Raw genomic sequence first — 121,896 nt, 5'->3', positions numbered from 1 at the left:
AGTCTACAGCCACAAACAGTTCGGCTCTTTGGGCAAACTGGGTTGTGTCATGCCTATGCTTTTACCTACAAGAGCATCAGATGGGAGTGGCACCTTGCTACTCCATATGAGGGGTGCATTGAGAAATGGTGTATTTTCCCCCATGCAACCCAAGGACACTGGACTGTGACCACCTTGTGTGTGACATGACAACCCAACCCAACTTAACCAATGCACATTTTTGGATTGTAACTGGTATCAAGTGGACAGTTCAAATGGCAAAAATTAAATTTAAAAAGTTTATTTATGAGCAGAAGTTACTCAGAAATGCCATGTATTTTGCAGTTATATTAATTATTACAATAAATATCAAATATTGCATAACAAATGACAGTTGGAGAAAACAATTGCATTCGTCTTCTCAGGGTAGTTCTAGAATGTATCAGCCAGGTGGCAAGTAGCTCAGTCTCTGGACCACTGCCGCACGTAAACATACTGTCAGGAGGACTACACCACATACCAGGTATAGCAACTGTGTGCAGTAACTAGTAAAACTGTTCACTGAATGGATTAAAGAAATCTCTCCTCCTATATAAAAAAAAGTGCAAGAATTTCCCAGAGACTTTCCACAGACATGCAATCAAGCCATTGGCAGGGGATTGCACAGGATCAGCAAGCACTAACCAGTAATATTCCGGACCTATCCATTTTGAGCTGGGCTGTAGTCAGGTAGGGTTAACTATCAGGACAACCCCAGAGCCATATAATTAGAATATCAGCCAAAACTCACCCTGCTTTAAAATATTTAATATAAACAAAACATGTAAGCAAGTAGAAGCAACAACAGATACCAAGTAAACCGAATGGGTTTCTATGAATCCCCCTCTAAGCAGACAGCAAGAAAAGGACATGTTTTCACCCAGTGACAAGGCAGCAGAACACAGGCTGATTCAAGGTTAGACCTTAAAATACACCGTCTCAACAAAAAATATGCACTTCCACTTTTCTCTTGCAGGATGGATTTCTGGTCAATATACATTCTTAAACAATATTCCAATTAGACAAGAAAGCAAATTCTCTCTGATTCCCTACCAGCTTGGAAACTGCCTAGATACAGTATATACAAACCTTGGTAACTCAAAGCAGCATGAATTTCGATTACTGGCCAATTAAGAGTTCACTGTCCTCCTCTGGATTCACAGGCTGCTTTATACTCAATATAGAATGATACCTTGCCAAGCTTGATCATATTTGCTGTGGAAGTGACTGAGCGCAATTCCCTTTTTAAATGCAAATCCACAGGAAATGCACACAGATACCTGAAATATAACTCACCTCAGAATATAGAGGTCTTAGTACTGGAATCAAACTCCATTTACATGCAGGGTGGGGGTGGAAAAGTACAATAAGATAGAAAATTTGGGTTATATCTTTCCTAATATGTCGTCTGGTGCTCCTCCACTCTCAGGACATGATCAGCAGTCGTCAGTGTGAGATTCCCAAAAGACTTATTCACCGATCACTGCCATTAGCTGTGGCCTTCACAAATGCACAATGGTAGATGGCCCAAGGTTTTCGGGATTGTGCTATACATGTTCAACTGTAAGTGACTGGGTGGAATACACTCCTGATCAATTTAGCGGATTGAAATTCTTGGCTATGTAACTGAGCTTATTATTCATCTGGGAACTATATTTAAAATAACAACTGAAGTTTTAAAGATTATTCTACAAATTTTGTTTTAGATTCCCTTAGATTCCCCTACTTTACAATTAGATTTCGTTTTAGAATTACAAATAGGTTTTCTTTTTTTAAAAACAAGTGCATTTTTTCTTTAAAGTGCAAAACCATGCCCGTAGTGAAGATTAGTGCGATTTTGCCGCTTTGGCTGTGAGCTGGCAGGACCCTAGCAGTATGACATGCAACCCGTGTACTCTAAAGACATGACAGCATTTAAAGACATCATCTTCTTATCTAAGGACTGCCATCAGCCCAGGATATTTTCCCTTTATGCTGATATTTCATCCCGAGCATCTTACTATGAGGTTTGCAACCAAATAATTTTTGCCCTCTGAAAGATTACATTGTTTTGTGAAGGGTATACAGCTGAACTTTAAATTCATGGCTTTGCAAATAGCATTAAACATACACAAAATTACCACTTGATTGAAAACAAAAGTTGTGCCTGTGCACCCTCCAGGATCATGGTGACTTTGTGGAACTAAATATTAACTTCACAGGTAAAACATTATTTTTAATTTTTCTATACATTCATGGTTTTGATATTTAAAATATGGAAATGAAAAAATGTTAGATTGTTACAGAATTTAGCGATTCTTGACTGCCAATGTCCATTTTACTGACTGGGTTGAGAATATGTGGAAGTGGACAACCAAAGGCTGGAGCACAGGAGCAGACTGGTTTATAGTCACATGGTGAATCTCCTGGAGGACTCTGTCCAATCAGAACTGGCAACCCCAAAGAAGTTCTGGATGTATAACAACAACCAAACATGACAATGATCCTTCCTTTTTAAAAAAAGTTTTGAAATAAATACCAATCTATACTACACCATTAATAACTTCAAAAATCTGGTGTCTTGACATTAGTAAAATATTAAACCAGACACCACATTTAGACTGGAAGATTTGCTCGCACTGTCTTTCACTTCATTCTACAACACTGAATGAAAGACCATGCTGCTTTGGCTATGGTGAATCCCCCATCCGTATTTTCTAGATTTTTTGTCAATTCCAGCCCCTCTATGTTATACCTCAAACAACCAAGTGATGGAGTATTTAGCTCCACCAAGCAACCCCTTGTTTTTCTCCCCAGGCTAACCCACAAACCAAAGGAACAATGGAAGGGGGCGTGGTGGTTGTAGGAAAACGGACAGGGTAAAAAAGCATTAACCAAACATGGCCAACTCAAATTCTACTTCTAGTGACCACAGCTTCATCTGTTGTTTTTGGTAAAGCAGATCATACCTAAACTCAACCAATTATAATATAGTTTGATATTAGTACATAGAGCAAAATAAATCCTTATAGCTTATATAAAGTAGTAATATCATAGTATTGAAGCACCAAATCTGAAAACTTGCCCCCTCCCACACTATCACCTACAACCTGTTCAATATCACCAATCAATATTCACAGACTTAAACTAAACCCACTTCAGTCTCTGTTGTCAAGGTCAGGTTGCAATGATGGTAATCATAGGGAGTTAACCAGTTTCACAGTAAAGCACACCTAATGCTTTTGATCAGTACAGCCCTTCAACTCCAATGTATTGCGGTGAGTTTTTAATTGATTGTATTAATGTCAAAAGGGCTTATGCCAAACCTTGAGGATCGAATAATCCTATTTCTATGCTAAAAAGTGAAGAAATTGATTAAGCAGTGTTCTAGAAAGTCCCAATAGAATTTAATTGGGGTAATGTGATGGGTTAAAGTACAATACTACTACCTGGTGTATTGGCTTTGGAAGAAAAGTAATTTATATTTGTGTTCACTGATAATGGGTTACAGTGTGAATGCTTTAAAAATGTTTAAGAAATAAGACCTTAAGATACTTGGATTTAAAAATGCATGCATGCTCAAAAGGAGGTGAGGCAGTTTGAGTATTGGATAATAAACAAATACAGCAAGGTTTGTTATGGGGCTGTCAAGGTCAAAGAGTAATTGAATCATAAACAAAGGGTAGCACTTTCATAAAGAAAGGGTGGTGATTTCGCTTCTGCTTAGTACAAATCAAACATTCAAGGGTGTGCTTTAATGCTTTTTGTTGTGCTTAGCGTGATATTTCTCAAGAGCAAGAGTTGAGAAATTATGCTTATCTTGCTCATTAGTGTCAAGCTGCTGGTTCAGCCTTTGCATAAATGCCTCTTTTGTTCATTACTATCTTTCATTACAAACTTTCAGAATGTTCAAATATCTTATGTCGCCTCACTTCTACCTTCATTTCATCACCAATCAGTTCTCTTGACTGACACTCTCACATCAAAATCTTTTAATCTTTTCAACAGCTCGGCTTCCTTTGTTCACTTGCACTTACCACCTTCAGACTTTCAGGAGCTTCTCAACAAAACAAACCTAGCTTCCAGTTAAAACGACTTAGGACTGGGTTGGGGGACTAAGTAATAAGGGATGGAGAGTGGGGGGGGGAGGGGTTGGTGGGAATAGAATTCAGATGGGTCACTTCTTTGCAGGTAAAACCAAATTGGTTTCAGTCTTCTCATTGAAGGTGCCCATCTTTGATATTGGCATGCCAAGCCCACAAAGCACACTGGGGACACTCTGATTTCGCCTCAAGACACCTAACAGACTGCTGCCAGTCCCCATGTATACTGCCGATTCCTGTTGGTGCTTCTTAACCTTTCCTTCCTGGCTGTCATCACACTCTGGGGTATTCCGTGGGGCAACAGCCTGTGCAATTCCCATTCTTTTCAGCTTTTTGACCAGGTTCAGACTGGCGGGCACAGAATCGGCACAAACCCGACCAGGCTTCAGGCAGTAGATTTCATGGAGCAGCGTCTCTGCAGGGCGTGAAGCAAGAAAGTTCTCAATGGCTCCTTGTGTGTCAAAGGGCAATGGCGACAGGCATGGGGAGCGGCAGGGGGAGTTTGGTGGGGTACGGGGTGTAGTTAACGCCTTAGGGGGAACTACAGGCGGGATTTTAAGCAGAGGGCAACGATAAACACCAGCGGAGATTCCACGATCTTGCAAAAGCTTTGTCAAGCTGTTAGTGCTGCTCAGAGTAGTAGTTGACTCTCTTCTTTTTGTGAAGGATTCACCAATGCTTGGCCGGCAAGGAACAATGGGGGTGCTTGGACTGGAGATCATATTTGCAGATGAACCCCCTGAATTTGGCACCGGAGCATACATGACACTAAAACAAAGAACAGAGAAATAAACCTAACTTAATTTCATTGTCAAATGTCTCATAAAACTATTTTTACTTAAACCACCCACTAGAATATAGTGGGTATATAGTTGTTGTATCAGAACATTTCAGGAAATACCTTCTGAATACGTGAACTTTGCTGGCAAGCTCATTCATTGCCCAAGAAAGGCAATAGAGGCCCCACCTTGAACTGCTGAAGTCTCAGTATGGAACAATGACCCAAGGACAAAGCAAGAAAGCTGACAGATAGAGGATTCCAGTTAATAGAGAATAGGGACAGCCACTTACTTGGGGCACTCTTAAAAAAACAAATTGAGAAAACAGCTGCAATTCCCTTCGTTTAATTGGAACATTATGCCCCTTAACTTGGACAGGAGATTATTGGCGAACAGTTTCTAACTAGCATCAGACTTGGATACTAGACTGTGCTCAGAGCAGTTTTTAAATAGCTTCAGTTGTGTGTGCTTCTGTTTGAAAAGCTATGATTTTTGTCATTGATAGTTGGTGAGAAGTAAGCAGAAAGACAATTCAGAACTGTTTTGCTTACTGCAGTTTCAAACGTTCAGATTTGAAGATGCTAGGAATGGCTGGGAGTAAAAATAAACAATTTTACTACTTCAACAAGTTAGACACTACAAAGTATTTGAAAATATTGACAATCATCTTGAATGTTACAGTGAAAGTGAAGACTTGGAGGATGCAATCATCGAAAATTGTACAAAGGCAGCCTATTATCTACACAAGGTGTCTGCGCTGATTTTATTTATTCAGTCAATCAAAAGAACATGGCAGCTCTAAGAGCTGCTTGCATGTGACAGAGGGCACACCCCATTAAACTACTTGGACAAGTGGGCAAAACTAGGTGAGGGTAGCCGGTGGGCCTTATACCCTATTGAGATAGGGACTTGAAAAACCAAAATTGCTGAGGCTGAAAAATTATTCATCAGAGTAGTAATTTGTAATTCCTATGCTAACTTTTCTTAGGTGTTGGGATTAATTGGAATAATTCTTCTGAAAAGCCAGAGGCCTAGTGGATGGAATCAGTGGCATAATTTTACAAACACAATTCAGGTAATAATTCATTTTTCATTCACAGTGTCAAGAATACACAATACCAAAAGAATGAGTATTGGACCCAACAGTTCCATAAGAAAATAGGACATAGCAGACTAACAACCCACCTTGATGAAACTTGAACAATGTCAGTAGGATGAAGAATTCTGCAGGTAGTGAAGGTGTAAGTTGAGTTGGTCTGTGACAGACATTTGCCTGGATTCCTCACTGCAGACAGAAACGGGGGTGGGGGTGGCCAACGGAGGAAAATAATTGATGATGTGGGTGGTGTGAGGGTGGGGGGGGAGGAGTGGCATGAGAGGGGAGGGGGCAGAAGAGAGGAAAGAGAAATTTTGTAGGTTAACATCAAATTCAGACACTAACCATTTGAAGATTATATTACCTATTTATCCATTTTTGATCTTCCTTCTGTACACTGAAAATGCTGCAGGTGGTCACAAAGAAGGGTTACAAAAAGTATCTTTCTTCATGAAGGAAATACTCAACACCCACAAAGTGACACCCAGTGTCCAGGCCCCAAACTGATGTTTCTCCACCATGAAAGGTCAACAGATTAATAAGATAACCCAGCTCTCCTCACCAGATACCTGATCTACTGAGCAACCCATACTTTCCCTACACTTGCTCAGTTCTGAGAGAACAAAAAGGCCAGTTATGCAAAATTGCTGAATCCAATGTTGAGCTGGCTATTAGAGAAGATGAAACTCAACAGACAGTGCTGGACTTCTGCGGAACAGCTGACAAGGTTAAAGACAGAAAATGCCATAAACACTCAGTTCAGATATCATCTATGGAAAGAGAGAGAACGTTTTAGCTTTATGTTGCAGAGTGGGTGGAGTGGATGGAATAAGGGAATATCACCAATAAAGCGAGCCCAGAGTGGCTGTGGGATAAATGTTTGATGAGTCTATATGGTATGACAGAGGCATTTAAGAAATTTTTTGGTAGAAAAGGGAATACAATCTCCTTAAACTAATTGTGACTGTTACTGTCCCATGCAAATCACAAGGATAATTTGCTCAGGGCCTCTCATTACACTTGATCATTAATCCACCAAACGTTCTACAGAAAAGAACTCACCAGCTGCTGACTCGTGAGTTGAGTGGCTATTTATTGGCAGAAAAATATCTGGTGGTAGCTCCTTCCTTTCAGAAGACTCTTTCTCTTTGTCCTGTTTCTTCTCTTTTTTATCCTCAGGGGTGGAAGTGTGCTGAGCTTTGAATGAGATTCCTTCCTCACTGTCCTCTTCCAGATCAGAGAGACGGTAAATGTCGTCTTCCTGAAGTAGCTCAAAACCTTTAGTGAGGACACCAGGCCGTGGGTCCAAAATTGTGCCCAGGTTAGGTTGTGCTAACTGTTGCCACTGATGTAGAGTCATTGAACCTACCAAATGCAAGGTGACAAAAAAAATTAAGAATCTTAACTAGATTCAATGATGAAATAAAGACAACTAAGTCATTGACTTCCATTTGGTTCTATAGATATGATTTTATATTGTTTGTAATAACTTCTGATGTTAACAGAGTAAATGTAGAAAAAATGCATTAATTGCCAGAAATAGATTAAATATCGTATTTGATGAAAGAAGTAATTTTGAACCATTGACGTTATTGAAATCAGATGGATCCAACCAAACAAGTATTTTTATATTGGGTACATTTCACAAATTGCATCACTTTCATTTATAATTGATTGAATGTTGAGATGAATCTTTTTGTATAACAATTAAGAAAATTCCATATTGTACATTGTTTACTTTTAATGGGGCATTATGATACCAAACGCTGCACAGTGATAATCTTGACAGTCAATGCATTTAACATGAAATGCATCAGACACTACCAGTTAGGCACTATAACATACATAGAAGGGTGCAGCTTCTACTGAGAAAGGTGGCACTTGAATAAAACATATCCATATAATTTTGAAAAATATTAGTGTTCCTGGAATGCAGAGTTCAACAATTTCAGAGAAACAGCACTTAGACATCCATCGATGCGCATCATTTGTTCTTGTATTGTTAACACGCACGCATATGCACACAGGTCTTCCACCATTATGTATTTTGTTATTCATTCTCTTATGTCAATAATGACCTGTCCCTTTTCTTTCCTCTCCACTCCCCACTCCATAATTTTCCAGCATCACAAACTGATTTATGAACTCTAATCTTTACTACAGATTTGAACTGAAACTTTAAATCTGTTCCTCCAGCTAACTCTAGTCCAACTACTTTAGTGCAGGGTGCCACGGTAGCACACTCGTTGGTGCGATACTATTACAGCTCAGGGCCTCGGAGTTAGCAGTTCAATTTCAGTGTCCTCTGTAAGGAATTTGTACATCCTCCCCATGGAATGCGTGGGTTTTCTCCAAGTGCTCCACAGTCCAAGGATGTAGTGGTTAGGAGGTTAATTGGTTATTGTAAATTGGACCATCATTAGGCCAAGGTGAAATCGGGGGTTGCAGAGTAATGCAACTTGAAGAGCCCTGTTCCTTACTATCTTTAAATGGTACCCCTTCTGTACCAATCTCATTTCCCAGCACTTGTTCTGTAGCATCCTGTGCCTTGGAGATTCCAGAGCTCAACATGATACCTTCACATGTTGAGAGTTTTATCTCCACTACCTACTAGGGTGCATTCCAGATTCTAACCACACTCTACTCTCTCTACACCTATGACTGTGTGGCTAGCACAGCTTAAAAGCCATCTGTAAATTTGCCAGTGACACTATTGTTGGCAGAATTTCAGATAGTGACCAGGAGGCGTACAGGAGTGAAACAGATCACCTGGTTCAATGGTGTTGCACCTTACATTCGACGTCAGGAAGACCAAGAAATTGATTGTGGATTTCAGGAACGGGAAATCGAGGAGCACACACTAGTCCTCATTGAGGATTCAGCAGTGGAAAGGGAGAGCAGTTTCAAGATCCTGGGTGTCAACATCTCAGAAGATCTATCTTGGGAGGGCCCAACATATTGCTGCAATTAGAAAGAAGGCAAGGCAGTGGCTATATTTCATTAGGAGTTTGAGGAGACTTGGTATGTCACCAAAGACAGGTGCAAATTTTTACAGCTGTGCCATTGAGAACATTTTATCTGGTTGCATTATCATCTGCTATAGAAGGACCACTGTACAGCACTGGGAAAAAACAGCAGAAGATTGCAAACTCAGTCAGCTCCATCATGGACACCAGCCTCCCCAGCGTCGATGATACCTTCAAAAGGTGACACCTCAAAAAGGCAGCATTAAGGACCCCCATCACTCATATTCATTACTCATTGCTACCATCAAGATGGTGGTACAGGATGGTGATGACACACACTCAACATTTTAGGAACAACTCCTTCCCCTCTGCCATCAGATATCTGAATAGACAAAGAACCCATGCTAACTATCCCACTATTTTTTCCACTCTCTTTTTGGACTAATTTAATTTTTTATATATTCTTACTGTAATTTAGTATTTTTATTATATATCACACTGTACTACAGCTGCAAACAACAAATTTCATTACGATGCCAGAGTTATTAAACCCGATTCTGAATCTGATTCTTTGGAAGAGAAAAAAAACTCTTCCTCAGAAAATCCTTCTAAATTTACTGGCCTTTATCTTAGACAATATCTTCTGATTTCAGATACCTCTGCTATAAAGGAGAAAAAGTTACAGAGTAATGTGCCACAAACTAGGTCTTTCAATTCTAATTACCTGTACTATTTATGCCTCTTCTATGTATCTCAATCAGGTCCCTCCTTCGTCTCTTCTATTCTGAGGAAGTCAAACACAGCTTCTCTTCTCATCCAGTCTCTTCTTATAATGATCCTTCCCAGAAAGCACCCTGGTTAATCTCCTCTGCACTCTCTCCATGTCCAATTACTTTCTTCCTATAGTGTGGTGATCAGAACTGCACATATCATCCAGTTGTGGTATAACCAATGTTTTCCAAGTTATACCATAGCCTCCACACTTTTATATTCTATGACCTGGCTAATGAGAATAGAGTCTTCACTACCTCATCTACCTGTGCTGCCACCTCCAGTGATCCCTGGACTTGTATACCAAGGTCCTGCTGTTGCTCAGAACTCTCTAGAACCCTACCATTCATTATATATTAGTCTCTTAATTTTATCAGTCCTCACATTTAACAGGATTCAACCCAATCTGTTAATGCTCTATCTTACCAATTCATTAATATCATTCTGTGGCAAAAGTCCATTGTTCTCACTGTTAACCACTCCATCCACTCTTACTTTTGGGGAAGTATTGTGAGGCCTGGATAAACAGCCATGAATCAGCTCTCATCATCAATAGCTTGACTGGATCCAACCACAGCTCTTCTTTCTCAGAAGGCTGAAGAAATCTGCATTCCCCTTTGACAGTCACCAATTTTTATCAATGCATCATAGAGAGCATCCTATCTGGTTGCATCATGACTTGGTATGGCAATTGCTCTATCTACAACTGTGCAAAATTGTAGTCTTCACAGAGCTCAGCACATCACAGAAACCAGCCTCCCCTCCCTGAACTCTGCCTACACTTCTTATTGCCTTGATAAAGCAGCCAACATTATCAAAGACCCCACTCACCCCCAGCATTCTCTCTTCTCCCCACTCCCAGTGGACAGAAGATTAAAAGTCCAGATGCAAGTACCAAGGACAGCTTACACTCCACTGTAAGACTATTGAATGGTTCATTAGTATGATAAGGCAGACTCTCGATCTCAGAATCTACCTCATTATGGCTATACATCACTATGCTTGTCTGCATCACATTTTCTCTGTAACAGTAACACTTTATTCTGCATTTTGTTGCTGCTTTTCCCTGATACTACCACCATGCACTGTTGTAACTAATTGATTTAGTTTGTAAGGTAAGTTTTTTTTTACTGTACATGTGACAATAATAAATGTATTATCAATTTGCATCATTGATCACAGAACACTACAGATCAAAGTGCTCCTGCTTTGCAGAGATCCTGAACTGAAAACAAAAGCCTTCAATGATCAGATTCTGACATCTAAATCCTGATGACAAAGTGTGCTGAAGAGCTAGCAGTGGTGGAATGAGGGCATGGCAGAGTGCTTGGCGAACTACTCTATTGCCTTCTCCTCATTCTATCACTGTTCCTGTTAAATACTCTGTATTGCAATACATCAGTGGCCACTGAAATCATTAAGGAACTCTACGTCTCTATCCGCACCTTCAAGTGGTTTGACAATCTGTAGCTTTTCAGGTAGGAATGTGCGGTAAGAGCTTGACACACTGGAAAAGCAAGACATCTCTGTTAGGTCACTAAGGTTGGTCCCAGTGGACATCACACTCTCTGCTGGTGTACTGCAGCCAGACTCCTCTTTTGTTGCCATGGCCATCAGCTTCCGGTCCCGTTCACTTTCAAAGAACCTCTTCTCACTCAAGTAATTCTCCTGCCGCAGAGAAAGGCGGCGCAAAGCAGTGGACAGGTCTTTGCCACCAGGTGTTCCCGGCTGTCCAACATTAGACCGTTCACTGTGGAAAAAAAAACAAGAAAATGAACAATACATACATGGCTTTTCCAGGTTAGGGTGGTCAAACTAGAATTAAGCAGACTTCAGCAACTAAATGTCAGATTATCAACCAATTACTAACTAATGCCAACGCTACTCACAGTGAACTTTTGGTCAAGCTATTACTGTTGAAAGTATCCTGACAGGTATGGCAATTCCAACACACAGGAAAATAATAGGCTGCAAAGAGTTATCTAGAGGAGGCAATTCCTCAAGAAAGTGGCACCTATCATTAAGGAACCTCACTAAGTAAGCCATGTCCTCTTCTCACTGCTACTATTGGACAGGAGCTAAAGAAAACTGAAGTGGTACACATTGATCAGCAATTTTCCTACAACCCTCAGATTTTTGATCCGACCTACACAAAGCTAAATCTACCTGAGCAATGGATTGCTATAGACCACCTCTTGCAATGAAGTCTTTGCACACAGTCTTGTCTCGCTCCCCTCACTGTCTTGTATAATCTAGCTATAATCTGCCGTATATACTGTGTGCCATTTGTACCTGTTTCTGTGATGCTGCAAGTTTTTCCATTGTACGCTACCTCAACTGTACTAGTGCACATTGAATGAATTTGACTATTAACAGATATTCAAAGGCATCATATTCTTTGAAGTGCTTGCTGGCTTTCTAAATGTATTGTCTGCTGAGAATCAGAAATCTCATTTGCCAAACCTGAATGTACATTATGAAATAGTCTTCAGATTCTAAGCAAAAGAAACATACCCATACTCAATAAAAAGAAAAGACTTGGAAACATGCTAGAGAGAGAAAATGTTAATCAGTCTTCTGAAATGCAAAGCACACCAGCTGGGCCTTCCATCCAGCATGGAACCCCATGTTGTCAAATTACTACTGACCACATATAGATAACATCACAGTGTCATACTTTTAACTGCAATGTAAGAATTAACTGAAGTGATTATTCATATTCATATTTGCTTTCAAAATATCACAGTTATTATGGGCTAGATTCAAGTCATCATGGTGGTGATACCCAAAATTAAAGTCTATAAATTTAAGTGAGTCATTCTACTTAGTGCTAGAATAGGGGCTTGCTAAAGTGGTAAAGTTGTGGCATATTGCATAGATCCAAGGAGAAGCTTAAAGCTGAGTTAATATATACAAGTGTACAATAATATGTACAAGTGGAATGAAAATCTAACTTGACGCAGCATCATCTGGACATGGTGTCAGGTATGCAACATTCACATGAAAAAACAAATTATCCAATGAAGGACCCAACTGGAACAAAAAGAAATCCATTGTAGTGCAAGGTGAGCACAGGAATACTATAGTGAGGTAGTGATTAGGGTTGTGCAGATTAGTTCAAGAAATAAAGCTGAAGGGAACTTGCTGGTGGGATGGGGCTTCAAGCTCAAAGGTAGCTACAAGAAGATGGCGACATGGGCAAGTACACAAAGGAGAAAGAAATAGGAGTTGCTAATGAGGCTTGAGTGAACCATGAAATACAGCATAATGCAGCTTGGTGCTTTATTCTTTTCTATTAAAGTGGTGCATAGCAACATACATAGAAGGGGTAATACATTTAGCCCAGAAAATGCTCCGCCATACAGCTTGATCATGGCTGAGAAAGTGCCAAGTTTACTTTGTCACCTAATCTCCACATTCTCCAGTTCTCCTGGTATCGAAAAATTCTCTCATATGATTAAATACTAATCACCCACTAAAATACACAATTCCAAAGTTTTAAAACCATTTGAATTAAAAAAAAAGTTATCAACTACAATAAATGAATGATCCATTATCCTGAGACTTGGCCCAACATTATGACATTTTGCTGAGGAAAGACTCTGGAAATCTCCAAGTAAATTTGCTCACACACTTTACAACAGGTTTCATCTGTTATCAGGGCCTTACATAATTACCCACACTGTCAGCCGTGAATTGATGAGTACTGCAGGTTGTTGAACAATTGTAATCAGCAAAATGGGCTGAGTAAGCAACACTGTGAATCAAAGGAGTGACATCCATGAATACCGTCCTTTCAAATTTATCAACACAAACAAAATTTGAGATGCAAATTAGATTCTTTTTCTTTGCAAAATGTCAAATTAACAAGTGGAGTAACAAAGGAGACATTTTGCACGGGAATGAATAATTGCACCAATACCACATATCTAAGGTATTATTCCAGTTCCATAATAGTAATTCATTAGCATTCCAATACGATACTGGAACAGGATACACAGAGAATTCCTCTTGTGTATCTCTCCCTTATCTGTTAACCTTGACCATTAGGCAGTGAGAAAGCAACTTATTGACATCTGTTACTTACCAGTGGGAACTAGCTTCACCCGCTGAGTTTTTTGACACTTTTGGATCAGATGACCCCATGTTGGGTTGCTGGGATTTCATAGTTACAAGAAGAGATGAACAACCAGATCCTGGGATAGATCCCAGAGGAGAAGCTGGCATGTGAGTTTGTAGGGTTTCATTTATGCTTCGGACTGTACAGAAAACCCGTCTGTGTTGGCTCCTAAGGCAATAAAAAAGGGAGGAATATATCAATGTATTGGAAAATCAGCAATTACATCACAATGAGCATTGAGAGGAAGGCAAATCAATTTTGTTAGTATTAGACTAGTGATAGCAAGAAGCATTTCTTCACAGAAAAGTAAATAAAAATCTGGAATACTCATTTGTAAGTTGTTGAAGCTAGGGTCCAATTGAAAAAGCCAAAATTGCCAAATATATTTCATATACAAGGATGGCAATAGGTAATCAAATGGATAAGGTAAAATTAATCAGTCAAAATCTAAGTGAAAAACAGTAGACTTAAAGGTTGAACCCCACTTCTTGTGCTCTGGTTTAAGACGAATGATCAATTCTCTCAAATTTGTTCAGATTTTTTCTAAGAAATAGTGGGACAAAAATATGCTGAGTATCTGTAACACTTCTATTTACCTTTGATCTTCCATCGTTGACTCTTCAAGATTAAGCTCTCTGCGCATACTTCCTTCAATCTCAGCAGCCAAGGAATTCTACAAGAAAATTATTTTATGGTTAGTTTCCAAAAAACTACTGCGTGAAGAAACTACAAATGCATGTGCAGGCCCATAAACAAGATCAATATTCTGCAATGAAGCTGTCTGATGCTTGGGTAGATGTGAGTGGTCACAGTGATGGTGAGGGATGATGGAGGTGGGTGGTGGGATAAAGAATTACAACAAATATGATAACATATCATTACTATCATATGGCAGGAGGTACAGAAGCCTTGGGTCCTACGCCACAAGGTTCAGGAACAGCTATTATCTACAACCATTAGTCTCCTGCAGAGTCATGGATAACTTCAATTGCCACTACTCTAAACTGATTCTATGACCTACAAACTCATTTTCAAGAACTCTTTACAACTCATGTCCACAGTGTTATTTTTAATCTTCTTTTGCACATTGGCTGTCAGTCTTCGTCTGTTTATATAGTATTTTAAAAAATTCTATTGCATTTTTTTTGTAAATGCCTAAAAGGCAATTAATCTCCAGGTAGTTAAGGTAACATATCCATTCTTAGATAAATTTACTTCAAACTTTTGACCTGAAAATTCATGATTGAAATTGTCTGCTTACCATAATGATTTAGATTGTATTCACTCTTTAACTAAATATGAATGTATCTACTCCATCATAGTAACATACTTGCATTTAATAGCTACAACAGAACCTAACTTATTTCTATTATCCCTTTCCCAGTTTCTCTACACTTCTCACTAAATGAATGTGAATACAGCCCCAATCCGATCATCCGAGCTGTCCGCTCTTCAAGGCAAATCCCTTATTACAAGAAAGTATGGCACAGTGGTGCAGCAGGTAAAGCTGAGCCTTGCAGCTCTAGTGACCCAAGTTCAATCCTAGGCGCTGCCCGCGAGGTTTGCATTTTCTCCATGTGAACACATGCATTTGCTCCAGATGCTCTCGTTTCCTTCCACATCACAAAATCTGCTGGTTGATAGTTTATGTGGCTGCTGTATATTAGGCATGGTGTGTTAGCAAGTAGTAGAATTGTGGATAGTTGATAGAGGGTAGATAACGAGAAAAAAAGTGGGAGCAATGGATTGATGAAATTGACCTGCAACTGAATAACCTTCTATAAAGAAAGAAAATGAAATAAAGGAAGAAAAGGAAAACGGAGAGAAGATTCACACACAAATAATTGCTATAACAGGGTGTGTGGCACAATTTGTCTAATCATTTTGCTCCGTGCTCTTCAGTATTGGTATGTGAACAAACAGGACTTAATACACATACAGAAAACAGGATTTGATATCGAGACTCCATACCATAGGGAACATGCTGTAAGCTTGGGGCCGGTTTAGTGCGCATGATGTTGACTTGTTCCGCAATTCTTTTAGCTCTTCCTGAGATTCATGCAACATTCCCAAACACTCAGCATTATGATCCTGTACTTCCAGCAGCTGCAGTGAAAAATACAAAGATAAAAAAAAACATGAGAATAAAAGTTAATCTCATTGATCAAACTATAAAATCAGCATATCTGAGACATCAGTCAACATGTTGCACAATCCTTTGCCATTGCATGTTCATGTGCATGATGCAAACTATTAGGGACTGGAATCTTGATTTTCATCACTGATAGAGACTGCAGGTTATAGTCAACCTCCCTTGCTTGGCAGGGGAGGAGGAGGAGGAGGAGGAGGAGGAGGAGGAGGAAGGAAAACGATGGCATAATAGTATTTATTAATTCTATGACTGGTTGCTTATAAACTCTCCTGTAAGATGTGAAGCTAAAAATCAAAGCAGTTGAAATAGGATTTGAGAATCAAAAGGTTAATACTATTCCTTAAGGTTATTTGTTGATTTGGTTCTGCAGTTTTCTATCAGCGTAGTCACCCAAATAATATTTAGCTAATATTGTTCATTATTTCTCATTGATCTCCTTTACTGATAGGGATGTCATTACCCTGGCTACACCAGATGCAGGTATAGTTCACTAGTCTGTCACCTCCCTGACAGTCAGTAGGTTCAATTCTGTCTCCAGAGCTTGAGAATGACCATTTGGCAGTCCAGTGAAGCCTATGGACACCTTTTCAGAATATTGCATTTAAATATGTATTAAAAAATCTGATATAGTATTATCATGTGCTTCTTTATTAATGCATTATACATTTAAAATTTAGGCAAGTTAAAATAAAATGTTATTTTTTAAAGACATCAGGGCAGAGACTGTTGCTTAGCTTGAATAAAAACATTAAACTGTGGGGTGGTATTTGACAAAGCATCACACATGTCATGTTAGACATCCAATCAATTTTGATTCCTTATTGATTACAAGTGTGGAAAATTCTGATCAGCAAAGATACATTGCTGCAAATGGAATTACAACTTCCAAGACTCGCTTATCGAGAGGATAAGCTTCTCTCAAAGAACACCAGAGTTCTCAACTCCATCTTGGCAAAGCACTTCCTCCAGCATTTCAGTTTGCAGAGATATCAGCTTCTACTCTCTCCTTCCACATTGGCAGCTTAGCCAAGAATGCTTATACTTATTAAAGTTATTACGAATTCCATGGAGCATGTGGAGATCTTCCAACAACCAGGCATTCTTTCTTTCTTTCTTTTTTTTTCTATTAGGGCAGTTAGGTGGGAGGGGTTAAGGGGAGGGGGTAAGGGTTATATACATTGTTTTTTCATACTTTGTAATCATTTAAAAATGCAATAAAAAAAAGTTAAAAAAAAAAAATTTTTCAGTAGCATCCATAATGGTGACTTCAGGGCCTTGAAATGAGAGATTTACTTCATTCACACGATTAAAAATATCTGCCAGGTAAGCCACAAACTGTCCCAAGAGTGGGTTTTCTTTTTCAAATGGCCTAATTCTGCTCCTATCTCTTAATATATGGTCTTATTTTGTGTATTCCTTTTGGAAACTACAAAGGCAGTTGGTATTTTGGAAATGGTAATAAGTTTCTTTGCCAAACAAAATTTTGACTAGAAAGAAAAATAATCATACTCTTTATACAGATGGAACACCTGTGATATTTGGTAATACATCCAGTTTTGCTAATTTCTTTGAAGAGAGACATGTGCAAACACCTGGGAACACTTCAGATCTCTTTCAAAGGTTATTTCCATCTTGATGGCATTCAAGTTGAACCACAGATCTGCAATATTTTTACTTCTGATTTAAACTGTATCAAAGATATTGATCTAGCCAAAGAGGAACTCAATGATCTTGGGACAAAAAAAAACTTAGTACAATTGGAGTTTAACTCAAAATACCTGGAGCCTGGTTAGTGAGCTTTGATGAGTAGAAAGGTATGACAACGTTAATGAGACTGTATTACAGACCACCCAACAGTGCGAGGGATCTAGGAGAGCAAATTTGTAGAGATCATAGACTGTTGCAAGAAACATAAGGTTGTGATAGGTGATTTTAACTTGTACATATTGGCTGGGACTCCCATTCTGATGATATCAGAAAGGATCTAGCAAGTGTAGATTGGATAAAACTGTTTTCTGGCATGGTATACTAGGTAAGTGAGAGGCCTTCATAAGTAGAATTTTTAGTGTACAAGCTTGTATATTCCTGTCAGATTAAAAAGCTAGGATAACAAGTCTAGGGAACCTTGGTTTTCATGGAATAATGAGGTCCCAGTTAAGAAAAAGGAGGTACATAGCAGGTATAGGCGGGCAGGAACAAACGAAGTACTTGAAAAGCATAAGAAATACAAGAGAACACTTAAGAAGAAAATCATGAGGACTAATAAAATAGACACAAAGTTGCTCTAGTAGACAAGCTGAAAGAGAATCCTTCTACAGATATAGTAAGAGCAAAAACATAACAAGGGACAAAATTGGTCCTCTGAAAAATCAGAGTGGTAATCTACACATGGAGCTGAAAGAGAAGTCTTAAATGGATTTACATCAAAACCGCTAATGTTCCTACTATTTTCTCTTGCAGAAAACAATAAACTTCTCCAAACTTAGATATGGTATGGATCCAAAATGTAAGATCTATTAAAGGGAATGAGAAGTGGAAGCAAATTCTATTGAGTAGGTGGGAAGTAAATGAGTGTTTTGAAATGAAATACAAAATGAATGCCACTATTAAATATTGACAGTAAAGGTTTCAAACACAGCCTCAAACAGCCAGCTTTCCTTTTCCCAATTTATATATAACAGCATAGTTGGCAATATCCTGCAAAGTGCCGATTTGATGTGGTACTCTTGGTATTCCAGTCTAATCACATACATGAATGCACAGACAATGCCTTTTATATTAAGAAAAGACACCAGCTCAGATTACATACTGCAGTGCTGTGAAACTGAGCCCACTCCAATGCTGCAGTACACTATGAAGCCAGGAACCTAGCATGAATCACAAGAGCACAAGACAAAGGAGCAGAAGTAGGCCATTCGGCCCACTGAGTCTGCTCCGCCACTCCACCATGAGCTAAACTATTTTCCCATCTAGTTCCAATTTCTGGTTTTTTTCTTCATATCCCTTGATACCCTGACTAATTAGATACCTGTCAATCTCCTCCTTAAAAACCCTCAATGATTGGGCCTCCACAGCTGTATGTGGCAATGAATTCCATAAATCCACGACCCTCTGGCTGAAAAGATTTCTCCTCATCTCTGTTTTAAATGGGTACCCTCTAATTCTAAGAATCCCTGGCACTCCCTCCAGTAATGGATTTCTAGCAGCTCTATGTGGAGAAACTGCCTGCAAGGCCAGTGTCAAGTGGACTGGAAGGTTATTACAACTGCTCGGTACTGATGTGTGGAATCCAGAGCTGTAAGCTGGCTGGCGTGGTGAGTGTGGGCCAGCGTTAGGCACTGATAGCACCAGCTCCATGTGTTTGCACATCACATGGATCCTACAGTCTCTATCATTACCATCGGCTCGATGTTATAAGAGCTCCTGCCTCTCCTCCTCAGTAGGTTTTATTACTATAAAGAAATCTCCAGACTGAGGAAAGTGATGCTGCCAAACTCAACCATAGAACAACTTATGCTAGATTCAGGTTAGCAGCACCCAGCAACAAAGAGGGTAGGGCTTTGAGACAAGCTTTTGGCACCGGGTTTCTAGCAATAAAGGACGCAGTAGCAGGGAGGACAGAAATTTCTGCCAGATTCCTGGCACAGCAACACAGTTATTAACACATCTTTCAATACATAATGCTATGACGACTTGTTTTAGTGCTGACTCCATTAGCCCACTTGTTTATGAATAAATCCTGAGAAGTAAGTGAGGGTCTGGTTTACCACCATTCTATACATACAGAAAAGGAGAAACTGACTGATGTCCTTCCACTAATACAAAATGCTGAATACAATCTTTTTGTGTCATGCTATTTGAACAGCATACACATTATTTTTCTCCATCTAGCCTTCCTTTTAAAATATTTGCTTAAGATATTGATCTCTGCTACTAAAATGTAGAAGTTCTGCATTCTCACAATTTTCTGAATTAAATCATCCTGAATTCCTGACCTGCAGTTTTAAGTTCCCACAAATCTTCTGTTTACTCATTTAAATCTCTTTATAAAGCATCTTAATTCCTTCAACTTTTTTTTTAAACCCTCAGAATAAAAATGTACGAGGTTCTTTAGTCTTTCTGAAAACTACACTTTCAACAGTGACATCGATGACTGAATTTCTTTTTGCGCCTTCTCAATTAATTCTGTTTGATAATGTGGTGTGATTAACATGATGCCGCTGGTGAACCAGTGACATGTTGCAGGCAGCTTCCAAGTATACTTCTTTTGAACTACTTTGACTGCAATTTGCAGCCTGTAATTTCCCTTTGAATAAAGCACTTTTAAATTGTCTTAACAAACTAATGACTTCATGATCTTCTGAAGGACTCAGCAAACTTAACTCTCAGGCATACTTTAAGTAGACGAAGGTACATCACCATGGCTGAGAGAGAGGGAGGAGGGGAGGTCTCCAGGCTAGGCTAAAACAAAGGATCATGAAACTTTCTCTATCCAGCATCTTGTTAGCCAATGTACAGTCACTGGAAAACAAGATTGAGGACCTAAGGGCAAGATTGCTGTACCAGAAGGAGATGAGGAATTGCTGCGCTCTCTGATTCACGGAGACATGGCTCATTTTGAACATGACAGATATGTTAGTAAGACCCAAGCGCTTCTCAATACATGAGATGGACTGGATTGCTGATTCAGAGAAGGCATAGGTGGGTGTGTGTGTTTCATGATAAAACCTTTGTGGTGTTTGGAATCAACAGTCTTGCTGAACTCTTGTTCCCCTGATCTGGAACATTAATGATTTAAGTGCTGACCATTCTACTTACCAAGAGAGTTCTCCATTGTGAACCTGACCTCAATTTACATACCACCAAATGCTACTGTTAAACAGGCACTAGGTGTATTGACTACCACTTTCAGAAAATAAGAAACAGCCTACCACAACACCTTTAATATCATTGTCGGGGACTTCAATCAGGCTTATTTGAAGAAATCTCTGCCAATTATCATCAATACGTCATCTGCAGCACCGGGGGTCCTAACACAGTCAACCACTGCTATACTACAGTTAGGACTGCCTGCTGTTCCACGCCTACACGGCATTTTGGTAAATCTGATCACTTTGTTGTCCTCCTACTACCTGCATACAGGCAGAGGCTAAAGAGCAAGGCACCAGAGATTAAGGCAACAAAGAGGTGGTTGCGGGAGGCTAAGGAGTGGCTAAGTGATTGCCTGAGTCAGTGGACCGGGGCGTGATTAAGGACTCAGAAGATATGAACCAATACACCATGGTGTCACAAACTTCAGAAAAACAGTCATAGACAAGTGTGTCCTCACAATATCACTCAGAGCCTTCCCAAAACAGAAGCCCTGGATGAACCATGAGATCTGCAATCCCCTGCGGGCCAGATCAATGACATTTAGGTCTGGTGAACAAGTAAAATACAAGCACGATTTCTGGAAAGACATCTCACAAAGTGGAAATTCCATATGAAACTTGAATCACTGAAGGATGCTCGACAGCTATGGCAGGGCTTGAATGCTATCACCTCCTACAAAGTGAAGCCAAGCAACATAGATGACAACACGAGTGAATCTGCAGATGCTGGAAATAAATAAAAAACACAAAATGCTGGCAGAACTCAGCAGGCCAGACAGCATCTATGGGAGGAGGTAATAACTACGTTTCAGGCCGAAACCCTTCATCAGAAGCATAGATGACAACATAGATGACAATACGGTTTCACTCCCTGATGAGCTTATTGCCTTTTATGCTTATTTTGACTATTAAAACATGGAAGCACCTTCACAAAATCCCACAACACTTGATGACATTGTGATTTCAGTCCTGGAACCAACATGAGAATATCTTTCATGAAGGTGAACCCACAGAAAGCATTCAGCCCAAATGGGTTAACTAAAGACCTGTGCTGATCAACTTGCTGGAGTATTCACTAATATCTTTAACCTTCCACTTCAGATGTTTGAGGTACCCCTCTGCTTCAAGCAGGCTTCAATTATACCCGTCTCTAAGAAGATTGTGCCTCAATGACTATCATCCTGTAGCACTTACATCCGCTGTCCTTTGAGAGGTTGGAGATGAAACATAACTGCCTGAGAAGCAACTTGGATCTGCTCTCATTTGTTACCATCAGAACAACTCAACAGCAGATGCCATTTCATTGGCTCTTCACTCAACCCTGGCACATCTGGACAGCAAAGATGCATACATCACGATGCTCTCATTGACTACAGTTTGGCACTTAATACTATCATACCCTCAAAAATAATCAGTAAGCTTCAAGACCTAGGCCTCAATACCTCCTTATGCAACTTGATCCTTGATTTCCTCACTTACAAATCCCAGTCAATTTAGATTGTCAACATCTCCTCCACAAGGATGTGTGCTTAGCCCCTTGCTCTACTCGCTTTATACTTGTGATTGAGAGGCTAAGCACAGCTCCAATGCCATATTTAAATTTGCTGACAGCACCACCATCATTGGCCAAATCAAAGGTGGTGTCAAATCAACATATAGGAGGGAGACTGAAAATCTGGCTGAGTGGTGTCACAACAACCACCCAATGTCAGCAAGAGCAAGAAGCTGATTATGAACTTCAGGGGGAGGAAACCAGAGGTCCATGAGCCAGTTCTCATCAGGGAGCGGTGGAGAGTCAGAAACTTTAAATTGCGTATTGTTATCATTTTACTGGATCTGTCCTAGGCCCAGCACACAAGTGCCATTAAGAAGAAAGCATAGAAACATCTATAGAAGTGTGGTGGAGAGTACATTGACTAGTTGCACCATGGCCTGATATAGAAACACCAATGCCCTTGAATGAAAAATCTTGCAAAAAGTAGTGGATGCTGCCCAGTTCATCATGGGTAAAGTTCTTCCCACCATTGAACACATCTCCATGGAGCACCGTCGCAGTAAAGCAGCATCCCTCATCGAAACCATGTTCTCTCCTCACTACTGCCATCAGGAAGGTGGTACAGGAGCCTCAGGATCCCCAACAGCAGGATTAGGAATAGTTATTACCCCTCAACCATCAGGCTCTTGAACCAGAGGGGATAAACTCACTCACCCCATCAGTGAACTGTTCCTTCAACGTATGGACTCATATTCAAGGACTCTTTTACTTATTGCTTGTTTATTCATTATTATTTCTTCTTTTATCTCTTTGTATTTGCACAGTTTGTTGTCTTTTGCACACTGGTTGGTTGCCCATCCTTTTTGGGGGTGGTCTTTCATTGATTCTATAGGTTTTTCTTATATTTACTGTGCATGCCCGCATATATGTAGTTAGATAATAAATTCACTTTGAAAAGCTATGCTTTACAGAATTAAACTAGAAAAGTATCTAAATTGAAATCTTGAATGTCTGATTACTTCATGGCACATACCCTTTGATACTTGAAAATCCACCTGCAAAGAATAGAACTCTGTGCTTGAAATTGTAATTCCAGTTTATACAAAATCATTAAAACTGTCATAAATAGACATCATTCTAAAAAGGAGCAGCAGAGAGGTGAAAAGGTAATATTTATACTGGCGTACTGCATGGGTTGAGGTTGCAATGGAAGGGAATAATACCTCTCTCTGCAAATATTTGACATTTCAGATCAAATTCTGTTTCTCCTTCCATGGATTCTGCCAGACTTGTTAGGTGTTCCTTGTATCTGCAGTTTTTTTTTTGTCTTTGATTTTTATTGCTTGCAGAAAGCATAAAGTGTTTAAGATTGTTATAGCATTCCTTCAGACCCAGGAAAAGTACTCACTTCTGCTGTAAGCTGTCGCTGGGCATCTTTAGATGCCTGCAGATGTTGCTTCAGTTCTTCCTTCTCAATGGCACACTAGAAAAAAGAATTAGTACTTATGACTTCTTTTCAGAAAAAGTAACCCAAAAGTGGACAGGCTTCAATACCAGCCTTGCTGCAAGCTTAATACGTGTCCCCTGCTTTACGAATGTTCACTTACGCCTCTTTGCTTTTACAAAAGACCTACATTAGTAACCCGTTTTCGCATTACAAAGAGGATGTTTGCTTTTGCGAAACTTTTTCCCCATATAAATTAACGGTTCTTCACTTTATGCCAGTTCGGCTTAAAAAAGGTTTCATAGGAACGCTCTACCTTCGTAAAGAGGGGGACACCTGTAATAGGAGATTCTGTACACAAAAATACAACTGCAGATGCTGTGGATCAAAGAATACGTACACAACGCTGGAAGAACTCAGCAGGTCAGGCAGCATCTGTGAGAAAAGAGAAGCCAACGTTTCGGGCTGAGACCCTTCATCCGGAATGGGGGGGGGGGGGGGGGAAGAGAGGGCCGAAGCCCAGTAATAGAGATAGGGGAGGGGGTAGGGCCTAGAGACACCAGGTGGAAAACCAATCAGAGGAAAGGTAAAGGGGGGGAGGGGATAAGCATGAAAGAACTGTAGAGATAAAGAAGCAGAAAGTTGAAAGGGGAGAGAGGCAGAGAGGGACCTGGGATAGGGGAAGGGGGAGGGGGAGGGAATTACCAGAAATTGGAGAACTCAATGTTCATACCACCAGGCTGGAGACTACCCAGACGGTAGATGAGGTGTTGCTCCTCCAACCTGAGTTTGGCCTCATCATGGCAGTAGAGGAGGCTATGTATGGACATATCTAGATGGGAATGAGAGGCAGAGTTGAAGTGGGTGGCAACCAGGTCATGTCTATTGTGACGGACGAAGCGTAGGTGCTCGACGAAGCAGTCCCCCAATCTGCGTCAGGTCTTGCCAATATAGAGGAGGCCACACCGGGACCAGCATCCGGATCCAACACATTATCCTCCGCAACTTCTGCCACCTTCAACAGGACCCCACCACCAAGCACATCTTTCCCTCCCTACCCCTCTCAGCTTTTCACAGGGATCGTTCCCTCCGCAACTACCTGGTCCACACGTCCCTCCCCACAGAACTCCCACCTGGCACTTATCCCTGCAAGGGCAAATGCTACACCTGTCCCCACACCTCCCCCCTTACCACCATTCCGGGCCCCAGACAGTCCTTCCAGGTGAGGCAACACTTCACCTGCGAGTCTGCTGGAGTCATCTATTGCATCCGGTGCGGCCTCCTCTACATCAGCGAGACCTGACGCAGATTGGGGGACCGCTTCGTTGAGCACCTATGCTCCGTCCATCACAATAGACAGGACCTCCCGGTTGCCACCCACTTCAACTCTGCCTCTCATTCCCAACTAGATATGTCCATACTGCTTCCTCTACTGCCATGATGAGGCCAAACTCAAGTTGGAGGAGCAACACCTCATCTACCGTCTGGGTAGCCTCCAGCCTGGTGGCATGAACATTAAATTCTCCAATTTCCGATAATTCCCTCTCCCTCCCCCTATCCCAGGTCCCTCTCTGCCTCTCTCCCCTTTCAATTTTCTGCTTCTTTATCTCTACAGTTCTTTCATGCTTATCCCTTCCCCCCCTTTACCTTTCCTCTGATTGGTTTTCCACCTGGCGTCTCTAGGCCCTACCCCCTCCCCTATCTCTATTACTGGGCTTCGGCCCTCTCTTCCCCCACATTCCTAATGAAGGGTCTCGGCCCGAAACGTTGGCTACTCTTTTCTCACGGATACTGCCTAACCTGCTGAGTTTTTCCAGCGTTGTGTACGCATTCATAAGGGATTCCGTGTCACCGCTTGTGGAATTTTCACACTTGCCTCCTTGACTTTAAGTTGAAGCTCCACAATTTGACTGAGTAGGTTTGTAATCTCCTCCTGATGACGAGCAATGTCGTCATTTTTTCTGGAGAGTTCATCTGCTAGGTTAGAAATATTTATATTTGCTTCTCCTTCAAAGAAAAGAAATAAATGTAAGGACAAGATGAATAAAGCAGTTGAAAGAAACACTGAACTCAACAAATACAGTAGATTATGTGCCAATCAATTTTACAGGAATTGTATTGATACTATGGATATTGGGTTGGTTTGTTTCAAACATGTGACCCTTAGGATGTAGCATTACAAGGCTGGGGAATGTTAAGATACCTTGCAACTCAAATACAAATACCTGTATATGTTTCTTCATTCTATTACACTGTATCACATTCCTGGAACACCATCTAACAGCACAAAGGGAATACTTCCACCACATAAATCAGAATAATCCAAGATGACAGGCAACCATTTACCACGTTCTCAAGAACAATAACAAATGGCTACTATAAGCAGCCCTTGCTAGCTACAGTCATAAGATAAAACTGAATAAAATACAGTTGATTCATATAATTTCAGGAGAAACATAATTTCACTGTGTGATGTTTTACAACACACATCTACTCATGTGGATAGGGTGGAACAGCTCTAAAGTTAAAAGGTTCAAATCTTTCCACCTGCTTCACAGACCAGCTAGCTCAGAATGATATCTCAAGATTCTAATCACTGACTCACTTCACTGAAAGAAAAAAAAGTGGCCATTCTCTTCACTGAATAAATTCAATTCACTTAGATGTAATGCATACATTTGACTCCAACTGAGCTTTAGTTTACAGGCAATGATCTTCAAGCAGAACATGGTGCTTGATTCACTTTCCGATGTAATGCCAAGGCTAAGTCCCAAATGCCCCCTCACAAAGATTCTTCAGACACTATTTCAAAGTAGTGGTGGGGAAATACTAAATGACCTTGAGTACGATGTGGGTTTTGGAAAGCATTGTATGAAAGCAGGAGTCTTTTCTTTGTACTTACTCAGCTCCTTCACACAGTCGTTGACCAGCTGTTGCTCCTTCTCTTCATAGTTGATGGTTTCTGTCTTTAGGTGACAAGCCTTTGGAATGAAGAGGAGACATACAGAACAAGGACAATTAGCAGTTCCTCCAAAGCACCATTCTGAAATAGGTACTTCAATGCACCTGTCATTTTGCACAAACAGATGATACATGTAAGGATGCAATTCAGTGAAGGGTTGTTTGCACCCTAAGTATTGGAACCCACAAAGGAATGAAGTATCCCGTGAAACAGCTGTAGCTCTTTATACTAAGATCCGGATTGAGCTTTTAATGTCAACACCAATGCTAGTTTACAATTAAAGCTTCAACATTGATTCTGCAAAAGCAAACTTCTTCACTTCAGTTCTCTTGTATGGATTTTCCTATTTCTTCTCACCAATCATCTGTGGGATCATCATGGACAGTCAACACATGGCAGATTAGTTCTTTCAAACTGTGCTTTCTTCAGGGAGTAGGGTGACAAGCACCAGCTTCAGAGGCAACTTCTTTACGCCAAGCTAAAGATGACTGTTTGCTGCCAAAATGGTAGGGGAAGGCAGAAGTTCAACGCCAGTCTCCCAGCAGTTTGTCTGCCTGGGTAGTGCACTGCCTTTACTATAAAGTAAGGCAAGTACTTATGTGCAAACAGACTGGAATATCAAAAAGCTATGACAAATCAGTATTCTACAGGTTAGCGCTAAGCAGAGTACTAGTGTGCATCAAATAAATATTATTTTTAAACCTATGGGACAGGAGAGCGAGTGGATGTACTTCTCTTGGTTAGACCAAGAAGGGTAGATTTCTTCACTGACAGGGTCATAAATTGTTGGAAATCTCTACCTATGACACCCGTGGAGAATCTGTCACTGAGCATATTTAAGATATTAAGGGAATTAAGAGATATGGGAAAGTTGCACAAGTAAAAGATCATACACACTCTTACTGACTGGCCAAACTGACAAAAGGGGGCAGACTTCCTGACTGGGAGACCTCAGTCAGTCTGGATCGGGAGCAGCATCGTCACCACCATCACACTGAGCACGGGGGCCCCCCAGGGTTGTGTGCTCAGTCCACTGCTGTTCACTCTGCTGACCCACGACTGTGCTGCAACACATAGCTCAAACCATATCACCAGGTTTGCCGATGACACGACCGTGGTGGGTCTCATCAGCAAGAACGACGAGTCAGCTTACAGAGAGGAGGTGCAGCAGCTAACGGACTGGTGCAGAGCCAACAACCTGTCTCTTAATGTAAACAAAACAAAAGAGATAGTTGTTGACTTCAGAAGGGAACGGAACAACCACTCCCCGCTGAGCATTGATGGCTCCTCGGTAGAGATCGTAAACAGCACCAAATTTCTTGGTGTTCACCTGACGGAGAATCTCACCTGGTCTTTCAACACCAGCTCCATAGCAAAGGAAGTCCAGCAGCGTCTCTACTTTTCACGAAGGCTGAGGAAAGTCTATTTCCCACCCCCCATCCTCACCACATTCTACAGGGGTAATATTGAGAGCATCCTGAGCAGCTGCATCACTGCCTGGTTCGGAAATTGTACCATCTCGGATCGCAAGACCCTGCAGCGGATAGTGAGGTCAGCTGAGAAGATCATCGGGGTCACTCTTCCTGCCCGCTGTAACAGTTTCTTCCCCCAAGCTATCAGACTCCTCAATACCCGAAGCCTGGACTGACACCTTGCCCTACTGTCCTGTTTATTATTTATTGTAATGCCTGCATTGTTTTTGTGCACTTTATGCAGTCCAGTGTAGGTCTGTAGTCTAGTGTAGCTTTCTCTGTGTTGTTTTTTTTTATTACGTAGATCAGTCTAGTTTTTGTACTGTCATGTAACACCATGGTCCTGAAAAACGTTGTCTCATTTTTACTATGCACTGTACCAGTAGTTATGGTCGAAATGACAATAAAAGTTGACTTGACTTGAAATAACCTAATCCTGTTTCTATTTCTTATGTTATTGTCCCCTCTGGACAAATCAGGTGCAAAATTGTTACCTGATATGACTGACTGAAAGCTTGTTGGAAGTCTCCTGATGAAGAGTCATAGCCCGTAATGTTGACTGTTTATTCATTTCCATAGATGCTGCCTAACCTGCTGAGTTCCTCCAACATTTTGTGCGTTGCTGCTCTGGAAGTTTCAGATACTGTTCTTCAGATTTGTGTCAAAATTCAAGAGGAGTTGCACATGCATTCCCCTGGACAAATCAGGTGCAACTGCACAAACCCCTCTCAGTTAGTACTAACTTTATCTGTTTCATTCAGAATCTTTTGTGCTCACAAAGATTACTTTTGTTCTTTCCAATCCCTCCCCCCGCCCCATTTTTCTGCAGCAACATGTCCATTTTTTCATTTTTCTTGTTCCAATGAAAACTTGGTAATGCCAACTATGGTTCTTTCTTCACAGACACTGCATTACCTGCTGAATATTTCCAGTATCCCTCCCTCACAAACTTTGACACAAATCTGTAGAACAGTATCTGAAACTTACAGCAAAACACACAAAACACTGGAGGAACTCAGTAGGTCAGGCAGCATCTATGGAAATGAATAAACAGTCAATGTTTTGGGCTAAGACCCTTTATCAGAAGACTCACAGCAAGCTTTCAGTCAATCATATGAGGTAACAATTTTGCTATTCCTGTTTTCATCTATTTACCATCAATCCATGGAGTTCCTTTGAAAAGTCATTAACCTGAAGCATTTAACTGTCTTTTATTCTGTTCCATTGGTGTAGTAAATCTAATATATTTTTATTCTACATACTTCTGAGATAAATTGACATGCTTATCAACAATAGGGAATGACGCATTGTTTTAAAACATATTATAAGCCTAGGTCGGAAAGCATAGCTTTATAATTACAAGTAGTATATTGAACAATTACCAGCCTTGAACCAACAGCAATTAAGATGATTAAAATTTACACTAACAATCTGGTACAACTGTTTACACAAACAGTCTGGTACAAGGTCCACACAAAATTCTACACTAGTTCCACAAATAAAGGTCATGAAGTCTGTTAATATTCTTCGCTTTCCACATTTCCATATAAAATTGTTCAGAAGAGAACACTGCAAAGTAAATTATAGCTATTAGATTCAGATAATTTAAAACACAGTGCGCAAAACTATGCTCACACTGCTGATCTGGCACAAGGTGCCAAATTGGTATCTGGTTACTGCTTTGTGACCTTAACCATTTGTATCTGGTGGTGTAAAAATTAATTTAGTAAAATTCTAATTGGCACCTTCATTATTCCAGACCACTGCTTTCTAATGATCACCCTTTCAACCTATGTCACTGGTTTCAGATACCCATCCTTTTAATCCTATGTTCCTGCCACTGGGCTTCTTATTTGTTGTTTTTTTTACTGCTAGCTAGTGCATTCAATTAAACTGGACATTAATATTTGGCAATCATAGTTTAATGTGGATCCTTTATGTAGATGGTCTGTTATCCATATACCTATCTGACATCAACATTTAAAACCAAATTTTCTATAACATAGTGGACACCACTGCTTTTCTAGCACATTCTCTCTGGCATCTGAATGTCGATCTCATGAACTACCTACTAGTTTTTATATTGCTAACAAACTACAGTGTTTTCTGATTGCTGACATTGTGGCCCACATTGTTGATTTCAACCCATTATTCAGAATAGGCCACAATTTGGATTCATCTTATTTAAATACAGGTACATCAAAACATTGACTGAACCTACACTCAAGATTATACTACTTCTTGGAAGTCAAATGATTGCACAACACCTTCAGTTTCCCTTGGCATGCAAAATGTTAACTAATCCTCTGATAGTCATAGGTTTATTATATATCACTATAATTGTTCCCTCTTTTGACAGTAAATAGTAAGATTCAAGCATTGAATGAGCTTAACATTTCTCACCTTAGCACCCGTTCAGTTTTTAATTTATTATTTTTTTCACAATATGGCATCCAGTGCTCTTTTCAGCCATTTCTTCATACCACTTAAGAGTAAATCAAAATGGCTGAAGTGAGGATCTTGGGATGAAGCCAAAATGAATCACCAGTCGGCATTGTCTTTAGCACTCACGTGCCGTTTCCTGCTTTCGTTAACAAAGGGAACTTTTGTGGGGCTTTCTCCTATTAGCTTTTTTAACTGTCACATCACTTTTAGTTGGAGATGGCCAGACTACAGAGTTTTGATCTAATCTGATGGTTCCAAGGTCACTTAGCTGTCTACTCCTTGTTGTTCAGTGTGCTTGTAGACCAGTTCTGCAGTTTTCCAGTTTGCCAACTCACTTTTTTTTTATGTCTAATCATGTTCCCAGTATGCCCTACCGCACCCATCAGAGTTCAGTGCTTGGCTTGGTGTAATACAAGGGGCCACAGATTGTAGTAGTGTATATTTCTGCTGCTGCTGACAATCCACCCCATCTCAGATGTCTAGTTTTCACCTGCTAGACCTATTCACATTTAACATCATGGCAATGTCACACTACACAAGTGACAAGTGAAAGATTGTGATGGCTGCCATGAACAAATGTTTACTGGTTCCCATCCAGCTCAAAGGCAGCACAGTGATGTCTAGAAAGCACTTTTGCCATCATGTTATCATAGATGCAAGGCTAAAAAAAGGAGGCTATCATGAACAATATTCAATGCACTATGTTAGACTGTTGCTGAGTTGACTCCATAGAGTAGGAACTGGCGTTTATCTCTCAAGCATCATGACTTAAAGAAATTATTCTGATTATTACATCTCTCCTGCTTATGGAACCTTGCTATGCACAATCCATCTGTCAAGTCTCTGACATGATAACAGTGCAAAAATTAATCCAATTCTGATTCAGTTACATGCATACTGTTTAAAAATTCAGCAACTCTGGCAGCCTAAAGGAAATTGGGCACAGTTGGATCAACCCTACAACTTCAGTCAACACATTTCCCTTCACTTACTGTAAAGTAAACAGGAAAACAAACAGGAAGGGTGCTGAAGTTAGATCTGGACGAGCTATAATAGGAATTAAAGAGGTTTTGACCAAGGGTTGGCTGCCATTGATTCAGGGATCGATAAATGGTTTATGGAGAAAGGGAGCTGACATTGATTTAGACTGAGTCAAAGAGAGGCATACTGTAGATGAACTGCAATCAGTGGACAGACATTAAATACTGGAGAGTTCAGTTATCAGTAGTGGTTACTGAATGAGGATCACCAGATTGTGGAATGTGGGTTGGCTTAGTACTATTCTGTATCACTCTATGACTCTAAACCAGGAAACTATCATAGATGTGTTCCATTGCAAATGAATTTTAAAAATCATACAATGTATTGAAAAAGAAACATGTTGCAGCTGAATCAACGCTGTTCAATATAAATCTTGTAGAAAAGTTGTTTTAAATTTTAAAATTATGCCTAAAGAACTAAGAAAAATCCATTTAACCAACTGATCTGTGCCAGAGATTATGCTATAGACAAACCTTCTCCCATTATACTCAATCCCCATCAGCATATCCTTCGAACGCAAGTAACCAATAAGTGAACTACAGGAGAGACTTATATTTGACTTGTAGTGCACACTTAAATCAATTAATCTAAATGCCTACCTCAGAACGGAGAGAAAGATTTTCATCCTCCAGTTCTCGAAGTTTACTTTGCAATGCATCCAACTGCATCAAACTATGTGACAAATGAAAGGATTCATTACGTCGGAGAGGTGTGGAGCAGCTGGAGTCAGATTCACTCTCCTCAGAGGCATTGGCCACAACTCTCAGGAGCTCATCCTTTTTTGACAGCTCATGTTGCAGCTGGTTAACCTGATGGAAAGAAAATGGACTGAGCAAAGGGTAACTGGGACAGAATACAGTTGAATTAGAAAAGCTGAGCAATAAAGTTCATTTCTCATAATTATTCTTCAATCAATTTCTGATCATTGTGTTGCCTCTTTAGGACACTGTCATGTGTAAACTGTAACATTTCCAATCTTACAAAAACAATTAGAATAAAGTGCATTGGGATATCCTGGAGGGCAAAAAGTTGCATAGATGTTGCATTCTAGCTATCTAAGCCTTGTATTAAATTTGTATGTTTCTTATAAGCAATACCTTCAACTTAATCACTACTGTAAAAACAGCTGTTTCCTTTATTCAACATCCATTATTTTAATTACATCTAAGTACAACAGCTTTCTTTAATAATTGTATAGTTGCTGGAAAAATAAAGTTGTGTCAAGCAACTGATGTGACGTCTTCCTATTTTACATGTATTGAATGTAAAAACCTACTATCTAATGCAACCATACATGAAGTCCCATTTATTTACCACTGTAAAACACATGGATGGTAGATGTGCTATACGCACCTAAATTTACAGAAGACATTTGATTGGGTGTTGTATCACAGGTTATTACAGAAAATACTTTTGATGACATGCTGGCATGTCAGAAAATCGGCAGCAACAGGAAATACAGGGGAAGTATAAAGAGGTCTCTTCAAGTTGGCAAGATGCAACAGGCTACCAATTGTTTTTAAGATTTAAGATTTATATAAATGATTTAGATGAAGGCCCCAAAGGCATGCTATTAAATTTGTTGGAGATATATACATTGGCAGAAAAGTTAGTTAAGACACAAGAAAGCTACAAAGGGATAGACTGATTAAGTGAGTGGGAAACTGTCTAGCAAATGGAGAATAACATGGGAAAATAAAATTTTCTTGCCAACCCAAAAAAATAAAAATACTGTAGAGCTTTGAGATACTAGGGATCTTGTACCCCAATACATAATCCTTCAAAGGCATGCAATTAGGAAAACTGTGATCATTAAATAGAGGTTATTTGATTTATAGGGGAGCATTGGTCAAACAACAGAGCATTCTACTGTATTCTTTATGTGCTTCATTTTTTAATGGAGCACTTTTAATGTGTTAGAAGCAGTACACTTAAGTTTACTAAACCTGGGTTGTACTGATGGGGTGCCTGGGAAGAGAACATTCTACTGGACCCTTCAAAGCATTGATATAAAGATTAGTACTAAGTCTCAAAAAGATAAATTTGGGAAGATAACGAAAATCCAGGTTATATCCTCTAGAGACACAAAACCTGGCATACAGAGACAGTCAGGGTAGGAAATTACAAGGTCTTTGCAGCCCGAGGCACAGCAATAATTAGTAGATTCAAAAGTGATGATGCACAAGAGGTCAAATTAGAGAGAAGAATTTCAGAAATGTTGTTGTTGACTGGGGTCAGTGAGCAGAGGACTAATGGGAGAGTGGGATGTTTTTCTTAGAAATATTAATACTCAAGAAAAAATATGCATTTGGTATAGTTATATGAACCAAACCATTGGTTAGGAGTTGTGAGCAGTTATTTGACCCCAGCAGCTGCTACTCAATATAAATTGAATTTTCTTCCTTACACTGCAAACTCTCCCTATATTAGTATGGGGAAGAGATAAACAGGCAATCATGTAATATGGTGCAGCATCAGTCAATTACCAGATTATGCCATATATGAACCTCCTCCTTCTCGACTCAATCTTTATTAACATACCCTTCAAACACAAGTACATAGAAACTTAACTATAGGAGTGACTGACATGTAATTGACTTGCGCATACTCGTGTCAATTAATCAAAATAAGCATCTCAGGGTAAAGAGATTTTCAACAAGTTCCATCATATACACTTGGTGGCCACTTTTTTAGATACAGGAATGGAATCCAATGTTGTCTTCTGCTACTGTAGACCATCTACTTCAAGGTTCAACATGTTCATTCAGAGAAGCACTTCTGTTGTAATAGGTGGATATCTGAGTTACTGTCATTTTCCTGTAAGGCTCAACCAGTCCTCGGACCTCTCTCATTAAAAAAGCGTTTCTACTCACAGAACTGCTGCTCACAGGATTTTTTTTTCCTGTTTTCACAACATTCTCTGCAAACTTTAATAGACTCTTATGTGTGAAAATCTCATGAAATCAGCAGCAGTTTCTGAGATACTCAAATTATCCTAACTGGAACCAACAATTAGTCCATGGTCAAAGTCACTGAAATTCCCTATTCAGATGTTCAGTCTGAACAGCAACTGAAGCTTTCGGCCATGTCTGCGTGCTTTAACGCATTGAGTTGCTGCCACATGATTAGCTGCAATGCATTTGCATTAACGAGGTATAGAGGTGTATCCAACAAAATGGCCACTGAATATATAATAAAAGACAATTTCACAGTATACAAGAATACAGTATACATTTTAAGTGTAAGGGAGTATTCTGGAGTTACGTGAATATAACAGATATTAATTCAAGCAAGAATTAAGATATTAATTCAGTGTTTATATTAGATACAGGAGTAGAACCCAGTATAGTCTTGTATATGCTACTGTAGCCCATCCATTTCAAGGTTTAATGTGTTGTTCATTCAGAGATGCTCTTCTGCACACCACTATTGTAACACATGGTTACTTACGTTGTCCTCATCTTCCTGTCAGCTTGAACTAGCCTGGCCATTGTCCTCTGACCTCTCTCATTGACAAGGCATTTTAACCCACAGAATGTTTTTGTTTTTCCGCACCACTTTCTGTCAAATCCAGAGAATGTTGTGTGTGAAGATCCCAGATCAGTAGTTTCTGAGATAGTCAAACCACCCTGATAGCACCAACAATCATTCTATGGTCGAAGTCACTTAGGTCACATTTACTCCCCAATTTGATGTTTGGTCTGAACAATGGTTGAGTCTCTGGACTATGTATGCATGCTTTTATGGATAGTTACCCACACATGATTGGTTGATTAGATATTTGCATTAATGAGCAGGTGTACAGGTGTACCCAATAAAGTGGCCACTAAGTGTAAAATGAAAGGCAATGCCTGTCAACAAGAACTTAATAACATGTCAGGCATTGGAAAAATTTGGGTAGCCTTTTACATAAACCTGCCACATCATTCAGCCATCCCAGCAAAGCACAGATATTGATGTGGAACTCAAATCATTTAGAGGACAGATGATAAAGGAAGGTAACATCTCTTTGCTAAAAGTAAATCAGTTGAAAATGTCAACTCACTTGATCATAAGCCTGGACCAACTGTTCTTCTAGGAGTTCATTTCTCTCAGACAGTGCTCTGTTCCGCTGCAGTAAAGACTGCCCTATCCGAGCAGCCAATTCCAAATCACGATCTCTCTGCCAAAAAAAAACAACACATGTAATAACAACAAACCCAAATGGTTTGGTGGAAGTCCTTAGGCCATTGCAAGAGTACAATAAGTTTATAGCACAAAGCTGCAGTTCACTCTGATCTTACAAATTAATTTTCTCTCTTGGACAAGCTGACCAACTGTGCAATTAAACTATCAGTTCTGGGGCAAGTAACGTGCAGATCATTTTACTATTTCTTTAATCACATTTTGTGGGGAAAAGAAATCAGCTCTAGCAGTAAAACTGAATGAATTCCATATGATTAAGAAACATGCACATCTACAAGTTGGTTCTAATCTTTTGAATAACTCCCATATTTTTCATTTATAATGGACTAGTTTAAAAACAGCAGCTCGAATAAGAGTGATTTAAAAGGATGCTTCCAAAACAAAGTGATGCAGCCAGTTAGTCTTCTCCGTGGTACATCTGTAGAAATTTTTGAGCAGTGCCTTTGGTGACATACCAAGTTTACCCAAACTTCGAATGAAATTTAGCTACAGTTGTGCCTTCTTTGTAACAGCATCAATATACCAGGGCCCAGAATAGATCCACAGAGAAGTTGACACCCAGGAACTTGAAATTCCTCATTCTTTCCACTGAGCTCTCTATGAGAACTGGTATGTGTTCCCTCATCTTACCCTTTCTGAAGTCCACAATTAGTTCTTTGGTCTTACTGACATTGAGTGCAAGGTTGTTGCTGCAACAACACTCAACCAGCTGATATACACCCTTCCGTCACCATCTGAAAGACTGCCAACAATAGTTGTGTCATCAGCAAATTTATAGATGGTATTTGATCTGTGCCTAGCCACACAGTCATGGGTGTACAGAGAGAAGATCAGTGTGCTAAGCACACATCCTTGAGGTGTGCTAGTGTTGATCATCAGCAAGGTACAGATGTTATTTTCGATCTGCACAGAATGTGGGCTTTCGGTGATGAAGTCGAAGATTAGTCCCAGAGGGAGGTACAAAGGCCCAGGTATCCTTATAGCTATAGTTTTATTCTCCCTTTCAAAGTGTGCATAAAAGGCAATGAGCACGTCTGGAAGTGAAGTATCACTCCATTCACGATATTAGGTTTCATTTTGTAGGAAGTTGATGTGCATCCGATTCCACCTCCAATCTTGTTTGGAATTGTTCCTTTGCTCTTGAGTAGCCCTCCATAAGTCACACCTTTATAAGCCTTTATACAGTCCTGGATCACCAGATTTGAATGCCACAGATCTAATCCTCAGAAGACAACAAAACTCCTGGCTGATGCATGGTTTTTGATTCAGATATGTAGATTATGTTCTCATGGGCACACACTCATCCACACAGGTTTTAATGAAGTCAGTGACAACTGTGACAACACTCAGACTCCAAGACTATAGAGAAAGTGGGTGAATGGGACTACAAGTGCTTTAAGGGTAATGGCCCAGGTATGATTATCTGTGTGATTTGATTTGTGAACATGTCATATTAATTGCACTTAAGTGTGTAACATTAATTGGGAAGCAGTTCTTGCTTTAGCTCCCCATTGATGTAGCACTGCAACTTCAATACAGCAGAACTCTGCTGGCCTGCTAAATGTTATTGATGTTAACCAAGTTCTAATCTTTTTATCTTTTTTAAATCTAATTTAGATGCAAGTTACGAAAAGTCAGTTTAAATGTCTTACCTCAGCCAGCAAGTGTGTGACCATATCAATGTCATTGTACGTTCTTGTCATCTGATCCACCCTTTCAGAACTGAGAACTGGGATAAAGATTGAAATTTAAAGGGTCATTAATCCGGATCAAAACCCTGTAAGGTCTGTAACATTCAAGTTTACTTAACTTAAAGCTACTTCAAAACTTGAACATCTTTCCCTAAAAGCAAAACTCTAGCAATTGAAATAAATGCCCAATTAAGCTCTTAAATGAGACTCATATTTAATATTATCCTATCAATGAAAACAGTTTCTCATTCACTATCTTTTCTGTATCTTTTATTGATTAAAAAATAATTAAAGGAAGAAAATTACACCAAGGGTCAGGATTCTCTATAGTCTGCATGGGTGGACTGGAGCAATGTGTGGTTAACTGCCTCGCTCAAGGACACGACACGCTGCCTCAGCTGGGGCTTGAACTCATGACCTTCAGATCATTAGCCCAATGCCTTAACCACTTGGCCACGCACCACCCCATTCCTCAACACTTATATAATGTATCTACTTGAGCTGAAAGAGACCCATTTCAATATCAGTTGAGGAGAGCCAAAGCTTGTTATTTCTCTTTTCAAGAATAATTTATGTCTTAAATGTGTCTTAAACACGCACACACGCATGCCCTTAACTCCTGGTGGAATTGTCGGGGCACCGTCATGACAATCTTTTTGCACATATCTTTTTGGTGATTGCTCATTGTAAGGTGTGTCTTGGGCATCTGAAACCTGGCGGAGCCCATCCCTCTCCAGGTTTCTTTTTTTATGAGGTCAAGTTGCTAGCTCGACACTCAACCCAGGTACAGATGGAGAGCTTGCAAGAGTGCTGTCCGGATTTGAACTTGAGACCTCTTGCCTCGAAGTCCAGTGCTGATGCCACTATGTGTACCTGCCGGCACGCCTTAAATACCAACCTTCAAATGGATACTTGACTTGGGATGCATTAAAAGGCTCAGTACAAGACCACAAGTCACAGGAAGAGAATTAGAAAATTCAGCCCATCAAGTCTGTTCTGTCATTAGAAGATGGACTGAATTATTTCCCCTCATTCTCCAGCCTTCTCCCCATAATCTTCGGCACTATTACTAATCAAGAATCTCCATTAGAATCTCCATTATTCCATTAGAAAAAATTACTTATAATTTAAGAGATAAATATGAAACATTTCTGAAAATTTGGAGCCCTTATTTACAAAAGACAGGATTAAATATATAGATGCTCTGAAGATGAAACAATTGGTTATTAGGGGAAAGAAATAAATATACATATTAAAGTTATTACGAATTCCATGGAGCATGTGGAGATCTTCCAACAACCAGGCATTCTTTCTTTCTTTCTTTTTTTTCTATAGGGCAGTTAGGGGGGAGGGGTTAAGGGGAGGGGGTATGGGTTATATACATTGTTTTTTCATACTTTGTAACCATTTAAAAATACAATAAAAAAAGTTTAAAAGAAAAAGAATCTCCATTTTAAATGTACACAATTGCTTGGCCTGGACATGGTTAAAAAGCTGCTCCAAGAGCTTGTTAAAATTAGATTAGGAGGAAATTTCCTCTTTAGGAGGAAATAAAGTGCAGCTTTGCAACCTTTGGAAGAGTAAACAAGGAAAGGGAATAGACATTATACGAGAACTGCAAAGGATTAGAGGAACATAGGAGTACATTCCAAAGATCCCCAAGATACGAGAATAGACATGTAATAGAATGATATGGACGGGCTTAGTATCTTTGTGACAATCACTGTTTAAGTTGTACTTAATATAGCTGTCTTCTTTTTGGTCCAATTTAGATTCTGTTTAGTCATTAAAGCAACATATAAATGACAGAAGTCCTTGTATAGCAAAGGTATGAATTTCATGCCATTAACTCTACCGAACATGGTGATTTTATATAATTAAAACTGGAATCATTAAGCCAATGAAGTTGCCCAGATTCTGTCACACATTATAAGACCATATGACATAAGACCAGAATTAGGCCATTTGGCCCATCGAGTCTGCTCCACCATTCAATCATGACTTATCCTTTTTTCTCCCCTCCTCAGCCCCACTCCCTAGCCTTCTCACTGTAACCTTTGATGCTGTGGCCAATCAAGAACCTATCAAGTTCTGCCTTGAATACACCCAATGACCTGACCTCCAGAATTACCTTATGTCATAACTTGGTTTCACTATATCATAAATACAAGTTGGTTATGCCACTACTCTGGCCCCATTACTGGGAAGAGGGGAGGGGAAAGGAGAAAAGTTGTTCTAACTTATGAAACATCACATTTTTAAAAAAAATCTTATTCTAGAACAGTTCTATCCAGATTTGAATTTGTGCTGCTTACTGCTTATCAGGAGTTAACCAGGATGTTTTTTCTTACATTGTCCAGTAGACCCTCAAAGCTTATCCCATTATTTTTCCAGCAAATCTCGCACCAGTTCCTCATTAAAAGTCTAATAGCATGCGTCACCAATATGAGTTAAAGCATAAATCCATTGATGCGTCATACTGCTATCTTCAGAAAACAAAGAAAAATCAATCACAAGCCCAACATGGCCCCATCATCACAAAAAAACTGAGGAAGAAAAAAGCCCAAAACAAAAGAAAAATATACAAGAAAATATACAGTTAAAATATACAAAAATGAAGCACTTTAGATTAAGGATCTTTAATAAAGTGACATTTTCATCTCCCAATTCTTAATTTCACAATGTACTACAAATTATATGAAAATATAAATCATACAAATGGGGGAATGTGGCAAAGTCATAGGCCAAGTGAAATGCAATTGATTCCAAAGCAGAAGGGTACTCCTACTCAAGATTATTTTAAAAACCAAACAATATTTCAAAGGAATGAAATATCTGTTCACAATAGAATGAAAGTAATTGCTCTTGTAATTAAACAAACAAAGCAATTAGAAAACAGCAGCCATTTGAACCTACACTTGAACTTTAAGTGTAACGGAAAGATTAAAGGCTATATTTGACGACACAGTAGGAATTATAAGTACACAGATTCTCAATGATAGTTCACACCTTTTGACATTTAACTATTGTATCAAACTATGTATGGCTCAAAGGAAGTTTCAGTTACCTTGAGGACAACTGCAAGACATTGGGAGCAACGAGGAATTCTCTTCCTTTTCGTAGAAAGCTGAAGGAGGGGATGGTAAGCCAAAGAAAGATACAGATGCAAAGAAAGGAAGAGTAATACAGAGATGATAAAAAGGTCAGTGAAACCACGGTGAATGGGATTATCATCAATAGCATTGCATGCAGAGTGCAATTAAAACTAGATTAACCACCATTGATACCTGTTTTTTTAAAGTGAAATTAGCAATAAAATTGTAAATGACACAAAGTTATTTTCCCATTGTGACTTGCAATTCTTTTCTCCTTTTTCAATAGGCAATTAACTTTACTGTCAGCCACTTGTATGTCAATAAATAGGAAGACCCAAGACTGACATCCAGGACTTGTCCAGGGGAATCAATAGAAGATCTTAAAAGCAGATATTTTCAGGTTCAGTATGGGTTGTGTTGAAAACTTAACATATTCCGAGACAGTGTTTTTTTTAGATTACTATTTCACATGAATAGTAAATGCTATAGGTCCAAACAGATGTCATTTTTCAATTGGTTCCTTTAGTAGTCATGCATCTATTTTCTGTCTGTATTGTATTTTGTGGCACGTTTATTATGATAATCTCTCACGTGGGTTGGGGTGTGGTAGAAACAAAAGAGTACAGTTATGCATTCACATTTAGCTAGTTTAGTTTAGTCTAATTGGGAGGAATTCAGCAGGTTGGGCAGCATTCATGGAAATGAGCAGTCAACATTTCGGGCCGAGATCCTTCGTCAGGACCATCGTGTTGTTTTGACCCAGCATCTGCAGTGTACTTTATGTTTAGTTTAGTCTAGCTGAGGGGGATAAGCCATGGAAAATTATATTTTTGTTGACCACTATTCAATCATTATTAGAATGCATAGCTATGCTAACTGGGACATTATTAGAATGCTAACTTTGTTTATAGAAGATAGTTCAAGTGCTAACTTCTTTCCTTAGCTAATTTGAATGCTATACTGCTAATTTAGCTTTATCAGTCATTTAAAAAAAATATCGCTACAAGATTGTTCTTTGTTGGTTTTGTAACAAAGGATTGGAAGTATTTTCTTTGACTTTGGAACTTCTTTATTTGAAAGCTTGCTCTTGACGGTTTTGGTTTGTTTTAAAATAACTGCTACATTTTATCAACAAAAGAAAAGTTACACCAAATGAACACCAGTCTATGGTAAGGGACTGCCTCGGACTTCAAACTGGAGTCTCAACACTGACAATGATACACCGAAACTGGAGCAGCTTGAGCAAGTAAACAACCGCGCAACTAGAGAAAATAACAAGCGTGTTGAATGCTGGAGGAACTCACTTTACTAAAGCAAGCGAAGGTAACTATGGAGCAGTGATCTACCTATTATTTCACAAAAAACACACTCTGATGCAGTGCTTTTATCATGGGAAAATCTAGGGTAGATCTGTCGAAGTCAGCTTCTATCCCTTGTATGGAGCTCACAGCTCCTATGATTGAAGTTGTGTGGACACATTGTAGACACAGGAGATGCACATGCAACTTCAGGACTTCAGTATTTTGGACTGATAGTACTTTTGCACTGAAATATATCAACACTGAAATGTCCAGGTTCAAAACCTTCATTGCAAACAGAGTTTCAGAAATTCTTACAGTCTTATAAGCATCTTAATAGAGGTTTGTAAACATTTCAAGCAACCCACCAGATGTAGCCTCTAGAGGGTTGAAAATGTCAGGGCCTCAGTATCTTCTTCAGCCTGAAAGGGAATGGCCTATGAATATCGAATGTTCTGGAGAACTTCTGTTAGATGATCTGGAAGTCAAGAGGAGTGTTAAAAATGAATGTTGTGCAAATTGAAGAGGTGGTGGACATGGTAACGCTTCTCATCCTGGATGTGTTTGAGGAAGGCAATGGCCTGGATTCTTAGGTTTAAGAACTTGCTCTTGTTTCTTTGTCAGAAGTGGAAGCAAGTGAACATCACTCTTGCTCAGTCTGATTTGGATGAAAAACAAGGGTATTCTTTAGAGAGAGAGATTGAGAAGGCCAAAGGTCAGATCAGCCGAGATTGTTTCTCAGTGGTGGAGCTCAGAAAGGCTGAATGGAGATCATTGCATTTGACCAAAGAAAGCAATTTCCAGATGAATTCTCAAGTTTGCAAAGGGAAGAAAATATGAAAAGATTCCGCCATATTTTTGAGCTCAATCCAGCACATGAAGATGGTGTCTTGAGAGTTGTTTTATGGCTTAGTAGGGCAGCCATGCCTGAAGAGTCTAAACCTTCTGCTATACTGGCAAAGGATCTTCACATCTCAGATCTCATTCTAAGGAATGTACATCAAGAGCTCGGTTTATTTCTAAATCTTTTTTTGATAACATTGATTCAAAAATTTCCTCATTTGTGTGGCAAAATAAAAACCCTAGGTTAAGTAAAAAGCAATTACAAAAATCTAAAAAAGATGGTGGTTTAGCTTTACCTAACTTTAGATTTTATTATTGGGCAAATAATATTCGTAATTTAATGTATTGGAAACTAGATTTGGATTCACCATTGTGCCCACAGTGGGTAAATTTGGAATGTAATGAGGTAAAGGGATATTCTCTATTCTCTGTTCTTGGTTCTTGTCTTCCTGCTGATTTAGTTAAATTTAATAAACAAATATCTAATCCTGTTATTAAACATACATTACGAATTTGGTTTCAATTTTGTAAGTTTTTTACTTTGAAAAACTTTGTTCTTGATAGCCCTATCTTACTTAATTTCTTTTTCAAACCCTCTTGGACAGATCAAGCTTTTAACATATGGAAAAGGAAAGGTATAAAATGTTTTCGTGATCTTTTCTTTGAAGATACTTTGATGTCATTTGACCAACTTTCCAACAAATTTGAATTACCTAAATCTAATTTTTTCAGATATTTACAAATTAGAAATTTCTTACATAAAGTTTTACCATCTTTTCCTAATTCAACTTTAGTGGATTTTACAGATTTGATTTTTACCTTAAACCCTTGTCAGAAGGGATTAGTATCTTTCATTTATAATATGATTATGAAGATACAACCAGAAATATCAGTTAGAATTAAACAAGAATGGGAAAAAGAACTTCAATATAATATATCAACAGATAAATGGGAAAAAATTTTGCAAATGGTTAATTCCTCTTCTATATGTGCTAAACATGCTTTAATACAATTTAAAATTGTACATAGAGCTCATATGTCTAAAGATAAACTTGCTCGATTCTATTCTCATATTAACCCTCAATGTGACAGATGTCATTCAGAAGTGGCCTCATTGACCCATATGTTTTGGTCATGTCCCACTTTACATAACTATTGGAAGGACACATTTGCTACCATTTCCTCAATTTGGAATATAGATTTACAACCTCATTTTATTACTGCAATTTTTGGCATACCAAATGAAGATGGTAATCAGTTTTCCCCTTCAATCAGACGAATGATTGCTTTTGTAACATTAATGGCCAGAAGGTCTATATTACAAAACTGGAAAGAAGTAAATCCTCCTACCACGTTTCAGTGGTTTTCTCAAACTATTTCTTATCTGAGCCTGGAAAAAATTAGAAGCACTATTTTTGACTCATCAATTAAATTTGAAGAAACTTGGAGACCGTTTATTCGACATTTTCATATGAATTAATTTGGCCTTTTCCAGACCTTCTTTCTGCTTATTCATGTTCAGGTATGGAGTTCTGGAGTTTTTTGACACTATCATATACTTGTAAGCTATTATTATTGCCCATGTTAGTTTAGTTTAGTGTTTTATTTTTCTTAATATATACTTTTTTCACATATTTTCAAATTTTTTCTTCTTTTAATGATTATTTTTGTTTTTTTTCATATATAATCATATGGACTTGATTGATTAAGGTTTTTTTTTTCTGCTGATGTTTAATAGGATATTGTTATCTTATTATCAATGTGACTTCAAGTCTATTGTATTCATAATTTACTCATTATTATGTTGTTTTTTTATATGTATATATGAAAATCAATAAAAAAATTGAAAAAGAAAAGAAAGAAGAGCTCGGATATGGTGGCTGTAACCACACATTATCCAGGTTGCACCAAAAATATTGGGTTCCCGGAGCTATTACAGCTAGAAGGATCCCGTTTAAGTGCGTTGTTTGTCAATGGTTGCACACAGCTCCAGGATGCCAGCACATGGCCTACCCATCTCTCATCAAGGTCTCTCCAAAAGAACCTCAGTTTGGAAATGTAGGAGTGGACTACTTTGGTCCTTCTGAGGTGAAGGGCAGAAGGAGTAGTGAAGAGGTATGGGGTCATATTTACCTATCTAGCTACTCGAGCTGTTAACATTGAAGTGGCATCTTCTTTCCACACAGATTTCTTGTTAAACACTTCAACACTATAGCAAGATGAGCATAGGTTCTTGAACTGTGCTCTGATAATGCCGCAAACTCTGTTGGAGCCATTAAGTGAATTTTTAACCCCCACCCCCCAAGTTGGTCCACATCATGTAGGAACATGGGAGAGATTGTTCAGGTCTGTGTGAAAGGTTTTCAGTTCCACCATGAAGGTACAGAATATTGACGAAGAGGATTTCCACACAGTCCTTTGTAAAGTAGAGGCTATTATCAATGGCTGTCCAATTACTAAAGCATCCGCCCATCCCAATGATTTGGAAGGACTAAAATCCAACCATCTGTTGCTTCTAAAGACTTCACCATCCTTGCCATCAAAAAAGTTCCAAAAGGAAGACACTTGTGCTTATCACAGATGGAAGCAAGTCCAATACATGTCAATCTTGTTTTCCAAAGAGTGGGTCAAGGAATATTTACAACAGTTACAAAATTGTCAGAAATGGTCAGGTATAATACAGAATTTTCTCCCAGGAGACATTGTGCTTAGTTGACGACACAGCACCTCAAAACTCGTGGATTGTGGAAGAATCATTTAAGTCGTTCCAGATAGAAGAGGCTTGGTGCTGCAGGTGCACATCAAGACCAAGATCAGCTGTTTGTACAGACTATGGCTAAGATCTGTCTTCTACAGGAGGCAGAGGTCTGAGAAGCTACAACACTAGAAGCTTTATGACTTTGACTTGACAGAGTGTGGTAGGAAAGATCACTCTGTACTGGGCTAAGCGCTGGTAAACTCTGGCCTAGATGAGTGTTATATGACTTGACTGGAAGAAGAGATAAGAAAGGACATTTATACAAGTATTGATGTTTGTCTTTGAAGATCTCATGGCTCCAATTTTACCAGTATGTAGTTGTAATTATGTCGTAAAAATTAAAGGGCCAGGATATAGGAGCCATGTATTTATTTTCTGTCTTTTGGAGCCACGTATCTATTTTCCGTCGGTATTGGATTTTGTGGTGCATTTATTATGGTAATCTGTCACATGGGTCAGGATGTGGGAAAAGCAAATGAGTATAGTTATGTATTCACACTTAGCCACTTTAGTCTAGTTGCATGGGTGTAAGCCTCAGAGAATGATTTTTTTTGTTGACCTCTATTCAATTACTATTAGTATTAGTTACTTTAACTGGGATATTAACTTAACTAGGTTGCTAACTTTGCTTGAATTCATTAGTTTGACTGCTAATCACATTACTTCGCTAATTCGAATGCTATATTGCTAATTTAGTTTTGTTAGTTTTTTATGGCTACAAGATTGTTCATCTTTGCTGATTTCATAATAAAAGGATTGAAAGTACCTTTATCGTCTTTGAAACTTCATTACTTGAAAGTGCAATACCAATCTCTTTGCTTTGTCTCTCAGCAGTTTCAGTTTGTTTTAAAGTAATCACTACAGTTCCTTACGGTTGTTAAAGCTAGGGGTGGTAGTGGGGATAAGCTTCCACTACCTATTAAATGTTCCCAATGGTGTGCATCTCAAATAGCCTCTGACAACCAAGTCCAGCTCCTGGCCTTCACAGGTAGCTTAGTTACCAAGCCTGATGGAACCATTTCTACTGGCAGGAGAAAGGGCAAAGATGGGTCGCTGGCACCTTAAAACCAGTCGCTTTCAGCAGATGGGGCTCATTGGCTGTGGTTGGCATCAAGAAGGAACACTCTGATCTTAAATGTCTGCTGCCTTGCATCTATACCCACTCATAGGGAAGGCTTCAGGAATAAACCCAGAGGAAAAGTCGGGAGCTGGAATCCCTAAAGTAGTTCAATGCTGACTGGCAACACCTGCCATGTCACTGGCGCCAAGCTGTATGGGACTCTGCTGTTCCTTTGGATTCATCAGCTGCGAAAAGGGGAGCCTGCAGTATGGGCAACAGCTTGCTCTCCATATCGTACTGACCTCAACCAATGGAAGGCCTCACATGAATATCAAGCTGCAGGTGTAATAGGTGGCCATTTTTTGCCTTGAACTTGCAGTCCCATTGAATAAATAATTGTTAATCTGGAAACTAATTCCATTACCCACTTTGGTTAAGCAAAGTAATTGAAACCTGTCCAATTTATTAATAGGGCTGTTGTGGATATTTTCTAAAGTCAAGTGTATAGTCTTTAATTAAATTGCATGAAATTATTTGAGAAAAAGTTACAATTATGTTTGTTTGCAATAGCGCAATGGTATGTCCGTAACAGTGCATTGGTATTTTCTTAGAAGTGCCTTACTCTGGATTAATCTGTATTTGGAAATTTGAAGTGCTCTGTGCCATTTTACAAAATAATATGACATTTAAATTTTGAATCATCAACTATCTATCAGCATGAAAGAGGTGTGTATGTATTGGCAAAGTTACATAAAAGGTCAAGATTAGTTTACTGTTTAATCTTTGGTTCCAATTCTTATAGTTTGAGAACTGTAGTAGTGTGATTACATTTGATAATGGGGTGGAACTTGTTTACAAAGGGAGTTCTATTATGTCCAAAACCTAAAGTCACATTGGGAGGCACAGTTAATAGAGGTGCTCTCTCATAACTTTCATCCTGACCTTGGGTGGTGTTGTATGGGGTTTGCACATTCTCCCTGCAACCATGTAGGTTTCTTCCACATCCCAAAGAAATCCAGATTGCTAGGTTAATTGGCTGTCATAAATTATCCAAAGTATGCAGATGAATGGTAGAATCTGGACAGAGTTAACAGGAATGCGTGAGAATTTTAATAAAGGTTAGTGCAATGGTACAGCTAGTAGAGCTGTTATCTCAGTCCAGCGACCCAAGTTTAATCTTGTCTTTGAGTGCAGTTTACATGAAGTTTCCATTTTTTCCTATGACTTCAATGGTTTGCTCCAGATGTTCTGCTTTCTCCCAAATCCTAAAACTTCAGTTCTCGGCTGATTAGACCATCATCCCCATTCATGCGTAGCAGATAGATTGCAATATTTAGAATGGATTGGGAATCCACGAGTTATAGAATCATAGAAAAATACAGCATAAAAACAGGACCTTCTACCCACTGTATCTGCACAGAACACTGATCACCCAACCTACATTAATAAGATCTGTTATTCTCCCAGATTCTACACTCGCCTACACTAGGATCCATTTACAGTGGCCAATTAACCTACTGACCCACAGGTCTTTGAGATATGGGAGAAAACCAAAACAGCCAGAGAAAATCCACATGGTCACAGGAAGAAAGTTTAAACTCTGCAGACACAGCACTGGAGGCTAGGATGAACAGAGTTTCCTCTCCTGTGAGGCAGCAGCTGCACATGTTGCATTTTAAAGAATGTGGGTATATATTTTTAAAAAGATAAAATGAATAACTGAGACAACATGAGGACTAAAGGCCAGATAGGTTAGCTGTAATGTAAAATCCGAATGCTCTTCAGTTTATGTAATACCTATGATTAACTACTAAACATCTCTAGACCCACAAGACAAAATCTAACATCTATGTTATCAGAGTTAAAGTTACAACATCTTTTTCTATACTTTAATCACCATTATCTGATGATAAAATAAAGTAAAGATCACTCATAATGTTTTCCTGTCATATAATTTAATGATCCATCCAGTGTAGTCCAGAGTCTAGAATTTGTGGTTTAGACATCTGCTTTAACGAGGCAATCTTCTATTAACCCTGCATAAGATTACTCTATTACTCAAAATCAACATGCAATGTTAATACATTCCAATGGTGACTTTTTGGAAACAAATAGGTTAGTTTATAATCCTGTTAATTTTAGCAAGAGTCAACAATACCAATGGCATGATTTTTGTTTTTGCTCTACTGTTGTACTTTCAAGCTCACAAAGAACTGAAAAGTTTTGGGAGCTAGACAGGACGAACAAACCACTGAGCTAAAACGAAGGCTTCAGCAAAATATTATGGAACAACAACAATCAGACAGCTGCTCTCTGAAATGCAATGGAGTTTATGAAATTGGCCCTACTGCTGAATACCTTGGTCTATTCTGTACAGGCTACAGTCAATTCACTTACTTTATATCCTCAGCCTTTTCCTACTTCTGCATTACTTCGCAACTTTCTCTTGTAGTTACTGAAGAGCTTCAATACAAACCATTACTGTGTCTTGATCCATAGATGCTGCTCATTTTCTGACACTTCCTGTCGTAATTTAAAATAACTGAATACATGTATTACCCTTATGTACTCTTTAATTGACAACTTTTTCCCCCAGGCATGCCTACCCAGTTGAAATTTTGCTCTCCTAACAATTTCCAGTGGCTTCTTCTACCTTGTTTAACTTTATTCTTTGTGTTTATCAAGCTTCTACCAAAACTCGCTACCAGCCCAGATCATTTTTCTTACCAACTGTCTCCAGCTTCAATTTATTCCAGGTAGATCCTAATTGATATTCATTACCTCTCCCCCTCCCCCACAGAATCACCCATGATTACAGCTCCTTCCAAGATACCTAGCGCTCCTCAAATCACCATTACATCTACATTCAGAACCATATTCAGACAGGAATATTCTAATTTTCTTCTCAGTCTCTTTCAGAGTTGTCCTGATCTGTGGTTACCTTTACATCCTTTCCCCCAAAGTGTTTCACCTTCCTTTCAAATATGACATTGCACAGACAACACCTGGATACATATCTTGATCCTCCTTCTTCTGCTTTTCTGATCCTATCTTCCTTTCAAACTAATTTATTGCCACACATGCACTGCCTTAATCCTTTTTGACTAACTGATTGATTTTTGAAGGAATCAATCAATTCTCACCACCCTCCTTTACCTTTCTCAAATTATTCCTAACATTTGATCTGAACCAGGTACTGCCTTAGTTATTGAATACACTAACCACTATCACTGAATTAGATCATTCAGATTCTTAGTGCTACTCATCACCAAGATCTCCATTTCTATCATTTGCATAGATTGTGTCAAAATACTCAAGTTTTCCCACATTGTTTTGAGTCAATACTTCATACAATAACAGTTATTCCAGCACTATATACCCTCCAGGAATTTGCTTCATTCAAAATTGTTATCCATATTTTAACTTGCACTGTATCTTAATCAGGCCAGTGCTTGTTTATGTACACTGCACTCTGTTGTAGTAATTTTAAGCTCCCACTGTGTTTAAATCCCTGAGCAAACTCATTCTTCCCTCTCTTGAACCCCACCCAGTCCTTCATGCTTCTGAGAGAAAAAAAAGGGGACTCTGCCTTGAGTTTTTGGGAATCCAATCACATATTGTTTCTTCATGTGCCTCAGTCTCAAATTTCATTCAGCAATTCTCCCTTAAAAAGTCTTGAAACCTCTTACAGTATAAAGAACAAATTAAATTTTTGTTCTTGAGGTCTGCAATGCTGAACATAATACATTCCCATAGTCTGTTTCCTAAATAACTTGTATGGCAAGAAATTGTTTTGTTTAATCTGTAAAGCTATCCATAGTGCAGCAGAATTTCAAAACCATGATAAAAATTGTATGCTGGGCTAAACAGAATGAGACTATATTAGAAAAGCAACTACAACATGGTTGTAAGTTCTATTTTTAATTCAGAGAGAAACTGAATCTAGTGTGCTGCTTGGTACTTCATTCAACTGCTCTTCCTTTCACTATAATCACTGTAAATATAATAAAAAAACATTATTAGTTATTTCCCTATAATTATTTCAGAAGACAATCAGTTTAACAGGCAAATCAAGCTTTCTATCTATTACGTTTATGTTTATTATGTTTAGCCTTATCAATATTTGTAAAAATCCTTCATTTCAATCTTATTTACATCAATTCAAAAACACCACGTACCTTGATGGTAACATCCTGTATACGATAAATGTTTACACACCATTACAAACCAAAATTACATGTCTCCATTTTTAATGGACATCGTGGCTATGGGCACAAGCTAAAAACTACTGGAACAATGAAACACTGAAAGTACCTTAAAATCACAACGAGAACTCCAGGCCATCTGAAAACGTTGTTTATGTAAATGCATATGCATTTATATTCTACTCACAGATGGGGCAGGAACCAGTATAAAAATACTATTAGCTTAACTGAGTTAAAAATTAATTGGTTATTGTTCAGTTTTAAAGAAAGTGTTAGATAAGGTCTCTCCATGTAGGCAAATGAACAACAATGAAAATTATGAAAAATAAGGATATTCTTCTCTTTTGCCTCCAAAAAGTGTGTCACCACATACTGTAAGGCAAAACATCAGCACAGTTGCTGATTGAGAAGTACAAATAAATTACAGAATGTACTTCACTGCAGTTAAGAAATCCTTGTAACAGAACAGGTTGCGATGGACAAATTGTTCTAATTTTGGAAAGCTGATTCTCTATAGCCCCCAGACAATGAAACAAATCCTCCAACAGGACTCTCATGATACCATACACTATTCTCATCACTGACTAATATCTACTTTAAAGTGCAATTGAAAGCTTTGTAACCAACATATTCTAGTGATATAATTCTAATGACATCATCTGAGCAGTTTCTAAGAAGTGCTGCAAATTAACTTTGAAGTGAGATTAAGTTCTCAATATGGCAGTGACCGCCCAGTCTTGGTTGGGAAAACTTCAACATACCAATTCTAAGTTGAATGACTGCACTATCCCACACTTCTCAGTCCCCTAAACCCCAATAAACATTTTCTTTTAATAGCCTGCTAGGGCAATGGTAGCAAACGTACAGGGACCCATAGGTTGCACCACTGGGCTACAGGAATTACAGACTGGCTGAGATGGCTGTAATGGGAGCACCGTTCTGCTTACCTTCAAGCCAGATTCTTACTTAGTGCAACAATGCCATAATTGGAGTGAAGATGCATCATTATACTTTTGAATTTTAGAAGATTATAATTATGTAGTATAGCCTTCGTACCCACAAAAAAAAACAAATTGCCTGTATTCATGTTCTTTCCGCAAGGGGCAACAAGAGACTGCAGCAGTCACAGAAAGGTAAAGGAGAAGCTGAGGTGGAGAGCTGGGGATGACACCAGAGTTGGGGTGGAGGATGGAACTTGAGAAGGCTGAAGGTTATAGTAAGTGAAGTGTGGATGGGAGGCAGAAGCAGAGGGAGCCACAGGATTTATCACTGATATAAATTTATATTTTGTTGAATGTGTGCCCTTTCACATAATGATTACATGCTACAGTGTCAGATTAGGGGAAATAAAACTTATGTTAACCAAAAATCATTTAGTTCTTCCTGGAACCAAAGATGACTCAATTTTTCGAGATGACCTCGTGCAAGAGTGGGGCCTGCCTGAGTGGAAGTTGCATCAAGACAAGGGTTTAGACGATGTACTGACAGAGACAGTGTACAGACATCTTATAGTCATCACCCAATCTGAACATAGCCCTTGAAAATCTAGCTCTTTACATAGCCTCTTTGTTCTCTAGTCACTAGGTATTCTAAGACAGGAATGCACACACTAGCCATGGGACAGTTATTTTAATAAATCTAATGTAATACTGGCTTTTACACATAGATTATATTAACACCCAAAAAATGGATGGTGATTATACACTCATTACCTCCTGTTAGTGTAAAAATCTAATCAACCAATCACAAGACAGCAACTTAATGCATAAAAGCATGCAGACATGGTCAAGAGTTTCAGATGTTGTACAGACCAAGCATCAGAATGGGGAAGAAATGTGATGTAAGTGACTTAGGCCGCAGAATCATCGTTAGCGCAAGATGGGGTGGTTCGAGTATCTCAGAAACAACTGATCTCTTGGGATTTTCATGCAAAACAGTCTCTGGAGCAGAGGATCCCAATCTTTTTTATGCCATGGGCCAATACTATTAAGCAAGGGGTCCACGGATCCCAGATTGGGAACTCCTGCTCTAGAGTTTACAGAAATGGTGTTAAATAAAAGGCCTGACTAGTTCCAGTTGACAAGAATGTAACAATAACTCAAATAACCACATTACAACAGTTGCTGCAGAAGAGCATCTCTGAGTGCACAACACATTGAGCGTTGTAGTGGATAGGCTACAACAGAAGACGATCACACTGAGATCCACTCCTGCACCAAATAAGTGGCCACTGTGTGTACATGCAAACAATGGGATTCAGAAATATACAAAGTTGCTACTGGATCAATGTTTGTATGAAATTTCTGAGCTGAAGTTTGGTGACAGGGGCTTGTGTTCTACTTGTACACAAGTGCAATTGAGAAATAAGTGCAAGTTGTCAGAGTCTATTTAACTGGCAACAACACATGGCATATGGGACAATAACATCCCTACCAGAAAATGAACTGAAGCACAACCATTTTTTGTTTAAATGCACTCCTCTCATATTAAGTAGAAGTAAAAGATTCCATGACATTTTGACAACAAAGATACCCGGTGTGCTATTTAGGCCTAAATGGAGAAGAAATTTAGAAACTTAGTTGTGATGGTGAATCTTTGTAATACCCCAGCCCAGATAGCTGTGGATGTACAGTCACTGATTGATAGATATTAAAGGAATTGAGGACCATAGGGATGAAGTGGGCAAATAGTCCTTAAAGAGAAGGACCAGTCATAGTAGGGCAGACTCCAGGACCTGAGTGACCGGCATCTATATTTTTAAATGTTTTTGAGACCCTGCTGTGTGAAAACTGACTGTTGTCCTTTCTGTATAAGGTGTAGGTTTGAGGACAATATCTATAAAGGCGCACTGCAGCTAGTCACCACAGCTTCTGAGAATTGCAGTTGGTTTATTATTATCACATGTACCAAGGTATTGATACCCTAGAATCCATGGGTTGGAAAGTACTAAGGCTCACAATGACCTGACTTGGAAATCCAATACCTTTCCTTGCTGATACAGTACCTAAACCCTATGGAAAAGTAATAGGGCATCCAGAGAGTTCGTAGCCATCCATCACATTATTACTGTTGGGTGGGGATGGGTGGGTGGTGGTGAGGTTCGTAAATGTCAGTCACAACTGTATTACATTAATGTTGTTTGCTACTTCTAGCTGGAATTATCAAGAGCAATGCACCTTTGTTGTCATAATATATAATGTACAAGTTTATGGAATGTGAGCTTCTATTTGAATAGAAAGCATGCCTCTTATTTTTTAAAAAGGGAACAATTCACATTAGAAAGTATTCTAAGTGAATAGTGAATTGAAACTTGTTTCCGTGTAATGAAAAGGCCTCTACAAGAAATCTCTCTCCTGTTCGCGAGACTGCCATAGGAACAGCCTTATTCTAAATAATTCACAAATCAAATTTTATTGACCTGGTACAATTTCAACATTTGGGGTTACATATGGAAGACAGATGAAAACGTTTTAACAGAATAAGGCTGTAATCAAAGGAAAACAAGTTTAGTGTATAATTGCAGTCTAGTTATAGCTTTTTGACAAGTGTGCTTGCCACTAGGGGTCACTAGAGTTCATATATTTGGATTTTTACACCCAGACATTACAGGAAACAATCCTTGGTAATGATCTGTGATCAAAAAAGATTGCTCCACTGCAAATTAACTTTGTTGTAAAAGTGAACGATAGGCACAAGTGATTCAACTAACCTCACACATTTTGGAAGGGAAAAACTACTGAAGCTGGAAATCTGGCATGGTGACCTGCTGAATTTTTATTTTGGATTTAGAAGGAAAGTCTTGCATTGATATAGCACCTTTAACAGTGTTTTCAGAGGTTCCAGGTTAAGTTATGGCCAATTTAGTATTTCTGAAGTGGAGACATCACAGTAACACTGAAAAGTGTGGCAATGAATTTATACATAGCAATCTCTCACTGACTGCAATGTGATAATAAACAGATTTGATACTGTTTGGCAAATACTGGACAGGATTATCTAATTCTACCCTGCTTGTCATCAAAACAGGTTAAGGGGATCTTGCAGGCTTAATGGCAAGTGGATACTTAGCAGAAATTTTAAAAATTCCATATACATGCATATGCAACAATTGAGTTTTTGTCATCAGCTACATTTAATTCTGAATGCATTTTTATATCTTCCTTTTATAACCACCAGATTAGATCAAGTTTTAGATTGCTTCCAATACTAAAGCAATCCCAAAAAAAGTTATCCATACTTTTTATGATGGACAGACCAAATGGAGTTAGTATAAAAGACAATTAGAGCATAAGTAAATACCATGCAGACAGCATGAAGAGATAATTAACAGTTTAATTCAGATAGACGAGTCATGGCTCCATTCTGCATCAGCCTGCTGGCTTTGCACAGAAAAGGTATCAGGTCCAACATCCTGAAGAAGTTTACAATGCTACAGCAAGAAATGGTGTTAAGACATTTGAAAGCAATGCAAATCAACATATTTTCTGATGGTTTCTTTAGCCCTGAAACAACCATATGACAAAATCGATGCATTAGTGAGATGGAAATGTAAAGGTGCCATCTTTTTAATAAAGTATTATGGCAATCCCAGAGAATATAAAAGTTCCCATGACAATGTCTTTACCCAGCTAAAAGGAATTATACAGTTACTATCAAATTATCATTTGTATGATTCTAATTGCTAAAATACAGTCTGCGAAGATTATTATATACTTCAATCCTTCAGATAAATGTCATTGGTTTTAAACTGCTTTAAGAAGTCATAAGGAATACCTCATAACTCAACACCCTCCAGAGCAACACAGTTTAGCTTGTTTTCTGTGTATGCAATAATTATGATCACTCCCAAATGTTAGTGGTGAGAACCATAGCATATCTTGGAAGCTAGGCTAGAAAAAGAAGGTTATTGACTTGATTCTTCCCCCGCAAGATGAATCATTTGTCTTTTAAACAGACACAATAAATCGTTCAATGAAGAGTTACTATGACCAGGTCACTTACTCATGTAACGGAAGGCCTCCTCAGCTTGGGTGGGAGAAAGCTCACTAGATGCATGTCCAGGATGCTCCGAGGTCTGCCCCCAGTCCTCGTTCTGATAGAGGTAGAGCGAGTCTGCTCGCAGGTGATACTGGGGAAGCTGGTCTTCGATCAAGCTCACAAGTTCTACCTCAGGCAACTCCTCACTGCTGCACACATCTGGTAACAGGAACAGAAACTTATCAGGGGCATCACATCACATTAAGCAAAGTCGTAATTTCACATTTCATGCAAAGATATGTGTACACAGAACCTGACCTTTTTGATAAAAAAATACCCAGGAAAAGGATTAAATTCATAAACATATCATGTGACAGAAAATATCCAAACAGCAAACTTCAGGCAATATTTTATCTTTAAACAACTGATTTACTGATATTTTAGGCTTTTTTCTCCCAATTTCTGCCCGTGTGAAGTACAAACACACTGCATTCATGGCTGCCTATTAATTCTAATGCTTTAGGCTGATGACCTGACGAAACACTGTTAACCTGTGACAATGACCCAAAACCTCTGGCCAGAGGCAAGTTGCCCACAGTTACTATCAACCCACAGAAAATGCACATAAAATTCATGCACCTTTCCGCCTGTGAATCTCCCACAAACTTCCCCTTCCAGGCTAAACAGCAAGACCATATATCATGGAGGAATTTTTATTTGCAGCAAATCCAATCACATGGTGGGGTGGGGAGAAAAAAAAAATTCCCAGTCATTAAACTATGGGAAAAAATGCAGGGTCTGCCAATGTATATCCTCAGCATAGAGGACTGTCAAAACATTGTTTCAGACATGTCAGAAACATTTGCAGTATATACAAATTCATTGCAAAGCTGTTAAACTTTTTTTTAGGTTTGATTAATTTAATACTTTCAATGGTTGGTCAATTAACTACCATAAATTACTCCTTAATGGAAAAAGGAATCAAAAAGAGCTGACTGCCAAGTGTGGAAGAGTACAAGCTACATGAACAGAGGGAAAGGTATTACTCCCAGGGAAGCAAATGGACCCAATGGACCCAGCAGCCTCCTACCGAAAACAAGAAATTCTGCAGCTATTGGACATCCAGAGCAACACATCAAATGCTGGAAGAACTTAGTAGGTCATGCAACATTTATGGAAAGGAATAAACAGTTGATGTTTCAGACCTCCTCCTGAAATGTTACAGGATAAAGTCAAACAATAGATGGAAAAAAAATCCTAAAATCTAATTGTTAACACTCTTCGCCTGCAGTGAAAGAGTAATTTCCTACATTCTTCAAGCAGATTATCCAGTCCAAATGGTGAACAATGATATGGGAGGGAATATACTGTATGCTTGGAATCAGAGGGTGTAAGCAAAGTAATAAATGAGTATTTGCATCAGTATTCACTACAGGGCAGTATGTGAACAATAATGGGATTAGTGTGGATCATGATGTTGTGCTGGGGCATTTTGAGATCAGGAAAGAAGTGGTCTTAGGTCTGAAGAGCATCAAAGTGGATGGCCCCAAGTCCTGATGGGATGCATCCCAGCTTATTGAAAGAGAGGTGATTGCTGGAGCCTTGAAAATGTCTGCATCCTCACTAGCAATAGATGAAGTTCTAGAGGAGCGTAGAGTAGCAAATGGCGTTCCTTTGTTTAAGACAGGAAATGAGGATAATTCAAGAATTTATCAGTAAGCCCTATATAAGTGGCATGGAAGCTATTGGATATGATTCTTTGGAATAGGATTTACATGTATTTGGAAAAACATGGCTTCACTAGAGACAGCCAAAACAGCTTTGTGCATGACAGGTCACATCTTACAGGCTTCGAGACTTTTTTGAAGAGGTAACAAAGGGGATTAATGAGGATAGGACAGTGGTTGTTCTCCAAGTGCTTCATGACAACCTCTTCCAGAAGATTAAGAAGTTTCAGAATGGAAATGAGGAGTGATTTCTTTAGCCAGAGAGTGGTGAATCTGTGGCATTATTTGCCACAGGCAGCTGCGGAGGCCAAGTCTTCATGCATATTTAAGGCAGAGTTTGATAGATTCTTGATTGGTCAAGGCATGAAGGGATATGGGGAAAAAGCAGGAGATTGAAGCTGAGAGGTAAACTGAATCAGCCAAAACAAAATGGTGGAGCAAACTCGATGGGTCAAATGGCCTAATTCTGCTCCTATATCTAATTGGCTTGAGAAGTATGTGATCCAGAGTGACTTGGTAATTTGGATTTAGAGTAGGCTTCTCCATAGAAGACAGAAGGTAATGAGGATAGGATGTTATTCTGGCTGGAGGTCAATAACCACTGTTTTTCCATAGGTATCAAAGCTGGGCCTCCGTTTATGATGTATGTAAAACATTTGGATAAACATATAGATGGGTGCATTAGTAAGCTTGCAGACAAGACAAAGAATAATAGAGTTGTGGACAGTGTACAGGGATATTAAAGAATATAGCAGAATAGAAATCAGTTACAGAAATGGACAGAGAAATGGCAGGTGGGATTTAATGGAAACAAATATGAAGTGTCTAATGTAAAAGTAACGCGTACAACACGCTGGAGGAACTCAGCAGGTCAGGCAGCATCTGTGGAAATGAGCAGTCAACGTTTCGGGCCGAGACCTTTCGTCAGGATGTAAAAGTATACAGTTAATGACAGGATCTTTAACAGCATTGATGTATAGAGGGATCGTGGGGTCCAAGTCCACAGCTTACTGAAAGTGGTCACGTAAATCCAACAGGATGGTAAAAAAGGTGAGAGGCATACTTGCCTTAATTAGTTGAAGCATTGAGTTCAATGGTCAGGAAGTCACATTGCAGGGTTATAAAGCTCTGGTTAGGCCGCATCTGGTTCCCACTTTGCAGGAATGACGAGGAGATTTTAGAAAGGGTGCAGAAAAGGTTTACCGGGATGCTGTGTGGATTGGAAAGCATCAGCTGTAAGGAGAGGTTGGACAAACATGGAGTGGTAGAGGCTAAGGGGAGATCTGATAGAAATTCATGAATTATGAGTGACGTACACAGAGTAAATTGCCAGAATCTTTTCCCCAAGGAAGAAATGTTATGTACTTGAGTTCATGCATTTAAGGTGAAAGGGAATAAGTTTAAAGGAGATGTGCAAGGCAAGTTTTATTTTTACCCACAGGGAGTCGTAGGTGCTTGAAATGGGCTTCTGGGTTTATGGAGGAAACAATCAAAAATATTTAAGAGGCTGTTAGATATATGAATATGGAGGGATGTGGATCAAGTACAGGTTGAAGAGAATTAGTTTAATTTTTCATTTTGTTCAGCATTAATATTGTGTACCAAATGGCCTGTTCCTGGCTACACTGTTCTATGTTTAACTCTTTCAGATCAAGTAGTAAATGGTGTTAAAAATGGATACTGTAGGATGAAGCTTGATAAGCACAGAGTGGCTATATCACTGGTTCTGTGAAATAGATTCTATTAGATCAGCCTCCATAAATTGGAGATTTTGATGTTTTCACAATAAAAACTACCACTCCTTGTAGGTATAAATTGAGAAAATTCTTTGTTCATCAAAATAGGTCTAGCTGTTAGCTGCTATCTGAAACCCAAGGAATAACTCTATTATGCTCAAGTTGTTATCGACCTAAAATTACAGTGCCTATAAAAAGTATTCACTCCCCACCCCCGAAAGTTGTCATGTTTTATTTTCTACAACATTGAATCACAGTGTATTTAATTTGGCTTTTTTTTTGTCACTGATCCATACAAAAAAAAAACTCTTTTGTGTCAAAGTGAAAACGGATCTCTAACAAAGTGATCTAAACTAATTATAAATATAAAACACAAAATAATTGATTGCATAAATATTCAACCCCCTCAAGTCAGTATTTAATAGATGCACTTTGGCAGCAGTTACAGTCTTGAGTCTGTGTGGACAGGTCCCTAGAAGCTTTACATATCTGTACACTGCAATTCTTCCTCCATTCTTCTTTAGAAAACTGCTCAAGCTCTGTCAGATTGCATGGGGATCATGAGTGAACAGCCCTTTTCAAGACCAGACAAAAATTCTCAATTGGATTGAGGTCTGAACTCTGACTTGGCCTCTCCAGGATATTAACTTTGATGTTTTTAATCCTTTCCTGTGTATCTTTGGCTTTATGCTTAGGGTCATTGTCTTGCTGGAAAACAAATCTTCCCCCAAGTCACAGTTCACTTGCAGACTGTATCTGGTTATCCTCCAGGACTTCCCCGTATTTTGCTGCATTCATTTTACCCTCTATTTTACAAGCCTTCCAGGGCCTGCTGCAGCAAACCATCCCCACAGCATGATGCAGCCATCAACATATTCATGGTAGGGATGGTGTGTTTTTAATGGTGTACGATGTTTGGCTTATGCCAAACATAGCATTTAGTCCGCTGGCTAAAAAGCTCAATTCTGGTTTTATTAGACCATATAACCTTCTTCCAGCTGACTTCAGCATCCCACATGCCTTCTGGCAAAATCTAGCTGAGATTTCATGGGTTTTTTTCCCCCAACAGTGGCTTTCTCTTTGCCACTCTCCCATAAAACTGTGACTGGTGAATCACCAGGGCAATAGTTGTTGTATGCAGTCTCTACCATCTCAACCATTTGAAACTCGCCAGAATTGTTGTAGGTCTCTTTGTGAACTCTGTCACTAGTTCCCTTCTTGCACGGTTACTCAATTTTTGAGGACAGCCTGTTCTAGGCAGATTTACAGCTGTGCCATATTCTTTCCATTTCTTGATGACTGACTTAACTGTACTCCAAGGGATATTCAGTGACTTGGAAGTTCCCTTGTGTAACACTTGCCCAACAGGCTGGTATATGCCTAGGGGAAAAGGAGATCCAGCCACACACCAACCCACCTCCCATACACACAGGTGCTGTGAGAATCGAGTTTATGCCTCACGCCCGCCCACAGTATCAAACCCACAACAAATACCGTTATGAAATACACTTTAAAGAGTTTACTAAAATTAACAGAGTATTAGGCAATACAATATATATGCAAGGGAAAAAAACAAAAAGGCGCCAACTTATCAAAGTTCAGTCAGTTTAGTGCACATCGTTGGAGCTCAACCATCAACCATTCAACCCCTCGTCGCTTGCCTCCGACCTCCACGTCTAGGACCACGCCCGGTGGTCTTCCGAGCAGTGCAGCGCACGTCCACCTTCCTCGGCGTCTTCCTCCCGGCTCTCCACCAAAAGCCCGCGAAAAACCCCTCCCCCAAGTTCCCAGCCTCACAAGACAAAATAACATTCCCTGTTGGTTAACAAATGAATACAATTACCATATCAACATGTACAACGCAAAACAACTGCGAGAGAAACACTTATCAGACAAAGAAGCATTCTTACTCTTAACAAACCAAAAAACCCATTTTGAGTAACATACACAGGACATTGTACACTTGTATCCATCTCCTGGCTTGTGCTTTTCAATAACCTTTTCGCAGAGTTGTTTGGAGTGTTCTTTTGTCATCATGGTGTAGTTTTTACCAGGATACTGACTCACCAGTAGTTGGAGCTTATAGGTGTATTTTTACTACAACCAATTGATTGAAACACCTTGACTGCACTGTGATCTCCATTTAACTAATTATGTGACAATTGGTAGCACCAGTGATGACTTGGTGTGTTGTATGAAAGGGGGTGAATACTTGTATAATCAATTATTTTGTCTTTTACATTTGTAATTAATTTAGATCTCTTTGTAGAGATGTTTTCACTTTGACACATACAGAGTCTTTTTCTGTTGATCAGTGTCAAAAAAGCTAAATTAAATCCACTGTGATTCAATTTTGTAAACCAATAAAACATGAAAACTTCCAAGGAGTGTGAATACTTTTTAGGGGCACTGCAGATGACACAAAAACATATCTTCTACTAAATCCAAATCAGAGCAAACATGGGGTTTCTCATGTTCTCGTGGAATATACTCTATGTTGTAGCGCCTTCAAAAAGATGCCACCGCCAGACATACCACTGCGTTTACTCTTGGCTTTCAAAAGAGGCTGTAACCTCTGTAGCTCCTTTTCTCAGGCAACTTCCATGCAGTCACTGAGGGCGCAAAAGCAGCCATTTACTTCTCCTTTTCCCACCATCAAATACTACTTTTAACAGAGGGACCAGCTTGCCCTTCTATCAATTCAGTGCTCAGAATACAACTCCTCTACACTACAGAAACCAAACATAGATCGAAGAGCACTACCAGGAGCATCCCTGTTCAGTCTGCAAGGTTAATGTCATCTTCCAGATGCCTCTCAAATTAAGTTAGGCCTCAGTCTAGGTACATTGTAATCCTTGGGACTCAATGGTGGAGGTTAACAATTTCAGGCACAAAGACATTTTGTTTGTGTCAAAGTGGGCCAGTTCTGCTCCAAGGTTATACATTACCTTGATCCCTCCCCTCCCCACTAAGAGAGAGGACCAGTAAATGTTTTGTAAATCAATTTTGACACCAAATTATAAGTGTTACAAAAATATCCCATACAAAAGGGGTACATTTTTAAAATGATTGTAGGAAAGTACAGAGAGGATGTCACGGGTTTTTTTAACAGAAGTGTATATGTGGAATACGCTGTCAGGGATAGCGGTAGAAGCAGTTATATCACGGACAGTTAATAAACTCTTAGATTGGCACATGAATGATAGACAAATGGAGGGCTATCCTGGAGGGAAGGGTTATATTGATACAAAGTAGATTATAAGGCTGGCACCTTATTGTAAGGTAGATTATAAGGTTGAAGGGTAATGTTGCTGTGCTGTAATGTTTTGTGTTCTAAAGGGTTAATAGAACAAAGGTCGTCATCTCCAACACAAATAATTATTCCGCAACAAAAAAAGTGATTTTATTTTATACGTTACTACTATCTATGTTTATTATGCAAAGTGTACATTTATTCCCCATCATTGTATGCCCTAAAGCTTGTCATGTTGATCATTATTTGGTAAGGGTACTACCACAGTATGTACTACAGGTCCTGGAACTTAAACCAGCAAAGAAAGTGGCAAATAGTTGGGTGTTTATCAAGAGAAAAATATGAAAGACAGGATTAATTTTTGCTTGTAAAGATAATGTTGATCAGCAATGATGATTCCATTGAATGCCAAGTGTATAAAATTGGACATGTTCCTGTTGTAAATGCTTGCAGATTAATCAAATTTAAATTCCCAGGTCTGGATCAACAGCACAAATCCCTGGATTACTGTTCTATTTTTCAGTGTCTAGAAAAATTCTTCCTCCAATAATCAAGGATGATTATACTCCTGACTTACGCTAATTTAATACACTGATAAAGTTGCTGCAGATTGTTGATGTTACCAGTTTCTTCTCACTGAGAATCTGGTTAAAGATCAAAACATCATTGCAAGTTACATGTTACATGATGAACACAGGTTAAACTCACCGGGAGGAAAATATTGGGGGAGAAAAATGTGTGGGCAGGGAAACACAGTAAACTAATCAAGCACCATTTTAGGAATGACTGGAAGGAATTAAACTCATACAAACCAAAATTAACTTGACAATTATGTGCTATATTTTCCCCAAACTAGGCTTACTTCTAGTTACTTACTTCTAGCTTACTTCTAGTTTTGACAGTCAGCCTGTAAACCTAATCAGAATTGTGTAATCATATAGTCAGTCCTGAGGGTTGTTATTCAGCCCTTCATGAGTCTGTTAATTTTTTGAAAGAATTTTTAAATTTTCAACCACCTGTTGGCTTTTCTCCAATTACCCCCAAATTAACTTTCAGTTCAGTACTACATGGCTAAAACACTGAAGAGGCCATTCAGTCTACAGAAGGGGTTCCCAACCTGGGGATCCACTGACTCCTTGTTTGATGGTATTGGTCCATGGGAGAAGAAAAATGATCTCTCAAGGGAGACTGAGCCAGCTTATGAGAGTGCAATCGAATTATTCCAACTTCCATTACCTCTCCTCTTAGCCTAGCAAATTTCTTTCAATTAAATACTCAGTGCCAATATCAAATGCAGCCACAATATCCCTCAGGTGCTGTACTCCAGATTCCAACCACATGCTGCTCTTTTGTCAATCACCTTGACTCTGTGTCCTCTGGCATTTGACCTTTCTGCTAATTGGAACATTGCACTTAATGCTGTGATTTTTGATAACTATCAAATTTCACTTCAAACACCTCTGTTCCAAGGAGAGAATAGCTTTGGCTTCCATAGTTCATTCGATAACTAAAATCACTCATTCCTGATATCAATCTAATAAATCTCCTCTGTACCCCTTCTTTGGTTCTTCCTTGTAATCTGGTGTCCAGAACCTTAAACAAAACACTTATTGTACCAAACCAGTGTTTTCCATTAGCTCATCATAACATTCTTGCCTGGTGTCATTTTAAAAGCATATTATCTTAAATTTCTTTTAAACTATTTTTTCAACCTGCCCTATTAATTTCAACCATTTATATACATACACTCACACACAGTAGGAACTATATTAGGTATGCCTATACACCTGCTTACTAATGCAAATATCTAACCAGCCAATCATTACCTATTACCACAATAGGTCAATGGCAGATGCAATCTCAATGGCTCTCCATACAGCTTTTGAATACTTGGACAACACAAACCCCTATGTCAGGATGCTGTTCATCAACTATAGCTCAGCATTTAGTACAATCATTCCCATAATCCTCACTGAGAAATTGCAGAACCTGGGCCTCTGTACCTCCCTCGGCAATTGGATCCTCAATTTCCTAACCGGTAGACCACAATCTCTGCGGATTGGTGATAAAATATCGTCCTCACTGAAGACCAACACTGGCGCACCTCAGGGGTGTATGCTTAGCCCACTGCTCTTCTCTCTACACACAGGTGACTGTGTGGCTAGGCATAGCTCAAATACCATCTACAAATTTGCTGATGATAGAACCATTGTTGGTAAAATCTCAGGTGGTGATGAGAGGGCGTACAGGAGATATACCAACTAGTGGAGTGGTGCCGTAGCAACAATCTGGCACTCAATGTCAGTAAGATGAAAGAGCTGATTGTGGACTTCAGGAAGGGTAAGACGAAGGAACACATACCAATCCTCATGGAGGGATCAGAAGTGGAGAGAGTGAGCAGCTTCAAGTTCCTGGGTGTCAAGATCCCTGAGGATCTAACCTGGTCCCAACATATCAATCTAGTTATAAAGAAGGCAAGACAGCAGCTATACTTCATTAGGAGCTTGAAGAGATTTGGCACGTCAACAAATACAATCAAAAACTTCTATAGTTGTACCGTGGAGAGCATTCTGACAGGCTGCATCACTGTCTAATATGGAGGGGCTACTTACTGCACAGAACCGAAAGAAGCTGCAGAAGGTTGTAAATCTAGTCAGCTCCATCTTGCTACTACCCTACAAAGTACCCAAGACATCTTTAGGGAACAGTGTCCCAGAAAGGCAATGTCCATTATTAAGGAACTCCAGCACCCAGGGCATGCCCTTTTCTCACTGTTACCATCAGGTAGGAGATACAGAAGCCTGAAGGCACAGTCAGTGATTCAGGAACAGCTTCTTCCCCTCTGCCATCCGATTCCTAAATGGACATTGAATCTTTGGACACTACCTCACATTTTAAAAAAAATATACAATATTTCTGTTTTTGCATATTTTTAAAAAATCTATTCAATATACATAATTGATTTACTTGTTTATTATTTTTATTTTTTTTCTCCCTGCTAGATTATGTATTGCATTGAACTGCTGCTAAGTTAACAAATTTTACATCACATGCCTGTAATAATAAACCTGATTCTGATTCTGATGTAGCAGCAACTCAATGCATAAAAGCACATAAACATGGTTAAGAGGTTCAGCTGTTGTTCAAACCAAACATCAGAATGGGGAAGAAATGTGATCAAGGTGATTTTAACTATGGAATGATTGAATTGTTGGGTAGCCCGGAGCTGGGTCCTATTGCAAGGTACAATTCTCTGTTTAGACGATTTAAACGCCAGCCCAGATTGGAGGTGAGGGCCAATTTCACTCCCTCTCTGTAATGTTTAACTCCTCTCTCCAGGATATCGTTGCTGTGCACCATTTGGACAATTTATATGCTGGCCCAGATAGACTGAAAAGACAGGGTGTTGGGATCTGGGCCGAGAGCTGATTTCACTTGTTCTCCACAATGGTCATCTCTATGGCGCTGTGGCTATGAAGACCACTCTGGCTGCTGTGCTATGTGTCTACTAATATGATGAGCTGATAGGCAAGTCTTTGCGCCTACTCAGGCTTCTCTGGGGTTCAGATCTGAGGATTCAATTTTGATTCAGAATGCTGTTGCTTGCTTCAATTGTTTGATTGCTTTGCATTTTTTTCCTTTCTTTTGCGCATTGAGAGTTGCTCTTTGATTTTTATTTTTTTTCTTTAATAGGGTTACTTCGGGTTTCTTGCTTTGTGGCTGCCTGTGAGCAAGCAAATCTCAAAGCTGTATAGTTTATACATTCTTTAATAATAAATGTACTTGAACCTTTGAATGATTGCTGGTGCCAGATGGGGTGGTTTGACTGTCTCAGAAACTGCTGATCTCCTGGGATTTCACACACAACAGTCTCTAGAGTTTACAGAAAATGGTGCAAAAAAACAAAAAACATCCAGCAAGTGGCACTTCTGTGGGTGGAAACCCCCTTTTAATGGGAGAGGTTGATAAAGGGTTAACACTTCGTTAAGAAATAGCAGCCTGTTTTTCTGTAAGAAACCGCTGATGATCAACAGATGTGCTAAGCCATGCTGAGCCATATTTCTTCTTGAAGGAAGCTAGCTAGGGTTTCAGGAAGCTTATCTCCTTGTACACTCCAAGCGTAGAGATAGGACCACTCCAGCCTGTTTCTGTATGTTCTGTCCATTATGCCTATTTTGTAACTTGGCTTTCGGGCCTGTCAGGTAGTGGATGACTTTGACTCCAGCCTGTCTTGTGTGGGAGGTATCTGAACAAATATATTTGTGTTGTAAGGGAATTGTTAGTTAGTTTGGTGGATCGGGCAGGAACAGTCACAGACAGACTGCTCCTGTTTGAGCAACTAACTGAATAAGCCCCGAGTGCTTTGAATAAAGAACCATAGAACATTACAGCACAGAAACAGGCCCTTCAGCCCTTCTTGGCTGTGCCAAACCATTTTTCTGCCTATTCCCACTGACCTGCACCTGAACCATATCCCTCCATACACCTCTCATCTATGTACCTGTCCAAGTTTTTCTTAAATGTTAAAAGTGAGCCCGCATTTACCACTCATCTGGCAGCCCATTCCACACTCCCACCACTCTCTGTGTGAAGAAGCCCCCCCCACCATGTTCCCTTTAAACTTTTCCCCCTTTACCCTTAACCCATGTAAGAGTTTGTACTTATATGGTCTGAGTGACTTTATCCAGATTCAACTTCCACAAGGTCAGAGAATAGCCAGACTGGTTCAAGCTGACAGGAGGGTGGCAGTAACTCAAATAGCCATGCACAACAGTGGTGTGCAAAAGAGCATCCCTAAATGCACAACACGTCAATCCTTAAAGTGGATGGACTACAGCAGCACAGGACTAAGAATTTACACTGAGTGGCCACTTTACTAGGTACAAGAGGTATCTAATAATGTAACCACTGAGTGTACTGTGCATCTCAAGATTGTTCCTATGGCCCTTCTAGAACACATTTCTGCTTTGTTTTAACTACTGTATACAGTATTTGCCCATTAGATCAGTCCAATTTCACTCTGAAATCTCCTCACTGTTGATGGTGCTTATAAGTTTTATAAAGCTCATGTCATGAAGTGTTAAGGAAATTACTGGGGAACACCACTGAGATTATCCCTGGTCCAGACAAAAACAACTACTTGTCTTACCTTTAGTATTTATTCTCTTCTGTTCTGCTACAGATTTCAATTTCATGACTAGCCTAATGTACAACACTTGTGTAAGACAGTTCCTGAGAATTCATCTACATCACAGTAATAGCACTTCCCTCACTGACCATGTTATCTCACTAAAAAAAAACTATCAAGTCAACTGACTGTAACTTGCCTTTTACAAATTCATGATGAAGTTCTTTAATCAATCCAAGTGATTGCTTGCCCTGATCTGGGCAAGTCTGTAATATATGCAATCCTTCAGTAACATAAACTATTCCCATATTCACAGACACTGGCAAAATTATGGGCAACCTCTCTACAATTAAACCACAGCTTCCCTCAGCAAATTATGACCCATCCCACTTGGACCAGGTAGCTCACTACATTAAGTACTTACACTTTAAGTATGATCCCCTTTGTCATTTTTCACTCAGTTTCATAAACACTTCTTTCATTGACACTCTGCAGCATCATTTTCCTTCATAAAGACCAATGTAAAATATTAAGGCCTGTAGCTTTCTTTTGGTCCCAAATTAGCCATATCACCACTCTTACAATAAACAGAGTTCAGATATTTTTAGATTAACTTTAGAATACTTTTTTTTAAAACATTCTTTTCTCCTCTCTCTGGTTCTCTTATATCCTTTTCGCACCGAGTCAGCCTAGCTCTTGGGTGTGTTCTCAACCTCTTCAGAAATTCAGGATCTATGAGAAAGAACTTGGACCAATTCCTTAAAGGTCACCCATTAATCACTGACAATTTTGATTGCCAATCTTCAATTACAATTCACTCGTGTCAGATGTTCTTCCATTCTACTGAAAATAACCATGTTCCCATTTATTTTACATTAGAAAACTCCAATTACTTTTTCTAAAACTTTAGCCTCACGGAAACACTAGCGTTGTTGCCAAAATCTCACCAACTAAACCTCTTCACTTGGCCCCAGCTTATTCCACAAAATCAAATCCAGCAATGCCTCCTCTTCCTTGCCTCCTCATAATGGTGAATCAAATTCTCCTGGCCACACTTCAAAACTTCCTCTCCCTCAGTACCCCTTGGATTCTCCAAGTCTATTTTAGGTCAGTTGAAGTCCCCAGTTATTACCACTCTCTGGTTTTTACAATACTCAATGGTCCTTTGAATACTACCAATACTGTAATAGAGAATATTTTCAATACCCCCACACCTGTACCAACATCCACACTGCTGGCAGCATAGCTCCAGTAAACTTTCAAGTATCCAGTTCTATGCAGTTGAACCAGCACCAAGAACCCAAAGTTCTTCCTGCTGTACTCTCTCTCTCCAACCACATAGCCACCCGTACTATGCAATTTCCATGGTGTTTACTCCATAGAGATTTTTCAGAATTACTTCAGAATGTCTGTAAAGCTGGACTAAACTCTTCAGGTGCTAAGTTCAGAGCTCTTCTGCATCACAGCAAATCTTCAAAGAAAAATGATGACAGTACTAACTTGGTTATGGTGATGGCCTTGTCAGGAAAGAACTGGGTACAGGACAATAAATAAAAAGAGGACGCTGGATCAACTATTGCAGTGCAATTCTTTTGTATTATAAAAATGGGGGTGGAGGAGAGATCTAAGCAACATTGCAACTAAACTATGGGCAGATCTGATTAACCTGGATAGAATATTTTTAAGTATTTATTTCTAAAGCACGTAACAGGCTTTTCCGGCTCTACTAGCCTGCGCCACCCAGTTACACCCATGTAACACCCATGTAACCAATTAACCTGGTCCATCCCTATGCCTTTAGAATGCAAGAAGAAACCGGAACACCCAGAGGAAACCCTTATGGTCGCACAAACTTCTTGGAGGCAGTGGTGGGAATTGAACCCAGGTCACTGGCATTGTAATAGAGTTGTGCTAACCATTACACTACTATGCTGCACCAAGTGAGCAAGTTGCTTCCAGAATTAAAGTGATTAACGACATAGGAGTTGAAGTTACAATAGGTCAAAAGTCAAAAGTTATATAACATTGAGTACAAAAGCATAACCAATGTTTGGAAATGGTGTACAATGTAGATATACATCTCTATTAAGTGCTTAGCACATGCAACACAATAAATCTCTAATTCCACATGTTAAGCTACACATGTATTTACTTTTGGATTTAAAAACCTTCCACTACATAGCTGATGCCTGATCTGCTACAAAAAAATAATCTCATGTCTTCAGAGTTCTGTTGCATCTAATGCCAACCTGCAAAGACTTAACTTGAAAATTTTAAGCATTACAGCATTTGCATTATTAACCCATGTTAAATAAAAAGCAAAAAAAAACTGCAAATGTTGGATAAACTTCAAAAATCTGATCAGCTTTTCATTTGACTCTCTAATGAGAAGTTACTGATTGAAAAATTAACCATTTTTCTCTGCAAAGATGCTGCCTGACCTGCTGAATATCTCCAAATTATTTCCTACCATGAAAAGCTTGCTTCTGTGATTATTGCAAGAATTACACCTTCCACTGGTAATTACATGCACTTAAGAGGCACATCCTACTCATTACATCTATAATATACAGAACATAAAATAAATTTAATTTAAATTTAAAATAAATTTATCACTTCAAAACCACTCTTGAGATTGTGGCATTTTGTTCAAATTGCTACTCAAGTTGGATGTAATACAACAGAAAGACTGAAAGTTTCTGCTGTTATGGTGTATGATCTTCTTTATGTATTAAGGCCACCTCTGACATCTTTGTTGCAAAAGGCAGTTGGGGAAAAATGATAAGAACCATCTGAAGGCAACAGTATGCAATTGGACTGTGTACATAGATACACGAACATGTGTTATATTTCCTGCAATTCAACCTGGTCCCTAGCTGTCTTGGAGCAAGCTGAAAACCAGTGGCAGGTAGTGCATAATGGCCACCCCACTTTAAAAGACTGCTCCAAGACAGTAGTGAAAGCACGTCGGTTTCAACCCACAAGATCATTTTCTATGATAACACAAGTACTCCATCAAAAGCTGCTTCCACTGACATATCTCTTAATTTTAAAATGTCGGATGAATTATACCAACAAGGTATCTTTTGCAATATCTTTTCTTCTGCCCACCCAAACGTCATTAGCATGAAGCACCCCAAAATATGTCACTCATTAGGAGAAGGAAGTCAGGCAGAGGAGACACTTGACATTGATTTTCTCAAGATTCAAAGTCAGGCCCATGATTCTAATAATTGACACCAATAGAAAATATATATAGAAAATATACTGGCTCTAATTTTGACCTTTTCCTTCCTTTTCTTCTACTTCTCAAATCTATAAAGAGAATTCTGATCTCTTACCCTTATGTCATGGGCTGGATGAGCAGTAGTGTTTTTCAATTCCATTCGACACTGACAAGACAAAGTTACCCTGTTTGATTCTTCAGTGGGCTGACGTGCTAGTAAACTTTCAGCAAACTGGCTCCCAATTTAACCTGCTTTTAAAAATGGGGACCTCCTATATCTACTTTGGCAACATTGTCCTTATTCATCCACTAATGACTTACTGATGCAGAAACCACTATCCCTGAAAAGTCAACTCCAGGTATGATTATTATGGCGAAGCAGTTGTTCCACTCCTAAGTTCTGTCCTTCATAATTCTGCTGTACACAAATTATCCAACACCAAATCCTCCATTTCATCATACTTATCCTTGCTAGATACCATTGGAACTCAACATTACTCATTTCAAAAACTTTGCTTCTTATACCAAACCATTTATGGTTCCTACATCTGTAATCTTTTCCATGTCCCTGTATTGATTTATCATTTGAATCATTTTTTAAAAACACTTCCAACCTTAAAACTACCTCACTTAATTCTAGTTTCAAGAAGTGCTTTCTTTTCCAAATCCTTATTTTGCTGCCTCTCCCCACTTCCAAAGACTAAATGGAGCACTGGAGACTACTGCTCCCATTCTAATCTTTGTCTCAACGTGATCTGCTAATATACAATGTCACTGAGCTGTATTTAAAATTAAAAGTATTTTGTACAATGAAGGCTTTGCCTGAAAAATACCCCATGCCTTAATTTTATGCCTAAAAGTGTAGGCGAGTGGTCACCAACCTTTTTAAGCCCAAGATCCCCTACCTCGGCCTCAGTAAAAGGCAAGGTCGACCCCAGATCGATTAGTCACATGCATGTGCACCAGGGCAGAAAAGACCGGAAGTAAAACCCCACAACCCGGAAGTAGAAATAATGTATAAACACCAGGGGTACCCACCCTTTTTTGCACCGCGGACCGGTTTAATACTGACAATATTCTTGAGGACCAGCCGACCGGGGGAGGTTAAACATGAGCGGAACACAGCGATACTTGAAGCAGGTTCCTTATGTCCAGCCTATTCCGCAATTTAGTTTTCGTAGCTCTCGGCACTTAGCTTCTGTCCCGCTTGCTCATGTTTTTTCCACTCTCAAAACTCAGTGGGTTTGTCTTGAAGTACAGGGTGCTTGGACTCAAGGTGTCGAAGCAGTTTTGAGGGCTTCATTGCCTCCTGGCCCGAACTGCAGCCTCCCGCCCGCCCGCCGCCAGCCGCCTTAGCCAGGTGCGGGTGGTCGTGGGTGGGGTGAGAGGACAAGGTCAGGGCCGGAGGTCCCCGTGCCAGGGCTGAGGCAGTCGCAGTCTGGAGAGAGCGACCAACCGAGCAAGGAGTGCAACAGGGCGCGGTGTCCTGGGCAGGCCGCTCCCCGTGTAGGCAGGTAGGATCTATCGACCGACGAAAGTTTGGCTCAGGGGTTTACTTTCAGTAGATTGTAGTGAGGTAGCTGGTCTGCTACTTATGAAATCCTGAGCCCAAATTAGGTAATCTGCGAATACTTTAGCACTAGGTTTCCCACGAACATTCGGTGTGCTAAACAGGTTTAGAGGTGGCGCCCATCTGTTTGTGCTCCAGGCCAGTAGCAACAGCACTTCTCACCGACCGCGCAAGGCCAACCAGTGATGACTGGCGCGAGGGTGTCACTGTGTTTAGGCGACTGATGACCTTGCGTGGGTTCAAGTTCAACAGTGGGCATGAGAGGGAATGAGGAAAAGTGCAGCGGACTCATATTGTTTCCTCGCAGCCCGGTGGTTGGGGACCACTGAATTACACCGTGTAGTGCGGGGGAGCTACACGCATGCACACTGGGCAGAAAGAACGGAACTAAAACCACGCAACCCGGAAACAATCTCTCAACAGTATTTCTTTCTCTTCTTTTTCGGGATCTACTGGGAAAGTCTCAAAGATCAACCAGTCGATCGCGATCGACAGGTTGGCAACCACTAGTGTAGGCAAAAGAAGAAAACAAGAGAACCATCAGCTGGAGAAGAAAGTAAACGTCGTTCCGAGTTCAGTCATTTACAATTACTCTTAAGTTTCATATTACATTTAAAAGAGAAACAAAAAAATTAAGCAAATGAAAATTTGTCCCTCTAAAGATCCTTGCGCAGCCGGTGAGAAGTGCTGTTGCTACTGGCCTGGAGCGCAAGCAGATGGGCGCCACCTCTAAACCTGTTTAGCACACCGAATGTTCGTGGGGAACCTAGTGCTAAAGTATTCGCAGACGACCTAATTCGGGCTCAGGGTTTCATAAGTAGCAGACCAGCTACTTCACTGCAATCTACTGAAAGTAAACCCGAGCCAAACTTTCGTCTGTTGATAGATCCTACCTACCTACAAGGGGAGCGGCCTGCCCAGGGTGCCACGCCCTGTCGCACTCCTTGCTAGGTTGTTTGCTCTCTCCAGGACAGGACCTCGAGTTGAGATTTTTGATTGGAGAAAGGCTAACTTTGAGGAGATGCGAAGGGATTTAGAGAGAGTGGATTGGGTCAAGTTGTTTTACGTTTTATGTAATAGAGAAATGGAGATCATTTAAGGGTGAAATTATGAGGGTACAGAATCATTATGTTCCTGTTAGGTTGAAAGGAAAGGTTAAAGGTTTGAAAGCACCATGGTTTTCAAGGGATATTAGAAATTTGGTTCAGAAAAAAAGGGATGACTACAATAGATATAGGCAGCATGGAGTAAAGGAATTGCTCGAGGAATATAAAGAATGTAAAAGGAATCTTAAGAAAGAGATTAGAAAAGCTAAAAGAAGATACGAGGTTGGTTTGGCAAATAAGGTGAAAGTAAATCTGAAAGGTTTCTACAGTTATATTAAAAGCAAGAGGATAGTGAGGGATAAAATTGGCCCCTTGGAGAATCAGAGTGGTCAGCTATGTGTGGAGTCGAGGGAGATGGGAGAGATTTTGAACGATTTCTTCTCTTCGGTATTCACTAAGGAGAAGGATATTAAATTGTGTAAAGTGTGGGAAACAAGTAAGGAAGTTATGGAACCTATGACAATTAAAGAGGTGGAAGTACTGGCGCTTTTAAGAAATTTAAAAGTGGATAAATCTCCGGGTCCTGACAAGATATTCCCCAGGACCGTGAGGGAAGTTTGTGTAGAAATAGCAGGAGCTCTGACGGAGATCTTTCAGATGTCATTAGAAACGGGGATTGTGACGGAGGGTTGGCGTATTGCTCATGTGGTTCCATTGTTTAAAAAGGGTTCTAGAAGTAGGCCTAGCAATTATAGACCTGTCAGTTTGACATCAGTGGTGGGTAAATTAATGGAAAGTATTCTTAGAGATAGTATTAATAATTATCTGGATAGACAGGATCTGATTAGGAGTAGCCAGCATGGATTTGTGCGTGGAAGGTCATGTTTGACAAACCTTATTGAATTTTTTGAAGAAGTTACGAGGAATGTTGACGAGGGTAAGGCAGTGGATGTAGTCTATATGGACTTCAGCAAAGCCTTTGACAAAGTTCCACATGGAAGGTTAGTTAAGAAGGTTCAGTCGTTAGGTATTAATGCTGGAGTAATAAAATGGATTCAACAGTGGCCAGATGGGAGATGCCAGAGAGCAGTGGTGGATAATTGTTTATCGGGATGGAGGCTGGTGACTAGTGGGGTGCTTCAGGGATCTGTTTTGGGCCCAATGTTGTTTGTAATATACATAAATGATCTGGATGATGGGGTGGTAAATCGGATTAGTAAGTATGCCGATGATACTAAGGTAGGAGGTGTTGTGGATAATGAGGTGGGCTTTCAAAGCTTGCAGGGAGATTTATGCCGGTTAGAAAAATGGGCTGAACTTTGGCAGATGGAGTTTAATGCTGAGAAGTGTGAGGTTCTACATTTTGGCAGGAATAATCCAAATAGAACATACAGGGTAAATGATAGGGCATTGAGGAATGCAGAGGAACAGAGAGATCTAGGAATAACAGTGCATAGTTCCCTGAAGGTGGAGTCTCATGTAGATAGGGTGGTGAAGAAGGCTTTTGGAACGCTGGCCTTTATAAATCAAAGCGTTGAGTACAGAAGTTGGGATGTAATGTTAAAACTGTACAAGGTATTGGTAAGGCCAAATTTGGAATATTGTGTGCAGTTCTGGTCACCGAATTATAGGAAAGATATCAATAAATTAGACAGAGTGCAGAGACGATTTACTAGGATGTTACCTGGGTTTCAGCACTTAAGTTACAGAGAAAGGTTGAACAAGTTAGGTCTCTATTCATTGGAGCGTAGAAGGTTGAGGGGGGATTTGATCGAGGTATTTAAAATTTTGAGAGGGATAGATAGAGTTGACGTGAATAGGCTATTTCCATTGAGAGTAGGGGAGATTCAAACGAGAGAACATGATTTGAGAGTTAGGGGGCAGAAGTTTAAGGGAAACACGAGGGGGTATTTCTTTACTCAGAGAGTGATAGCTGTGTGGAATGAGCTTCCTGTAGAAGTAGTAGAGGCTAGTTCAGTTGTGTCATTTAAGGTAAAATTGGATAGGTATATGGACAGGAAAGGAGTGGAGAGTTATGGGCTGAGTGCGGGTAGGTGGGACTAGGTGAGATTAAGAGTTCGGCACAGACTAGGAGGGCCGAGATGGCCTGTTTCCGTGCTGTGATTGTTATATGGATTGTTATATGGTTAAAGATAGAGTTTAGTTTCTACTTACCAGTGATGGTCCCCGTCTCTTTTTGATTCACATTCATGGATTTATTTTCTGGCATTACTTGTCCAAAGGCATCTTGAAAAATTCCCTCTTGGAAGATTCCCCCACCATCCAAACAGATTGAATATATTGACGAAATGATTCAATGCTTGAGGAGGATTACACATATTATCCCATACAATATTTAGTATTGCAGAGTGGATTTTCATTTGAAGTCTATTGGCGTTCACATCTCATTCAGTTAAGATGAAATTAAGGAAACTGTTAAAAGCTGGGCTGATGACTTGCAAAAAACAAAATCAAGAGAGAGAATACTCATGATGTGCTGTTTTCAAATGCAACCTGCAGCAAAAACAAAAAACAAATTGCATTTAGCATGACTCATGACTGATTTAGCATGACATCAACATTGTTAGCAATGAAGCTCATGAATTTAGACTTACAGGTGGACAATATAATGAGGCCACGACATCTTACAATATGTCCTCGAGCCAGTATGCGTGACATCAGAATTACATTGCACTAACGTCAAAAATAATTGTTGCTTTTGTGGTGGAGCTACAATTCCACCACAAAATTACACTTAGGAATCAATCATCTTACAAAGTCTGTAAGATGGAAGAGGCCAACTAAGAAGTTTTTGCCTCTACATTACAGTGCATGCAGACCTCAACTCAAGGAATAAAAGGTAACAAGATACAGTGAAGACAAGCAACCGAACAGTAGCACCATGACAGCAGCTCATTAAAGTTTGTAATGTGTATCATAAAGTGGGAGCATTGTCTTATTTGACTGGAGAGGCACTTAAGGGGAAGGAAAAAAATCTAGCCAATGGCACCATAATAAAGTTGGGATTAAGAAAGTGGTGCCACTGAGAAAGTATGATAAGTAGGATCCAAACTAAAAAAGGATGATAGCCTCCAAAGAATTATCTAAACTGTATGCAAATTGGCAAAGACAAAATTTACATTTCTCTACCTGAATATATGCAGCATGCACAAAGAGATAAACAAATCGAACACACAAATGGGAGTGATTTGATCACCTGCACAAGGCTATCATTGCAAGATGACCATGGTTAAGATCCAGAAAAAAAATTAAGCTGCAGATGCTGGAAATCGTAAAAACAAAGTGGTGGAAACAGTCAGAAGTTCTGGCAGTATTAATGGAAAGAAAAACAGTTAACATAGCAGGTTTAAGACCCCTCCTCAGACAACACTTTTTACCTTTCCATGAATACTGATTGGGCCTGCCATTTGTTTTGAACATTCTCTATTTTATTCTGAGAACTAATTAATCTAGGACACTTAACGCCTTGGGAGGGAAGAAAAATGAGGTGAAGTAGTCCTGTCAAACCAACAGATCACTGCAAAAGTGAGAAATTATCTTGTCTCAGCAGGTTAAGATGCAGAATCAATTTGAGGGAGAAAAGGAAAAGCAAGAGAAGGAAGTCACTGGTGGTAGCCTTTATGCAATAATTACACAGGAACAAAGATAGAAATAGCTAAAAAAAAACTAGAGAATGAGTTTGAAAGATGCTTGATAAACATTGCACATTATGACATATCTGTGGATATTTTGTACTGAGAAGTTTGGTTACGACATTTCTGCCAATGATATTGGCTCTTACTGAAAGCCCCAACATCTGCTCATGCACATGCAAATCCAAAAGCTTCTCAAAATGTACACTGAGGATGACTCCCTGCCAAATTTGCTTTGCAAAGCTAACTTAAGCTTTGATAGCACTTTGTGTACTAGACAACTATCAATAAGCTTTACACAAATGTAACTGGCACATGTGCTGGGATTGGCATTAATTTACAACTAAAATGTCAGATGTAAAACAAGGCTTACCCTGTCTCTCCAGAACATGCTTCCTCTGGTGTATCAGATGGCAATAGATAGGAAATTAGATAGAGGCTATTTTGCAACAATCACTTTTAGAAAGAAGTATCTATTTAAATAATTTCTATGAGGCAATGCAAATAAGAATCATAACTCTAGCAGGTTTCAGTGAGTATGGGAATATTTTCCCAGAAAAAGACGCCATTAGCCGAGGGTAGATTTACAATACGAGCTCTGTGCGTTAATTCAATGTCAGACACTTAGCAGTAGCTGATGGACGAGTTAGTCAATTACCTCTATTTTAAAGGTGTTAAATGAGTTTTTATTTTTATATAAACAAGGAGTCTGTTTGTTTTTTTAGTTAAGCAGATGGGCCATGGCAGCTGCAAGTTCCTCTTTGTCAGTTCCCTGAACTACCTACATCACAGCAATATTATAGTACACTGGGAATTGATCAAGAGTAAATGATTATTTTTTATTTAGATTATTTCAGCGAAGGTCTAAGAGCATGATGCAATCTACCTCCTGTCCTCTTGATATTTCTCCCAGCAGGATAGATGCTATTTATAATATCTGTAATTAAATGCAAAAGAGGAACAGAAGATGCTTAGTCAATGATTCGTCACCATGTTTCAGAAATCACACAGATAATGAAACCTTCTCCATGAAACTTGGTGTGCTTTTCAAACTAATAGTAAGTATTCTGCCACACACACAAGATTTGCAGAGAGGTGTATTATTTTTGCAGAAAGGTACCAAGCTACAATAAATAAATTTGAATAGTTAATATTACACATTTTTACCATTAATGATTTCATGTTTATTTCACTGGAAGCTAATGTATCTGTTGACTTAACTTTCTCCCATAACCAAGGATTCCATAACCACCCAATTTTGAACACAAACCAAATCTAAACACTTCAAACAAAACAAAAATAAAAAATGAAAAATTCCAAGTCTCCAGTGGCTTGTGGTAATGAAGACAATGATGAAATTTGAAAATGAAACTTGACAGCACTGCAAACATCAGAGAAAGCACTTCAAGGTGAGTGACAAATAGATGCACTGACATACAAGAGAAAATTTTACACAGAAAAGTAAAAGAGAGAAAAGCACAAGTAAAGATAATACAAGGCAAATGGCACAATTTTAAAAAGGAAAGCTAAAAGTTTAAGCACCCCAACCATTGCAGATGGCAGGACAACAGCATATAGGATCCTGAACAGAAACATAGAATGAAAAAGACAAGATGTGATGCTAGACCTAAATAAAACAAAGAAAAATATGCAGTTACAACATTATGCATTTATTTTTAAACTGTCTTAAAAGACACTCAACATGTCATTTGACCAAAAAAGTTGCATGTAACAGAATATCATAACCATGAAATGCATTCATTGTTACTCATATATTTGAAAATTTTATTAAAATAAACAGCAGCACAGAGCCTTACAAAATGAGACTTCAAGTTCAATTATCATTCAACTATACCTGAATATTGCAAATGAAACTGTTCCACACAGACCAAGATAACAATAACACACTCAGTTCAAAGTTAAACCCTTGTACACACTCATCCCCGGCCACATTATCTAGGGCAACACTCAAGTGCAATACCCAAACTCAAGGTTCTGTGTCCTTTCTACGGTGTAAAAGAAGAGAAATGGGGAAGCCTTCTTTGCGCCCTTGATAAACATTCAATTTTTGAATTAACATCTTTAAAATTTTATTTAACTCATTTCCTTTAACAAGAATGTGCTTCAATGTGCTTTTTAAGATATCCTGAGAAAGTGAAAAATTACACAAATGCAAGTTTTACATTTCTGTATTTAGCTATGAACCTGCGGCAGCAACTAATCTAACTGGTGGTCATATTAAAAGCATGCATTATCTCCCACTTATCATGTATTAGACAGCTTAGAGATAGGAATAACTGTTGAAGTTAACAGCTAACTCAGTTAATTAACTATATTATATCACATTTGAAAATTGATTTCAAAATATTACACATGTTTGATCAGCTATTCTTAGGTTGCAAAAGAACCCAAGTAAAATGCCCAGCACGTGGAAGTGCAGCTCATGTACACTGTGCTCAGATGCACATGTTCAGTAGATCACTTGCCCACAATCAGGCATTCCACTATCATTAAATTTTGCTCATTTTCAATTGAATAAAGTCAGATGAACTCCCAGGTGTTCTGACTGACTAAAACTGAGACACACAGAAGCTATAATTGGGAAATTAATTGTCTTTATTCACACAGCAAACCTCCAGGAAAGGGAGAGTCCAAGAGAATCCAAGAGAATCTCACTCTCCTGATACAATGTTTTACACTCTTCAACACAAAGAAAACAATAAACAACTAACTACACTTTTAGTTGCTATGATCACCTACTTAACTTTAACATTTGGAATATAGTCAGGTACATTTACAGAATTACCCACAATCATTCAGAATGCTCACAAGCCAGAGCCCTGGAGGTTCCGTAGGGGCTAGATCAATGACTTTCAAATCGGGTGACCCAGGAAGGTACAAGAGGTCTAGGTATGAGCTCTGGAAAGTGACTTCACATATGAAGTGGCAATTCTGGACCAAACTTGCAACAAAGAAGGATGTGCAGTAACTGTGGTGAGGGTTGAATGCCATCACCTCATACAAAGCAAAAACGGCATAAATGACAATAATACCTTATTTAAGTTTGCTGGCAATTCCACTGTTGTTGTTCGAATCAAAGGTGGTAATGAATCAGCATACAAGGAGTTGAAATCTGGCTGAAAGGTGCCACAACAAAAACCTGTCACTCAATGTCAGCAAAACCAAAGAGCTAATTATTAACTATAGGAGGAGTAAACTGGAACTCTATGAACCAGACCTCACCAGGGATCAAAGGTGGAGAGGGTCAGCAACTATAAAAATTCCTCTGTGTAATCATTTCAAAGGACTATCCTGAGTCCAACGTGTAACTGCCATTACAAAGAAGGTGTGGCAGTACTCCTACGTTATTAGAAGTTTGCATAGATTCAGCATGTCTTCTAAAACTTTGACAAACTTCTGTAGGTGCATGGTGTAGAGTATACTGACTAGTTGCATCATAGCCTGGTATGGAAACGCCGCTGCCCTTGAAGGGAAAAGCCTACAAAAAGTAATGGAGACAGCCTAGTCGATCAAGGTAAAGCTGTCCCCACCATCTACAAGAAACAAAGGAATGTCATCTCAGGAAGCAGCATCCATCATCAAGGACCCTCACCATGCAAGCCATGCTCTCTTCTCACTGCTGCCATCAGGAAGGTGGTACAGGAGCCTCAAGTCCACACCCCCAGGTTTAGAACAATTATTACTCCTGAACCATCAGGCTCTTGAACCAGAGAGGAAAATTTCACTCAACCCAACACTGAACTGATTCCACAACGTCTAAACTCACTGAAGAGGGGCCTACCAATCAGATTTAATATTTATTGCTTAAGTATTTATTTTTTCTGGGTTTTTGTATTTGTACAGTTTGTTGATTTTTGCACTTTAGTTGCTTGTCCATATTTGTGTGTGGCTTTTCATTGATTCTACTGTATTTCTTTGTACTTACTATGAATGCCCACAAGAAAATGAACCTCAGGGTAGTATAACAATAAAGTTACTTTGAACCTTGAACAAAGATTTTGCTTCCAGATGAGCTCATTGCCTTTTATGTGCGCTTTGACAGACAAAACAAGCGGTACCTTCATGAGCTCCCACAGTTCCCAATGACCGTGTGAATACAGTCTTTGAGGTTGGCACAAGAATATCCTTCAGGAGGGTGAACTGCAGAAACATCTGACCCAGATGGTGTATCTGACCAAGTACTGAAGACCTGTGCTAATTAACTGGTTGGAGTGTTTACTTTATCCTCTTGCTTTAGCAATCCAAGGCACCAACAGCTTCAAGCAGGCTCCAAACATACCCAAGGATAACATGGTAACCTACCTGAATGACTATCATCCATTGTGATGAAGTCCTTTGAGAGGATAATCATGAAGCATATTAACTCCTGCCTGAGGAGTGATTTGGATCCACTCCAATTTGCCCACCAAAGCAACAGATCAACAACAGATGCTATTTCAACTGGTTCTTCGCTCAGCTCTGGAACATCTGGACAGTGAAGATGCATACACCAAAATGCTCTTCATCCACTACATCACAGCATTTAACACCATCATCCCCGCAAGAGACAGTGTAACTCTAAATTCCTGGGCAATATCATAAAAGATCTGTTCTGTGACTGGCACATAAAAGCCATTTCCAAGAAAGCACAGCAGCATCTCTATTTTCTTAAACATTTGCACAAATTTGATAAGTCATCTAAAAGTTTGACTTCTATAAAACTTCTACAGATGCACAGTGGAGAGTATCCTGAATAGTTGCATGACAGCCTGGTACGAAAACACCAGGGCACAAGGATGAAGAAGCCAAGAAAAAGTGACACTTGCAGCCCATTTCATCACAGGAAGAGCACTCCCCACCATTGTGCACATCAACAAAGAGTAGTGCCACAGGAAAGCACCAAAGAACCCCACCACCCAAGCCATGCTCTCCTCTCACTGCTACCATCTAGGAGATAGAAGAGCTATTGGTCCCATACCACCTAGCTCAGGAACAGTTATTACCCTTCAACCACTACGATCCCGAATCAGTGTGGACATCTTCACTCACAACACTGAATTGATCATTAAACACAACCTATGGCATTATTTTCAAGGACTCAATTACTCTCGATATTATTTATTTATTTGGAGTTTGCCTTCTTTTGCACTTTGGTTACTTATCAGTCTTTGTATGGAGTCTTTCAGAGGTTCTGGTGTACTTCTTTGTTCTACTGTGAATGCCTGCAAGAAAATGAATCTCAAGGTAGTATTTGGTGATATATACACATTTTGCATACCAGAGTGAGATAGGTCAGCAGGTTGAGTGGTGTTGCAACAACAACTTTACACTCAGTAAGGTCAAGGAATTGACCATGGACTTCAGGAAGGGGAAGTTGAGGGAACATGCACCAGTCCTTATCAAAGGATCAGCAGTAGAAAGGGTGAGCAGTTTCAAGTTTCTGTTTGTGAACATCTCTGAAGATCTATCCTGGGCCCAACTTTTGGATACAATTACAACGAAGACATGACAGCGACTATATTTCATCAGGAGTTTGATGAGACTTGGCATGTCACCAAAGACTTACACATTTCTACAGAGGTACCATGGACAGCATTCTAACTGGTCGCATCACTGCCCGGTATGGAGGGGCCACTGCACAGGATCCAAAAAGGCTGCAGAAAGATGTAAACTTAGCCACTCCATCATGGGCACTAGCCTCCCTAGCAAAAAGGGCAGCATTAATCATTAACGACCCCATCACCCAGAAGATGCCCTTTTCTCACTGCCACCATCAATGAGGAGATACAGGAGCCTGAAGTCACAAACTCAGCATTTCAGGAACAGCTATTTCCCTCCGCCATCAGATTTCTGAATGGACATTGAACCCATGAACATTATCTAAATATTTTTTTGCTCGCTTTTGGCACTACTTATTTAATTATTTTTCAAAATATGTTCTCATTGTGGGGTGGGGAGGATGTACTTGGTGGTGGGATCACATTGGACATGGTGGAAGTTACAGAGAACTATGTGCTGGATGTGTAGGTTGGTGGGGTGGTAGGTGAGGACAAGATGGAGCAGGAGGATGGGGTGTGAGCAGACGTGTGCAAAATGTAAGAGATGCGGGTGAGGAGAGCGTTGATGGTGGAGGAAGGGAAGCACCTTTCTTTGAAGAAGGAAGACATCTCATTAGTTCTGGAATGATGTTATGGAAGTAACTAACTTAATTCACAATATTGTCTTTCATTATTTAAAATCTATAGAGCTTTTGGGGTAATTTAGTTTTCAGTTGATAAAGAACTAGTGGTGGTTTTATTCCTCAACTCGCTACACCATACTCCAGTCCAGTTGGTGGTGGTAAGGCAGCTTTAAGTTAGACTGCCAACTGCCATTAAAGCCTTATCCTGAGTACAGATGCAGCAGAAAAGGAGCAACTGAGAGAAGGGGATGGCATTATTACAAGTGACAGGGTGGAAAATTTTTCTGCTAGTGCTAATCTGTGATCAACTATTAGGTTGTACTTACAAACAAGAACCAAGTTTCTTGGTTTATCTCCACAAGGAAACACCTTAACCATTCTATCAAAATATTCATAAATTTGCCTTCATGCTCTCACTAGCTGTCAAGCATTTCTTTTATAAAAACCCACTGCTTTAGGAGTAACAGTTTCCAATCTTTATAACCACACTTAAAAGCATTTATAGGAGCACTCTAAAATCCCAGTTGCATAAATACCTTGACTTCTGAAAGTTTTGATAAGGACTTAAAAGATAAAAGTACAAAATACTCAGGTTTACCAACAGTTGCACAGAATTGAAATACTCATCCTATAGTTAGGCAATCACGTGATTCATGAGCATTTAAACAATGCAAAAAAGGAAGAATGCACTTACAAAAAGTGAAAAGCAGCTAGATTTTGTACCAGTATGGGGTGAGGACTTTTCCAAAAAAAAGTTCATGTCTCTTATCTGCTCAAATATTTATATGAACATTCAACATGTTTCATAAAAATGTCATCTGTTTGTTATTCCAGATACAAATTTGCAGATGCATATATGTTGCCACATTTCCTCTTCAAATAATATTTTGCTCCTAATATTTTACTCTGGATATTTCAAAGACATGAAATAAGAAATGTAAGATCTTTATTTCAGACCCTAACTTTCTCCAGCTTATCTGTCATATCTTGAATTATACACAGTTAACCAAAACATTTTTTTAATTTGTCTTTATAAGCTTGAAGTGAATAGATGGCTTCAGGTGAAAATATAGTTGAAAAGAAATTTTCAGAGGAACAGGGAAAGAACAGGAATGGCTGTAAAGAGTAACTGGACAGCTCTCTAAAAGGAGATGCAAGAGGTTGCAGTTGCTTGAGCAACAAGCAATCCGCTGGAGGAACTAGCAGGCTAAGCAATATTGTGGAAGGGACAGAAGCAGGGAGAAATTGATGCTTTGATTCAAAACCTTGCATCAGGGCAAGAGTAAAGAGAGAAGAAAGCCAGTATAAAGAGCAGAAGAGGCTGTGGTGAATCAAAGAGGAAGTGATAGATGATGGGCAGACCAAGCCAGGGTGCTGTGGAGTTGGGAGAGAGAAGCAGGTGGATGATAAATGGAGGCAGACAAAAAAGGGAGAGATGGAGCCAGGTGTAGGGAAGAGGGGGAGAAAGTGGAGACAACCAAGAAGATAATCAAGAATGTAGAAACTACTAGTTCTGGAATCTGACAAGTAAGGGAGGTGATAATGGGAACCAACTTTCAAAGAACTTGCAGACGTGATAAATTGTATCTCCTCTGTCTGTGCTTTTTGATTTTGTTATTGTTAACTGGATGATGAAAAGCAGAATTCAAACTGGTATCTACAGTCTAATCCATTCTCACATGTTCCAGTGCAAATTTCTACATAAATTTAGCAAATGTACTTTCTTCACAATGGATCAAAAATGTTCAGGCAACCTACCAACACACACAAAATGCTGGAAGAACTCAGCATGCCAGGCAGCATCTATGGAAAAAAAAGTGTACAATCACTGTTTTGAGCCGAAACCATTCTGCAGGACACCTGAAACATCGACTGTACTCTTTTCCATAGATGCTGCCTGGCCTGCTGAATTCCTCCAGCGTTTTGTGTGTGTTGCTTGGATTTCCAGCATCTGCAGATTTTCTCTTGTTTCTTTTTCCCACGCAACCTATGGCAGTTTTCATTCTACTATCTATTAAAATTATAAATGAAGCTCTAGTGACCCTGGCAGTGGTAGCTAAGAAATAACTGGATGAAATGTTTAAAAATAGAGAATGCTGTAAGCACTCCAGGAATTCAGTTATCAGCTTTTTGTGTAACCCTCACCAGGATCTCAATTTATAAAAGTGTCTTCAAGTCACAGTGGAGAGTTGGTGGAGATTACACACAAGTGAGAAAGAGAGCTTAAAAATAAAGCAGGTTAAATTGGTGCAATTGTGGCGGCTCATTTCCTAGCGTATGCGAACCGACTCACAATTAGATAGCCTACGGGGGTTTGCGAGCACAGAGCTTTGGAGCCTCTTCGCCATGGGGGGCCGGTTGACAGAGGCTTAAAAGTGAGGCTGAAGTTTTCGAATAAAGTTTTTCCTTCGACTGCAGTTACCGACTCCGTGTCGTAATTTTAGCGCTGTTTGTAGCACACCGCTACAATTGGTGACCCCGACGGTCCAAACGATTTTTGGACCAGAAATGACCGACGCCGCCTCTGTTCATGCGGTTTCGTTGACACTGCCGGGTTTCTGGACACAGCGCCCGGACCTATGGTTCCAGCAAGCCGAAGCCCAATTCCACGTTCGCCGGATCACCTCAGAAGACACCCGCTACTACTACGTGGTGGGCTCCCTCGACCAGGACACAGCTGCCCAGGTCGCGGAGTTCGTACAGTCGCCCCCGGCAGACGGCAAGTACACGGAATTCAAAGCCCTGCTCCTCAGGACTTTCGGACTCTCACGGCGCGAGCGGGCTGCCCGTTTACTGCACCTGGACGGCTTGGGCGACAGACCTCCATCGGCTTTAATGAACGAGATGTTGTCTCTGGCCGAGGGACACACAGGCCTCATGTTTGAGCAGACATTCCTGGAGCAGCTGCCCGAGGACATACGCCTGCTGCTGTCCGACGCGGATTTCAGTGACCCCCGGAAGGTGGCAGCCCGGGCGGACTTGCTGTGGAACGCCAAAAAGGTGAGCGGGGCGTCCATCGCACAGATCTCCCAGCCACGCTCCCGGCAGCAAACCAGTCCAGGCCCGGCCGCAGAGCCCACTAACCCCCGGCCCAATGACCACTGGTGCTTCTACCACCAGCGGTGGGGCGCAGAAGCCCGCCGTTGCCGCCCGCCCTGCAAGTTCCCGGGAAACGCCAGGGCCAGCCGCCGCTGATGGCTACGGCGGCTGGCCATCGGGATAGCCTCCTGTATGTGTGGGATAGCAGGTCGGGACGCCGCTTTTTGGTCGATACTGGGGCTGAGGTCAGCGTTTTACCTCCGACAAGTTACGACACTCGCAGCAGGGCACCGGGTCCCCCCCGAGGGCCGTGAATGGCAGCACAGTAAGGACCTATGGCACCCGTCAGGTGCAGCTACAGTTCGGCCCCAGCCAGTTCACGTGGGACTTCACACTGGCCGCCGTAGCCCAACCGCTTCTGGGTGCGGATTTTTTGCGAGCTCACAGCCTGCTGGTTGACCTGCCCAGGAAGAGACTGGTACACGCCGAGACCTTTCAGACGTTCTCCCTGGGTGCAGCCCAGTTGCCGGCCCCTCACCTCGGCTCCATCACGCTGTCCGACAACGACTTCACCAGGGTCCTGGCGGAGTTCCCATCGGTTCTGGCACCGCAGTTCACAGCAGCCATGCCCAGGCACGGCGTACAGCACCACATCCCGACACAGGGACCACCCCTCCATGCCCGTGCTCGGCGGCTTCCCCCGGACAAGCTCCGACTGGCGAAGGAGGAGTTCCAGAGAATGGAGGAATTGGGGATCATCCGGCGGTCCGACAGCCCCTGGGCTTCCCCCCTGCACATGGTGCCCAAAGCGACGGGGGGCTGGAGACCGTGCGGCGACTACCGCAGGCTGAACGAGGCTACCACACCGGACCGCTACCCTGTGCCGCACATTCAGGACTTTGCGGCAAACCTGCACGGCGCCCGGATCTTCTCCAAGGTCGACCTTGTCCGAGGGTACCATCAAATCCCGATGCATCCTGACGACGTCCCCAAGACGGCTCTCATCACCCCGTTTGGCCTCTTCGAGTTCCTCCGCATGCCGTTCGGCCTGAAGAATGCCGCACAGACGTTCCAGCGGTTAATGGACGCGGTGGGACGGGACCTGGACTTCGCGTTCATCTATTTGGATGACATCCTCATAGCCAGCGGCAGTCGTCAGGAGCATCTGTCCCACCTCCGTCAACTCTGCGCCCGACTGAGTGAGTACGGTCTTACAATCAACCCTGCCAAATGCCAGTTCGGACTTGATACCATTGACTTCCTGGGCCACAGGATTACTAAAGACGGGGCAACCCCTCTGCCCGCTAAGGTAGATGCGGTCCGCCACTTCCCCCGACCCACCACGGTCAAAGGCCTTCAGGAATTCGTAGGTATGGTCAATTTCTACCGCCGCTTCCTCCCTTCAGCTGCCCGGATCATGCGCCCCCTGTTCGCCCTGATGTCGGGTCCGAGCAAGGACATTACCTGGGACGAGGAGTCCGCCGCCGCTTTCGTTCAAACGAAGGAAGCTTTGGCTGACGCCGCAATGCTAGTACATCCCAGAATGGACACCCCTACCGCCCTCACAGTGGACGCATCAAACACGGCAGTCGGTGGGGTGCTGGAGCAGCTCATCGCAGGTCGCTGGCAACCCCTGGCGTTTTTCAGCAAACACCTGCGGCCACCCGAGCTCAAGTACAGTGCTTTTGACCGGGAACTGTTGGCGCTCTACCTGGCAATCCGGCATTTCAGGTACTTCCTAGAAGGTCGGCCCTTCACCGCGTTCACGGACCACAAACCGCTTACCTTTGCGTTTACGAAAGCATCCGACCCCTGGTCATCCCGCCAGCAACGCCACCTGTCCTACATCTCTGAATACACAACGGATGTCCGGCACGTCTCGGGTAAGGACAATGTCGTGGCGGATGCGCTCTCTCGCCCTACCGTTCATGCCCTTTCCCAAGGGGTAGACTTTGAGGCACTGGCAGAGGCACAGCAGGTAGATGAGGAGATTCCGAGTTACAGGACTGCAGTCTCTGGTTTGCAGCTCCAGGACTTCCCCGTGGGCCCAGGTGAGAGGACCCTACTCTGTGACGTCGCCATCAACCAGCCCCGTCCGGTCGTCCCCGCAGCCTGGCGGCGACGTGTTTTCGACTCCATTCATAACTTGGCGCATCCCTCCATCCGGACAACTGTCCGGATGGTTTCCAGCAGGTTCGTTTGGCACGGACTCCGCAAACAGGTCAGTGAATGGGCCAGGACGTGCATGCACTGCCAGACGGCCAAGGTTCAGCGGCACACCAAAGCCCCACCGCAGCAGTTCCATCCCGCCCACCGGCGTTTCGACCACATTCATGTGGATATCGTGGGCCCCCTGCCAGTGTCGCGCGGAGCGCGTTACCTCCTGACTATCGTGGACCGGTTCACAAGATGGCCAGAGGCGGTCCCGCTCACCGACACCACCTCCGAATCTTGCGCCCGAGCCCTGATCGCCACCTGGATATCCCGCTTTGGTGTACCAGCCCACATTACCTCCGACAGAGGCGCCCAGTTCACCTCCAGCCTGTGGTCAGCTATGGCCAGCCTTTTGGGGACTCAGCTGCACCACACCACTGCCTACCACCCACAGTCGAACGGGCTAGTGGAGCGTTTCCACCGTCACCTGAAGTCGGCCCTCATGGCCCGCCTGCGAGGAGCCAACTGGGCGGACGAGCTTCCCTGGGTCCTTCTCGGCATCCGCACAGCGCCCGAGGACGACCTGCACGCCTCGTCGGCCGAGTTGGTATACGGCGCGCCCCTGGCCGTCCCCGGGGAGTTCCTACCAGCCCCGAGGGGGCAAGAGGAAGAACCCGCTGCAGTCCTGGGCAGACTTCGCGAGAAGCTCGGTAACCTGGCCCCCATACCCACTTCACAGCATGGGCGGCACCCGACCTGCGTACCCAAAGACCTACGGAACTGTAAGTTTGTGTTTGTACGAAGGGGCGGGCATCGGCCACCGCTGCAGCGGCCATACGAGGGGCCGTTTACGGTGCTCCGGAACAACGGGTCCAAGTTCGTGCTGGACGTTGGGGGGAAGGAGGAGGTTTTCACGGTGGACCGCCTCAAGCCGGCCCATGTGGACCTGGCGCAACCGGCCGAGTTTCCGGCGCCTCGGCGCAGAGGCCGACCTCCCAAGCAGGTTCTGGCCCAGGCTGTGGACATTGGGGGGTGTATCGCCGGTTCTGGGGGGGGGGTTATGTGGCGGCTCATTTCCTAGCGTATGCGAACCGACTCACAATTAGATAGCCTACGGGGGTTTGCGAGCACAGAGCTTTGGAGCCTCTTCGCCATGGGGGGCCGGTTGACAGAGGCTTAAAAGTGAGGCTGAAGTTTTCGAATAAAGTTTTTCCTTCGACTGCAGTTACCGACTCCGTGTCGTAATTTTAGCGCTGTTTGTAGCACACCGCTACACAATGATATATACCAGGGGAAGGAACACTTGAACCTTGGCTGCTAACAGAAGGGGGGGGGGGGGAAACCAAGCAGTTACTAAAGATGCAAACCAATTGGCAGATTGATTATCAACATAGTAAAGCATCTCAAACCACAGCAGCATTACTAAACAAAATTCAACACAAAAATGTTATTGGAACATAACCAAAAACTTGAAAAAGCTTGACTACTCACAGATTTACAAAATGTTTACTGCCTGGATATTTCATGATTTCAAATACCTCTATTGGATCCCCTTCTAACACACTGTTTCAAAGAGAATTCTTGATTCTTCACTCTCCAGAGTATAACTGAAGTCCCTCAGGCCTGAGGTCGTTACAGTGAAACTCCTGCAGCTTCTCCAATGAATTCATGTCTTTCCTAAAATGAAGTACTAAGAACTAGATACAATACTCCAGTTGAAAGTGAACCAGTATTTTATGCAGACACGGTATATTTTTCTCAACTTAAAACATCACTGTTCACTTCCCTCTACCGATGCTGCCTAACCCAGTGAGTGCCTCCAGATTTGTTTTCTGTATGGTTAGGCCAGGGGTCAGCAACCTTTACCACTGAAAGAGCCACTTGGACCCGTTTCCCACAGAAAAGAAAACACTGGGAGCCGCGAAACCCGTTTGACATTTAAAATGAAATAACACTGCATACAACGTTTTGTTTTGCCTTTATGCTATGTATAAACAAACTATAATGTGTTGCATTTATGAAATTGATGAACTCCTGCAGAGAAAACGAAATTACATTTCTGCATGCAACAAAAACATTTTGAACTCCGAAAAAAAGACGTTGGGTTGAAGGTTACTTTTAAGTAAAATACTCAACGTCTATTTGAGTCCTTCTTGTATTTATGAAAAACGCCAAACTTAAATTTGCCGCCAGCAGCAAACCAAAAATAACGTCAGCCAGCTGTCAACCTGAGAAATAAAAGGACTCTTTCACTGAACACTGAAAACATATGAATATACGTAAAATAATAGGCAATTAAAATATTTATCATACTTGTTCAGGTTGACTCACACCTGACAATGCAGTCGTATTCAGTAGGGATGAATCGATGCTTAGGGGAGTGACCGGGAAGGATAATGTGTTTTTTTCCTCTCTGAACTCACAGAAGCGTTTCCCAAATGATGTTTGCATTGCGATGATTGCAGAATGTAAATACTCCGAATTTATCATGTCGTGACCTTGTTTGAACTCTCTCAAATTGAGGAAGTGAGACAATGTGCCTTTCTGTAAATCTCTGGCAAGCACTGTCAACTTGTGCTCGAATGCCAAAACATCCTCCAACATGTGCAGGGCTGTACGTCCTTACCCCTGAAAAGCTGTGTTCAGCGTGTTCAGGTGCGCTGTCATGTCTACCATGAAGTGTAGCTTTTCCAGCCACTCTGGCTGTTCCAGCTCAGGAAAGGTGAGCCCTTTGCTGCCCAGGAAAGTTTTCACTTCTTCCAGACACGCGACAAAGCGTTTCAGCACCTCCCCTCTGGACAGACAGCGATAAAAACACGTTGTAGCGGTGTGCTACACACAGTCAGTAAACTGCAGTCAAAGATAGCTTTATTCGAACTAAACAGCCTTGCTTTTAAGCCTCCCTCAACCCGCCCCCCCATGGGTGCGGATGCTGCAAAAGACACGTACTCACAAACCCCCGTAGGCTATCTCCCTTAGCCTGAACGCTGGCTAATTGTGAGCCGGTTCGGATGTGTCAGGAAATGGGTCGCCACAACGTCTTATTTAGATTGTACAAGATCACCATAATCTTCAAATTTAGAATTACATTTCAAAAACTAACAAACTAACATAAAATACATTTTAATTAAATATTGACCAATTATTTCCCAAAGCAACAGGGAGCCGCAGCACAGATGTAAAAGAGCCACATGTGGCTCCGGAGCCGCGGGTTGCCGACCCCCGGGTTAGGCCATAAAATTATAACATGTAGGTGCAGAATTAGGCTGTTTGGCCCAACCAGTCTGCTTTGCCTTTCAATCATGGGTGATTTATTTTCCCTCTGAACTCCGTTTTCCTGTGTTCTTCCTACTAATCAAGAATCTATCAACCTCTACTTTAAATAGATCCAATGACTTGGCTTCCACAGACGTCTGTGGCAATCATTTCCACAGATTCATCAACCTCTAAAGAAATTCCTCCTCACCTCTATAAGAAAGGTAAATTCTTAGTTCCAATATTTTATGAAGATTCATTATATATTCTTCATTCTTGAATTCCGTGCTTTATTTAGACCAGGGGTTCCCAACCTGGGATGCCTGCACCCCCGGGGGTGCAAGATGGAATTTCAGGGGGTGCGACAAGGAGTGGCTTGTGTCCTTGAGTGACAAGTCACAAGTCATCACTCAGCCAGCTACCAGTGTGCCTTCAGAAGTGATAGTAACATTTGTCCCAAGCACACTCCAGTCTCCCGCTGCCCGAGTCAGCGTTAAGGATTCTCATTAGTGTTACCTGGGAAGTTACAGCTCAGAGTTGAGGAGTCTCATCAGTGTTAGCTAGAAGGTTACATCTCAGAGTTAAAAATCATCTCATAATGCCAAAATCTTTATACATCCTGAATCAACCATCAAGTAGTGACTTTGTGTTAAAACCAAACCCACAGACAGTAGGTAAATTATTCAATTATAAAATATTAAAAAGCTGCATTTTGTTAAAAAGCAGCTGAAGTCATTCATTCATATTTGTCTCAATGCATTACAGAAGTTTTTGAATTTCAAAGGTTTTTTTCTCTTAATAGGTTTTTTTCTTGAATCATTGATAATTTTGAATTGTGTTAGTTGAGGAGGTATCATGGTTAACACCAAGGACTTTGAATGGTGTGATGGGAGTTCATATCTCCGGTAATCATCAGAAATAGGTGTGTAAATTCAGTAGAGAGTAGCTTAATAAGTCACGTCACGTACCCGTAGCATTTCCACCTGACGATATATCTTGGCGTAACCGCAGATATTGTTGTAATATAATATTCAAAAGCGTATTTCTCTCAATACTTTGTTATAGGTGTGTCTAGTTGAGTAAAGCAGTCATCCCTGACTTAGTCAGATATAGCTTTTCTCATATTAGCTCATATTTTTCTCTTTACCCTTAACCCTTCATCTTGTCAAAAAGAAGGAAATGGAATGATGACTATGTGTGCTTTGGTTTCACTTGCATAACAGGAAATGATGCTTGCAAAAACCCCAGTGCATTCTTTGTAGCATTGTGTTTTCCAACTCAAATTTGAAGCCATCCAAGCTTCAAGAACAAGCATGGCAGAGCTGATGTTGAAGGACATGATGTTGGGTCATTGAAAATCAAAAGAGCTCACTTTAATTCACAAGGAACTCTTCCAAAATTAGGTTTTGTTTCTGTTGAAAAACCACTACTTCTTGCTTCATACCAAGTGCCATATAAAGTGGCCAAATCCAAGAAGCCCCATACAATTGCGGAAGATCTCATCAAGCCATATGCACTGGAAATGGCAACAATTATCCTGGGCAAAGAAGCAAGAAAAAAATTTGAACAGGTGCCCCTATCAAATAATGTCATTCACAACCAAATCAGTGATTTGAGTGAAGATATTTTGGACCAAGTCATCTCAGATGTCAGAGCTAGTCCTCTTAAAATCCCTATTCAGTTGGATGAGTCAAGTGATGTCTCCAGTTATAGTCAACTCATCACATTAGTGAGGCATGTCAATGATGGTGCTGATTTCCTGTTTTGTAAAGATCTGAAAACAAACACAACTGCAAAGGATGTGACGCAGCTGGTGAAAGACTTCTTTGCCAAACATGATTTAGATATCAAAGTCATTAGTTCTATGTGCACTGACGGGGCACCTGCAATGCTTGGAAATAAATCTGGCTTTTCTGCATTGATGAAAAAGGAGATTCCAGACTTGCAAGTTACCCATTGTTTTCTTCATCAGCATGCTTTGGCATCAAAAACATTGCCTTCAAATTTGAAGAAAGTCCTTGATACTTGTGAGAAGGTCATCCACTGGATCAGGGGGCGTGCTTTGAACCATCGCATCTTCAAATCATTTTGTGAGGATCTGGGAAGTGAGTATTCCGTTTTGCGTTTTCACACAGAAGTCCGTTGGTTGTCACGAGGACAAGCTTTAAACCGCTTCTTTGAACTGCGGGAAGAAATCAAAGTTTTTCTGGAGGAGCGTGAATGTGATCTGGTTGGGGCAATGGAATCACAGGAATTCGATTCGCCCAAATGCTGGTTTACTTAGCTGACATTTTCACTTGTATGAATGACCTGAATGCTTCTCTTCAAGGAAAAGGGATAAACATATTGAAGGCTTGTGAAAAGTTGAATGCCTTCAAAGGAAAGTTATGTCTTTGGCGTCGAAGGATGGAAAGGGGCAGTCTCTCAAATTTTCCTTCACTAGAAGAGATGGTTGATGATGCTGGATCCATAACTCCTACTGTGCGTGAAGAAATTGTGGCTCATTTGGAAATGCTGCCAGAATCGTTTGATGGATATTTTGCTTCTGGAGACATGAAGATTTCAGAAGAATGGATCATGAATCCATATTGATGAAGAGCTGAAGGAAGATCTTACAGATTTGCGGACAAATCGAGCTCTTGAAATGCAATTTGAAAGCAAGACTCTGGAGTTTTGGTGTGTAGCACTGGATATGTCCCAAGACTTGGTGATAAAGCACTCTGTGTCCTCATTCCATTTGCAACAACATACTTGGGTGAATCTGGATTCAGTTCTCTTTTGTCAATCAAGACAAAATCTAGGAATCGCCTGAATCCACAGGCAGACCTATGGATTGCAGTCAGCAAGAAAGTTCCACGTTTTGACAAAATCATGAATGCGAAGCAGGAGCAAAGTCATCATTAAATTTTATGTTCATAATTGGGATTGATTTTACAGTTTACAATTTTTTTCTGAATAAATTAGAATCTGATTGCTCAATTTATATTTGCATTTTATGCACTGAGTTAAAAGCTTATTTTTTTTAAGTTCAATTTGTTCACCCACAGAATAGTATGTGGTTTAATTTGTGGTTCAAAAATTAGAAATTAGACTTCTTCATCTTCAAATGTGATATTACTTTTGTAGGGGGTGCAAACATTAATCAAACATTTCCTAGGGGTGTGGGGCATAGAAAAGGTTGGGAACCACTGATTTAGACAGAGATAAGTTTTTTTAAAAAAACATAATTTTCATTTTCCACAATCTAAACACATTTTCCGAGAATTAGCTTATTCTAAACTAAATTGTTTTCTCACCTACACACACACAAAAAGCTGGAGGAACTCAGCAGGCCAGGTAGTATCGATAGAAAAAGAGTAAACAGTCAACGTTTCGGGCCAAGGCCCCTCATCAGAACCTGAAGAAGGGTCTCATTCCAAAAAGTCAACTGTTTACTCTTTTCCATAGATGCTGTCTGCCTACTGAGTTCCTCTAGCATTGTATGTGTATGTTGCTTGGATTTCCAGCATCTGCTTTATTTTCTCACCTTCTCAGTTCTGTAAATGGTCTCCAACCTGACTCATTAATTCTGTTTCTGTTTCTGTTTCCACAGGCATTGCCTATCCTGGTGAGCATTTTCTATACTGTATTTTCCATTTTCATCCTATATTACCAGCACTTGCAGTTATAACAATTAATCCCCTTGTACTCATCTATTCTCCTAGATTTCTTTGTCTCATACTCAATTTTATGATTTTATGATACAAAAAGGTACAAAAAAAACTATTCATTCTGATGGTCATGCTGATTGATCACAAACGCGCTGTTAAATTTGTGCTCAGTTTCTCTGGGTTTATGAGAAATGTGATGCAGCTTTCCTATATAAAAATGCATACACCAAAGCAAAGCAATGATCTGTTTATTGATTATGCACAATGACCCAAATGACCAAATTAAATAAAGCAAATCCTGCCTCAACCTGTAAGTTCCATCAAGTATCAACAACATGCCTACAAAAGCAACATAGTCAATTTACAGCAAGCATTCTTCTTCAGACATTCATTTCATTCAAACATGTGGCTGCCCTTTCACCAAGGACATTAACTTGGTAGATCAAGTTACTGCATTAAAAGAATATGCACCTTATGTTCAATTCAATACTACATTACCAAATTAAGAGAATAACTGCAAATTCACTGGCATCCAGTTTAGCAGTGAATAGACTTCAACACTGTTGTGTGCAATAAGAAAATTAATAAATGTACTACTGGAAAATTTAAGTGTATGGGATGGAAAAAGAATATTTTAACAAAAGTGTACCTCACTAATCAGAGCATTAAAAGTAATGGCCAAGAATTTATGATTAAATCAAGGCACTTTGTTAAGTAAAATTAGCTGGGAAAGGATCCAGAGAACGCCCAAAAAAATCCACACAGGCTTCAGGTCCAGCGCTAGCAGAGAATCAAGTGACAAAATTCACTGTATAAAATGACAATGAAACAGGAAAACAAAATGATTTCACACAAAACATGAAGGAGCAGAGTGCAAATTATAAGTGATTGCAAGGAACAAATCATATCTGTTAGAACACTTCATGTCATAAATTCAATCCGTGGAATTACTTATCTTCAGTTTAACAGATGTTATCTTATTGTGAACTTTAATAATTGACTAACTAAGGTGAACTGTGACAGAGTGCAATGCCTTAGGACCAAGATTCCCTCTTAATATAGAGTACACTGCAATGTACAGAAAGATCATAGGTCTTAGGGTTAGCCTCATCAACAACAACGATTAGACAGTGTACAGAGAGGAGCTAGAGCAGTTGGTAAAATGGTGTGAGCACAGCAACTTGAGTCTCAACTTGGGCAAAACCGAAGAGATGATTGTGGATCTTAAGAAAGTGCAGGCTGACTACTCCTCACTGCACACACACGGCCCCTCCGTGGAGAAAGTAAGGAGCAGTTTCTGGAAGTGCACGTAACAGATGATCTCACCTGGTCTCTCAACATCACCTCTTGGTCAAAAAAGCACAGGAGTGTCTCCACATCCTGAGAGATTGAGGTGAATGAGGCTACCCCCCCCCCCCCAACACCCATTTTAACCAATTTTTACAGGAGCACCATCAAGAGTGTCCTGACTGGCTGCATCACTGTTTGATATGGGGATTGCAAGGCATCTGCTGAGAGGATCATCAGGTCGCCCTTCCACCCATGAGAGATATTTATCAGGAATGCTGCACACATAAGGCCCTTAGCACTGTCAGTGATACCTCCCATCCATTGAATAATCTTTTTTGACCCCCTACATCAAGCAGGAGGTACCGTAGCATTAGGATGAGAACTGTTAGGATGGGAAACAGCTTCTTCCCACGAGGTCAAAAGTCCACTGAACTCCCTGCCACCACTCAGGTTCCATAACGTATGAAGAGCCAGTAGCATTATAGTATTTACTTTTTGAAATGCACCTTATTTGTACTGTATATTGTAATGCACCTTAATATTTGTAGCAATATTGCTTTATGTGTTGTGTGTGAGTTAGAGTACTGTGTTGAACACCTTGAGGTCATTTGGTGTTATACATGTGTATGATTGAATGGCAATAAACTTGAAGTTGATACACATTGAAATAAATTATGGATATATATTTCTGTACAATGTCCTGTGTATGTTACTCAAAATGGGTTTTTTGGTTTGTTAAGAGCAGGAATGCTTCTTTGATAAGTGTTTCTCTCGCACTTGTTTTGCTTTATACTTGTTGATATGGTAATTGTATACATTTGTTAACCAATGGGGAATGTTATTTTGTCTTGTGAGGCTGGGAACTTGGGGGAGGGGTTTTCGCAGGCTTTTTGGGAGAGAGCGGGAGGAAGACGTCGAGGAAGGTGGACGTGCGCTGCACTGCTCGGAAGACCACCGGGGGTGGTCCTAGGTGCGAAGACGTGGAGGTCGGAGGCAAGCGACGAGGGGTCGAATGGTTCGATGTTTGAGCTCCAACAATGTGCACTAAACTGACTGAACTTTGATAAGTTTGCGCCTTTTTGTTTGTTTACCTTGCATATATATTGTATTGCCTAATACTCTTAATTTTAGTAAACTCTTTAAAGCGTATTTCATAACGGTATTCATTGTGGGTTTGATACTGTGGGCGGGCGCGAGGCATAAACTCGATTCTCACAGCACCTGCGTGTATGGGCGGTGGGATTGGTGTGTGGCTGGATCTCCTTTTCCCCTAGACATATACCAGCCTGTTGGGTAAGTGTTACATTTGTGGGGGCTCGTCCGGGATTGGATTGTCAGGGGCTGTGGAATCGCGCAGGCAGCAGAGCGGAGATGGACAGAGATAAGATTGTTAGCTGGTGTGAATTTGAAGGTGTACCAGCGCAGTATGCCTGTGCAGTGAGCGGATTGAATTTTCAAGTTTCGGGAGACGCGATAGTGCAGGGCTTAAGTTCGGTGAAGGGTATTGGGCAGGTAGAATTGGTAGCTAGACGGTGTGGTAAAGAGGTAGAGTCTACCTGGGTGTTGGTTCGTACGAGTGCTGATGTCAGGACATTGGAACTGCCAGCGACGGTCAGTGTTCCGTGGGAGGCTCCACACCCTCTCCAAGGATGAGGCTGAGGAGCTAGAGCTAGAGGTGGACCCCAGAGAGGTGCCTGGCAATAGTAAAGGGAGGTGGGAGGAGGGAGTCGTGACTAAGCCCCACTCCCCAGGTAGGGTGGAAGCCTCGGAGCTGGCAGCCGCACTTAATTCCCTGGTTGGAGTGGCCGAGAGGCCACGGCTGAAGCTGGGGGTGTTCTTCGGAGCTAAGCCTACTCTGGACGGGGAGGTGGACTATGAGACCTGGATCGAACATACGTCTTTGATGTTAGAGGAGTGGCCAGGCTCGGAGGAGGAGAAGAGGCAGCGATTGGTGGGAAGTTTGAGGGGTTTAGCAGCCAAAATAGTCCGGGAGTTGAAAGCTGAGAAGCCTGGGGCCTCAGTGGAGGAATGCCTAGAAGTTTTGGAGGGAGCGTTTGGGTTGTCAGGGGAACCCTGGCTGCTTTTAGCAGAGTTCCAACGCCTGGAATAACGGAGAGGGGAAAAGCTCTCCGAGTACATATTTCGGATGGAGGGGATGCTTAAGGGGTGCGGGCCTACGGCAGCGATCTTCAGCGATATAGGAAGTGGTGGCTGGGAGGAGGATTGACAACCCCCTGGGGAGTAGGGAACCCCCTCTGGAGGGGAGGGACAGGGGAGGTACCCACACCCGGGGGCGACCAGTGCAGTGGGTTGGGAGCAGGAGCCATCCTGGGAGAGGAGGGGCAGCAGGCAGCGTGTGCTTTAACTGTGGGAAAGAGGGGCAATTCAGGCAGGACTGTGGGTGGCCGAGGGTGTGCTATAGCTGTGGAGTGGAGGGACACTTTAAGTGGGATTGTGAGAGACAAGGAGTCCCGCGGAGGTCAAGCCCCCCTGCGACTAAGAAGGGAGAGGTGTCAGGGAAACTTAGGAGAGGCTCAGTGAATGAATGGACTAGAGCCTCTGGAGGAACATGTTCCCAGAGATCAGCCGGAAGACCACCGGGTGCTCACGCCTCTATTCCGGATGGGCTGGTAGGACCCCGTGCCAGCGTGGGTCTACGGAGTTTACACAAAAGCCATTCTTGATACGGGATTGCAGGTGACCTTATTGTACCAGTCTTTCTACAATCAATATCTAAAGCATTTGCCCATAACCCCATTTGACGCCCTGCAGATTTGGGGTGTGAGCGAGGGTGACTACCCGTACGATGGGTACCTATCGGTGAGATTGGAGTTCTCGGAGGGCGATGTGGGAGTGTCTGAAGCTATTGAGACGTTGGTGTTGGTGTGTCCTGACCCGGTGGAAACCGGTGGTGCTGCCCTCCTGGTGGGGACTAACTCCCCCGCTGTGCGACGGCTCCTGGGAGTTTGTAAGGAGAAAAGGAAGGGGGACCAGAGACAGGATACTGGAACCCGGCGGAACCTTTTGGCTCAAGATGGGATGATCGATGTGAAGGGGCGTTCCGATCTTTGAAAAGGGCACTGACCCAGGCCCCGGTGTTGGCTTTTGCCGATCCCCAGAAGCCCTATGTGCTGCACACGGATGCCAGCCGAGAGGGTCTAGGAGCTGTTCTGTACCAGGAGCATGGCAAAGCATTGAGGCCGGTAGCCTTTGTCAGCCGAAGCTTGTCGCCATCGGAGAGAAACTATCCCACTCACAAGTTGGAGTTCCTGGCGCTGAAGTGGGCGGCGGTGGACAAGCTGGGCGATTACCTGTATGGAGCCAAGTTTGAGGTGAGAACGGATAACAATCCCCTCACTTATATTTTGACTTCGGCGAATCTGGATGCCACAGAACATCGGTGGCTGGCGGCCTTGTCTGTATATGATTTCAGCCTGAGGTACCGCCCCGGAAGCAAGAATGTCGCTGTGGATGCTTTGTCACGTTGGGAGCCGGGGGAACAGGAGAAGGACGAGGAGTGGGAGAGTGTCCCTGCCCCTGGAGTGAAAGCGATGTGTCAGTTTGCTATCACCGTGAAGGCCGAGGGAAGAGGGAGGATGGAAAGAGCCATGGACCACTTGGGGGTTTTTGACGACGCCATACCCCTAGCTTACTGTGACCTGACCGCACTGCAGACTAAACAGTTGCCGGAACTGAGTCCGGGGGAAGTGGCAGCTGCTCAGCAAAATGACCCGGGCATTGGCACAGTGGGGAGAGCGGTCGAGAAGGGGGATGTGGCGTTGTCTGAGAAGGCAAAACACCCATTCATGCCTCTGTTATTGAAGGAGTGGTCTCGGTTAAAGTTAAAGAACCAAATCTTGTACCGGGTAACGGCACCTCCAGGCCAACCCCGCGGTTGGCAACTGGTCCTGCCGGAGGAATATCCACAGGCTGTACTCCAGGCCTTACATGATGATTCTGGACACTTGGGGGTGGAAAAGACCTATGGATTACTCAAAGACCTATTCTACTGGCTCCGGATGAGGGGGGAAGTCGAAGAATACTGTAGGGGATGCAGTCGTTGCATCCGGAGGAAGACCCTGCCAGCGTCGGCGGCTCCACTGTCGCACTTGCAGGGGCGGGACTTTGAGGTGCGCCTTATCCATAAATTACTGACTATGCTTGGGGTTGAGAAATCCAGGACTACCCCTTATCACCCACAGGGAGATCCTCAGCCAGAGAGGTTCACAGGACCCTGTTGGATATGCTCGGGACGCTGGAGATTGGGCAGAGAAGTAGATGGAGTCGTCATATTGAACAATTGGTTCACTGTTACAATTGTACTCGCAATGATGCTACAGGGTATTCGCCCTATTATCTGATGTTCGGGCGGGAAGCGAGGTTGCCAATTGACTTGTGTTTTGGGGGTGAAGTGGGTGAATTACCCGGGAAGTCCTATCTAAAGTATGTGTCAGACATGAAGAGGGAGTTACAGTGGGCGTACGAGTTGGCTGAGGCGGCAGCTACCAAACAAAACCAGAGAAATAAGATGCGGTATGATCGAAAGGTGAAGTTTGTCCAATTATTGCCGGGCGACCGGGTCCTTTTACGGAATTTGGGACTCCCTGGTAAGCACGAGCTGGCCGATCGATGGGCAGCCAGCCCCTATGTAATAGAGAGCCAGATGCCGAACTTGCCAGTTTACTGGGTGAAACCTGAGGATGGGAAAGGGCCTATCAAGGTACTCCATCAGAATCACCTGCTGCCCTTGGGTCAAGTGGTGCAGGTGGATAAGGAGCCCGAGAGGGAGGTTGTGCCTAGTACAAGGACTCTGCGAGGGTGCGGAGAAAGGGAAGAGCCCGCTGCTGAAGAGCGGGGATGGGTCCCTCACCCGGGAATGGCTACCAATTTGGAAGAGGACGACTCAGATGAGTGGGCCCTGTTCCCATTCGCTGGCGCTCCAGTACCAGAAGAGGAGGCTCCTGGCCCTTCCCATACTGAGTTGGGTGAGAGGAGGGAAGGTCTTGAAGGTCAGATGGAGAGGCAGCCAACACTGGGGGGAGAGAGGGTGGAACCCGAGCGTGAGCCGGAGAGATTTCAGGTGAGGGAGGACCCCCATGAAGAAGGGGGTAAGGGTCTGTCAGGTAGACCTGGGGAGTCCGAGACAGTGGGTTCGCAGGTGAAGTGGGAGCCCAGTGGGGCAGAAGGAGTATGGAGATCTCAGAGGATTAGGCACCCCCCCCCGGAGCAGTTGACATATGTGGTGCCCGGAGAACCAAGTGTGATTTCTACTGCTCTGGGTAGTTATGTCGCTGTTTTCTGCACCTGGGTTGGGTTTTGTGTGTTGCAAGAAGCGTTGGGGAACTCTGGTAATGCCATGAGGGCATGACATTTGCTGGTGTGGAGAGAATGTACAATGTCCTGTGTATGTTACTCAAAATGGGTTTTTTTGGTTTGTTAAGAGTAGGAATGCTTCTTTGATAAGTGTTCCTCTCGCAGTTGTTTTGCTTTATACTTGTTGATATGGTAATTGTATTCATTTGTTAACCAATGGGGAATGTTATTTTGTCTTGTGAGGCTGGGAACTTGGGGGAGGGGATTTCGCGGGCTTTTTGGGAAAGAGCATGAGGAAGACGTCGAGGAAGGTGGACTTGCGCTGCACTGCTTGGAAGACCACCGGGCGTGGTCCTAGGTGCAAAGACGTGGAGAGTCGGGAGGAAGACGCCGAGGAAGGTGGATGTGCGCTGCACTGCTCGGAAGACCACCGGGGGTGGTCCTAGGTGCGAAGACGTGGAGATTGGAGGCAAGCAACGAGGGGTCGAATGGTTCGATGTTTGAGCTCCAACGATGTGCACTAAACTGACTGACCTTTGATAAGTTGGCGCCTATTTGTTTGTTTACCTTGCATATATATTGTATTGCCTAATACTCTTTTAATTTTTGTAAACTCTTTAAAGTGTATTTCATAACGGTATTCATTGTGGGTTTGATACTGTGGGCGGGCGCGAGGCATAAACTCGATTCTCACAGCACCTGCGTGTATGGGCGGTGGGATTGGTGTGTGGCTGGATCTCCTTTTCCCCTAGACATATACCAGCCTGTTGGGTAAGTGTTACATTTCAATAGTATCTGCCTCCACAACAGCAAAGACCTGGATTTTTATGGCGTCTTTAATATACAACATCCCTTGTAGGAATGCAATCAAACAATATGAAAATGCCAAGCCGAAGTATTTCTCTTTGTTCTTGTCCTAATGTTATAGTACCTCCTGCTAATGGCTGGGGGTCAATGTGACAAAGGGTCATCAAAAGCTCGATTAATAAAGCACATTTTTAAGGGGACAAGTAGGGAAACAAAGGAACAAAGGAATTGTGAGAAAAAAAGGCAGTGGAGATAGGGGAATTAAACAAAGATAAAGTGTTAGGGAAAGGAAAACTGATGAAAAAAAATATAAATCATTAATTTGTGGGGAAACCAACAGACATCAATGAACAAAATGGCAGATGAGTAGCACTATGGAGGTTAAAGTTCAGAGTTCAAAGTAAAATTTATCAGAGTACATACATGTCACCACATACAACCGATACTCTTTTTCTCTGAGCATACTTAGCAAATCTATAGAACGTAAACAGGGTCAATGGGCAACCAACTGCAAATGCGATTATAAATAACGAGCATGAAATAACAAGATAAAGAGACCTTATCTACTCCTCAATTTTTTTTCTCCAGTCCTACTGGGTTTTGGCTCGAAATATTGACTGTACTTTTTTCCACAGATGCTGCTTGGCCTGCTGAGTTCCTCCACCATTTTGTGTGTGCTCCTCAGATTTCCAGCATCTGCAGATTTTCTCGTTTGTCGCATGAGTACAATTATCCCCTTGTGTTCAAGAGCCTGATGACTGAGGGGAAGTAACTGTTTTTGAACTTGGTCCTGAGGCTCCTGTATCTTCTACTTGATGGCAGAAATGAGAAAACAGCATGCCCTGGGTGGTGAGGATCTTTGATGATTGCGCTGCTTTTCATGTAGATTTGCTCAATGGTTGGGAGGGTTTTAACCATGATGTACTGGGCCAAATCTACTACCTTTGTAGGATTTTCCACTTAAAGGCAATGGTGTTCCCATGCCAGCCTGTAATACAGCCAATCAGTACACTTTCCACCTTGCCAAGGCTTTTACAACATGCCAAAACTCCACAGACATCTGCAGAAATAAAGGTGCAGTTGTGCTTCCTTTCCAATTATATTTATATGACAGGTCCAGGACAAGTCCTCTGAAATAGTGACATCTAGGAATTTAAGGTTACTGATCTTTTCCACCTCTGATCCATCAGTGATTACTGGCTCATGTACCTCTGGTTTCCCTCTCCTGAAGTCCACAAACTGTTCCTTGGTCTTGGTTCAATACAATTGTTAAGAAAGAGGGTGGGGGCGTGGAGATATGTCTCCACCAAAGGAGATGTCAGGCCCTCCGTCCATCCACTAGCCTGCAAGGTGTCGCACCTGCTGAGCTCCCAGATCAGGGTCACGTGAAGCCACGGGAGCAGATAGAGGACAGTCATATGAGCTGCTGGTGCATATCTTAAGTCCATTATGCAACCACTAACACCAGGCAGACAATCTCTGAAGAGCATTGATAACGGCTGGGTCACTCATCTCATAAGGACACTGCTCAGAAGGCGGCAATAACAAACTACTTCTGTAGAAAAATTTGCCAAGAACAATCATGGTCATAGAAAGACCATGATCACCCATATCACATGACATGGTACATAATGAACAAATGGACGACGAAGCATGAAAGCAGCGTATAATGCAGAGGGGTAAAAAAAGGAAGAGTGAACTTCAAAACTCTCCTGTAATTTCTGTGCCTTGGCTAAGCTCAACAATGTGACAGCCTTCAAGTGGTACTGTAATTCCATAAGCTTCACTGTCCAAATTGAATGACATAATCCAGACAAAGTGGCATCTAATTATAACTCCCACTTCCTACATTGAAAGTCTGGTTTTTCATTTTCTGAAACAATACAAATCCAAAGAAAAACACCTTTCTGATACAAGTAATATCATTTTAAAGCACATCACTAACAATATGGTTCCCAGGTTGAGCAATGTCATACCTGTTCATCACTCTTTACCCTTGTTGCAGATAAATTCTGTCCTACTAATAAACACATCTAAGGGTTTTTAAGGTGCTTTCCTAATATTATAATCCGAGAAAATGTGAATTCATTTCTCACATCATTGACAATTCTGTGTGAACACAAGTTGGAATTCCTCCCATGAGATCAAAAATAATAAGAATGTTCTGATAAGACTACACAACAGCAACATCAATGACTCCACTCACACTTACATCACAGACTATAAATTCATCAGCATTAGTTATCAATAAGACTGTAACATGCTTGAATACATTCCAGGAGATTCCAATACATACCTTAACCAGTTGTCCTACACATTCATCCTCACCTCTCTCACCGACTAGAAAACCAGTTCAACTAGATAATTGCATACTGTCAAATGGGTCCCTTTCCCCTATTCCAATATTACAGTCAACAAAAAACAAGCCTCTTTTTAAAACTGCATCATTGTCTCCATTACATCACATTGTCTGCACAAAGCTAAGGCTTAGGATTAATATGTAATTACTGAAGAATCCCATGGTAAGACATGCCATGCATAAAACCTCCAAGTAATACAGTCACCTTCAGATTCAGAATAATTTTCCAATTTGCTGTGCATTAGAGTTCCTGTCTTTAAGAATTTACATATATACTGTACATCAACAGGAAATGGAAAAATCACATCCTTCCAGTGTATATAGAATGAGCAAACTAAAAATACACCAGTAAAAAAAATTAGAACAATCCAGTGATATCTTTGAGAGGATTTAATTACGGACACAATTTAGATTCCTCATCCAGGGAAGGTGGGCAGTGCAGTAGTTGGTGCTGAGGGGAAGCAGAGAGTGGAGCGCGAAATGAGGGGTCAGAAGGTGACCAGTGGTGAGAGCGAAAGTGAAGGGCGGGAGAGGATGAGCAATTAGAAAATGAGTTGCGAGCGCTGAGAGGGTTGAAAGTGTGGGGAGGGAAAGCGAATTAGTTGAGCGGGGGCGGTAGAGAAGTCTGGGATGTGCGTGGCTAACGGGGTGCGGGTGTGGTAATAGGATACCAGCAAAAGCCTTGGCAGCGAGGGAGAGAGCTCCGGCATGCATCCTAAAAAAAATAGGCTTACCTGGGATCCTCATTAGGGATGAGGCTAAAGGTGAACAGTTGAGGAGGGAGCAATAACAGAGGAGCAGCGGAGAGGCGGAGGCACCAGGGAGTCAGTGGTCAGTGACAAAGCGACACCGGGTGACCGTGCCGACCTCGCTCATTGCCGCCCATTCGCCTTCCCTCATCCCTTCCTGCGACTCACGACACTCACCATCCAACTCTGTCCTCCTACCAGTCCGGTCCCCGGTTTCGGATCGCTAGTCAGATCCCGCCACGGGCACCGAAGGACTTTCAAAGCAGGACGGGGCCTTAGCAACCAGCGCAGATGCCAGTCTGTCGCTCTCGGCGTCATCAACCTCCGACCGTCAGCTTCGCCGCTCCTACCCGATACTGCTGACGTCATCACATGGTGACGGACGAACCCATTTTCTTCTCGAGTTGGCCGGATGCTCGCTCAGCTCACCAGCCAATTAGTTACCAGTTTAACGGCATTTGCGAAAGTGTCTGTCCCTTTCAAGAGAGGAAGAACTTAACAAAAGTCTCTGCTTTCTGCAGGTGGAGTTCAACTGATGAGCAAGCACTTCATTCTCTTTAATCCACTGATTACAAAAATATCAGAGTCAAATAGCACAGCAACGGGCCCTTTAGAGTTCGTGCAGATCAATGGGTATCCATTGATACTAATCCCATTTTCTGGCAGTCAGAGTGGAACCTGGAACAAAAACAGAAAATACTGGAAATGCTCAGCCGCATCTGTAAGAGAAACGGTTGTTTCAGGTCGAAGATCCTAAAACAAAAATGTTAACCCTCTATACCTTGGTGATTCAATGCTATTTCATAAGTGTGCGGGGCTTTGCTTCCACCACCCCGTCAATGCATTATAGATTTTAGCTACTCTCTGGGTGAAGATCCTTAGATTCAAAATCAGATCAGTTCATTGTCATATATGCAACGAAATTCCCTGCTCACTTGAAGCTCACAAACGTAGTAATAAAAACAAGAGTAAATATGGTGATGAGTGCAAACAGAATGATGTGAAGATTGTAATGCAAATCAACAGTAGTACAAAAAGAAAGACTAAAGTGACAATAACAAAATAGCAGAGGAGTCCCAAGTACAAAGCAGCATCATGTAATGGGGAAGTGAAAGAAGTCTTATAGCAGTAGGGAATACTGTTCTTAAGTCTATTCATCTGGGATTTCAGGCTCCTGTATGTTCTCCCAGAAGGTAGAAGAGAAGAAAACAAAGGCATCCTTTATGATACTATTAACCATTCTGCAGCAACCCACCATGAAGATGGACTCGGCAGTGTTTACCACTCTGCAGATTCCATCTGTCCAGATCAGAACAGTTGCCATGTTAAGATACAGCCAGTTGGGATACTTTCTATAATGCATCTATAGATGGTAGAGAGTATCTTCATGCACAAAACCTCCTGAATCTATCAGACACCTAAGAAAGTAAATACGCTGTTGTACTTTCTTATATTACTGCATCAGACCGGTGGGACTAGGTGTTATTGTTGGTGACGTGAATACCAAGGAAACTGAAGCAGTCAACCATATCAACATTAGCTCTGTTAATGAGGACAGCATTATCATCATTGCTTGTTTCTTTAGGTCAACAACCAACTCTTTTGTTGCCAGTAATGTTCTGACATTTGGACACAAGGATTGTGATTTCGCTCCTGTACTCTATCTCATCATTGTTATTACTCTGGCCTAAACCCCATTCAAGAAAACATATACCTTCTGGTTTTATATACTTCTGCTGTGGAAAAGAGTTCGTGATCACTGTAATCCAATTTCTGACTATTCAGAAATCCCCATGGTTAACCATTGTATTAGCCCAGGTTTTGTACTGAGGGTCCAGAGGGCAAGCAGAGTATACAGGCAGAGACAGGGGTTCAAAATGGGTACATAGAGGGAACTGGGGTTGGGTCTGTAGTTGGAGTGTGAGTAAGTTTGTGACTAGAGCCAAGTGACTGAGCACTTAGGATGGTATTGAGGACCTCAGGATCTTGTTTCTGAAGAACACAAAATCTCCATGTAAATGTCATAAGTACCAGACTACATACCAAACAACCCATCTGCCTGCTTCGTCAGGCAATTCCTACCCCTTCCATGGAAGACTGCAGATCCCACATTGGCTCAATCAATCATCTCAGAACCCATAAAACTACAGGGGAATCAAGACATCCTCGTTCGAGAGGGAATGCCTAAGAAGAAAAAAAGGAGATACTATTACTGTTAACTGCAATTCATATACACAGTGAATGGAGTCAGCTGGTTCAGTCCCTCATATGATCTGTGCCAGGGAGCAGTCTCAGATCCAGGCAGAGACTCCCTCTGAACTATGAACAGAGAACAGTTGTTATTTGATTACTTCTGTGCGCCACCTGCTGGTTGACTCGGGATATTCATCAACAATGAAAAAGCGTAGAACATAGAAATAAATCCACAGCAGATTACAGGCCCATTTGCTCACAATATTGTGCCAGAAGTAAACAAGAGTGGGAAAAAGAACTTCAATATAATATATCAACAGAAAAATGGGAAAAAATTTTACAAATGGTTAATTCTTCTTCTATATGTGCTAAACATGCTTTAATACAATTTAAAATTGTACATAGAGCTCATATGTCTAAAGATAAGCTTGCTCGATTCTATTCTCATATTAACCCTCAATGTGACAGATGTCATTCAGAAGTGGCCTCATTGACCCATATGTTTTGGTCATGTCCCACTTTACATAACTATTGGAAGGACATATTTGCTACCATTTCCTCAATTTGGAATATTGATTTACAACCTCATTTTATTACTGCAATTTTTGGTATACCAAATGAGGATGGTAGTCGACTTACACCTTCAATTAGACGAATGATCGCCTTTGTAACATTAATGGCCAGAAAATTACAAAAATGGAAAGAAGTAAACCCTCCTACCACATTTCAGTGGTTTTCTCAAACTATCTCTTGTCTGAGTTTAGAAAAAATTAGAAGTACTATTTTCGATTCATCAATTAAATTTGAAGAGACTTGGGGACCGTTCATTCGACACTTTCATATGAATTAATTTGGCCTCTTCCAGACGTTTTCTCTTTTTATTCTTGTTCTGGTATGGAGTTCTGGAGTTTTTGACACTATCATACTCATATAAACTGGTATTATTGCCCATGTTAGTTTAGGTTTATTTTTTTTAATATACATTTCTTCGTGCATTTTTACTTTTTTTTTCTTTTGATGACTATTTTTATTCTTTTTCATGTTCAATCAAAATAGGTTTGATTGTTTATTATAAGTTTTTTCTTTGGTTGATATTTAATAAGATATTATTATCCTATTATAAATTTAACTTTAAATCTAATGCATTTATAACCTATTTATATTATGTTATGTTTCTCTTTATATATATGAAATTCAATAAAAAGATTGAAAAAGAAAGAAATATTGTGCCGACCATGTAAACTACTCTAGAAACTGCCTAGAATTTCCCTAAAGCATAGCCCTCTATTTTTCTAAGCTCCAGTAAAAGACCCTATTGTATCTGCTTTCACCACCGCTACCAGCAGTGCATTCCACGCACCCACCACTCTCTGTGTGAAAAACTTACCCCTGATATCCTCTCAATACATATTTCCAAGCACCTTAAAACTATGCTCCCTCGTGTTAGCCATTTCAGCCCTGGGATACAGCTTCTGGCTATCCACACGATCAATGCCCCTCATCATCTTAATCACCTCTCATCCTCCGTCGCTCCAAAGAGTAAAGGCCAAGTTCACTCAACCTATTCTCCTAAGATACGCCCTCCAATCCAGGCAATATCCTTGTCAATCTCCTCTGCACTTTCTTGATAGTATCCACATCCTTCCAAACTGAAAGGACCAGAAGTGAACACAGTACTCCAAGTGGGGTCTGACCAAGGTCTTATATAGCTGTAACATTACCTCACAGCTCTTGAACTCAATCCCATCGTAGATGAAGGCCAATGCACCATACGCCTTCTTAACAACACTATCAACCTGCCCAGCAGCTTTGAGTGTCCTTTTGACAAGATCTCTCAGATCCTCCATACTGCCAAGAGTCTTACCATTGATATTATATTCTGTCTTCAAATTGGACCTACCAAAATGAACCACTTTACTCTTATCTGGGTTGAAGTCCATCTGCCACTTCTCAGCCCAGTTCTGCATCCTATCAATGTCCCACTGTAACCACTGACAACCCTCCACACTATCCACAACACCTCCATACTTTGTGCCATCAGCAAACTTACTAACCCACCCTTCTACTTCTTCATCCAGGTCATTTATAAAAATCACAAAGAGGAGGGATCCCAGAACAGATCCCTGTGGAACATCACTGGTCACCAACCTCCATGCAGAATACGAACCACCTACAACCACCCTTTGCATTCTGTGGGCAAGCCAGTTCTGGATCCATAAAGCAAGGTCTCCTTGGATTCCATGCCTCCTTACTTTCTGAAGAAGCCTTGCGCAGGGAACCTTATCAAATGCCTTACTGAAATTCATATACACTACATCCACTGCTCTACCGTCATCAATGTGTTTTGTTACATCTTCAAAGAATTCAATCAGGCTCATAAGGCACGGCCTCCCCTTGACAAAGTCATGCTGATTATCCCTAATCAGATTATAGCTCTCCAAATGCTCATAAATCCTGCCTCTCAGAATCTTCTCCAACAATTTGCCCACCACTGAAGTCAGACTCACTGGTCTATAATTTCCTGGGTTATCTCTACTCCCTTTCTTGAACAAAGAAACAACATTTGCAACCCTCCAATCCTCCAGTACTTCTCCCATCCCTATTGATGACGCAAAGATCATTGCAAGAGGCTCAGCAATCTCCCGTGCTTCCCACAGTAGCCTGGGGTATATCTCATCCAGTCCCAGTGACTTATATAACAATGTTTTTCAAAAGCTCCAGCACATCCTCCTGCTTAATGTCTATATGCTCAAACGTTTCAGTCCACTGTAAGTATTCCCCACAATTACCAAGGTCTTTTTCCCCGGTGAATACTGAAGCAAAGTATTCATTAAGTATCTCTGCTATCTCCTCTGACTCTATGCACAAGTTTCCACTATCACACCTGATTGGTCCTATTCTCGCACAGCTCATCCTCTTGCTCTTCACATACTTGTAGAATGCCTTGGGGTTTTCCTTAATCCTGCTCACCAGGGCCTTCTCATGGCCCCTTCTGGCTCTCCTAATTCCATCCTTGAGCTTCTTCCTAGCAACTTTATAATTTTCTGGAAAAGACTTCAAGGACAGACATTGTATTCATAAGTAAACAACGGTCAAAATGGTATCTGTCTCCTAAATCCAGACAAAAGTATTTTAAAAAATATGTCCATTTTTATAAAGCTTTTATTGCTAAAGAATATACTTTTGCTTTTTAGCATTCAGTAAAACCAATGTCAAAATGTTACTCTCATAATTATTTTTAGTATAAAGTTCTATATAGCAATGTGTGATTAGACTAAGAAAGCAGTATCTCAATGTGTAACTGTCTTGAAACCCCTAAATTAAGCTCAGAATCTTGATCAAATCCTGAAGAGAAACACTTGATATTTTAAATTACTTACTTCACCAGCTGCACTGGAAGATAGTTTGCCTTGACTCTTGTCAATTTTTGAAATTTAATTGACCACTGCTTAAAAGGATTCTAATTTTGGACAACAAACAGATCCTGTAATGGAAAAGCTACACTGGAAGTGCATGTGTATACAGCAATCAGATCTATAATGCAATAGTTTTAAAAAAGCACATTCCAGGACTTTTCAATTATAGTCAATTACTGTTGAAATATAATTGCTATTATAATTATAGGAACAAAGCAGAATGACATAAGAAACATGCTAAATACTGATGCTTGAACAGATTGGAACTCCAACCTTTTGTGGGCAACACAATGGCCATAAAGAAGGGATAAAGCTCTTGTTATCTGCTAATTCATGAAATTGTGAGAAGTGGCCAAAACAAGAGTGTGGAGTTAATTTGCTTCCTTATGGTCTATATAAAGATCAATCAGAGGGTTTTGCCATAGTCTATCTATTAATGCAATTAAGTTTACATAGGATTTTGACTAATTAACCAATGTTGAACTACTCTCTTGGGAATTATCTTATACCAAATGTCAATGTTGTGCACTATAACATTATACGCACCAATTCAATAGCAATCAAATGGTCCTTACCTGCCTATCACTTCCCTCTGGTGCTCCTCCCTCTTCTCCAGTCACTTTCACCTACCACCTTGTACTTTAACCTCCCTTCACCCTACCTTCTTGATCTAACTTCTCATATTTTTTCCCAGTCCTGATGAAGGGTCTTGGCCCAAACATTGACTGTTTACTTTTTTCCATAGATGCTGCCTAGCCTGCTGAGTTCCTCTGGTGGCTTGTGTGTGTTGCTTGGATTTCCAGCATTTGCAGATTTATTTGTGCGCAATAAGCTAGCTTGATTCCATCTGGTTGATACCCTTAGTTTTTAAGTAATAAAAGGCTTAATTTTAATGACTATAGTTGTGTGAAGTGATTGAAAGAAATTCTATCTAATCACCATTTTATCAGGAAACCCTAAAGCCTTCTGTTCATATTGAGCTACTTTTTGAAACACAGATTTTGTTATGGCAGCCAACCTACAACTTGTGGAAACTGAAAAACTTGCATTGTGGATGGATACTGAAATAGGGTGGGGTTGAGGCAGGGCTAAAATGCAGACGTTAGAATTTTAATGGATGTATGAATGAAAATTATCTGACCACCTCTCTTCTTGTTACACTACATGCTGCATTTTCTTCCTACATGTCATGTTATTGTGCACTGAAGATTATAGTTTTATAGCCCAAAACACACTCTAACCTAAGCAAAGAGGTTACCACATTTACAGATGAAAAGGACTCATCTAAATACATCTTAAATGTGAAAAAGATTTGCCTCCACTCAGAAATTTCAAACCAGATTTCATCCACTCTCTGAATGAAACAAAATCTTCTCAAATCCCTACTAATTTTAATTTCCATGACCATAAAACGTAAGCCCTACAGTCATAGATGACTCTGCTAAAGAGAAACCTTCTTACTTCTCCCCCATTCTATGCTCAGCCTCCCTCAGCCTCAAAAGGAAACAAACACAGCCTATCTAGTCTGTTCTCATTCCCAAAACTTACCATACAGGGCAATATGTTGGTGAATCTCCCTTGCACTTTTTCCATAGCAATCACATCCTTCTTATTGTGTGGTGACCAAAAATACACAGTATTCCCACAGTTGCCTAACTAATGTTCAACATACATTGTATCCTAACCTCCCTGCTCTTATATTAATTGCTCTGGCTAATATCCTGCATGCCTTCTTTACCACCTCATCTATGTGCTGGTGTCCTCAGTCCCTCTGTCTCTCAAAACTTACTATTACTGCAATTCATTATAAACCTCACACTTCATTAGTTTTCCTAAAATACATTCACTTACGTTTTTCAGGATTCCATCTGGCTTTGTTCCACCAATCTTACCAGCTCTGTAGCTGAAGATTACCTTCCTTGCAATCAACACCACCATCAATTATTATATCACAGATTCATATTCGTATTGATAACATACAGTACTGTGCAAAAATCTTAGGCACATTTTTATAGCTGGGAATGGTGAGGCAGGAGTGGTGTCAGACAGTTGCCAGAGAAGGAATACTGGGGCAGGGTGATTCATGTGGGTGCAGACACACCTAGCCCTGAGATACCGGGCAAGGTTATTTAAATCCCAACAATTGGTTTATTGATCATTACCAAATGTCTCTCTGGTGCATCCCATGATTCCCATCTCCCTGTCCCCTTCCCATTCTTGGTCCACAATAGGCATCCATATTAGAATCAGATTTATCATCACTCACATAGGTCATGAAATTTGATCTTTTTATGTATTACAATCTCACTGCTGCCATCAGGTAGAATGTACAAGAGACTCAGGACTGACACCACCAGGTTCAAGACCAGTTACTGCCTCTTAGCCATCGGGCGCTTCAATAAAAGGGGATAACTACACTCACTTGCTCCATCATTGCCATGTTCCTGCAACAAACAATCTCACTTTAAGTACTCTCACGTTTTCATTATTTATTGCTATTGATTTATATTTGCATTTGCACAATTTGTTGACTTCTGCATGCTGGTTGATCTTTCATTGATCCTGTTTTATAGATTTGCTGAGTATGCCTACAAGAAAATGAATCTCAGGATTGTATATGGTGTCATATATGTACTTAGATAATAAATTTACTTTGATCTTTGAATGGGTTTACTACAGGACTGCGCATTCTGGAATTCAGAAGAATGAGAGGAGATCTTATAGGAACATAAAATTATGAAAGGGATAGTAAGATCGAGGCAGGAAATTGTTTTCACTAGTAGGTGAGACTAGAACTAGGGGTCATAGCCTCAAGATTCGAGGGAGTAGATTTAGGATGGAGATGAGAAGGAATTGCTTTTCCCCCAAGGGTGGCGAATCTGTGGAATTCTCTGCCCAATGAAGCAGTGGAGGCTACCTCAGTAAATATCTTTAAGACAAGATTGGATAGAGTTTTGCATAGTAGGGGGAATTAAGGGTTATGGGGAAATGGCAGATAGGTGAAGATGAGTCCGTGGCCAGATCAGCCATGATCTTATTGAATGGCGGAGCAGGCTTGACAGGCTGAAGAACCTACTCCTGCTCCTATTTCTTATGTTCTTATGTGTATAAAACAAACTACAAGGTTCCAGTACTGATTCCTGTGATCCAACAACAGGCACAGCCTTCACTTGCAAAATAAATCATTACCTGACCAATTTTAGATCCAGTTTCACAAGACGCACTGGATTCAGTCGACAGTTAATGTTTGGATCATTTTCCATGTGTGAATTTGTCAAAAGCGCTACTGAAGTCTATGAAGACATCAAATGCACAACTCTCATCAACACACGTAATAACCCTCTTCAAAAAGTTCAATCCAATTGGCTGTTAGTCAAATGAGATTTGAGAAAGGCATGCTGTTTGGTCCCTGCCTCTTCATGTTGTTCCTCATTTTTAAAAAATAATTTCCGTACCATTATGATTCATGTTAATTTTCCATAAAATATTAATTTAATTGTTTAAACATGTTCATTGATATAGGTTATATATTAATTACAGTATATTAATTAATGAATGTTAACTGCTAAATTTTAGCTAAAAGTCTAATAGATTAATCTAGATTAGTTTGTTATAACCTCATTTATGTACTATTTGTAGCATTTAACAATGTCCGGCTCAATAGTTCCACAAGTACTATTGCCTCCAATGACAATTCCACATAAATAAAATATCTTTCAGAGCTATTGAGCCCAAGGTTCTCATCTGCATTGTGAACACACTTAATGTCTGCTTCCACAGGGCTTGAACAGTGTTTAAGTTTTTCTTATCAATCCCATTAACCTTTGCTTTTTTCTCATTTTTTAAACAAGAATCAAAGGCTCTGTACAGGATTTACCATGACCTTTGTTACATAAGTGGGTGGAAAATTGTGCACATTTGGATTGAGGTACGTAACATATAAATGGAAAACCACAATGCAATTCTATCAGCAATATTAATACTGATAGAACTTTCCCAGAAAGACAGGCTTATGATTTATGCTGCTTTTAATGTTCCCTTTCTGGTGACTCTAAAGCATTGACTATTTTGTTTAATTTTCATTAATGTTAATGTGTAAATATTTATCTGTTGTTTTCGAATGAGTTGGCTACACACCCACATTGTTCTTCTTACAGACTGTTCAGAGTCTATCCGAAAATGTGAGTCAGGGTATGAGTTAAATTTTCTGAGAAATGAAAGCGGGGAGATGTAACTGTGATGGAAAAACTGATGCACAATTCACAAATATGTGAACTTGCAAGAGGGAGTCTGTCGAAACTGGAATAAAAACAAGAGGTTAAAATAGTTTGTACAGGCGATCCCCAAAATACAGCTGCTTGGGTAAATTTACCTCTACAGAATTACTAAAATTTTGAGATATGAAATAGTAATAGCAAAGGAAAGGTTAATCTGGAATCTACTAAAGCTTAAAACTGTAGAATGGAGTAGAAATTAAACTAAAATAATGAATTAAGAATGATGTTTTTTACTCCAAAGGATCTGACTGTTAGTTTTACAGATTAGACTAAGGCTGTTGAGAAGACTCAAGAAAACATCTTCCTCACACATTAAGTACTAACTACAATGATTTGAAAAAATGCTGCCCAATAAGTGAATGAAGCAAATTGGACAATAGAATTCAACCAAAACTATTAAATATTAAAGGGCTAGAAATCAGCCCTTAAAGTATTTAGATGGGGTAAGAGGAATGGAGTGGGGATTGACTGGACAACTCTAAAAAAGAACTGGCACATGATTACAGGCAAGAATAATGCCATATAGCCCTCTGAGCCTGCTCTGCAATTCATGACTCATCTGATCTTTGGCTTCAATTCCATTTTCATGCCCTCCCCCCTCTTTCCATTTTTATTGATTTTTACCGTAGTGCAAATATTGATCGATCTCAGCCTGAATACTTCAAATGACACAACATAAAGAGTTTTCTGGGATTAAGAATTCAAAACATTAACAACTCTCTGGAGAAAAACAAAGAATCATCCTCAACTCTGTACAGTATTAAGTTTTAGACCTCTTACGACCCACATTCCGGGTTCTCCCACCGAGGCAGAATCCTCACAGAATTCACCCTACTAAGCCTCAGAATCTTAAAACAGGGATGAGGAAGAATTTCATTAATCAGAAAGTGGTGAATCTGTGGAATTCATTGCCACAAAATGGCTGTGGAGGCCAAGTCATTGGGTATATTTAAAGCAGAGGTTGATAAGTTCTTGATTAGTAAGGGTGTCAAAGATTAGAAGGAAAAATCAGGAGAATGGAGTTGAAGGGGATAATAAATAACCCAATTTTGAATGATGGAGCAGACTCAATAGGCTGAATAGGCTAATTCTGCACCTGTGGCTTATGTCATATGTGTCAACAAGATCATCTCTCATTCTTTTAAATTGTGGGAAGTTATAAGCCCATTCTTATTTTTCCTCATAAAACACAATCCTCCTCCCAGTAAACCTTCACTTCACAATCTGTAGCATCAGTTTATTAAGCAAGGAGGTCAAAATTATATGCAGTACTGCAGTTGTGGTCTCACCAAAGTCCCATAAATTGGTAACCAGAGTTTCCCAGTTTTATCCTCTATTTTTCTATTGCAATCAGAGATAATGCTCCATTTGGCTTCTTATTTGCCTGGTGTGTTATTTGCTTACTGTATTTCTTCATGATGACTTCATCATTCTATGATACAATTTGGGATAGATGTCTAGACAATCTGGTGGAACAAAACCTGGAACTGTATACAAAAGGATGAGAGGAAAATCCATTGTTGGTCAGGAGTGGCGAATTAGATAGCCTTGTACATTTCAAATACTTTATGGTGCCTTGGAAAACGCCTCACTTCAGTTTTTGCCTACTAAGTACTTCTTAAAATGTATTAATATAGGTCTAGGCAATTTGAACTCATTACACATCCACAAACAATTAAAAAATTAAATTTTTCTTAAAAGTATTTGTCACTTTTAGCCAAAACATCTTGTACAGGTGGTTTATTTTCCACAAAGAATAAAAAATTACATTTTTCTTAAGATGTTGAACAAAGGTGAATTTCAAAGTTCAAAGTAAATTTATTATTGTACATATATGTCATTCATTTTCTTGCAGGCATTCTCAGTAAATACAAAGAAACTACAGAATCAATGAAAAGCCGCACACAACTAAGATTGACAAACAATGTACAAAAAACACTCCAAATACAAAATTCAGAATAATAATAATAATAAATAAGCAATAAATATCAAAACCATGAGAATGCAGTGGTCTTGAAAGTAAGTATTTCCTAGGCTGTGCAGTGGAATCAGTTCAGTGTTGGGGTGGCTGAAGTTAACCCCTCTGGTTCAAGAGCCTGATGGTTGAGGGGAAATAACTGTTCCTGAATCTGGTGGTGTGGGTCCTGATGTTCATGTTCCTCCTTCCTGATGATATCAGCAAGAAGTGGGCATGACCTGTATGGTGGGATCCTTGATGATGGATGCTGCTTTCCTGTGGCAATGCTCCTTGTAGATGTGCTCAATGGTGGAGAGGGCTTTACCTGTGCTGAAGTGGGCTGCATCTACTACGTTTTGTTGGCTTTTCTGTTCAGGAGTATTGGTGTTCCCACACAAGGCCCTGATACAACTAGTCAGTATGCTCTCCACTGTGCATCTATAGAAGTTTGTCAAATTTCAGACATCATGCTGAACCTTTGCAAACTTCTAAGAAAGTAAAGGTGCTGTTGTGTCTTCTTTGTAATGGCAGTTTCAAAATACTGGAGGAACTCAGCAAACCAGGCAGCATCTATGGAAAAGTACTGTGGACATATCAGGCTGAAATCCTTCAGGATTTTGTACTTTTTTTTCCATTGACGTTGTCTGACCTGCTGAGTTCCTCCAGCATTTTATGTGTGTTGTTTGGATTTCCAGCATCTGCAAATTTTCTCGTTTGTAATGGCAGTTACATGTTGGACCCAGGTCAGATCCTCTGAAATGATAACGCCAAGGAATTTATATCTGATGACCTCTGATCCCCTGATAAGGTCTAGCTCTGGTTTTCCCCACCTATAGAGTCAATAATCAGCACTTTTTGGTTTTGCTGACAGTGGGTGAGAGGTTGTTGTTGTGGCACCACTCAGTCAGATTTTCAGTCTCCCTCCCTATTTGTCACTACCTTTGATTCAGCCAACAACAGTGGATTTGTCAGTAAACTTAAATATTGCATTGGAGTTGTGCTTAGACTCACAGTCATAAATATAAAGTGGGCAGGAGGCTAAATTCACAGCCTTGTGTTGCATCTGTGCCGATGGAGATTGTGGAGGAGATGTTGTTGCCAATCCCAACTGGGGTCTACAAGTGAGGAAATTGAGGATCCAGTTGCACAAAGAGGTATTGAGGCTTAAGTCTTGGAGCTTGTTGATTAGTCAATGAAGAGCATCCTAATGTTTGCAACTTCACTGTCCAGGTGTTCCAGGGTTGAGTGAAGAGCCAATGAGATGGTATCTGCTGTTGACCTGTTATAATTGTGGGCAAATTGGTATGGATCCAAGTAACTGCTCTGGCAGGAGTTGCTTCATCACCAACTCCTCAAAGCACTCCATCATCATGGATGGAAGTACTACTGGATGATAGAGTTTGATTTAGGTTGCCACCAAAAGATTCATATACATCTTGTTCTGGTGGTTTATTTTCAAAGACACAGTGAGAAAATTTGAGGAAGATATCACGTGGGACAAAGCTAAGCTAGTGCACTGCTGTAAATAATTCTTTGGGCAAACACAAAGTAGCAAAAGATATTTCTTGAGACTTTTCTACATTCTTCTGTATGATAAAAGATATGGGGAAAGGTAGGTGTATGAAGCTAGGCTATAAATTGTCTATAGCCTCATTGAATACTGGAGCAGGCTCAGGAGGCTAAGATGTGTCACCACTCTATCAATGTTGTCATCTGAAATTAAGATACTATGGGATGACCAACAATTACATAAAAGGCAAAATCCTACTCTGGGTGCTGCATACACAGAATTAAAGCAGAGGATGCTGGATATACGCAACAATGCATTCAGCATCCACAGGGAGAGAAAAAGGATTACCCTTTCAGGTCAACAAGCTCTCATCAGAGCAATTTCACTCACCCTGCTCCACTACTTGCTAGTTTGACAATTCCAGACATTGTTCAGATTTTATAAGACCATAAGACATAGAAGTGGAATTAGGCCACTTGGCCCATAGTCTGCTCTGCCATTCAATCACGGCTGACTTATTATCTCTCTCAACCCCATTCTTTTGCCTTCATTCCGTAGTCTTTGAATCAACAACCTATCAACCTCCATTCTTAATATACTTCGCCTCAACAGCCACCTGTGGCAATGAATTCCACAGATTCACCCCCCTCTGGCTCTTCCTCATCTCCATTTTAAAGGTACACAGAACATAGAATAGTACAGCACATTACAGGCCCTTCAGCCCACAATGTTGTGCCGACCCTCAAACCCTGCCTCCCATATAACCCCCCACCTTAAATTCCTCCATATACCTGTCTAGGAGTCTCTTAAACTTCACTAGTGTATCTGCCTCCACCACTGACTCAGGCAGTGCATTCCACACACCAACCACTCTCTGAGTGAAAAACTTTCCTCTAATATCCCCCTTGAACTTCCCTCCCCTTACCTTAAAGCCATGTCCTCTTGTACTGAGCAGTGGTGCCCTGGGGAAGAGGTGCTGGCTGTCCACTCTGTCTATTCCTCTTAATATCTTGTACACCTCTATCATGTCTCCTCTCATCCTCCTTCTCTCCAAAGAGTAAAGCCCTAGCTCCCTTAATCTCTGATCATAATCCAAACTCTCTAAACCAGGCAGCATCCTAGTAAATCTCCTCTGTACCCTTTCCAATGCTTCCATATCCTTCCTATAGTGAGGCGACCAGAACTGGACACAGTACTCCAAGTGTGGCCTAACTAGAGTTTTATATACCTGTATCATTATATCGCGACTCTTAAGCTCTATCCCTCGACTTATGAAAGCTAACACCCCATAAGCTTTCTTAACTACCCTATCTACCTGTGAGGCAACTTTCAGGGATCTATGGACATGAACCCCCAGATCCCTCTGCTCCTCTACACTACCAAGTATCCTGCCATTTACTTTGTACTCTGCCTTGCAGTTTGTCCTTCCAAAGTTTACCACCTCGCACTTCTCTGGGTTGAACTCCATCTGTTACTTTTCCGCCTACTTCTGTATCCTAACAATGTCACTCTGCAATCTTCAACAATTCTCTACACTATCTACACCACCACCAACCTTTGTGTTGTCTGCAAACTTGCCAACCCACCCTTCTACCCCCACATCCAGGTCATTAATAAAAATCACAAAAAGTAGAGGTCCCAGAATAGATCCTTGTGGGACACCACTAGTCACAACCCTCCAATCTGAATGTACTCCCTCCACCTTCTGCCTTCTGCAGGCAAGCCTATTCTGAATCCACCTGGCCAAACTTCCCTGGATCCCATGCCTTCTGACTCTCTGAATAAGCCTACTGTGTGGAACCTTGTCAAATGCCTTACTAAAATCCATGTAGATCATATCCACTGCACTACCCTCATCTATATGCCTGGTCACCACCTCAAAGAACTCTATCAGGCTTGTTAGACACGATCTGCCCTTCACAAAGCCATGCTGACTGTTCCTGATCAGACCACAATTCTCCAAATGCCCATAGATCCTATCTCTAAGAATCTTTTCTAATAGCTTTCCCACCACAGACGTAAGGCTCGCTGGTCTATAATTGCCTGGACTATCCCTACTACTTTTTTTGAACAAGGGGACAACATTCGCCTCCCTCCAATCCTCCGGTACCATTCCCGTGGACAACAAGGACATAAGGATCCTAGCCAGAGGTTCAGCAATCTCTTCCCTTGCCTCGTGGAGCAGCTTGGGGAATATTCCGTCAGGCCCCGGGGACTTATCTGTCCTAATGTATTTTAACAACTCCAACACCTCCTCTCCCTTAATATCAACATGCTCCAGAACATCGACCTCACTCATATTGTCCTCACTGTCATCAAGTTCCCTCTCAGTGGTGAATACCGAAGAGAAGTATTCATTGAGGACCTTGCTCACTTCCACAGCCTCCAGGCACATCTTCCCACTTTTATCTCTAATCTTGTACATTCCTGTATTTTGAGATTGTGTCCTTTGGTCCTTCATTCTCTCACCCTCCACATCCACTTTATCTAGGCCTTTCAATGAGATTCCCCCTCATCTTCTAAACTCCAGTGATTACAGGGCCAAAGACATTCATCACTCCTCATACATTAATCCTTTAAT

At 40.8% G+C, this 121,896-nt stretch overlaps 1 protein-coding gene across 5 annotated transcripts; it reads right to left on the bottom strand.

The window, feature by feature from the left end:
• Window positions 1-264: 264 nt before the first annotated feature.
• Window positions 265-106,558, bottom strand: trak2 (trafficking protein, kinesin binding 2). Of its 5 annotated transcripts, none has more exons than XM_059967257.1 (17): window positions 105,948-106,553; window positions 78,052-78,102; window positions 75,688-76,026; window positions 55,851-56,045; window positions 37,552-37,628; window positions 35,760-35,876; window positions 32,314-32,523; window positions 26,697-26,775; window positions 25,671-25,801; window positions 23,759-23,833; window positions 15,804-15,938; window positions 14,429-14,505; window positions 13,800-14,000; window positions 11,158-11,462; window positions 7,038-7,340; window positions 6,065-6,164; window positions 265-4,868 (listed from the first exon to the last, which is right to left on the bottom strand). In XM_059967257.1, the coding sequence occupies exons 3-17, from the start codon at window positions 75,740-75,742 to the stop codon at window positions 4,175-4,177; spliced, it is 2,754 nt and encodes a 917-aa protein (XP_059823240.1). In that variant the 5' UTR covers window positions 75,743-76,026; window positions 78,052-78,102; window positions 105,948-106,553; the 3' UTR covers window positions 265-4,174. The 5 variants fall into 5 exon arrangements, with proteins under 5 accessions (XP_059823240.1, XP_059823241.1, XP_059823239.1 ...); XM_059967258.1 differs by having other exon boundaries at window positions 106,140-106,553; XM_059967256.1 differs by lacking the exon at window positions 78,052-78,102 and having other exon boundaries at window positions 105,948-106,558.
• Between the last annotated feature and the right edge of the window lie 15,338 nt (window positions 106,559-121,896).

The sequence above is a fragment of the Hypanus sabinus genome, chromosome 4, assembly GCF_030144855.1.
Source record: "Hypanus sabinus isolate sHypSab1 chromosome 4, sHypSab1.hap1, whole genome shotgun sequence".
Taxonomy (NCBI): Eukaryota; Metazoa; Chordata; class Chondrichthyes; order Myliobatiformes; family Dasyatidae; genus Hypanus; species Hypanus sabinus.
The sequence above is the reverse complement of the archived record's forward strand: the minus strand, read 5'-3'. Positions and strand labels throughout refer to the sequence as shown.

Bases quoted from the DNA above. Each gene is read 5' to 3' on its own strand.
- trak2 (XM_059967256.1), bottom strand. From the start codon at position 75,742: ATGCCAGAAAATAAATCCATGAATGTGAATCAAAAAGAGACGGGGACC. The intron at 56,046-75,687 runs GTAAGTAGAAAC...TCCTGTTACCAG, and splicing joins AGAGACGGGGACCATCACTG to ATGTGTGCAGCAGTGAGGAG. The intron at 25,802-26,696 runs GTAAGTACAAAG...TTTTCTTTGAAG, and splicing joins CGACTGTGTGAAGGAGCTGA to GAGAAGCAAATATAAATATT.